This window comes from Gymnodraco acuticeps, unplaced genomic scaffold (assembly GCF_902827175.1).
Source record: "Gymnodraco acuticeps unplaced genomic scaffold, fGymAcu1.1, whole genome shotgun sequence".
Lineage (NCBI taxonomy): Eukaryota > Metazoa > Chordata > Actinopteri > Perciformes > Bathydraconidae > Gymnodraco > Gymnodraco acuticeps.
In genome coordinates this window covers 222,695-342,129 of record NW_022990342.1, presented here as the reverse complement: position 1 = coordinate 342,129, position 119,435 = coordinate 222,695, and the positions used below count along the sequence as shown (strand labels likewise).

Here is a 119,435-nt window from a genome sequence, read left to right as displayed (position 1 = left end):
ACATGCTGATGTAGAAGAGACATGAAGAAGAGGGACACATGTTGATGTAGAAGAGACATGAAGAAGAGGGGACACATGTTGATGTAGAAGAGACCTGAAGAAGAGGGGGACACATGTTGATGTAGAAGAGACATGAGAAGAGGGGACACATGTTGATGTAGAAGAGGACATGAAGAAGAGGGGACACATGTTGATGTAGAAGAGACATGAAGAAGAGGGGACACATGCTGATGTAGAAGAGACATGAAGAAGAGGGGACACATGTTGATGTAGAAGAGACATGAAGAAGAGGGACACATGTTGATGTAGAAGAGACATGAAGAAAAGGGGACACATGTTGATGTAGAAGAGACATGAAGAAGAGGGGACACATGTTGATGTAGAAGAGACATGAAGAAGAGGGACACATGTTGATGTAGAAGAGACATGAAGAAGAGGGACACATGCTGATGTAGAAGAGACATGAAGAAGAGGGGACACATGTTGATGTAGAAGAGACATGAAGAAGAGGGGACACATGTTGATGTAGAAGAGACATGAAGAAGAGGGGACACATGTTGATGTAGAAGAGACATGAAGAAGAGGGGACACATGTTGATGTAGAAGAGACATGAAGAAGAGGGGACACATGTTGATGTAGAAGAGACATGAAGAAGAGGGAGACATGTTGATGTAGAAGAGAGACATGAAGAAGAGGGGACACATGTTGATGTAGAAGAGACATGAAGAAGAGGGGACACATGTTGATGTAGAAGAGACATGAAGAAGAGGGGACACATGTTGATGTAAGAAGAGACATGAAGAAGAGGGGACACTGTTGATGTGAAGAGACATGAAGAAGAGGGGACACTGTTGATGTAGAAGAGACATGAAGAAGAGGGGACACATGTTGATGTAGAAGAGACTGAAGAAGAGGGGACACATGTTGATGTAGAAGAGACATGAAGAAGAGGGGACACATGTTGATGTAGAAGAGAACATGAAGAAGAGTGGACCACATGTGATGTAGAAGAGAATGAAGAAAGAAGGGACACATGTTGATGTAGAAGAGACATGAAGAAGAGGGGACACATGTTGCATGTAGAAGAGACATGAAGAAGAGGGGACACATGCTGATGTAGAAGAGACATGAAGAAGAGGGGACACATGTTGATGTAGAAGAGACATGAAGAAGAGGGGACACATGTTGATGTAGAAGCGACATGAAGAAGATGCATGTAAGTCAATGTAATGTCCCCTGAAGTGATGTATACATGGTGTGTGTGTGGGTGTGTGTGTGTGTGTGTGGTAGTGTGTGTGTGTGTGTTGTGTGTGTGGTGTGTGTGTGTGTGTGTGTGTGTGTGTGTGTGTGTGTGTGTGTGTGTGTGTGTGTGTGTGTGTGTGTGTGTGTGTGTGTGTGTGTGTGTGTGTGTGTGTGTTGGTGCGTCCAGCTGAGATACAGATATGGGACTGTTGTGAATTAAACACTGAGGGGAAGTGGGGTCAGTGTGTTTTGGAGGAAGTTAAAGAGCACACAGCTGTCAGATGAATCCTGCAAGGCACTTCCATTTTTCCGTAGCAGATGTTGCTTTTAATCTTAAATGTAAGAGATTAAACTGTATAACTTGGCGTCTAAATTATACAATTTACCAGAAGAAGTGTCTTACTTACCGAAGCAAAATGAATATGATAGGATAGAAGAAGAAATTAACAGAGAATTAAGAAATGAGATAAGAAAAGCTAAAATAGCTTATAAGGTGGAACTCAAATACAGCAGTGGAGATCTTCGGGAAGCCTGGAGGGGAATCAAATCAATGTCCTCCATCTCCCACGGTAACAACAATGACAGGGGTAGGAATACCATTAACATTGAGGGAACAAATGAGGCAGACCTCCCCAATGCTTTTATCATTTTTTATTCTCGGTTCGAGAAAAATGATTTCTCCATAAACACCTCAGAGTCTCTCTCACCTATCTCAGACATAGTCATTGAACCGGATGATGTTAGGAATCTCTTAAAACGAGTCAATATTAGGAAGGCCCCAGGTCCTGACCAAATCTGTGGGCGTACACTCCAGTATTGTGCCAGCGACCTCTGTGGTGTTTTCCAGCATATCTTCCAATTGTCACTTGAGAATAGCCAAATTCCTGATATGTGGAAATCCTCACCTGTAATTCCCATCCCTTAGAAGCCTCATCCTAAACGACTTCAGACCGGTGGCTTTAACGTCATTGGTAATGAAAAGTGTTAAAGGCTTTGTCATGTCAGTAGGAGGTGAACTTGATCCACTCCAATGTGCGTATCAGGCAGGGAGAGGCGGAGAGGAGACAAAGCTTCTTATACTGCACACCCTCCACAAACACCTTGAAAAGCCACAAGCCCATGTCAGGCTTTTGTTGCTGACTTTTCTTCAGCATTTAACACAATGCAGCCGCATCTCCTGGTGGAGAGCCTATTATGTCATTTTAAACTGCCCGATCAACTTGTTTTATGGATTTTAAACGTTCTAACTAATAGAGAGCAGAAGGTGTCTGTCAATGGACGCCTCTCTGACTCTGTCATCACTTCCACGGGCTCGCCTCAAGGATGCGTTCTTTCGCCCCTGCTTTTTATAATGTACACTGATAAATGCAGGAGCATGCAAGACAACAGCTACCTGGTTAAATTCTCTGATGATCCCGCCCTCTTGTCCCTCCTTAGCGGCTCAGAATCAGGCGTGTGCTCTTGCCGATTTTATTTCCTGGTGTGATGACAGTTTTCTGGATTTAAATGTCTCCAAAACCCAGGAATTGATCATTGATTTTAGACGTCACAAGGATGTTCCTAAGGAGTGCATCATACACAATGACAAGGTAGAAATTGTCACATCATACAAATACTCGGGCACTATTTTCGATGACCACCTCAAATTTGATGTGAATACTGAGTGTATTTTGAAGCGGGGTCAACAGAGAATGCACCTTCTTCGCAAACTGAACTCTTTCTCTGTCAGGCCTTTCATTCTTTGTCGTTTTTACCAAGCATTCATTGAGAGCCTTATTTGTTTTTCTTTGATCTGCCGGTTCCATAGCCTTACACTGAAAGACAGGAACAGCCTGAACAGCATTGTTAAAACCTGCTCCAAGATCATCGGCGTGAAACAGAGAGACTCTGTAACCAACAGATTCTGCGGAAAGCCGAGAGCATTCTGAACTCTGCAGGTCGTGTACTTTCACATGAATTTCATCTGTTGCCATCAGGGCGAAGATATGTTCTGCCTGATCAAAGGACTAATCGCTTTTCTAAATCATTCATCCCTTCTGCACTCAAACTTTTAAATTCTTGAAAAGGCTTTTAACTTCATTATTTATTTATTTATTTATTATTGTGATCCTTTGAACTATTTATAGTGTAAATTGGAATTATTACTTGCCAACCTTGAGACCTCAGAAATCGGAAGCATTTCCAAAACCACCGCGGGGGGTGGGGGGGTGCTAGTGGATCGCCGAAGCTGTATTAGATTAACATAAACATGCGTATTGTAGTTGTAAGTGCACTGCCTTGCGGCCTGTAGCACCAGCATGTGCTGGACCTGTATTTTACAGGAAAGGAGTGAGCAGAGGGTCGAGTTGTCGATTCTTGTTCTGTTTCTGTGACTATCTCCTCACCCTCTCAGACTTTCAGTTGCGCGCCTACCTAAAGAGACGCTACCATGGAAACCAAACAAGTGTGTAGCTGTATTAAAGTCCGAGTGGAAACAGTCGTGAGTAAATCTGATTTTGTCAGAAATCGGGAGAAATATGACCCGGGAGGAAACCGGGAGAGGGCAGTGAAATCGGGAGGGTTGGCAATCTGTTGTGTTTTCTTCTTGTATGTTCCTGCATGACATGAGCTGCTGCTCATAACCAATTGCCCCTTGCGGGATTAATAAAGTTGTTGATTGATTGATAGATTACTTTCTTTAGAGGAACATTACATTTTATGCTATTTATTTAAAATGTCCTTATTTAGGATCATGCTTTATTTGTATCAGTTTCAAGTCGAGCTGTGCAAAATTAAGGTTTATTTGATATAGCTCTCGTGTTATTTCAAGTGTTATTCCTTTTAAAACGTGTTTGTTTTATCAAAACTAAACTCCATTTTTTAAATCGGGCTATTTTACGACCTTTTGAAATAGAGAATTGAGATTCCTGTACAAACAAAAGCAGTGTTTGGCAAAAATGAGCATGTGTGGGAATAAAACTGCCCCGTTGAACCACAACTGTCACGATCTGTCTGTGTTGTTGTTTTGTCTTTTTTCTATCTTTGGGTTTCCTGTTTTATTTTTGTAAATGTTCACCCCCCGTTTCCCTGCCTGTTGCTTTCTGTCTGTTTTCCCTCCTGATTACCCGATTGTGTTCACCTGGTGCCTCTGTGTTTACTCCTACCTCCTCACCTGTCTCGTGTTTGTTTGATTAGTCCTGGGTGTATTTAAGTTCTGGTTTTTCCGTCTGTCTTTGTCGGTTCGTCTTGGGTTTTGAGTAATTCTGCGGTGAGTGTTCTGTTCTGTGTCTAGATACTGTAGCCTTGAAATAAAGGAATTCTTTTTGTCACTTAAGTCTGCATTTGGGTCCTGTTTCCCACACAAACCGTGACACAACACCCCATAAAAGCAGAAGAAATGTACAAATATTGACATAGAGGATGCGTGACCTGCGGATCATTTGGGAATCTTTTGAAGCGTTGTGTCAAATGTTTGCAGAAATGACAAACAGCCATCCCTACCATCTCTATTTTCATACAAAGTACATACTATATTACATCTGTCAAATACAAGCTTGTCACACGAGGCCACTTCTGTGTCTCTACTGCATGTGTTGCATCTAAACTAAGTCTAAGATATTGAAGTGACTGTTGTTTTGTATATATTGATTGTTGTGTTGTTATCTTAACGTGTGTAAATGTGTATGTTGATTGTGTATAGAGGATATACATTTTTGTATTTTGTATTCGGGATTGTTGGAAACGTTATTTCGATCTCTCTGTCTGTACAAACACACAGGAGAAAACAAATTGACATTCAAGTTGACTTTGACTAAATCCACGTGGTACAAGAGATGGAAACATTAATATGTGTCGTCCGGATTAGAGAATTGACCAGAAGTTGTCACAGTCTCGGCGGTGTGTGGCACAGTTGGATAGTGCGTTGGTGTTCGGATCAGGGGAGCACAGGTTCAAACCCCACTGCAGTCAGCATGTCGTTGTGTCCCTGAGACTCTTCACCCCAAATTGCTCCTGTGGGGATTGTCCACAGTATTGAGTGTGTCAGACGCTTTGGATAAAAGCGTCTAACTCAAGGCCCGGGGGCCACATCCGGCCCGCGACTTCATTTTCTGTGGCCCCACAACAGCTCTGAAAGAATGTTTATTATACGCAGGGGTGCACATAACTTTTTTGCCCTGGTTCTCAAAGGAGCACCTGGAGATGTTGCTTGGTGCTCATCCTTAAAATGAAATAAACCGTAAACTTTTGAGGGGGTCTTGACTTTATTTGCCAGACACACGGCACTACACACACATGCAGAGGTGAACACAGAACACACATGCAGAGGTGAACACAGAACACACATGCAGAGGTGAACACAAGACAACATTAGCACGACCAGTAATCATACAAGCTGTCATCACTACCCTCCTGACTGTTCTCCTCACTGTCTTCCTCTCTGTCAGACATGGTAGCTGATGATGTAGGCCTACTTCTTTCTCTCTGGTTGAGTCTGTGATTAGATGCTTGCATCCACAAGTCAACAGCTGGTTTTGGGTCGAAAGTCTCTGTTGTCATCTTAGAAAAGTGGATGTAATCAAATAAGTATGTGAACATAACCAATAGCCTACCATAGCCAAAAACAATTTAATGTATCTTATTTTATTTATGTTGTTCATTCATATCTTATTTTACCTTAACATTTATTTATTTATGCATTTTTTTTATCTCCAGTTTTAAAGGATATTTTTGGTTACTGTCCTATAGTATACATTGGAATGATTTCAAACCTGTTTATCCCAATAATTATAAATGAGTGCCTTGGAAATATGTGTTTACATAGATTGTGACCAAACCGTTTGAACTTAGACTAAAGTGAACTATCTAAACACTCAAGAGTCCTTTACCTCACTGAGCTGTAGTTATCAGTCTCTCAGTCTGGCTGGAGAGGACTCTCTCTCCACATTATTGTAGAAACATCTTCTTCTTCCGTTAGAGCAGCTAGCACCAGATGCTAATAACAACAGCGCCGGAACCGGTGCACCCTCCCTCTCTCCCACGCTCACTCGCATTTTGGCTGTGAGCTGCGGGCGCCAGATAAGCCAACATCCCCCATTTTCGTCACTTACAGCGCCCATCGTACAGGGCAAATGAAACGTGTAACCGGGGTGAAAAGGATGTTACATTTACTTAATTGTGAATATTGTTACATCAAGGCTGAAAATTAGGATGAGCCCCAACGGTCAAAAATGTTTTTTTCCCTCCCAGAGCTGCCAGCGCAGCGCCTCCCCAGATCTGGCGCCCTAGGCGAACATCTATTACGCCAGAGCTACGGGCCGACCCTGAGTTCATATCATAGGTTCATATGCAACTCGCAAATATATTTCTCTCTCTCTTCTCTTTTCTCTCTTCTCTCTCCTCTCTTTTCTCTTCTCCCTTCTCTCTCTCCCTCTCTCAATGTTGGTACGCAAATGCCCTTTTTTCAAATGACACGGTGCTCTTTTTTTGGCGGAGGTGCGCATGCGCACCAGTTATGTGCAGCCCTGATTATACGGTTACATGGTGATTTACAGAAGCACGTTGCCCATAAATTACATGTCCCACAATGCATCTCAAATTTCACTTTTTTTCTCCAAAATTTCACTTTTTGGGATTTTTTTTCTTCAGAATTTGGCTTTTCTTTTAAAATCATTTTGTGACATTCTCACTGAAGAGACTTGCAATTATTTGCCCTAGACTTCTGCTTTCAGACGTAGTTAATTATGAAGTTATTCCCCTATCAGATAATAATCCAATGCAGAGGCAATAATGTAATATAATGCACTTTTTTATATATATTAAATATTTATATATGTATATTTATATAGTCTTAAAGTTACAGCCAGCCCTTTGAGTGCAACCATAATGCTGATGTGGCCCGTGATGAAATTGAGTTGAGACCCCTGGGCTGCACGTTTACACAACACTGTGGTCACACTCTTATCAAACAAGACGAAACTTGTGCAGAAAGAGACGAGGTGTGCATGTTCCTGCAAAATGTGAACTGGAGCCATTTCTGGAGAACTTCTCAGTGGAAAAGGTGTGTGCTTTTGTTTCGTTGCTGCTGGTTTAAACATGAGTTATGATGATGAAACGGTGTGTTGTGGGACCATGGAACGTCTTGAAAGAGTCCATGCAGGCCTACATGCATTTTCAGGAGATTACCCCAAAATGTAGGTTAATTATTAAATTATTGTTATTCTTTCTTACATTTCTTATCTTATTGCTGTCATGAGGAAGTTTTAATTGTACTGTGAACTTGAATATGAGCAATGAAGAATATTAAGGAGGCAAAACAGCTTTCTATTTACAGATTTATTGTTGCTATATTAATATTAAGTAAAAGGAAATAAGTACCACATCATTTGCGATGTGACAAACCACAACATGGCAAAGCTGGGAGTTTCATTTCTCTACATTTGAAAAGAAAGTGAAGGATTTCTGGACGGTTTAACGGACTGTATTATTTAGTTAAAATAATCTACTTGGGTCCATTGACAGACATTCATTTAGTTAAACCAGCCTATTTAAACGTTTTAATGAAAAGTTTATAAGGAATTGTAACTAGGATATCCAAGACGTTTCCAAACCATGTCCGGGAAAGCATCACATCCCAGTCTAATGTTTATCCTGTATGTTCACCTCATGTTGATTATAATGAAACTAAAAGAAAGACAACAGTCATAAAAAAGTATTATTTATTCATCGTCTCACTCATTTGAAATACCCAGACTTTGTACCTTCTGATGATAAAGTGCCTTTTAAAAGAAATTGGAAATGTGGCCATGTAATAAATCAGTCTGAATTGTTAATGATCTGGACTCGAGAGTATTACAGTATTTAGTTATTGATTTAACCACTTCTGCAGGAACAGGAAGACGTAGTCGCGGGCCAGAGCCAGCTGGGGGAGATCCTCGCTGCGCGCCGGGTACATGTTGGCACAGTGGGCTGTTCCTGGATCAGAGGAACAACGTTAGTATGAAGGAATGGCAGCGATTGAACAGTAACACTGAGATTGTCTGGGATACGAGATCAATTATGCACCCAATAAAGTTTCAATCGAACACGTGAGGCATTGTTCTGCTCTGTTAAAACTGTTGCTTGGCTGCTGTCGTGCGAAACAATCACAGAGAAACTGAGTTTAGTCGATTTCGACCTGGAAACATCTCCAAGGTTTAAAGCTCCTTTTATGGTCTAATCACAAATGTCTACAGATTTCCCCCTGTCAAATAATCAAGTGTATTAATTGTGTACACAATGAATACATTGCTAAACAGCTACATTGCTGACTCTCTAATAAACTACACACCCGCCAGAACACTGCGATCATCAGATGCAGGTCTATTAGAGGTCACCAGAAAGAGTCATAAGAAGATCGGTGATGCAGCCTTTGTAAACTACGCCCCAAAACTGTGGAACACGTTACCCAACAATATTAGGGAAGCCAATACATTAGGCATTTTTAAAAGGCAGCTCTCTTTACCAAAGCATTTTACTGATTTTACACTATTATACTGCACTATTCTCTGTGATTGACATTGCACTATTTCTCTATGTTTTATTCCCCATGTTTTTATTTTTAATTATTTTATGCGTTGCTGCTTGTTTTACACTGATTTTACATCTTATTTTGTACTGATGTAAAGCACTTTGAACTGCAATCCCCTGTATGAAAGGTGCTATACAAATAAAGTTATTATTACACATTTTAATGGACACTTTCGGTTAGTCAGCATTTCTAGATTTTCCCAAAATTCCCACGGTTCATAGCTTTTCAGACGTTGAAGCAGCAACAAATAACTTTCCCCCCCCCGTACCTTTGAAAGAATAATTAATGTTGAAGCCACTGTTCCACCTTTTTAATCAAACTTAGTTTAGATGTTATTTAGATGTCTAGAGCCACCTGGATCAACAGATCATCAAATACTTGCTAATAGCTTGATAGCAAAGATGTCACCGTTGTAAAATTACTTTTTTTTATTAGACTGTCATTATTATAATCATTTTAAAGGGCCAGTATGCAGTATTTATAATGATCAATTAGGAATAAAATAAAAATATATTCACAATTAGGTTTTCATTAGCGTATAATCAAATTAAACTAATAAACAGTGTTCTTCGTTCCCTTAATGAGAAGTTTTTATTCAAATGTTGGCTTTTTAGACGGCCTTTCATGTTGTCATCTTACCTGAAGGTCACTACAAAATATTTTAAAACTGCGGTCACACCAGTGTTAGAAATTAAAATCAATGTTTTGATAGCATAATGTACCTTAAACATACCGTCAGTTTAAATGCTATTTTATTCTGGAAAAAACCGGAAGTTCTCAATACCAAGCTTTTATTCTGAAAATCCTTCATGACGACATCCGTGACTACCGTCCATTAGTATCATTAAAGTGGATATTAACGCCGTTAACATGTATTACATATAAAGTTATGAAAGAGATAAGGAGGAGAAAAGGCATGTGGAAGTAAGCAATGAATGTAAAATGTCGAAATCCTCCGTTTAACGCAATATCGGACACAGAAGATTAGGAGCAAACAGCCAGCAAGCGGGAAGGACGAAGGCTTGTGGGCTCTCTTCTCTACGTCCGCCACTGCGAGAGGAAGCTGCAGCCTTTCTCTCCTCACTGAACAATATTCTGCTTGTGCCCCGCGCCTTTTTTAAATTAAAGTACCATTTGAACCCTCTCAGAGACTCCATTTAGTCTCCTTTTAAAGCTTCTCTCCTGGACGCGAGAATAACGAACACAACATAACACCAGCCACCACCCTCCTAAAGTATTAGGTAGGATGGCTTTTGTCCTTTTTAAATCCCATTGCTAGATAACATATACACTTGTTTTTCGAGCTGTAACGTCACAGTGCTTTTTACTTCACTTCCCTTCAAGTGTTTTATGCCCCGGCCACACGAGGACGAAAACGGTCGTTTGCGTTACTGTTTAGTGTCATATAGACCGTTAGGCCACACGAGGACGACCGAATACGGCACTAAACGACTGCGTAAACGATAACGGGTCCCAAGGTGGATAGAACGGCATACGCAACGCTCTGGGGGGTCAAACGGCTCCGTGTGTACGATCATTTTCTGATAATGATGAGGCAATAGCCCCGCCTCTCCCCACCTCTGCTGCTCACCCCCACGTCAAAGTAAACTGCACACTGAATTCAGATTATTTATCTTTCTCTCGATATGGACCTAAACGCTGAGTGAAGTCTAATCTGACAGGACGGAGACACGCAGCTCTGCTTCACCTGCAGCTCCTCCCGCTGTGATGCGGCGGTGAACGGAGTAAAACACACATTTCAAGTCAGATCATCACCCTTAGCTATTTTAATTACCTCTCAAACTACCTAAACTAGTTATAAATATGTTTATTTTTACTGTTGGCCGGGTCACTTATTACTGGATCAGCTGCTGCATGAAACAGACACTGGCGCGCTGTCCGAAGAGAGGGAGGAAGAAAGAGAGGCTCCGTGTATTTTATTATTATAATATATAGATTCGTTATTCATTTGTTTTAAAGCTCAATAAATAACAAAGAAGACCTTTGACCGGCACTTTTATAATTTTGTCGGAAGATTTAAACTTTAATACACGTTGACTGGCGAAAAACTCTGCCCGGTTCCCTCGGCCCCCACCGCGGAGAATAAACAGAAGGGCAACCATGACAACCATGCTTCTTCGCTGCTTTTGAGGAGGAAGTACAGGCTCCTGCCAACACATCCTCACTCCCAGGTCGGCCTATGTTGACGTTATGTCAAGTCCCCTGTCGGCTTTTTCCAACGCAAGGGGGGGGCCTTAGCGTCCATTTTCAACGCAAGGGGGGGGCCCTTAGCGTCCATTTTCAGCTTTCCGGGATGTCCATATGCTTCTATGGACGCTCATGGAAGCACGGCATTCGTTTGTGTCGGCTGCCCTTAAAAGGCAATGTGAGCGTCCATTCTCATTGGATAACGGAGAATTGTACACCCGGAAGTAAGTATTCCCCTTACTGTCGATTGATTTTACAGTGATATCTGCACTACTCATCGACTAAAAAACACCAGATTATCCTTGTTAATTACACAACATTGATTGGTTTAAATTGTGTGCAATGCTTTTGTATTTTTCCCCTTCGATTCGGAGAAACAAATGTTTTTTCGGAGTAAAGGATAGCAGAAGACACTACACTACCCAGAATCCCCAGCTATCGTTTGGACTACACCATGTGCTCTGTTTGACAAACCCCGTGATAGTCCTCAAGCTCTGTGATTGGAGAGTGTGCTCCGAGGGTTACGCCGAGCCTCGAACAGCACTTGAAATGGGATGGAATCACGGCAGACTGTCCAAAACTGGATTTGAACGGGTCCACCGCGTCCCCCCCCCCTCCCCCACCCTGTCCCCAGAACTACAAATGTACTATTCTGTTTCGCAACATGTTCTGTATCTATGGCACGTCTCTACTGGGAGTTGTAGTTTTAAAAGACGTTTTCGTATTTCCCATAATAAGAAGTTGCCAGTATTAAACTGTGTACATCCCTGGAGGTTTAGGGGATAGGAAACACTCACATTTAAAACATACAATTAATAAATGGGTGAAAATTGCTTGTGCCCATAATGGGCAGCATTAATATATATATATACACACATGCCAGCTAAGGTCAGAAGAGCTTTATTTAACAGCTGGTCTTATGTTTGTGACCCCTGTTGTTAATTGATAACATTACATTACATTAATTGATAAGCCTGAAACATGCACTTGTTAAGGTTCAGAGGCACATTTAGCAAATATGGCAGTAGCCATCGATCAGCTTAAGATAAGATATACTTTATTGATCTCAAGTTGGAACATTTGCGTTACATCAGCATGTGTAACAGTTAAATATGCAGTGGTGTTTATTTGTGAATCATTTAGTATAATCACACAAATTCTGTGTTTTATATTCAACAATTCTGTGTTCTTTATTTATTGATTGTTCAATACCTGACAAGGCCGGAGATGAAATATCTACATACATCTTATAAGAGTATAATACATTATGTATAATATCAGTTAAAATAAGTGCTTCAACATAGTTAACATTGCTGGAGGTATGCACAAATATTGATAGATGTCTTGTAATGCACTATTGAGGAACCTGCGACCCAAGTTTTTCATTCAATGCATAACTACACCATAGTTGTGTAGGCCTATATGATATGTCAATAAACCTTAGAAAATCTTGAAATCTTGAAAGGGATGTGCAAAATAGTCATTATATACAGTCTTTAATTAACTATTAGTAGAGAATAACGAGTAATTAATATACTTTATAGGGATCCTATTAATATCTAATGAATAAAAATAATGAAATTCAATAACATGCTTTAACCACTAGGTGTCCCTTTATATCAGCTGTGCACCTTTATGGTGTAAATACAGCCTATCTACCAATTGGATCAAATATAAAAGTCAGCCGAATTAGTGTTGATACTGCAAGGAGACGTATTGTGTGAAAAGAAATGTAAGATGTTGTTTAATGGCTGATATATTTATGATCCACGTCACGTTTTCAGTTCCTCATGTTTGTCTAGAAGTCTTCTCATCAGGGCTCTATAAATACAGAACTACGGCAGATATGTAATATTTAATGCAGCCGAACCGTGTATTACAATGCCGGTATGTGATGACTTTCAAAGAGAAAAGCAAGCACACTCGGAATAAAGTATTATTGTATTTTTTTTTTAAATGTTTTCGGTCTGTTTCCGTTATTTGTTAATGACGATGTGCTGTGAGATGTGAGACTGGAATTGCACAGGGGAAAATAACGTAGGCTATCTTAGATGCGGATTTTGTTAAACTAATATGTTTGCGCTGTGGACCAACACTATACATTGACGGGGAAGGGGGGTAGCAATAAAGATAACACCATTAAACAGTTACACAAACATAACAGAAATAATATCGATAGCAGCGTCCCTAGCAACCACCTTGGTAACAATGAAAACGTTATGGACGCAATTTCCTGAAGTAATCTTCGTAATAACTAGCAAACTAAAGATCATGTACATCCACTGCACACATAATCTGAAATAACAACTCATATTTCTCGCATCAAATGACATCAAAACGCATTTTAATGGCCAAACTAACTTTAAAATAGGCATTTTCCATCTGAGAATAAAACGAAGTTCGGCCATGTTTTTTTTTTTCTTCAGGGAGAAATTTGAAGATCACGTGACGTCAAACAGAGCACATGGTGTAGTCCAAACGATAGCTGGGGATTCTGGGTAGTGTAGTGTCTTCTGCCATCCTTTACTCCGAAAAACATATTTGTTTCTCCGAATCGAAGGGGAAAAATACAAAAGCATTGCACACAATTTAAACCAATCAATGTTGTGTAATTAACAAGGATAATCTGGTGTTTTTTAGTCGATGAGTAGTGCAGATATCACTGTAAAATCAATCGACAGTAAGAGGAATACTTACTTCCGGGTGTACAATTCTCCGTTATCCAATGAGAATGGACGCTCACATTGCCTTTAAGGGCAGCCGACACAAACGAATGCCGTGCTTCCATGAGCGTCCATAGAAGCATATGGACATCCCGGAAAGCTGAAAATGGACGCTAAGGGCCCCCCCCCCTTGCGTTGAAAATGGACGCTAAGGCCCCCCCCCTTGCGTTGAAAAAAGCCGACAGGGGACTTGACATAACGTCAACATAGGCCGACCTGGGAGTGAGGATGTGTTGCTCCTGCATATGTACTGCAGCTTCTCCAGTGGTTGGAGCTAAACGGAGCTGTCTCGTGTGGACAGACACTATCCGGATGACTATTGCGTGTAGACGGAAGCTTTTTTGCGATTGCGTTTGCGTTAATCAGGGCCCTGACCAATTTGCCGCCCTAGGCAAGATTTAGGTGTGCCCATAGTTTATGGGCGCTGTACGCGTAGTTATGTTAGTATAAGATAATAGATGTACTTTGTTGATCCAAAATCGGGAAATTGTGTATTATGAAAAAAAAAAAAAAAATTATTTTTAATTTCTAACTTATTTTTTTTTCTTTTTTTCCGGCGCCCCCTATGGGTTGATGCGCCCTTAGCATTCGCCTATACTGCCTATGCCGAGGGCCGGCCCTGGCGTTAATCCTATGCGTTTAGCCGTTTTCGTCCTCGTGTGCATTATTCACCTTTGATGAACACAGCGGGCAGGTCGGGGCTGATGTCCTGCGTGACCCCCAGGGCGTGCCAGGGGTCGATGGATCCGTTGGGAAGAACGATTCTGGAGGAGCGGATGTTGTAGCTTCCGTAATATTCGTTGGTCTCAGCCACGGCCTCCGCTAGCTGATCAGCACTGACGTTAAAGAAGTCTGCACACTGCTGCACGTGGTACCTGCACCAGAAAACACACAGCTTATCTTGGAGGTTATGTCAATTCAAAATAACACCCCAAGTGGAAATGAGACCTGTTTAGTAAAATGATAACACCACATTTTGTTGATTAGAGATGTGTTCAGAATAAATGTGATATTAAAGCGACAATACTTTCTCCTCTGTTAGTGGAATTAATCATTTTCAAGACATTATGCTTTGTATTCATGTGTCCAAATCAAAACAGTTCATTGGAGGTATATACAACCAGGAAAATGGACAATGATTATTTCGTTTGGTTTGGCTTGGTCGACATCAACTTATATAACTCGAACACGTGAGGCATTATTCTGCTCTGTTAAAACGGTTGCTTGGCTTGTGTCGTTTTTAAGGCACCTTTTATGGTCCAAACACAACTGTCGACAGATTTCCCCCCTGTCAATGAATCAAGTTCCCACGGTTCATCGCTTTGTGACGAAGCAGCAACAAATAACTTTTCCTGGAAGAATGAATGTTGATGCCACTGTTCCTTCAGAGCTAACATCAGCACTGACGTTAAAGAGGCACCAGAACACACGGCAACAATGGGAACATTGGGAGGAAAATGGACAATGCATAATGTTTGGCTTGGCATAGTGGTCATCCCTTCACGATACACATATCAACATATTAAATCAACAATAATGTCATTTCTTTCAGATTGCGACAGACTATAGCAAACTATTAGCGATGAAGAAGCGAAAGCCTTAGAGCAGGGGTGTCAAACTCAAGGCCCGGGGGCCACATCCAGCCCGTGACTTCATTTTCTGTGGCCCCACAACAGCTCTGAAAGAATGTTTATTATGCGGTTACATGCCGATTTACAGAAGCACGTTGCCCATAGACTACATGTCCCACAATGCATCTCAAATTTGACTTTTTTCTCAGAATTATTATTTTTTTCTTCAAAATATGCCTTTTATCTTAGAAGTTGCATTTTTCTCAGAATTTGACTTTTTTTTCAAAATGTTACTTTTTTTACCAACATTTTACTTTTTTCTCTCAAATCTCACTTTTTTTTTGTGACTTTTTATTCAGAATTTGGCTTTTCTTTTTAAATCATTTTGTGACATTCTCACTGAAGAGACTTGCAATTATTTGCCCTAGACTTCTGCTTTCAGACGTAGTTAATTATGAAGTTATTACCCTATCCGATAATAATCCAATGCAGAGGCAATATTGTAATATGCTCTTAACATCCCGATAGCATTGAATATATTAAAATAATACATGAATAAAATATATTAAAATACATTATTTTATATATATTAAATATTTATATATGTATTTTTTTTATATAGTCTTAAAGTTACAACCGGCCCTTTGAGTGCAACCATAATGCTAATGTGACCCGTGATGAAATTGAGTTTGACCCCCCTGCCTTAGAGGATAACCTCAACACTTGTTTACATTATTTCATAATTATTTTTGCTCAATTATCAATAAATAGACACCGAAAACTAAATAAATAAAAAATACCTTATATATTATCTTTAAAAAAATCTCATTAAAAGGTAGGGTAGGTAATTTATTTCAGAAACACTTGTTATATTCCATGGAATGCTCTTAACATCCCGATAGCAATGAATATATTAAATGCTTTGACAATAAATACACACAAAAATTTCATCTGTGGAAGCCGTGGCGCTGTAAAAAGCACGACCAATCATCTGAGCCGGCCGGCTAAAGTAACTGGATGGCCTACCTGCCTGTCAGCCTTCCATCTGGGCACAAACTTATCTCGTGCCCTCATTGGTCATGTGCGCGTTCGTGTGTGTTGGAGGAGGGGCTCTGTGAGGAAGTCTGAAGGAAGGGGCAGATTGTATTCTAGCTTACTCGAGCTGGTTTCTCCATTCTTACCTACCCTACCTTTAAGTGAGATAATTTGAATAAGATAAACTAAATAACATATATGTATATTATATATTTCCAAAAAGTCCCAAAGATGTTTTTATATATACAAAAGTGTGTCATTTATTACATTAACATTATTTATTTTACATCTGACGTTTTCATATTAGTTATTTAAAGATGTAACTCTCTTTTTTAAAACAGATTAAGTGTATTAGACGTTTTCATTTCCTTCTCTTTGCTGTGGTAATAATGGTCCAGGGGAGCAGGTGCCGGGGAGAAAAGATTTATTAAGACTTAATTATTCAGAGAAAATGTTTGATGTACTCACTTCAGAGGGAAGCCGCTGAAAGGTTGGTCCGGTGAATCGGTGCTCTGGTAAAATCCAAATTCAGTGCAAGTCTGGTAGACCCACTGTCTCCCTGACGACACACACACAATTAATTTGGGAGTTACATTTGAAGAAGCCGCTAAAAAGAGATAGTAGAGAAATAGAGAAGAACTCATTTCTATATTCACAAACATATCTTATGAATATGTTTGTTGTATACCAATACAATCAGCTTCCTCCTTAACCATTGAGTCATGTTTGCAATAAATAAGGGTATTTATTTGTTCCCACAATTCAAATGAAGTCCATTTTAGTTAATGGCATCAAAAGGCGTCACCAACACAGTGCAGGTATTTCTACTATGAGTTTCAAATTGATTTTTTTTCATACTGAAGTCTTTACTCTCAGCCCCAATTAGCAGGAAGAGGGGAGAGTGAAACTGAAACCCGGAGGAGGAGGAGGAGGAGGAGGAGGAGGAGGAGGAGGAGGAGGAGGAGGAGGAGGAGGAGGAGGAGGAGGAGGAGGAGGAGGAGGAGGAGGAGGAGGAGGAGGAGGAGGAGGAGGAGGAGGAGGAGGAGGAGGTGGTGGTTTATGTGGACACATCCCAGTGGCTTTTTAAGAGACCACTTCCTGTTCCAGTGATCCCAATCCACATGAAACTGGAACCACATCCCGGGCGGATGGGGGGGGAATATATAGAAACCCATTTCAGGTTAAACATGTTAAGGCGTTACTCGATGCTGAGCGGCCGACGCCGTGTTAAATCAATGAAAGACCTGATTTCCCCCCCAAATCTTCCAAAGCAGCATTACTGGTATTACAGAAAACAACATCTAAGATTCAGACGCTGAACTCGTGCATTATCATCCGCAAAGAAATACTTTATTTGTTCATTTTAATATACTTTTAATTTGAGTCTAAAACCCATAAAAATCTTCATTTCTTCTTTTGATATTCTTCCTCAAATTTAAGATGTATGTTTCTTTGTGTTGGACAAACAATCCGAGGACTAAGAAAATATGTTATAATCCACAAAAGTGCTCTTAGTTATTTGTTAATACATTTGAATTAAATAATAATAATTATAGTAATAAATATTGTAATATAACAGCTTTTATTTATTTTGTCCATTTATTGTATTTTCTCTTTTTCTGACTTGTGGACTGTTGTCTAGTTCTTTTATTTATTTTTGTAACTGTATATATTTTTGTGTATGTTTAACAAAACAACAAAAATAAAAGATAAAAGTTCTACAATACAATTTGTAGTCTTCCCTAAAAAAGAAAGCAAAAAAGGTTAAAAGAAAAGAAAATGTATTTACATATGACTTCCCTGTATGAGACCGAATCTGTGTCATAAGAACACAACAAACCCAAAAATAAAAAGGGACTAGAAACAGCCGAGTGTTTAGAACAGAAGGCACTAAAATAACCATGTTTACCCAAAAAATACACACACACACACACACACACACCTCCTCCTGCGGCCGGCCCCTCCCATGACGCATTAGTCATCTCCTTCAGGTAGGAGTTGAAGCTGACGTCCAGACATTTAACGGAGAAAGCTTCCATCATGAAGCGAGCCACGGCGGCATAACGTTGGTACGGATCCCCGAGCGTGGAGTCAGACATCGCCTCACACAGAACCTTGATGGTGATGTTGGTGCCCGTCACTCCCTGAAAATACACAGAGAAGAAGAAGGATGAAGCCAATTGATCCACGTTTTCATTCAATTTACACACGGCATCACGTCTGTCCGTCCTGGGAGAGGGATCCCTCCTCTGTTGCTCTCCCTGAGGTTTCTCCCATGTTCCCTTTAAACTGTGGGTTTTCTCCGGAAGTTGTTCCTTGTACGATGTGAGGGTCTAAGGACAGAGGGTCTAAGGACAGAGGGTCTAAGGACAGAGGGTGTCGTATTGTCATACTGATATTCTGTACACACTGTGAAGTCCACTGAGACAAATGTAACATTTGCGATATTGGGCTATATAAATAAACATTGATTGATTGATGATTTGAAAATATTATATTTACATACATTAACTTGCAAGGCATTAACCATGAAGTAATGAGAAGGCCAACATGTCACTCAAAGAGACACACAATTACTCCAAATAGACCAAAACAACTACTAAATTACACAAAACAGACTTCACAAAATGAATGAAGGCTAGGCCATGACATTTAATTGTAGTGTGGGATTTCTTTACAGTGGTTATAGTTGGATTCGTCTCCTGAAATAAAGAGACACTTCTTGAATTTAAGGATTGGTGCACGGAAAACATGACACAAAAAGACATGTAACCTACAAGCATAGGGGGGAGAAGTTATTTTAGTAGTGCCAGAGGGGGGAGAAGTACTCAGATCTTATGCTTCAGTAAAAGCAAATGATGATATTTCACATAATTAATCCAAATCTGTAAAGTAACTAAAATACATGTAGTGGAGTAAAAGTACACAATTTAAACTGAATATATGTAAGTTGTGGATTAATCAAGACATTTAAGGGACTCCACCTTGAGCTTTGGGACACACTGAACACTAAAACTATTTGATGAATTTAGGTAAATATCCACAGATGAATCCACATTCTGTATCTGCAGCCCTACTTCCATCCCTGCATCCTCTGGGTAAAAAGAGGAACTGTTAGCACTTGTTCTTCAAGCTGCAGCGTTACATAACATCCTTCCGTATTTTTATAAAAGCCCCCCATTGATAACCTCTCGCCTGTGCAGCCGCGGCCTCTTCTGATAGAGTTACACCTCCTAACTCTTACCCAGATTCCTGAGCGGTGCCTAAAACCTGCTAGTTCCCTCTGAACTCGGCTCTTTGTGTTTGAGAGGCAGCTGCCAGGAGTAAAAACTACTTCAATTGTACTGGACTGGTGTCATTATACAAAAAACAAAAAGGCCACTAATTACTATTTTCCTGCTGAATACAAAGTCATTCAGACTAGCTGCACCTTCACCAGCTTTGAGAACACTTTCATGATCAATCATTATAAAACATATCATATATATTATTCTGAAATGGACCAATCTGCACAACGACTACTTTTACTGTCGCTACTTTCACTATATTTTGATGAGAATACTTTTCTACTTTCACTTGAGGAACATTTTGAATGCAGGACTTTTACTGTAACACAGTATTCCTACACTCTGGTACTTCTACTTTTACTCAAGTACAAGATCTGAGTACTTCTACTTTTATTCAAGTACAAGACCGGAGTACTTCTACTTTTACTCAAGTACAAGACCGGAGTACTTCTACTTTTACTCAAGTACAAGATCCGAGTACTTCTACTTTCACTTAAGTACAAGATCTGAGTACTTCTACTCTTACTCAAGATCACGATCCGAGTACTTTTACTTTTACTCAAGTACAAGATCTGAGTACTTCTACTTTTACTCAAGCACAAGATCTGAGTACTTCTACTTGTACTGAAGCACCAGATCTGAGTACTTCTACTTTTACTCAAGTACCAGATCTGAGTACTTCTACTTTCACTGAAGCACCAGATGTGAGTACTTCTACTTTCACTGAAGCACCAGATGTGAGTACTTCTACTTTCACTGAAGCACCAGATGTGAGCGGTGCCTGGAACCTGCTCGTTCCTCTGAACTCGCTCTTTGTGTTCGAGAGGCAGCTGCCGGGAGCGTTTGTCCGCCGGCGCTGCTCCTCTCGGCTCTTTTATAAGCGTCTCTTTAGCTCCGGGCGACAGGAAACCAGAGAGACCACAGAGGCTTTTGTTACTTTTTCACATCGGCTTATTGGTAACCGGACTCACGTCTCCTCGGGCTCCAGAGGGACGGAGAGGAACACAAGGGAGAGAGAGGGGGGGGGGGGGGGGGGGGGGGGGGGGGAGTGGTCAAAAAGAGACCAAATGGAGGAAAAATAAATACAGTAAAAAGATAATAAAAAAATCATTGTGTGTGTGGCTGTCTGTGTCTGTGTGTGTGTGTGTGTGGTGTGTGTGTGTGTGTGTGTGTGTGTGTGTGTATGTGTATGTATGTATGTGTGTGTCTCTCTATCTGTGTGTGTCTGAGTTTGTGTGTCTGTGTGTGTGTGTGTGTGTGTGTGTGTGTGTGTGTGTGTGTGTGTGTCTGTGTGTGTGTGTGTGTGTGTCTGTGTGTGTGTGCATGTGTATGTATGTGTGTGTCTCTCTATCTGTGTGTGTCTGAGTTTGTGTGTCTGTCTGTGTGTGTGTGTGTGTGTGTGTGTGTCTGAGTTTGTGTGTCTGTCTGTGTGTGTGTGTGTCTGTATGTCTGTGTGTGTGTATGTGTGTGTGTGTGTGTGTGTGTGTATGTGTGTATGTGTGTGTGACATCTCAACACACTCTCAAAGGGACTCCACTAGCTCTGGAGGAGGGCAGGGCGATTCATTTCATTTAATTGAAGTGGGAATTGTCACAGTCTGCGAGATTAAAGGTTGCTTTTGTTGATTAAAGGAAATTCAGCTCAGAAAGAACCAAAACTAGAGTACGTTGTTATGCAGAATAGTGGAGTAAAATGCAGTGATGTAATTTATCAATGGATTAAAATAAGTCATCCAATCATGGGTTCATTAATGCAGCAGGAAAAGGTGAAGCCTACTTGAATGACTCTTAAACTGCCAGGTGTCTTAATCCATAATAATGTGTTATATAAAGAATCCATTTTAAGCACCTGCAAAGTAAAAACTACTTAGACATTGTACTTAAACACAGTGCATGTATAAGACCGGTGTCATTCTTGAAAAACCTAACAGGCTGCCACTAATGATTATTTCCCTCCTCAAGTAGTCTGCAGGTTGTTCTTGGGCAAATTGTCTCTAAAATGTCGTAAAATAGTGAAAAAAGTCAATCCCACAATTGCAAAATCCACATAATGTCTCCCAAGTCTTGTTCTGTCCGTGTAAACGCCAAATGGTATTTACTTTAATATGGTATTAAACAGTAAAGCTCAACATCTTCATATTTGAGAGGCTGAAAAAAGCATTTTCTCACATTTTGACTTTAAAAAACAACTTACTGAAATAATTGACTGTTTTTCTCGTCTTTATAGTTGCAACTTCACTAAAAGTCGAATTGTCCATCCTTCCCACTTTGCATTGTTGTCTAATTCACCTTGAGTAGTCACCTGTAATGCATGAAGGTGTGAAAAAGGGTCTCCTCACCCCATATAAAGATAAAATAAGACCCTCAGCATCTCCAGCCCCTCACTGCCAAACAATGCGTTTATTATGTCTCACTTCACTGATCCACCCTCCTTCACCTCATAGCTGCCTTCCTCTCAACCGAGACCAAACTGTAGGTCGACCGCTGACCCACTAAAGGCTCCTCACACACTGTTCAATGAGCATTTATCACGTTTTATTACATGGCTTAGTTGAATACGCGATTCTGATTGGTCAATTCAGAACATGTGACACGTTGTTAATCCAGACAGACCGCTGTCAAGGACTTATTGACCGTTGTTAAGGACGCTCACATCTGCACAAAGAAGTCTAGTCGATTGAACTGTATACAGTTTGGCTGAAAAGCAAACTGCATGAGTTTGCTTTTCAAACTGGGACAAGAAAGCAGCGGAGAAGTAACGGGGCAGAAACCCTCCTTTTTACGCAGCGGTCCAGACATAGACATCAAACGGCAAAATATATTCAGTGTGCAGTTACTTTGGCATCAGGGCAGGGATATCTAGATACTTCCCAAGGGTTGACATCATGAACTGAGCTACTTTTAAAGCAAGCAGCGATGTTTTCAAATCTGTAATCAAAAAGCTCCTCAAAAACGCTATCGAAGCAGTTCCTACCGTTGCTACGTTAGTTCAAACGGTAACAACGGACTATTTTTCTTAGCGGATGCATATCATTTAAAATAAATAATAGCCTACAATTTTTTTAATCAATAAAAACATTTTATAAATCTATGAAAGCATTTCAATTCATATTGGGAGTCATATCGTTACTTTGTTGAGAATGTGGCCGTGTAATAAGCGGGATAATGTGCAGCGACTTGGTCATTATGGGGAAAATAACACCCAGGCTGATCAGGAGTCCGACGCGAAGCGGAGGGATCTTGATCAGGCTGCCATAAGGACCGCCTCGCTGCACATTATCGCTTACATATCTAATGTCATGTTTTTATTACTGATGTATGTCCTCCCTATGGGTGTGTAGTAAAATAAAGCTTCAATTATTGCCTATAAAAACAACATTAAATAATCAGTTGCATTCATTTCTTATGGCTCTATCTGCAGCTTTTCCAGAGTCATTTCTTATGAGTACATTTTCCCACAGGCCAACAACAGCTTCAACAAAACTATTCCCCTCAAAGAGAAAACCAAACATGCCCTGTTGTCCTGAGAGAAAAAGTGCAGAAGGAAACATCCATTAAACTCAGTGTGCTGCTCTGTGATGCTAGCTCAGATACTTGGCATCTCATCTTGGGTGCAAGGTCATCAATGTTTGGGGTCAGGCTCTGAGCTGAGGAGACCCTCAGGATGGAGTGAAGGTGTGCGTGCAATATACCGGCGGGCCAGATCTAATAGTCATTACAAATTATCCTGCGGGCCGAAATTAAATCCACCACGGGCCTGATTTGGCCCCCGGGCCTTGAGTTTGACACATGTGCTCTAGCAGAACTTTAGATACATTTTATGTGCAGCGTGTTTTCGGCTATCCTGAATGAATGAATTATAATTACAAGGTAGCACTGGGGTTAGCTGGTAACTTAGCATTAGCTTTGCTGGCTTCGCTCCTCCAACTATTGGTTAACTTAGGCTCTAAAAAAACAAGATGGTGAAACGCCCACTTCTTTTATACAGTCTTAGATATTGGTTAATCAGAAAGTTTCTGCTTCTTGAATCCATGTTTTGCGATGCTTTACTGATGTTTGGCAAGCATTTACTCTCACCTCAAACCCCCGGTTATCTTCATTGTACTGGACCACATCCATGAAGTTTCCAGCCAGCGTTTCCAGGAAGTAGGCCGAGTCCATCTCTGTCTGGATCTGCAGCTTTGAACATAAGCTGAAGAGAGAGAGAAGAGGGAGTCAAACAAGGTCAGGGAAGAGACTAAACATCAGCATGTAAGCCTTGTCATTGTGAACATGCTGCTGTTAGCATGTAGCTGTGCCTAAGTACAGTCTAACAGAGCCGTTAAAGGGGACATATTCTGCTCATTTTCAGGTTCATATTCACATCTTCATGCTTTAATGTTCAAAAAGCTCTTTATTTATCTCATACTGCCTGTGCTGCAGCACCTCTTTCTACCTTCTGGAGAGAACACGGGGATGTTAGCCTTTGTTGAACATTTACATGCACAAAAACCTATATAACACGTAAAAGAGTAAATATCACCATACGGTGCATTTGAGACTTCCCCATTTCCAAAAAAGAAATCTGAGATTTTCCATTGAACTTCATATTCATTGTATCAAATATACGTTTTAGAAATGGATGTTCGTCAAGCTCCCACACTTTTTATAAATGAACTGCAAGTACATCCAAACAGCTACATGTATCCCCCCTGTCATGGACACAATTCAAAGAGTAAATACATTGTAATTACATAGTGATTATAAAATGTACATTTTCAGAAAGCTATAGTCCCTTTTTCAACAATATATTTCAGTTAGAGGTAGGGTACACTGTAAAAAAAAAAAGTTTTTTCACAGAAATGTACTGTATTATTTTACAGACCTTTCTTGTTTTTCTATATTACGTGTAAATACCATAAAAATACAGTAAATTACTTTTATTTAAAATAAATAAAGGTTTTATTCTGTAAATTGGTTTGATTAGAAATTATCGTTTTTTTACAGGATAATTCCATTGTTTAATTGTCTTGAATGTTAAATTACATTGAATTCTATGTAAAAACACATAAAATACACATAATTTTACTGCATGTAAAATGAAGGCAACTTTCTTTCTTTTTTTGCAGTAAAACCTTAAATTTAATGTAACAAAATGTAAAAAAAAAAAAAAAAACTATTCTGTACTGTTGTAGAATACAAATAAATCTTATTATAAAACATCTCTAAAATGTTAAATAAATGTATACATCTTCACAAAAAATGTAATATATTGCAGAAATACCCAAAAATGATTTTGTGTAAATAAAGTAGTTTTCATAGTATACTAAAATAGTTAACTGTAAAAAAAAAAGTGTCAAATAAAAAAAACGTAAAATGTATGTAAAAAGCTACGGCGCTTAAAATGGAATCCAGCCATACAACGGCAGACAAGACAAGCAGGATTGGAATGAGTCCACAACACTCCTGATTGGTTGATATAAACGTCATCGAAAAAACCTGCCAATGAGCACTGTCCGCGCCTTTCAATCCAATTTGAAACTTCCACGTCAGTTTGAGCGGCTCTCCTGCGGAGCTATAGAGCTGTCTGTATGTCTGCTCACGAGTTTATGGACTAATATCGGGATAGTTTTACATCTACACGTTAAATATGAGCATCGGGACGTCCACAGAGAACAGAAGACTTGAGATCTGGTGAGTCCTGCAACTGTAATGGAGTTAAACATACTTAGATAATCCTTAGTTTGTGAATGTTTAATTGTGTATTTAAGGTTACGTTTCTTCTTCTAGTTCAGTGAGTTTTGAGTGATGAGACATATATTTTAAGGGAATCTGTGGAATCTCAGCTTTCATATGATACGTTTGTGCAGATAGCATGAAGTAAAAAAGATCGCTTTTGCCAGTTATGTGCTAAAGTAGCGTTAGCTGTTAGACTTGTGTTTCGTTTAGTTAAAAATGGTTAATATCGTCAGTTAGCTGAGTTTCTTCCCGTTAAGTGGGTAAGCATCATTAATAGGTTGTTAGTACATTTTAAGAAGTCCTGAGATGCTGTTTCTTGCAAGATGTCCCACCGGCGGGACAATCGGGCTATACAGGTTAACAAGGTGGCTGCTAACGTTAGCTTACAGCTTATTGCAGTGCTGCCGCCATCCTCTCGTCTCCAACGCGGGACGATTACACATAAACGTGCAGCAGGGTGTCACAGTGTTGTCGCCAATCTTATTGTAAAGTTTCACAGCTTTTTTACTGCGGAATCCAGTTTGTTAATGTTCAGTAGCCAACAGCTATCATAGCATAAACTGCTAACCACTAACGTTTGGCTAACTTGCTAGTTAGCTCTGCTCTATATATTACAAGCTAACATGACTAGCTAATGTCACATTGTGTGAACTAAAATAGTTGTTGTATTACTACATCATACATGCTTGGTCCAAATCTCTGCTAAAATTATTATTTTTAACAAAATTATCATTAAAGTATCTTTATTTTTTTGCATTTGTATCACACTTGGCATAAACTATTTTAGTTAATCAATTAGAACTGGAGAATTAAAATAATGATTTGTGGTAATCAAAAACAATGTATTTAAAGAAACACTAGGAATAACATAGGAAATAATACGGATAATGTTGTACCCATGTTGTGCCTTAGAAGTGTAGTGATACAAACATGATTTTTATTTAAAAAAGTAAGAAAGTTCAAATGAAAATTAGAATTGGTGTTGATCAAAAACAGGTTAATTGAGGAGGTAATTTATTGCAAAGATATTTACAATTTAAACTAATTTGGGTCACTTTTGATGCATGTTGGTTGTATGTTGTGTAACAAAGGGTTACCATGACAGCTAGACGTACTAAATCCTGCACACTGCTCCTTCAAATGGACAATGTGATGAATGAACATATGTCGCCATTTTGTAAATCTTGTTATTTTCAGTTGAGAATGTTTCAAAGTAATCTTAAAAAAAAATTCTACTTACTTTTTGTTTCTACTGTTTATAAGTATGATGTTTAAATATGAAATACTGTATTCATTAGTTGTTCTATAATTCTACAAATATTTGTATATATATCAGTTTTCAGAGTAATTGTTTCCTACAGAACATTTTGTGATGTCATTTTGTTGAACCTGTTTGATTGGAAAATGTTAGAAAAAAGCTGTAAAATAACAGTATTCTAGCTGTAGAACTTTAGGTTCTGTATTTATGTTGGTGTAAGATCATACAAATCTAATAAAAAAAACAGTTTTTCTCATCAGAACTTTATTTAAGGTATTTGAATGTAACATTTTAAGACAATGGATTTTGAAAAGAGAGGAAAGTGTTTTCCTGTAAAATCTTTAAGGACAATTCCTGTATATTAATTGCTTTTGCACTTTATTTCAGTTTTTTTACTTTAATGTTATGGTTTTTGTTTGGCAGCCTGCTGCTCCCAGTCATTTGACCGTTTTTTTACGGGTTTTTTGCCCGTAGAAGTTTTAGTGCTGTACTTTTATTGAAGGTTATTGACTGTAAAAAGAGCAGATACACCTGTAAAATAACAGTGTTTCACTGCTGAACTTTAAGTTCTGTCACTTTATTGAAGGTGTTTGACCGTAATAATTTAGGATAAAACTGTAAAATAACAGTTTTTACATGCTTAACTCTAAATTATGTCCGTAATAAACAAGGGAAGATACCTGTAAAATAACAGTGTTTCTCTGTAAAGGAAATTCATTATATTTACTGTGAATTTACGGTTTTCTCATTATTGAAATTGTGGTATTTCACTGTAATTTGGTAAGTTTTTGGAAGCACCAGCTGCCAGATTTTTACCGTTTTTTTACAGTTTTTTTTTTTTTTTTACAGTGTAGGTAAGTTTGAGAAACCGGCTCGAGATACACTTGTTGTTATATTCCATGGAATGCTCTTAACATCCCGATACCAATGAATATCTGAAGTGCTTTGACAATAAATACATAAATAAATATCATCAGTGGAAGCCGTGGCGCTGTAAAAAGCTCGACCAATCATCTGAGCCGGCCCGGCTAAAGTAACTGGATGGCCTACCTGCCTGTCAGCCTTCCATCTGGGCACAAACTTATCTCGTGCCCTCATTGGTCATGTGCGCGTTTGTGTGTGTTGGAGGAGGGGCTCTGTAAGGAAGTGGCAGGTTTTCTCCGGTCGTGTATTTTCAAATTCTAGCGCACTCGAGCCGGTTTCTCCAAAATTACATACCCCACCTTTAATGGAAAAAGTATTTGGATAATAATGAAATTAGAGCAAACTATTTGTACCATGTCCACCCTGTCATGGAAGGCTTGCTGACAGGGTGGACATGGTAGTACCCACATTTCAAGAGACTTATCATTGTGTGTAAATGTTTGGCCATTTATAATGAGACCTCAGTTTCATTATTCTGCTACATGTTCATGATAACTGAGTGATTCTGATGGGGACACCAAAGTTACTTTATAGTGATATTGACTCAAAACCCAAAAGCATAAAAGGGCCTCTTCATCATGGCTCTAGACGTAATCTTTTTTCCCACAAAAAGTCCAACGTGTACTGACTAGCGTCATCACTCAAACCCACAGTAATGAAGTGAAGTGTCATAGTGGAAATGAACTGTTTGTTGTACTTTCCAATAGTGCAAGAGTGTAAGAATGTAGACAAATACGTACTTGTGTGTGTCGAAAAAGACGGAAAATTACAGCTTCCTTGACTTTCTGCGTGACCTTTGCTCCTGTACTTAGTTTGGACAACATGCTGACGACATGATGGTTTTAGAAATGAGTGTAATTCCTACATGATGAAATTCTGTCGCAAACATTGCATCCTCTGAGTCACTGTGGTTTGGGAACTAGTCTCTAAAAACAACCTTTCTGACCTTTGTGTCTGCAAGGAAGCTAAATAAAAGACGTCCAATGTGGTCGGTGCAGAGTCAGAGTGACAGTATTAGCTCTGTGAGACGAACCGCAGCCATTTAAACCTCTGTATTCATCTATTGACTGACCTCACAGTCCCTATAATAACCCAGAACGGGCAAATGTGAAAAACATCACAGACAGACATAATGACTGCAGACGTAGCACCGGCCTGCTGAGAATAACGTCATTCCTTAAAACTAAAAACCAGGGAAGAAAATCCTGTAAAATGTAACAAAAAAAATACCCAATAAAATGTGGCAAACCAGGAGAAACTAAGCCATGCACACTATTTGTATTTTATCCTCATTAGTGGCCTTTGAAATGACATTTTAACCATGTGTTACTTAAGCTATCAATTGAAAAACTTGATTATGAATAAAACATGTAGTTTGGTTTATAGGTTTGACATTAGGCGCTTTCACACCAGAGTACTTTTACCCGTACTTTTCCCGTTTAGTTCCGATAGTGCCTGGGATGTTGCGTTCACACCAAAAAGAGAACTTTTACCCCCATTTAGTGCCTGCTAGAGAGGTGGGACTATCCTGAGGAGGAAAAAGTTCCCATTTCTGATTGGCTGGCTGTGAAGCCGCCATTGTATTTGCTGGCATTAGCATTATTAGCATTAGCCCAGCGCACCAACGGAGAGAGACTAACTTACAACACAAAATAAACATGGGAGCGGTGGAGATGAGGAGGTGTCGGCGTTCTGGCGATTTACTCCGAAGGCTTCAGTAGAAGCTGCTAGGAGTCCCAGCAGCTTCTACTGAAGCCAGTCCCCAACTCCGGGGACTTCCGTCCGGGGACTCCGGGTGGCAGTATACGCCGTGAAGTGGTTTGCGGCCTGCCAGTAAACCCAGAGCAGAAGAAGAAGAAGTGACGTCAGCGGCTTCATTTACGTAATATTCCCTTAGGGAACTTATTCCGGTGTGAACGCAATCGGTTCTTAGTTCCATGGGGGAACTAAGTGCTGGGAAGTGCTGCAAAGTACTTGGTGTGAAAGCGGCTATTTACAACTAATGTTTTGATCTAATATAAACATATGTAAACAAACTGGACCCTATACTTAGGGCGACTGTGGCTGCGAGGGAGTGCGGTCGTCTTTCAACCAGAAGGTTGTGGGTTCGATCCCAGCCCATGCAGTCAACATGTCGATGTATCCTTGGGCAAGATACTTAACCCTGAGTTTCTCCCGATGGCCAACGGTGTGTGAATGTGTATGCATGTTAGTTCCTAGAGTAACATTCACTGCTCTGTATGAATGGGTGTGAATGGGTGAACGACATGTAGTATGTAAAGCGCTTTGAGGGGTCTTGAAGACTGGATAAAGCGCTATATAAGTACAGTCCATTTACCATACTTATGGTAGGCCTGCAACTACAGGTCCATTTCAATATAAATCAATTGATTAATACGTTGCTTTGTTATTATTCTTGCAATTTTTGGGTGAGTGGGTGCATGGATAGAGATAGATAGATAGATAGATTGATAGATAGATAAAAGCTTAGGAAAAATATCCCTAAACCCTTGAATCATCAAAGCTTTTGATCTGCTCCAACTTAGCTTTTTCCCTAAATGACAGGATAATGAAATATGTGTTTTCGAGACACTTTACTTGAAGTCTTTGGTGATGTTATCGTAGGTCTTGGGGTCCTTCAGGAGCTTCACAAGGGTGTTCGAAGCCTCTTCCACAATTTTGGGGCAATCTGCGTTCTCCGAGGCCAGCGAACGCCTCACAACCTCCAAGTACTCTGTGAAATTAAAACATGCAGACAGAGGGAGGGAGGACACTTAGACCTGGGCGGCTATAAAAAGCCACAATAATACACAACAACCCGGTTAAACACACAGGGCTATTCTGAGGCGCTGGAAAGCACCAATTCATCTTCAAAAGAACACGCTGGATCCCAGATTTTGTAAAGTGCCGGAGAAAGGGTTTATTTTAAAAGGTTGCAAGTTAATTTCACAGTTTATGAAACTCTGGAGACTGAACATCTCTAAACCTGCGATCATTTCCACTTTTTTACCGATTTATCCTTTTCTTTCTTTCTTTTTATCTCCTTACAAAGTGCAGAGTTCCTATTTTGTTGTTCATGTATGACCTAAGAATAAGTGGACGATTAAAACAAAGAAAAAAAACACATAATTTTTTGTATATTTTGTCCGAATGTAGTTTCCTAAAGAAATTGTCAATTTGATTTCACATATGTATTTATAACAGCAGCATGTAAAACAAAGTATTGCACATAATTACACATACAAAAAGAGTAGTAAATAGACAATTATACAATATAAACATCTCAAATAGCAGATAAAACATAACTAAAAGAGTAAAAGACTGAAGATAAAAATATGTGAACTATCGGACTAATAAAACACTATTTTAAAAAGGGATAAATTACAGCTACACAATATAAAAGTGGGACATCATTAACACTTAGTGTTCAAGAATGGCATATTTAATACAAAATTAATTTAAAATGTACAGTGAGAAGTTTTAAAGGTCACCGACAGTATCATCCTATTTTTAGGCAATAGCACAGGTCTCAGATATATACAAATAAAAAAACATGTCTATGAAGTGTTTTGCTCAAAATACCAAACAGATCCCCCATTCTAGCCACGCCTCAAAAAGTGCTGATTCTGGGTATAAACAGGTCTCTCTTGAGAATGAGACCATGGGTGTTTCTCAATGTCGAGGACGCTTGCTTGGTAGCACATGTCTTCCGAGTGTCTTCGCGATTTCCGCCAAAGATTTGGAAATTGGTCCGTGCGCAAAGCATTGTGGGGATTTTAAGACCGCGGCGTCTACACATGTGCGGCCTCGAAATGTCCCGCTACGAAGTACGCCGGCCTCGGTAGAATTCCAAGTATGCTGGACATTGGAACAGTCCTTCGGCGGCACTCAATGATGTAGTATGCTTGAAATAGTGGCTCTGGAGCATCCTTCCTCGACATTGAGAAACACCCCCTGGGTCTCAATGAGATGCTCACCTGTATAAATAAAGGCTAAAAATAAATATTTTTAAACTGAAAGAAATACAAATAAGAGGGGGCGGAGCTTATGCCGGCTCATGCGGGACCTGGCGGAAACTGTCTAAAATGCTGCGGTGATGAAACGCAAGGATTATTACATCAAGGATTCTCTCTGAAACAGTATGGAGCTCAAAGGCTTTCTCTCTTGCCGGTTATACCACAGGGTGAGTTCCTTTTTACTTCCTGCTTCTTCACACACATGCTCTCCAGTACAGGTTAGCTCTGAGTGTTAGCGATGCTAATGTAAACACCGACCATATTACGTCCAAAACAGTCGGGCATTGTTTCTGATAGCAACGTTTCTGATTGGGCCGTGGGTCCACATTTCAGATATTACGTCATATCGGACGCAAATCTGGATCAGCTCCGTTGTTCCCCGTTTTTAGAGATTTGGGTACGGAGGAAAAGAGAGAGGGTTTTATTTCCTGACGCTGCGTGAGTTTCCTGACACACCGGGGACACATGTTTATGTATACAAGACATCAACAAGTGCATTTTGCATGATAGGTCCCCTTTAAATCCACTTATTGCCAAAAGACAATAAAGTCTTTAAATCTTTTTAACCTGGAGAGAAAGAGAGACTCCACATTACAGAATATTGGAATATTTCCACTCGTTTGCACTGTTTTATTCCACTTGTCTTACTGCTTTCTTTCTTTGTTGTGTCCTTACAGAGTGCACATTAAATATATTGTACTTTTTACATTTATTAGGACCTCTCAACAAGTGGACAATTAAAAAATCACAATATTAGGGGTATATTTCGTCATATTTAGTATCATAAACACTTTGTTAATCTCACATATATACATATATACATTAGTTCTGTACACAGTATTTATTCTACTGTACAATACTAAATATACCTCTCTTATTCTTGCATCCTACTTGCACCAATATGTCTTTATTAAAATATTGTAAGTCTTTTCTCATTGTTGGAGGAGACTGGGACTTTAGATATTCACTGCCAAGACAATCAGGCCTTTCAATCTTTCCATCTTTTCAACCCGGAGAGAAAGCCAAACTCTTCCTGGTGATGACGCCGACTGACTGCAGTGCTGCTTTTGGGAAATAACAACTCTGTTTGTGTGTAGATATTATCTTAGAGTCAAAGAGAGTGTGTGTGTGTGTGTGTGTGTGTGTGTGTGTGTGTGTGTGTGTGTGTGTTCACATCAGCAGGAGTGTTTGTGCACACCACAGGTGATTAGAGGGCTTGTACTTTTCCTGTGTGTGTGTGTGTGTGTGTGTGTATGTGTGTGTGTGTTGTATATATATATATAAGTGTGTGTCTTCCTACCTGGGAAGTTGACAGTAGCATGAACCGGAGCGCTGGTGGCCACAGAGCCATGGATCAGGTGAGGGTACTTCAGTCTGCTCCAGGCAGCCAGGGATCCGGGGTACGAGCCTCCGAACGCAACCCAATTCCTGTCGCCGAGCCCTCGAGTCTCCGCCGTGACGGACAGGAAGTGAGCGAGGTCGGCGAGCGCCTGACGACTGCTGAGGAAACGCAGGTTCCCCGTACTCAGATCGCTGCGTGGAGACAAGAGGGGGAAAGTTAAATACAAAGGAAGTTAAGTTCAAGATTCAAGGCTTTTATTGTTATTTGTACATAGCTACTCCATAGGCTCCTCCTGCAACAGTGCAACACAATAAAATATATAAAGTACTGCAAGTAAATACAAATAAAATAGAACAGAAATAGTGCAAGAAGAGTCAATATACAAGTAATTGGAATATGATATATTAGATACGTAATTTGGAAATTGCAGACAGATGAATGTTATGGATGTTCTTTCAAAAGGCCTTATGGCCTGAGGGATGAAACTGACCCAGAGTCTGCTGGTTTTAGACCTGAAACTGCGGCAGTGAGCATCTGCTGTATGATCCTCTCACCTCATTATTGACTCATAATGGGAATTTTTGGGGGGATTTCCGCCCATAAAATACTACCTGGTCTTTTAGATCATTCTATTTTAAGGGCAGAACTTTCTTTTTGGATGCAGCGCTGCCACCTGGTGTTAAAACAACTGCACTGGGATCAGCTGCTACGTTATGAGTCCAAACTAAACATGGATAAGCAAGGTTTAGTTTGCATGATTCCAGAAGACCACTATACATTTGATTGACACCCAATACCTTATGGAAGTGATCCATTATGTTCTAGTATACTGGTATACAGGCACACGTATTATTTGTCTGGCTCTAACATAGAACAACTTTAACCCGACATAAAAACAATTGGAGACGGAAACAGGATGGTTAAGAGCAGGACTTTCTTTTTAGATGCAGCACTGCCCTCTGGTGTTAAAACAGCTGACCTGGGATCAGCTGCTAACACATGAAGCTGTTTGCACAATAGTTTATTGACCTTTTGCTCATCAGGATTATGGAGTCAGAGTTCCTGAAAGTTGAACACGTGTCGAAGGTGATGTAAGTAAAATACGGGTTACCTCCTTTCTGTTAAAGAATTGATTTTGGATCGACTGCTGCCGGTTAACAAAGCACTGCATTTGTTTGATTTCGGATCTTCTGCCGCATTACGAGTCCAAACTGAACATGGATAAGCAAGGTTTAGTCTGTAAGATTCTTTTATCTGAAACAAACTCCGTGAAAATCGTTCTAATGCAACGCTCACACATCTTTTAGAAATGTGTTGCATGCCAAAACAAATCAAAGAAGAAGTCAAACCTCCAGAAAATGAACCTAACAAAGATATTTTGTAGAATATGATTTGTAGGGCATCTCTGCGGTCACAGAAATGTTGAATTCAGGATGTGATTTTGACAAATATCTTGCATTAAACAAATATTTGGATTACAATATGATAAATTGTGCTGAATTAAAACAAAGTCACAAAGTGTATCAGCGAGCAGAAAAACCTCATTTGGGCTGTAAACAAATCTGCATCAACATACAAGAACATTTACCAAACAAACATGTTTTCCTGATTTGTAGGGCATCTGCGGTCACACACATATTGACTTCAGGATGTGATTTTGAGACATAGCTTGCCTTCAACAAATATGGATCTTAGAAGATGTTTGAACAGCAAACTCCCTTGAAATGTTTAAGTAAATACAAAATATTTTTAATAGAGTGTCCTAAAACCAGGAAGTGAGTCAGCATTTCTCCACTTCCTGTTCCCTTGTCTCAGAGCCAATGGGATCTCTCCATAGGGTTTAGGAAAGTAGCTGAACTAAGGTCTGTGGTTGAGACACATTGAAGAGACGGATCACGTTTTGTTCTAGGACATTAAATCCATCAGCAGTGACCCCACTGGTGATTTCTGAAGAGTTTACGTGTCTGAGAAACGATGGTTGTTACCAAGTGGCTGAATAGGACTACAGAAGTCGTGGAGGACGTTGTACGTCATTACGCCGAACACGTAAACACTCCTCTAAGTTAGTTTCTGTTCTGCTTGAAAGCAAGTCCCTGCCTCCTGCAAAGTGTTCAAACAAACGCTTCAACTTGTTCCATTTAGAATCTGTGTGTTTGAATATGGATCTGAAGTCGGCGTGACGTTGAAGTCGTGCTGCTGGACTCGTGCTGCTGGACTCGCTGTAGTTCCTTTATAGCATAACGTTAGCATTTAGCTTCAAGTAGGGAAGACATGTGGAGATTATCCGGCTGAACAAAAGGTGCATTTATCAGCTTCGCTTTCCACAGACTTTATTTCCAGCTACTTTCCTAAATCCTATGGAGAAATCCTCTCTGTCGAGGAACCGGCAGCTTACTTCCGGGTAAACACTCCACTCTATTTGGGTTAACTTTAAATTCTCACTTCATTGTCCATGTTTTTCTCTGTTTTGCTTTTATTTTACTTTCTTTTTTAAAATTGTTATTTATTTAATTCAAGGGAATTTCATTAGGATAACTGTTGATGTTTTATCTTGTTCTGTATTGATTGTAATATTGTTGTTGTGTTTTCTGTAAAGCACTTTGGGCTGCTTTGTGCAAGAAAGGTGCTATAAAAATAAAGTGTATTATTATTAGGATATCAATTTAGATACATTTGTAATATATATATATTTTTTGTAATGTGTGTGTGAGTGTGCGAGTGTGCGCATGTGTGTGTGTGTGTGTGTGTGTGTCTGTGTCTTTCTCTCTCTCCCTCTGACTCCCCAGGTGCAGCCTTTCCCCAGGTGCAGCCTCTCCCCAGGTGCAGCCTCTCCCCAGGTGCAGCCTCTCCCCAGGTGCAGCCTCTCCCCAGGTGCAGCCTCTCCCCCAGGTGCAGCCTTCCCCCAGGTGCAGCCTTTCCCCAGGTGCAGCCTCTCCCCAGGTGCAGCCTCTCCCCAGGTGCAGCCTCTCCCCAGGTGCAGCCTCCCCCCAGGTGCAGCCTCTCCCCAGGTGCAGCCTCTCCCCCAGGTGCAGCCTCTCCCCAGGTGCAGCCTCTCCCCAGGTGCAGCCTTTCCCCCAGGTGCAGCCTCTCCCCAGGTGCAGCCTCTCCCCCAGGTGCAGCCTCTCCCCCAGGTGCAGCCTCTCCCCCAGGTGCTCCTAATTCCCAATCAGGGCCTCCATATAGGACCGGAGGAAGACTGCAGTGATTCCCCCATTGTCCTCCTCTGGCTGCATGCGCACAACCTGTGTTCTGTAGCTCAATACGAGATGTGCTCCTGGATATGGGACACTAGTTTAATGTGCAAGTGAGCAGCCCGTGTTCTTCTTTTGACTATTAAAAGGCCTGTTCGTGACTCCAGGGGACGGTTTCCTCTCTTTTTTCTCCTGCCTGATCAACGTTGTGTTTTGTTACTTCCCTTGGTACCCCTAGATTTAGAGGGAACGTAACTGTGTGTGTGTGTGTGTGTGTGAGTGAGTGAGTGAGTGAGTGAGTGATACAACAATGAGCTCAAAGGTACCTGGTGGGACGGCTCTTCCCATAGAAGCGATGCTCCAGCATGAAGCACAGCGCTCCCAGTTTCTCTGCGTATTTCAGCCAGGTGCCGTTCTGCATCCAGGCCGCGTTCGCAGGACCCTCGCCCCCGATCATCAGGAACACCGGACCCTCGGGCTTGGAGAACGCTTCGTTTACAAAGAACCTCTGAGGGGGGAAATCAGAATACCTTTATTCGTCCCACAGAGGGGACATTTACATTTGTTACAGCAGACAGGAGCCAAAGACAGCTTAATGTTAGCTAAGAAGCATGCATAGCAACATATTAAAGATTACAAAAACAGCCTAAACAAAATACACATTGATGGTCAGGTTTGCAACAGTTTGTCTGCTGTCTTTATTACGTGACAGATGGACATGTATGGAAGCCCATTTAGGCCACAGAAAAGAAACACAAAGATCCTGTAAGTGATAATAACAAGATAATAACTGATAATAATGAGATAGTAAGGGTAATGTTGTGAATCGAGTGGCCTGTGTTCGTCGTCCATAACATACGCCTGCCCATACCATAACCCCACCACCACCATGGGCCACTCAATTCACAACATTACCCTAACCCTAACCCTCACACCAGATACTGACTGGTTTTCGGACCCCCCCAATAAAGGAAAACTGCACGTTTCAGAGTGGCCTTTTATTGTGGCCAGCCTAAGGCACACCTGTGCAATAACCATGCTGTCTAATCAGCATCTTGATATGCCACACCTGTGAGGTGGGATGGATTATCTCGGCAAAGGAGAAGTGCTCACTATCACAGATTTTTTTCAGATTTGTGAACAATATTTGAGAGAAATGGTTATTTTATGAAAAAAGAAAATGTTTTAGATCTTTGAGTTCATCTCATGAAAAATGCGAGCAAAAACAAAAGTGTTGCATTTATATTTTTGTTCAGTGTAGATATATATAGCCTGCTGCAACAGCATGATGCACTTCCTGAAACTCAGTTATACGTTTCAGTTTTGCAAGATTTACAGTGGCCTCCGCTATGAAAACGCTATGGGGTCTTCACTGCAAAACCAGTTGAATCGACATGTATTTAACCCTTTTTTAGGACTTACTTGCTTCCACTGCCTGCTGTCAGCTCCATTGAAGTGATCCAGTTTCTGGGTGAACCACAGCTCCTCACACACACCCCCCGTGGTGCATTCAGGGTTCTTATTATACATCCATGATTCAGGGTCCTGGCCTTCACTGAACTTCCTGAAGCCCTTAACCCTTGCCTCTGCAAACACACACAGAGACAATAACAAAAATACAGTAACGCTGGAGAGGAGAGACTCACTCCTCTGAACAGCCATGTTGATACAAACAGAGAAGCAGGCAGGAGGCATGTGATTCACTTCCATGTGGTCATGTGATCTGCTGATGCGTTCAATGACTCGTTAAAAACATGGGAGAAATAACTTCTTCAGGATTGCGAAATAGACATGCCAAAGTTTTTCCCCCAAGATGTGTGATATATCAAACTTTTTTATTTAAATACTTCAAATTGAACGCGAATTTTTTTTAAATGTTAAATTGCAATTGTGTTGTAAAATATGGCTAAAAACCTGGATGTTTTTTCTTCTCCAGTGAAGTAAAGTTATTTTATTTAAATAAATAAGTTACTCATAGGAGTGCTTTAATTAACAATAGATTTGTAAAATAATAAGGAATGGGACAGAATGTAAAGAGGTATACACAAAAGCAGAGAGAGGTGAATAAAACACGTGGAAATGTAAAGAGATGTAAATAAAAGAATAAATATGTAATAAAAAAACAAAAGATACTTCGGTTCGATTGTCTTTCTTTCTTAAACCAGTAGAGAACAGAGAAGACAAAACAGAAAAAGTGACTGCAATATTGTTTTTATTTGTATTGTATTACATTATACTAAATGGAATACTCTGTTTCAGTAAAAGTCCTGCATTCAAAATGTTCCTCAAGTGAAAGTAGAAAAGTATTCTCATCAAAATATAGTGAAAGTAGCGACAGTAAAAGTAGTAGTACTCAGACCTTGTTCTTGAGTAAAAGTAGAAGTACTCAGACCTTGTTCTTGAGTAAAAGTAGAAGTACTCAGACCTTGTTCTTGAGTAAAAGTGGAAGTACTCAGATCTTGTACTTGAGTAAAAGTAGAAGTACTCAGATCTTGTACTTGAGTAAAAGTAGAAGTACTCAGATCTTGTTCTTGAGTAAAAGTGGAAGTACTCAGATCTTGTACTTGAGTAAAAGTAGAAGTACTCATATCTGGTACTTGAGTAAAAGTAGAAGTACTCAGATCTTGTACTTGAGTAAAAGTAGAAGTACTCAGATCTTGTTCTTGAGTAAAAGTAGAAGTACTCAGATCTTGTTCTTGAGTAAAAGTAGAAGTACTCAGATCTTGTACTTGAGTAACAGTAGAAGTACTCAGATCTTGTTCTTGAGTAAAAGTAGAAGTACTCAGATCTTGTACTTGAGTAAAGTAGAAGTACTCAGATCTTGTTCTTGAGTAAAAGTAGAAGTACTCAGATCTTGTTCTTGAGTAAAAGTAGAAGTACTCAGATCTTGTTCTTGAGTAAAAGTAGAAGTACTCAGATCTTGTACTTGAGTAACAGTAGAAGTACCAGAGTGTAGGAATACTCTGTTACAGTAAAAGTCCTGCATTCAAAATGTTCCTCAAGTGAAAGTAGAAAAGTATTCTCATCAAAATATAGTGAAAGTAGCGACAGTAAAAGTAGTCGTTGTGCAGATTGGTCCATTTCAGAATAATATATATGATATGTTTTATAATGATTGATCATGAAAGTGTTCTCAAAGCTGGTGAAGGTGCAGCTAGTTTGAAGTACTTTGTATACTGCAGGGTAGCTGGTGGATTTACTCCAGGTGGAACTAAAGTCTGATTAACACTTGATTATATTTCACATCATTCATCCACATCTGTAGAGTAACTAAAGGTATTAAATACATGTAGTGGAGTGAAAGTACACCATGTACCTCTGAACTGTAGTGGAGTAGAAGTACACAGTAGCATAACATGGAAATACAAAGTAAAGTACAAGTACCTCAAAATAGTAGCCTACTTAAGTACCGAACTTCAATCAAAGTCAACTTTATTATCAATATCTCTGATTGTGTTACAAACAGGGAGACCACAATTCAGTTTCCCACTGTCCCAAAGATTACAAATATACAAAAAATAGTGGGGCACACAAGTATTTAGTCAGCCACCAATTGTGCAAGTTCTCCCACTTAAAAATATGAGAGAGGCCTGTAATTTTCATCCTAGGTACACCTCAACTATGAGAGACAAAATGAGAAAAAAAGAAATCCAGAAAATCACATTGTCTGATTTTTAAAGAATTTATTTGCAAATTATGGTGGAAAATAAGTATTTGGTCAATAACAAAAGTTCATCTCAATACTTTGTTATATACACTTTGTTGGCAATGACAGAGGTCAAACGTTTTCTGTAAGTCTTCACAAGGTTTTCACACACTGATGCTGGTATTTTGGCCCATTCCTCCATGCAGATCTCCTCTAGAGCAGTGATGTGTTGGGGCTGTCGCTGGGCAACACAGACTTTCAACTCCCTCCAAAGATTTTCTATGGGGTTGAGATTTGGAGACTGGCTAGGCCACTCCAGGACCTTGAAATGCTTCTTACGAAGCCACTCCTTCGTTGCCCGGGCGGTGTGTTTGGGATCATTGTCATGCTGAGAGACCCAGCCACGTTTCATCTTCAATGCCCTTGCTGATGGAAGGAGGTTGTCACTCAAAATCTCACGATACATGGCCCCATTCATTCTTTCCTTTACACGGATCAGTCGTCCTGGTCCCTTTGCAGAAACACAGCCCCAAAGCATGATGTGTCCACCCCCATGTTTCACAGTAGGTGTTCTTTGGATGCAACTCAGCATTCTTTCTCCTCCAAACACGTCTAGTTGAGTTTTTACCAAAAAGTTCTATTTTGGTTTCATCTGACCATATGACATTCTCCCAATCCTCTTCTGGATCATCTAAATGCTCTCTAGCAAACTTCAGACGGGCCTGGACATGTACTGGCTTAAGCAGGGGGACACGTCTGGCACTGCAGGATTTGAGTCCCTGGCGGCGTAGTGTGTTACTGATGGTAGCCTTTGTTACTTTGGTCCCAGCTCTCTGCAGGTCATTGACAGGTCCCCCCATGTGGTTCTGGGATCTTTGCTCACCGTTCTTGTGATCATTTTGACCCCACGGGGTGAGATCTTGCGTGGAGCCCCAGATCGAGGGAGATTATCAGTGGTCTTGTATGTCTTCCATTTTCTAATAATTGCTCCCACAGTTGATTTCTTCACACCAAGCTGCTTACCTATTGCAGATTCAGTCTTCCCAGCCTGGTGCAGGTCTACAATTTTGTTTCTGGTGTCCTTTGACAGCTCTTTGGTCTTGGCCATAGTGGAGTTTGGAGTGTGACTGTTTGAGGTTGTGGACAGGTGTCTTTTATACTGATAACGAGTTCAAACAGGTGCCATTAATACAGTTAACAAGTGCAGGACAGAGGAGGCTCTTAAAGAAGAAGTTACAGGTCTGTGAGAGCCAGAAATCTTGTTTGTTTGTAGGTGACCAAATACTTATTTTACCGAGGAATTTACCAATTAATTCATTAAAAATCCTACAATGTGATTTCCTGGATTCTTTCCCCCCATTCTGTCTCTCATCGTTGAAGTGTACCTAGGATGAAAATTACAGGCCTCTCATATTTTTAAGTGGGAGAACTTGCACAAAATACTTTTTTGCCCCACTGTACAAACAATAGACAAAATAAAGATAGAAAGATCTTAAAAAGACACATAAATAAATATATAAAAATAGCAGTCAGGTAGATTGATAGGTACAAACAGATGACAATTAATGAATATGACAACGTTACAAATATATAAAAGTGGTGTAATCACTAGCAGCAAGTGGAAAGACAAAAAGTGTCTGATGCTGGATGTGTGTGTGTGTGTGTGTGTGTGTGTGTGTGTGGTGTGTGTGTGTGTGTGTGTGTGTGTGGTGTGTGTGTGTGTGTGTGTGTGTGTGTGTGTGTGTGTGTGTGGGTGTTGTGCTGGTTGAAGCGTGTTCACATCTGCACACCAAAGTGTGCTGGATTGCCCCCTCTGATAGATAGATATATAGATGGATAGATAGATAGATAGATAGATATATAGATGGATAGATAGATGGATAGATAGATAGATAGATAGATAGATAGATAGATAGATAGATAGATAGATAGATATATATATATATATATAGATGGATAGATAGATGGATAGATAGATACATTTATTGATCACAATTTGGGAAATGTTTGCGTTGCAGCAGCATAAAAAACAAGGCAATGTACAAAAGAGAAATTAAGACACTAGAAATAAAACAGTTACACCCACTGCTCCTCTTCCTCTTCCTCCTCCGCTAAAATTCTGAGCACCTGAACCGGGTGTGTCCAAACAAGGTTTTACATAGATTTGTTTAGCCATCCTAGTTCCTTATCAGACACAGCCAGCAGTTTTTACTTCCCTCACTTTGTGCTCTGTCAGTGATCGATCGATCTATCTATCCATCTTTCTATCTCCATTTGAGACTGAGATATTTTTCCTGTCGACCTTGGGCGCCTGCTGGTTTCTCCATCCTCTCCTTCATCCCTAAAGGTTTGTCTGCTTTTTATATACAGTATCTGTGCTCATTACCAGCTGGGTTTTGAAATGTAACTTCATTACAAACTGTTCCTGTTTGTTGCATTTGGGTTCAAACTCCTCGTACGTGTGAACCCACCTGGCTATAAACCCGTCTCTGATTCTGAAACACTGCCAGTTAGTACTGAACTGCTGTGATGTGAGTTTGAGTGCCGCATTGTTCGAGTTATAGTACTTTATATATGAACAGTTTCTTCCCACTTTAACAATACTGAACTTACTTTTATTTTTATTGTATTATTCTCAGTATTTTGTCATACTGTACGTAGTTTTTGGGTATATCTATATTTCATGTAAATCATTTTCAATATCTTAATGTTAAAATAATTTTCTTTTATGAACGTTACTTACGCACGTTACTTACGCACGACACGTCACTTACGCACGACACTTACGCACGACACTTACGCACGACACGTTACTTACGCACGTCCCTCCCGCCTGCCTTATATTTTTACACCAAACTTGAGCTTCCTTTTCATTCGAGTGCTTCATCATACCGGAGCTTCCAATGACCATGTTCGGAAAAAAAGATTTGTTCGTAATCTTCATCCTTCTTTTTGCATCGCCTGTGAGAGGTCAGTGTAATATTAGGAAAATATGAAGCGATAATAAGAGTTAAGTTTGTAGCCACGTAGCGTTGCTCCTCGCTAAACTGGGTGTCTTTCTCGCTCTGTTACTACAAATTCATTTTTCCTTATTTAATTCATTTGAATGTCACAGAAATTCTTTATAGCATATAATATACAGGTAAACATACTGTACAAAGCCGGTAGACTAGCCTCTGCTGGGTAGTTGTAGTCAAATATATATCTAACCCGCGTGGAAACCCTTCTTCTTTTTTCCACGAGGCATTGGTTTAGCTAATGCTAAAGAGCTGATGGGCTATTGTGCCAGTGATCCATCGGTATCCAGAGGTGTAAAGTAACTAAGTACATTCACTCAAGTACAATTGTGAGATACGTGTGCTTTACTTGAGAATTACAATTATTTGCAACTTTGTACTTCTTTTATTTAATACCTTTAGTTACTTTATCAGACACAGCCAGCAGTTTTTACTTTCCTCACTTTGTGCTCTGTCAGTGATTGATCGATCCATCTATCTATCTGCCTTTGAGACTTTGAGATGTTTCTCAAAGTCTAAATAAGGTCTGCTGGTAGTGCCCAAGACCAGGCTCAAAACCCGAGGGCACCGAGCCTTCGCAGCAGCTAGCCCTAGGCTCTGGAACACTCTGCCCCTCCACGTGAGGTCGGCCCAGACCCTGGGGGTTTTTAAATCTACTCTTAAAACACACTTCTTCTCCCTGGCCTTCTAGTCAGAGAACCCTAACGACTCCTGACTTTTCCATGTTTTTTTTTTATATATCTGTCTTTTATTGTGATTGTAGTAATGTTAGTAATGTGTTTTTATGTGATTGTAGTATTTATTACATGTACAGCACTTTGGCCTGACCAAAAAAATCGCTTTTAAATGTGCTTTATAAATAAACTTTGATTTGATTTGATAATACTTTTCTACTTTTACTTGAACATTTTGAATGCAGGACTTTTACTGTAACAGACTATTACTACACTCTGGTACTTCTACTTTTACTCAAGTACAAGATCTGAGTACTTCTACTGTTACTCAAGTACAAGATCTGAGTACTTCTACTGTTACTCAAGTACAATATCTGAGTACTTCTACTGTTACTCAAGTACAATATCTGAGTACTTCTACTGTTACTCAAGTACAATATCTGAGTACTTCTACTTTTACTCAAGATCTGAGTACTTCTTCCACCTCTGTATACTGTGTGAGAATGCACTGCTGACTTTTTCCTTTCTGTTTTTCTCCTGACACAGAGGTGAACGAAAAGCCTGGAGAAGATGTCCCTCTTCACTGCAAGAGTCCCATAGATGCTGGTCTGGGGAACTACGTTGCCTTAGTCTGCAGAGATGACAGGCTGATTGGAGCCGTCCCATTCCATGGTCCTGTGGAGCTGAAAGTTGACAACACAGGAAACTACACGTGTCTGGTTCGGACCATCTCTGGAGGTGAGTTTGTGTTTTTCCTGAAGATTTCCACCATTGGCATATTGTAAAGATGTTGTTGATGACATCCTCTGGGATCGGTAGATAATGTCTGACATGAGTCTAGAGAGGAAAACAGATTATGTTCTTCATCGCCTTCATGATCAGGTTGTTTTCCAACATTTTCCAGTCATTTTTTCACTATTTACCTTTTTATTTTCAGGTTCTGAGAATAAACCCAAGGCTGGAAACCTGAAGAACGGACCCACCAACGATGGGAACTGATGGGGTTGGGAGTTGGTTGGCACTTATTTGAATGTATGCAACACAACACCAATTAAAATTCCACTTATGTGTTAAGCCTGGAAATAAACCTGTGTCTGCTTCTGATTCTTCTGATTCTGAATTAAAATAGTGTAACAAAATAATGAAATATATATTATATAATAGTGCAAGTAAGTTGCAGGAATAAAAAGAAATACACAGAAATGAAACAAGATAAAACAGGAGGTAAATATACACTTTACAGTAGAATAAATACTGTATGCTGTAATAATATTTAAATATGTGGAATAAAAACAGATGTACACTTTGCTAAAAGCTGACATTGTGTTGAGGACCGCTGCATAGCCCAGATGCAGGGGTTGTTGTGAATGCAAAAACATACTTGTCTCTTCAGGTAAACCCCTCTCTCTCACATACCAAATACATCAGAATCAGAAAGCCTTTATTCGTCACACAGCGGGGAAACGTACAGGGTCCGAGCAGCAAGGTGCCGATAAAAGGCAAAAGGAACAAGAATAGACTTGCATTTTAAATAAAAAAGAACCTTTGTTTATTCAGTGTTCGCTGGTTTGTGTTTTTTAATAGACACCAACAGTTATACCCCCTATACAGAATACAGGTAGCAGGGAGCAGTTAAGGTATAAAGGCTTTCTTTTTTTATAGCATGTGCTTAATTTTTGTGAAAATTCTTTAAGTAACGTTTAATTTTGTTATTTATGTTTTATGGCAAGACAGATTTTTTTTAAATATACAGCGCAGAATATGTTCTACAAGGATGGGGAATCAAACACACGCCTCACAGTGATCTACATATGGACTGCCTGCTTTAACCACTGAGCTACAGCAGCTAATGCAGGTGGATTGATTTGAAGCGACTGAATCATCTTTTTCCCATGCCTACTTCTAAACTAAAGAGTAAAATATTAAAGGATGTGTCCTGGCTCCTCAGTTACGACTCTATTTTAAGTATTTTAATTTAAAGGTTCACCTTGATACTCTTTAACAAAATGTACCTTCCAATACATGTACATTTTTTCTGTACTTCACTTAAAGTACTAATACTGCAGTTTGCATAGAATTTGTTGTTGCATGCAGACAATTACAACTTTACACCTCAAACTTTGACCATTTGCTCTTCTGTGGTGCAAAGGATTGTGGGTCAGAAGTAAAAATACTATCACTTTTTTTAATATATTATCAAAGTAAATGTGCAGATTTCAATGCAATATTTTTATTGGAAACAATTATAGAAAAAAGTCTTTGCAAGATATACTTCATTTCAGTAACACAGAATTATTTGGTTATCTAAAACAAACAATCTTTTGAAACCAATGTAATGAGTTGTTATAGTATATAGTATAATGTGTAGTTATAGAACCCCATAGGACCTAGGACATGTGGAGTTGTGTTCATTTTAAACAAAGTGTTTTACCTGGCCCTCTGTCAAAGACTCCAGGATGAAAGTGCAGATGCAGTTCAGGCGGAAAACCACCAGGTGGAAGACCAGCCTGAACACAAGCTGGAGGGAAGGGGAAGTCATGGGTTTCCACTATTGTTATTTATTTAACAATAATATGCAGTCACAAATGATTTAAAATGATTACAATGAATACATTGTAAAGCAAAATCAATGATGAATATCTAAAAGGTATAAATGCAAAAAACAGGACTTTTATTTCAAAGTTGTCCTCACTTAAACATGTCATACAATATATTATTGGTGTGATTTTAAGTCATCATAGATAGTTTGAAAAATCACAAACATCAGCATTCTATGCAAAGAAATGTTAAAAATGTATAAATGATGCAGCAAAAAAAAGCTGAACTCAACCAACAATACTCAAGTCTGAAAATATAGGCAACTAAGAATGAATAGCTAACAAGTTATAATACAAACTGCCTAAAGGAAACTCTTTAGTCACTGCAGTACTTCTACTTTTACTCAAGTACAAGATCTGAGTACTTCTACTTTTACTCAAGTACAAGATCTGAGTACTTCTCCTTTAACTCAAGTACAAGATCTGAGTACTTCTACTTTTACTCAAGTACAAGATCTGAGTACTTCTACTTTTACTCAAGTACAAGGTCTGAGTACTTCTACTTTTACTCAAGTATAAGATCTGAATACTTCTACTTTTACTCAAGTATAAGATCTGAGTACTTCTACTTTTACTCAAGTACAAGATCTGAGTACTTCTCCTTTTACTCAAGTACAAGATCCGAGTACTTCTACTTTTACTCAAGTACAAGATCTGAGTACTTCTCCTTTAACTCAAGTACAAGATCTGAGTACTTCTACTTTTACTCAAGTACAAGATCTGAGTACTTCTACTTTTACTCAAGTACAAGGTCTGAGTACTTCTACTTTTACTCAAGTATAAGATCTGAGTACTTCTACTTTTACTCAAGTATAAGATCTGAGTACTTCTACTTTTACTCAAGTACAAGATCTGAGTACTTCTCCTTTTACTCAAGTACAAGATCCGAGTACTTCTACTTTTACTCAAGTACAAGATCTGAGTACTTCTCCCACCTCTGGTCTAATGCAAAATAGCTAATGCTTACTTTTAGTATTGAACTTCTTAACTCTCCTCCAACAGTGCAACATCTACTTAACATAAAAAGAAAAAGGTCATAAAATCATGCATTTGTTTACGTTCCCTATGTTTGGAGGGAGGGAGCTGTTGATTAAACAGCAGGGGGGGGGGGGGGGGGGGGGGGGTTCAAACCAGAGCAACAATTGAGAGTCTGTATTGGTCAATTTTACAAATGTTCCATCATCAATCCACGTTTTTTTGTTTGTCAGTTCAACGCAGTTTGTCTGTCTTCATCCTTTAAAGGTAAATCATATTCATGCTGGTGATGGCATGTCAACCTCTCTTCCTAACAATCATTCAGTTTGTTAACTTTTGACTTCTTGGAAACCAGCTAGAAGAGCATATAGTCAACACGTTAGCCAACAAACGGTGTCCTCGTATTCACAAATTCATTGTTTCATGCTGCATGTGGACCCTCTCAGACATGGCGATCGAACACTTAGAGTCACAAAGGAATGGAAAGTATGATTTGGCCTTAATGTGCACAGTGAAGTATAGAGTGGTTATTAAATATTAAACCACAAAGGTTGCTGTTTCCAGGAAATACACATTTAAAATGTAAAAGGGTTATCAAATTCTATACTGGGAACATAGCGCCTCTTGTGATGGACTATTTTATCTTTCTCCATTTTACTTTGCATCTCCTCCAGTTTCTTGACCTTCTCCGTGTCTCGCTTCTCATTCATCTTCTTAATCAGGAAGTCCAGGTGCACCTGAGTGGACATCGAATGCACCTGCAGGGCGGTCTTATCCAGTTTGACCACATGTCCGAAAGACTCTTCCAGCCACTGATCTTTTTCCTCCTGAAGGTCTTCTATGTTCTCCTGAAGAGTTTCCAAGAGGCTCGTTTTCTTCTCACTTTCTTTTTTACCCTTTTCATACATGTTTTTCATCTCTTGTATGGTCGTCTTAACTTTCCGTGTCTTGCTCACATATTTCCAGGGTGTTTTCTGATGAGTTGGATCGCTGCACTCAGCCTCACATTCAGTGCATTGCTTTTCTTTCACATGTTTGGATACGTGACACTTCCCAGTACACACGGTGCAGTAGAGCTCCTTCTTATGGCCTGGTACTTTACACTTTATGTTGCATTCAGTGCATTTGTTTTGCAGGACCTCGCAGTGTTTTGGATACCAGGCCAGTGTGCATGGATGGTGACAGTTTTCCTTACAGACTTCACAGCAGATAGCTCCTCCATAGTTTAACCCCAACGCCCACCATCGTTTCTCACTGATCGCTACTTTACATTTGAAGACCTCATCAAACTCTACCTCAAAGTCCTTGTTATCTGTCATGTCTTGTTCTTGTATCTTCAGGGCTTCATGAGTCTGTTGGATCACTCTCTGTTTCTTCTCAATAAACTCAATCCTCTCTTGCAGGTTGTGGATACAGGCTTTCAGTCTGATCCGTGCATTCAGCACTTCCACTGTCGTTGTCAGGTCCTGAGGTTTGGTGCTTTCCAGAAAATCTGCGAATTGACTCATCTGCTCCTTTGTTGAGTCCCAAGCATACTTCAGAGCAGGTTCATTTTTCTTATTTTTCTCTGTTTTCTGGGCGTTATTAAATAGGAAATGAACAGGCTGATTATCCTTGTCTTTTGCACACATGATATGCGCATCTTTCAGGGCGTCTAGAACATTATCAGGGTTGAAGAACTGTGAGTTTGTGATGAGGGCTACAATGTTTCTCTCTATGTCTTTCCCAAACAGAGAAACAACTGAATCAAAGACGTACTTCAGGTGGTCACTCAGTCGACAGTCTGTTGCTTTCACCACCAGACATACTGCATCGATCTCGTGAACTCCGTCCCTTGAGCGGAACAAGTCCAAAAGTTTTTCGCTGACGCGGACATCTTGTTCAGTTCCTTCCGTATGTCCAAATCCAGGCGTATCAATGATGGTCAGAGAGAAGGGCAGAGATGTATCTTCCAGACCAAAGACCTCGTACACCGTCACGTCTGAAGTCTGACTTTCTGACTGACTTTTCTTCTCGTCCTGTACGATCTGATACCAGACATCTTGTTCGAACTCCACTCCCATGGCGTAGTTGATCAGAAAATTGATCAGAGTGGATTTTCCTGAGCCTGTCTCGCCCACAAGCAAGATGGTTTTGTTTCTCCTTGTTGGATCTTTCTCACCAAGAGTCAGTTTTCTTATTATGCCAATTTGCCCAGGTTTTGTTATCAGTTGGTAGACAGAGGGAGGTCCTGATTGGATCTGAACGGTCTTGTAGTTGATGTTGTCATATTTGGATGAGGTGTTCCTACGTACAAAAGTAAAGACATTAGCTCAAAAGCTACTGAATGGTATTAACTTAATATCAACTCAGAGTGAAGCAGTTTAGTGTGTGTGTGTATACCTAAATCCACCAACAATCCTTCAATATGATTAATTTCTGGGGTAACACTTTATATTGAGGTACACACATTCACCATCAACTAGTTCTTAATTAACATGCATATTAACAGTATATTGACTCTTTATTAGTCATCATAAAAAACGTATTAATGCCGTATTCTACATGACCATATTCTACAAGTAATAAGCCATTAGTTGAGAGTTTTTCCTCAATAACCCTCTAATTAGTGCTTATTTATTGCAAGTAAGGAAGTTGTTGTACATGAGTTTTGCTGAGGGGGCTGCAGCACCCCCATCTGCGAGGCTCCACTAGCACTCGCACCAGCACCCCCAAACACGGCACACCTACAGTGTAAGCACTCCACAGATTTGCCGCTGCGAGGCTCCACTAGCAACCCCCCCAGCGCGTCACAGTTTTGTCGCTGAGAAAGTGTGTGTGTGTGAGGAGCTCCAAGGATTGGTCCATTTGGACCAATGGGTCCATTTGGGTATGGTCACGTCACTGTACCCAGGAAGAAAAAGAGAAATCTCCAACGAGGCGTTCTGGGGCAGCATAGACAGGTATTTTCTGTGTTACGGCCAGAGTAATAATATTACTTTTTTCGGTAACGAGTAGTGTAACGCGTTACTTTTATAATTGAGTAATTACACTACAGTTACTAACATTGCCCCGGCACGCGTTACTTCGTTACTTTTATAAAATAATCACACTCACTGACAGACAAGAGGGGTTTCCGCCGCAGGTTTATATCGGTTTATATACATGTAGGCCTATGTAATCTGCGCAACTTGCGAGACCACATCTCCACGTGCAGTGCTGCATAAACATGGCTGAGTCTTCTCATCTGTAAACTCCCTTAACGGGGCCGCTCGCTCTCTTTTCTTGATTGCCCTCTCACGGGTGAACAGTTCAATGTCCCGCTTCATTGTAGGAATTCTGCCATGTCTCTACCACTTTAGTTTGACCATCTCTGTTACTAAGTTATGGAATACTAAATAAATAAGTAATTAGATACCTTACCGTTACTGCGCTCATAAAGAATGATAAGAATAATGCGTCTTGAACTGGTTTAATTCATTAGTGTCTTGACGTTTCACAGACTGTTAGCTTGTTGTGTGGCTGGTAGCCTATTTTAGAGCATAAAGAAAGACTTGTGTTATGTCTTCCTTAATGCAATAGTAATTGGGGGGCAAGTGGAGTCTCGCAGAGGCAAAACTGTGGCTCGCTTACACTGTAGGTGCGCCGCAGTCTGCGTGATCTGCCTGTAGGGAGGGGCGGGCCGGCCCTGCGAGTAAAGTAACGAGTAAAGTAACGAGTTACTTTATGTAGAGAGTAACGAAGTAGTGTAATATATTACTTTTTTAAAAAGTAATATGTAATATGTAATATATTACTTTTTTTTAGTAACGACCCCATCTCTGGTTACGACCCCACACTACAGCTTCGACAGCTTCAAAAACGGTTTCCAACGCGTCTGCCCACTCACTTTGAATGGGGTGACGTCACTTTTCGCCGAACTGCATTGTGGGAAGCAGAGCCAGGCCAATCAAATCATATGCCAGTACAAGCTCTAGCCAATCAAACCGCTGCTTGTGTGTCAGGGGCGGGAGATTCATGTGATTGGTTGTTGGTCGAGCTTCCCACACGCCCAGCTCCAAGCTTTTTTTGAAGCTGTAGTGTGGACAGGGCCGTTAAGAGTTTTACTTGCAGCAGGTCTCCCTTGAAAGAGAGATCAATGATCTCAATGGGATTCACCTGGTTAAATAAAGGTTTGAAATGAAATGAAATGAAACAGGGTGTACTTTGAGGGTTTGTGACTCTGCAGACCGTTTACATGCATAAAAACCTTCATAACACACAAGGGGACGGGTAATAACCGGAAAAGCATGACATGGGACCTTTAACAAATATGATCTGTTCTTATGTAACAAGACATGAAACTATAAGTGTTAATTGTGTCTAAATAACTCAAAATGAGGTATTTATATCTTAGAATATATTTTGGGGTATTGAGAGTTCAGCTACCAATAGCAAGGTGATATTGACCTGTATGTTTCATATTTGCACATTTATATTTTTGTCAAATGTGTACTGAAAGTTAGACAGGAAACCGGGTACAGGAAGTAGGAGAAAGTGAACTGAATAGCATGGCAGTAGACATCCATGAGTAGCCTACACTGCTACTAATTTTCCCTATTCAACCTGAAGAGTAAAAGGGTCAAGTCCGTCAGAAAGCAATGACTGTAAGTGTAAACGTAAGCCTTACACTGTAAGGATTAGTAACATGTATTGTGTTTATGTGATGACATTTGGAGATGTTTAAACACAATGAGAAAATGCGTTAGCATGCACGCTAGCGTTAGCATACACAGTAGCGTTAGCATACATTCTAGCGTTAGCCATACTACATTACATTACACGTCACTTGTTAGACGCTTTTATCCAAAGCGACTCACATACTCAATACTGTGGGCAATCCCCACAGGAGCACTTTGGGGTGAAGTGTCTCAGGGACACAACGACATGCTGACTGCAGTGGGGTTTGAACCTGCAACGGGTGCTACGTCCCGCAGAGGGAACTCAGCGGGGGGCACAACATTAAACACACTCTCGTCTCTCTGAGGCGGCACCTGCTGTGAGGATGATGAGTGTGGTGGTTCCGACGGCGGCGACTCTGTTCTTGCTCTTTAAAAAAAACCTGAACAACGATTGTTGTGACATCGTTAGTGAGTGCGGTATATTTCTTGTGTCTGTCCTCCTTTGTCTGCGCGCAGCCGCGAGACGGTCTACGATGTGTTTGCTCCCGCGCTTCGACTATGAGTTCGGCCTGATTACGTTAATTAATGTTGCTTTTAATTTTATTATTTTTTGAAAGGGAAACACATGTTTGCTCTTATTTTATTGTTAATTTTGATCAAAAATGTTGGAAACTATATTTTCGCCCAGTCATTTTTGATCAATGAATGGGTGGGCCCAGGCCATGGATGTATAATAAGAACTGGATACAGCGTGGGAGGCGGGGCCTCATTCATTCCTATGAGAGTTGCTCATTAGAGCATGATGATAAAATGGCCCAACTTTTGAGAGAGCGAAACGTCACAGATTACCGGCATGCCTGAGAAGTACCCGTATGTGCACTCATAGAGCATGCGCAACTTTAACCAAAATGCTCGTTCACATCAAGCACGTCAATTTGCGTACACGTAACAGCACCGTGCGTTCATGACAGCATGGTAATGATTTGTTATTATGATGGATTTGATATTAACAGGCGGCAGCTAGCGGCTAGCTATTAATTATGCTAATGTAACATCAATCGTTATGTGCTTATATTACGCTGTAACAAGATCTAGTGATATCCAAGTAACAGAGCTTCATTTAGCATGAAATAATTATTGCACTGTATATATATATATATATATATATATACACAGTGCAATACGAAGCTACAGGGACGTTAATAACGTCGGTAATATTAACTTTATTTAATACAACATTTACGGTACAAGATTTAATCATACTGCCCATGTAGTATAATAATGAATTACAGCAAACATGTGCAATATATCCATTATTACAGCTCCGTGGGATGGCAGTAAGACGATATGGGTCCGTTCTTATTATGCATCCATGGGTAAAGATAAACGCAACTCACATTGGTTTCTCAAACAGCATCTCTGTAAACTACGTGTATTCACTGAATTTCACTCTCTGCCTTTAACGGCTCGTTGTAGCTCCAATAGCTCCAGCCCCCACCCTCCCTGTGAGCACAGTGTGCTCTGATTGGTCTGGACCATGCTGAACACGTAACATGAACGTGCCGGGCGGCGCGGTCCTGTGGGTTAGATGCGCGTTCATAATGCAGAGGGAAATAACTCTCAGAATAACGTTATTAGCTAATTTTTACAACTTGAGGAACGAATGTTTTTAATAAGGGCTATACAAGTGTTCATACTGGGTAGTTTATTTAGTTTAAAAAAAATTATCCAACGATTTACACACCACTCTTTTCCCATAAGTCAATGGGAAAAAGTGTTTCCGGGCCTGGCAACCAAACGGAAGTGTAGTACCGCCGTTTGGCCACCACGAATATTTTCATCTGAGTCCGGCACACTTCCTGGGGGCTTGGCCCAGGCCCAGTAGACCCACCCATAACGCCACGGCTGCGTTTACATAAGGATGTGACCAGCATTTTAGCCAGGAGCGCTGTGGCTGCTGGCCACGCGCGCTGTGAGGGGCGGGGCTGACACACAGCCAGGTCAGGACACTCCGTGTGCACGTGCAGCAGCCAAATTAATAATATAGCGACAAGCGGGAGACAACGTGTGACTTACTCGCGGGGAATTTAAAGTGAAATGGAATTGGTTACAAAACCTAACTGCACATCTCAATTCTCCGGTGTGGCAGTATTTTGGATTTAAGCCAAATCAACGAGGCGAACCTACAGACTTGAATGAGCCGGGCGGTGTGTCGCATTTGTTTAAAAAAGGTAGCGACAAAAGCAGGCAATAGAGAACCGCAGTGACGCATCCTAAAACCCGGAAGTAAAGTCCTTCCGGTTCCTTCGTCAAAAAGCAATGCAATTTCTCCATAGGATTTAGGAAAATAGCTGGAAATAAGGTCTGTGGTTGACACACATTTAAGAGACGGATCACGTTTTGTTCAGCCGGATAATCTCCACATGTCTACCCTACTTTTATCATTTTCGAATTATAAATCTAATCGCAAGAAGCAAAATGCTAACGTTATGCTATAAAGGAGCTACAGCAGGGTCGCTGCTTCAACGTCACGCCAACTTCAGATCCATATTCAAACTACAGATTCTAAATGGTACGAGTTGAAGCTTTTGTTTGAACAGTTTGCAGGAGGCAGGGACTTGCTTTCAAGCAGAACAGAAACTAACTTAGAGGAGTGTTCACGTGTTCGGCGTAATGACGTGCAACGTCCACGACAACTTCTGTAATCCTATTCAGCCACTTGGTAACAACCATCGTTTTTCAGACACGTAAACTCTTCAGAAATCACCAGCGGGGTCACTGCTGATGGATTTAATGTCGTAGAACAAAACGTGATCCGTCTCTTCAATGTGTCTCAAACACAGACCTTATTTCCAGATATTTTCCAAAACCCTATGGAGAAATTGCATTGCTTTTTGTCGAAGGAACCGGCAGTGGTAAAAATGCTAACTTACTTCCGGGTTTTAGGATGCGTCACTGTGGTTCTCTATGCCAGTGGTTCCCAAACTTTTTGTGCCCAAGGCACACCAAAGGACAAGTAAAAATCTCAAGGCACACCTATTGTGCAAAATAGCCCTTATAACACGTGTTATCACTCATATCATGTCAAATATCTGTAAATGTGCATAATTATTTACTAATGCAAAATAAAATGTGACAGACAACTATATTACTCATGAAATATTTATTAACGAAATATTTCAGAAATTAATTTGAAACTTTATCAAATTAGGCTTCATCAAAGCAGCAACACACTCATTTAAACCAGACAGGTCACAACATAAAAAATGAGGCAAAGGAAACTCAGCAGAAATTCAGCACAGAGAACTGTCAATGCAAGGAAGCTGTTACGGTGAGCAGGAATCAGGACCCAAATGCAGAACTAACGAAAATAACTCCTTTATTTCAAGGCTACTGGTATACAAAAAAACAGAGACAGAACGGAACACTCACCGATGAACTGGTCATTTACACAAGACAACCCGACAAAGAGAGACAGAAAACCCAGAACTTAAATACACCCAGGACTAATCACATAAACACGAGACAGGTGAGGAGGGAGGAGAAAACACAGAGATACCAGGTGAACACAATCGGGTAATCGGGGAGGGAAACAGACAGAAAGCAAAGAGGCAGGAAACGGGGGTGAACACTTTACAAAATAAAACAGGAAACCCAAAGACAGAAAAAGACAAGAAAAAACACCAACACAGACAGATCCTAACAGTACCCCCCCCCTCAAGGGACGGATCCCAGACGTCCCAAAACAAAAAAAGTCCAAAACCCCAAGCAGGGTGGGTGGAGGGGGTCCGGAGGAGGGACGCATCACTAAGCCACCAGGGTGGGTGGAGGGGGTCAGGAGGACGGGACTGAACTGACCGCCCAGGGGCAGGGCAGAGGACCAGGAAGGGGTCTCGGGCGGACGGCCCGGGGGCAAGGCAGAGTCCAAAAAGGGGAATTCGGGCGGACGGCCCGGGGGCAAGGCAGAGGACCAGGAAGGGGTCTCGGGCGGATGGCCCGGGGGCAAGGCAGAGTCCAAAAAGGGGGACTCGGGCGGACGGCCCGGGGGTAAGACAGAGTCCAAGGTGAGGACCATGGAGGGGCGAAGGCAGCAGCAGGAAGAGTCAGGGGGCCGGGCCCGAGGGCGAAGGCAACGGCAGGAAGAGTCAGTGGACCGGGCCCGAGGGCGAGGACCGCGACTCTCAGGGGACCGGGCTCGAGGGCGAAGACCGTGGCTCTCAGGAGGCCGGGCAGAACCCGGTGTCGGCCGGACAGGAACCGGCGCTGGTGGGACAGGCCTCGGCAGGATCCCCCACGGAAGAGGACCAGGAGTTGGCAGGACCCCCGGCAGGAGGGCAGTCGGCGGGACCCCCAACGGGACAGGACACAGGATTGGCAGGACCCCCGGCAGGAGCGCAGTCGGCGGGACCTCCAACGGGACAGGACATAGGGTTGGCAGAACCCCCGGCAGGAGGGCAGTCGGCGGGACCCCCAACGGGACAGGACATGAGGTTGGCAGGACCCCCGGCAGAAGAGCAGACTGCGGGACCTCCAACGGCACAGGACATGGGGTTGGCAGGACCCCCGGCAGAAGAATAGTCGGCGGGACCCCCAACGGGACAGGACATATGGTTGGCAGGACCCCCGGCAGAAGAGCAGTCTGCGGGACCTCCAATGGGACAAGGCATGGAGTTGGCAGGACCCCCGGCAGAAGAGCAGTCTGCGGGACCTCCAACGAGACAGGACAAAGGGTTGGCAGGACCCCCGGCAGGAGAGTAGACGGCGGGACCTCCAACGGGACAGGACAAAGGGTTGGCAGGACCCCCGACAGAAGAGTAGTCGGCGAGGCCTCCAACGGCACAGGACAAAGGGTTCGCAGGACCCCCGGCAGGAGAGTAGTCGGCGGGGCCTCCAACGGGACAGGACAAAGGGTTGGCAGGACCCCCGGCAGGAGAGTAGTCGGCGGGACCTCCAATGGGACAGTACATGGATTGGTAGGACCCCCGGCAGAGGAGTAGTTGACGGGGCCTCCAACGGGACAGTACTTGGAGTTGGCAGGACCCCCAGCGGAACCTCCAACGGACCAGGACATTGGGTCGGGACTTGAGACGTGACTCAAGGGGGAACTCGAGAGGGGAACCAAGGGGGAACTCGAGAGGGGACTCGAGAGGAGACTCGAGAGGCGAACTAGAGAGGGGACTCCTGAGGGGACCAGAGGAGGAACCAGAGGAGGAACCTCGAGAGGGGACTTGAGAGGGGAACTAGAGAGGGGACTCGAGGAGGGACTAGTGGAGGGACTAAAGGAGAGACTAGAGGAGAGACTAGAGGAGGGAACTCGAGAGGGAACTGGAGAGGGGACTCGAGAGGGAACTGGAGATGGGACTAGAGAAGTGACCTGAGGAGGGACTAGGGAAAGGACTAGAGAAGGGAACTCGAGAGGGGACTCGAGAGGGGAACTAGAGAGGGGACCCGAGGAGGGACTAGAGGAGGGACTAAAGAGGGGACTGGAGATGGGACAAGAGATGGGACTAGAGATGGGATTAGAGATGAGACAAGGGAATTGACTAGAGGAGGGACTTGAGATTGAACTCGAGAGGTGACTTGAGAGTGGACTCGATAGGGAACTCGAGAGGTGACTCGAGAGGTGACTCGAGAGGTGACTCGAGAGGGAACTCGAGAGGGGACTCGAGAGGTGACTCGAGAGGGAACTCGAGAGGGGACTCGAGAGGTGACTCGAGAGGGAACTCGATAGGTGACTCGAGAGGTGACTTGAGATGGGACTCGAGAGGAAACTTGAGAGTTGACTGGAGAGGTGACTTGAGAGGAATCTCGAGAGGGAACTCGAGAGGAGACTCGAGAGGTGACTTGAGAGGTAACTCGAGCGGGGACTCGAGAGATGACTTGAGAGGGAACTCGAGAGGAGACTTGAGAGGGAACTCGAGAAGTAGCTTGAGAGGCAACTCGAGAGGGAACTGGAGAGGAGACTTGAGAGGGGACTTGAAAAGGAATTTGAGAGGGAAGTCGAGAGGGGACTTGAGAGGGGACTTGAGAAGGGTCTTGAGAAGGAACTTGTGTCGGTCGGTACGCCGACAGGACACGGGGAGCTGGCGTCGGCTGGAGAGCCAGCAGGAGACGAGGTGCTGGAGTCGGCCGGTACGCCGACAAGACTCGGGGAGCTGGCGTCGGCTGGGGAGCCAGCAGGAGACGAGGTGCTGGAGTCGGCCGGTACGCCGACAGGCCTCGGGGAGCTGGCGTTGGCCGGTACGCCAACAGGCCTCGGGGAGCTGGCGTTGGCCGGTACGCCAGTCCTGGAGCCGAAACTGGAGTCGGGACCATGGCTACTGGGGCCGGTACTGAAGCCAGAATCATGGCTGTAAGGTCCGGTTCAGGAGCCGGAAACATGGCTGTAAGGTCCGGTTCTGGAGCCGGAAACATGGCTGTAAGGTCCGGTTCAGGAGCCGGAAACATGGCTGTAAGGTCCGGTTCTGGAGCCGGAAACATGGCTGTAAGGTCCGGTTCTGGAGCCGGAAACATGACTGTAAGGTCCGGTTCTGGAGCCGGAATTGTGGCTGCTCCGGCTGCTAGCCTGGCCTTGCGACGACTCCTCTTAGCAGCCGCCTGAATACTCCGTGGACCTCCATAAGCCAGACGAGTTCCGGAATACAACTCCTGGACAGGAGCAGGGACTGGAGCAGAAGCACGGGTTGAGTGTAGGCGGAACCCACCAAGGCGTATGGTGCCAGGTTGGGAATTGGGAGCCAGGGAGCTAGCATGCCTGGGGCTAGCAGGCCGGGAATCACACACCGGGAGGATCTTTGAAATCCAGCCAGGTAAGAATTTCACCAAACCTGGTTTCTCTCTAGCCATCTGGCGCGCCTCTGATAACACCGCCTCTCGCTGCTGAACTCCGGGTGCTCTCTTCCATCGATCCGAGCAGTTAGCCAGAAAAAAGGAAAAATTCAATAATTCCAGCTCGAACGGATCTGCTGGGCCCATATTTATGGTCGGGTTGTAATGTTACGGTGAGCAGGAATCAGGACCCAAATGCAGAACTATAATAAATAACTCCTTTATTTCAAGGCTACTGGTATACAAAAAAACAGAGACAGAACGGAACACTCACCGATGAACTGGTCATTTACACAAGACAACCCGACAAAGAGAGACAGAAAACCCAGAACTTAAATACACCCAGGACTAATCACATAAACACGAGACAGGTGAGGAGGGAGGAGAAAACACAGAGATACCAGGTGAACACAATCGGGTAATCGGGGAGGGAAACAGACAGAAAGCAAAGAGGCAGGAAACGGGGGTGAACACTTTACAAAATAAAACAGGAAACCCAAAGATAGAAAAAGACAAGAAAAAACACCAACACAGACAGATCCTAACAGAAGCTGCATTGTCCATGGTCCTGAACTACACATTATAAATGTAACATTTCAGCAATCAGCATTGAAACTTGTGCTATTGTAAATATTTTTGCCGACTTACAAATTAGTGAGATACATGTGCCTGTCGGGGCGCGCAGAATTTTGTAATCCTTGGTGGCACTGAGGAGAGGGCCACTCGCAAGTCCTGTTCAACAGAGAGCCGTGACCTCCTGTTGTTCTTCATGTAAATCAGAATAGAGAACGCCAACTCCAGAGATGGGGTCGTTACTAAAATGTTTTAATATATTACATATTATTTTTAAAAAAAAGTAATATATTACACTACTTCGTTACTATCTACATAAAGTAACTCGTTACTTTACTCGTTACTTTACTCGCCGAGCATGTACGAACTGCGCATGCGTGAGTGGCAATAACTTTCCTTACCAGCAGGCGGTGGTAGTGTGTATTTGTCATTCAAAACAGGCAACAACCGGAAGACAGAGAAGAAGATATACGTGATATAAACAAACAACAAATAGCGTGTGCGGTAGCTTCACCTTAGCATGTGTTCTTTGCAGGTGCTTGTTGAGGTTTGACCACGTGGTGTTTCCAGCAGTGGATAACAGCTTCTGGCCTGGACACAGTTTGCACCTCACCGTCACATTCCTGTCTATTCTTCGGACGAACTCATAATAATGGGCATACCTCCACCCCTCGAGAGTTATCGCTGACTCAGCCATGTTTATGCAGCACTGCACGTGGAGATGTGGACGCACAAGTTGCGCAGATTACGTACATATAAACCTACAAAGTACTGATATAGTAAATTAAAAATTAAATAATTATTTTTGTGTAGTTGTAGGCTATATTGCAATAATAACGTATGGTTGTCACAAAATCGTCGCGGCACACTGTTTGGGAACCACTGCTCTATACCACGCATTTTAAACTACACCTAAAACACAACCACCCCATTCTGTTTTCCCAGCAGGTAGCGAACACGGCAGCTGGAGATGGAGAGCCCCCACCTTCCCGACAGTTTGCAATCAAAGATGCATTTGCCCGACAATGCAAACATGTTGGTGTTCCTTGCTCGAAAACTTTGAAAAACAGATTTGGATATGGCCTGAGGCATCTGGGTCTTTGACAGTGGACTATACACTTGACTGTTGTTTTAAGGAGGTTTTTTTTGCTTGTGAGACAATGTATGCTCATATTTATTTATATATTTATAATATATATATATAGATAGATAGAGAGAGAGAGCTCTGTTTTCCAGCCTGAGTCTATTTAATTAATTGTTTTGGTTGCGTGTGATTTAATTAATTTATTATAATTTAATTAATTTGTTTTATTTATTATATATCATTTATATATTTTAACATTATTTCACATTTCATTTGCCATGTTGAATGTCCAATAAAAAGTTATGTTTGAAAGGATGTACTTGAATTATTATTATATATTATCATTATGTCAGTGGTCTAAAATGGCCTTACAACAGTGCCGGCAATATTAACGTTTATCGCAATAATTTCCAGGAAGATTTATCGTCCAACAAAATGAATTATCGTAACAGGCCTAGGGGTAGGTAATTTTGGAGAGATCAGCTCGAGTGCGCTAGAATTTGAAAATACAACAGCCGGAAAAAATCTGCCACTTCCTTCAGACTTCCGTACAGAGCCCCTCCTCCAACACACACAAACGCACACATGACCAATGAGGGCACGAGATAAGTTTGTGCACAGATGGAAGGCTGACAGGCAGGTAGGCCATCCAGTTACTTTAGCCGGGCCGGCTCAGATGATTGGTCGTGCTTTTTACAGCGCCACGGCTTCCACAGATGAAGTTTTTTTATGTATTTTTTGTCAAAGCATTTAATATATTCATTGCTATCGGGATGTTAAGAGTATTCCATGGAATATAACAAAACGTGTATCTCGAGCTGGTTTCTCAAACTTACCTACCCCACCTTTAACACTGAGACAGTACACCCAGCGCCATATAGAGAGATTATATGGCTCTGAGTACACATATTTCAACGTGAGCCTACTTTGTTCATGTGCTGTTGAGGTTAATTTCAGTAGTTGTATGCTATAATGTATTTACAAAGTGTGAAGAGGAGGCAACTTTAGAATAGGGAACCTGTTCAGGTCAATTAGAGTCAAACTACTAGCTTATTGGTTATGAACAAGACTTCACTTTAGAATAGGGAACATGTTCTTAGATAGAAATACCTAATTTTGAGTTATTTAGTCACCTTTAACACTTATAGTTGCATGTCATGTTACATACGAATATATCATATTTGTTAAGTGTTATTATGGGAGAATTGCTATTCTTATGGTACTACTGCCTTATTAGGCCCATATTGAGCAGAGCATATTAAGACCAAAACTAATGTACAACAACTTCCTTACTTGTAATAAATCAGCACTAATTAGAGGGTTATTGAGGAAACACTCTCAACTAATGGCTTATTACTTGTAGAATATGGTCATGTAGAATAAGGCATTAATAAGTGTTTTATAATGACTAATAAAGAGTCAATATACTGTTAATATGCATGTTAGTTAACAACTAGTTGATGGCTAATTTGTGTACCTTAATATAAAGTGTTACCATAATCTATTACCGACATGCAGCACCTCCTAGACTTTCACTCATGTATAGACCACTCCCTTACCCAGGATAACAAAACCCCTCCCTTCATGCCTGTAACTTCCTTCTTTCAGAACAAAGAAACTAAATGAGAGTTTGAACATGGACTTTCACTCCCAGAATTAATATCATGCACGCAATGTAGTTCAAAAGTAAAAATTCTGCTTTGTATTTGTCCTGCTAGATTCCTTTTGATTGTCCGTCTATGTTTCTTGTAGTTATTTAATTGCTCTTTTTACTGCACTGTGTACAGTTTTATTATTATGCTTCTATGTTTATTGTATATCTGTAACCCTGGCAAAACTATTTCCTTTGTGATAAATAAAGTCCTATCTTTTCTTATCTTATGTTGTGAGGAAAAATGTCTACTGTAGACGCATTATAAGTAGTGCAGTGTATAAGTAAGTGATAAAGTAAAATTGCTCCTTTATACAAATATTATAAGATCTGTATTTTAATAATGTGTTTTGTTTTAGATAAAATCATCCATCATCACCATCCTGACTGCAACAAAGGGTATATTGATTCAGAGTTTCACTTTGCACATAAGGTAAGGTGGTGAGGCAGCATTTCATTGTTGTTTGAGGAACGTTAGTATTACTCACATTGCCATGGTGACTGGTTGCAGGAGCTTTAGAAAGCAGGTTTTTCTGGATGGAAGAAAAATAATATATATTTCAACGGCAAACCAGAGAGACTGTTTACACAATAATGTAAATCCAACTATGCGGGACAGGGGGGCTGGCCAAACACATCAGGGAAATCTGGGCCAGCCACACTAAAAGGGCCAGATAGTAACTAGTGTGAGGAAAACTTCTGTCTTTCAATGTTGAGTAACAATGAAGGAGACTGGATCGTCGTTGGCCAAAGCACTGAGAGTTTATTTTAAGTACAAACAAACAAACAAACGGCCGGAGAGCCCGTATAGTTCCACCCTGTTGGGACGAAACCAAGCCAGCTCTGTCACAAAGAAGCAACACCCTGCAAGATACATAGAAAGGGAGGGACTTTACAAAAGCGCGGGCTTTTCCTTAATGCATGCCAGATGTCAGAGACAAAGGACTGTTGTATGGAAGCAAACAAGAGACAGAAGTATTTGAATTTTATCAGACACCGAATTTATAGCATTGAAAATAATTACTTTGAAAATCATGTATCTGAATTTGTTTTGCTCCGAATTTACCTATGTGAAATAACAATGTAAAAATTCAAGTTAAAAAAATTCGAATGTTCAAATTCAGATCCCAAAAATTCAAGTGAAAAAAATTCTACGTCAAATATTTCGGTGTTTAAAATTCGATGTAAAAAAATTTGGTGTATACAATTCTACGTCAAAAATTGCGATGCAACATCATCCGGGCTACTCAGACAGGATAAGCAATCGAGTCCGAATGCAATCACTTCTGGCCTATCAGAGCCAAGCGGCAAACCCCGGGACAGTGCGGTGAAGCCCAATGCTGCAAACTGTATGCGATGGATGCAGATGGGAGCAATTCCCGTAGACCCTTTGTTAAAATGTCCAACTTAACATCAGAAAATGAACATGTTTCTAGCCTGGATCCACAAAAACATATTCTGTATATAGTTAGATTCCCCCTTCATGACAACGGGACTGCTGCTCCTAGCTCCTCTCTGCTAGCTCCGTTAGCTCCATTGGCTCCGTGATGCTACAGCGGCTCAGCTCATGAGGAGAACACTACTTGAACTCGGCCGTGTTTGTTGTGTTGGCTCCTGGTGGACTATTCGTCCTGCAAATATAGGATTTATCTGCGGTTGAAACAGACCGTCCATGAATGCAGTTTCTTCGGTAAGTCAACCCTGCGTACTTTATGTTATGTTACTGGTGTTTTTATTAAGCTAACGTTAATGAATGTTTAGAGTTGGGTTAGCATTTGAGCAATCGTAGCTCCATCTGTGCTAACAATGCTATGCGTAGCATCCAAGAGTGTAAAACATTAAGTGGGATGCTACTGTATACCAAAAGGCTTCTGTGCGAGGTTGCTAAAATAAGGTCATCCTTGTACGTTGGATAGCTAGTTTGCTAGTTAGGTTACTGTATGCATTGTTAAGGTTCATTTAAATTCGCTATGCTCTACTATAGCATAAAATAGACTAGCTAACGTCAACGTATTGTTGAAGAGAGTTAGTGTATATTAAATCAACCTCACAATGAAATGTGTGTATCTTTAAAATATGAACGTCACATTTCAAGATAATAACGCTCCCTTAGATATTGTAATATGGTTTGTTGAACTGGAGTTATTTATTGCAGCTAACCGCCTATCCGACGAACGACCCAAACATTGTTGTTTTTAATATTATTACCAATGCCTCTTTTAATTGTATTATCATCACACTTGAGAAACAGCCTTATCGTGGCTGTACAACGGAACATGTAACTTAATTCCTGCATTTAAGGATGATGAATAGCGTAGTCAATGCTTTAGTGACAAGGAAATTATGTTTAAATAGGGATCCTAATTATACTAGCATACTTTTACTAAAGTAACATTAACATGTTCAAATGCAGGGCTTTTGTAAGAGAGTATTTCGTATAGTGTAGCATGGTCTACTTTACTTATCTAACCGAAGTGATCGTTACGTTACTTTGCAAACCGTCAAACTGTCTGAGTAGCCCGGATGATGCTGCATCGCAATTTTGGACATCGAATTTTATACACCGAATTTTTTGACGTCGAATTCTTTTCACTTGAATTTTTGGGATCTGAATTTGAAAATTCGAATTTTTTTAACTTGAATTTTTAAATTGTTATTTCACTTAGGTAAATTCGGAGCAAAAACATTCAGATACATGCTTTTCAAAGTAATTATTTTCAATGCTATAAATTCGGTGTCAAATAAAATTCAAATACTTCTGTCTCTTGTTTGCTTCCATATTTTTGTCTCGTAAAAGCATAGACGAGAAGAAATACCCTCCCCCACAGGAAGGCAGGGGAGGCCTCCCCCACAGGAAGGCAGGGGAGGCCTCCCCCACAGGAAGGAGGGGGAGGCCTCTCCGAGCTACTTCAAGGAAATAACTTCTATCATAAAAGTTAAAGACAACAGAGATTGGATTAAAATATTCTATGACAACTAGTATATTTACTGGGATATATATATAAGTACAGTATGTGGCACAGTGTTGCACTACAACATTGGTACAACAGGTAATGGGTGCAAAAAGAATAAGCAGCCAGTAGTAGAATTTTAACATATCAACAGTGATGTTACAGATTAAATGACCTTGAAATTTGAAAGCAGGAAGTGATCTTTATTGTTTTATTGTATAAGTGGTTGTATTTCTTGAATTACTTAGAATTGCGAGGAAACAAATCTGACTTTTTTCACACAAATGTAGCTCTTGAAAGTCCAAATCTCAGATTTCAAGATATTAAAACAGAACATTAGACAGACCATAAAACCCCCCAGTAAGTGCACAGTCAAAGAAACAGGTTGTTATACGTTATTATTACAAGATAGCTGCCAGTTTTTGGAACGGTTTTCTGAGTTTTAAAAAAAAAATCTGAGTTCTAAATCAAATCACTATTTCTCAGGATTCTGCCTAAAGTGTTCTTACCTGTTTGCTTGTTTTCTGAAGACGAGGAGGCGGAAGGAGAAACTGTTTTAAATACCAGACAGGGGGAGGGGGCAGGATGATCTATGGTCACGTGATTTCACAGAAACAGTCTCAGATACAAACAGATGAGTGATTAAAGCTGATAAAACATTGTGTTGAGGACCGCTGCATAGCCCAGATGCTGGGGTTGTTGTGAATGCAAAAACATACTTGTCTCTTCAGGTAAACCCCTCTCTCACATACCAAATACATCAGAATCAGAAAGCCTTTATTCGTCACACAGCGGGGAAACGTACAGGGTCCGAGCAGCAAGGTGCCGATAAAAGGCAAAAGGAACAAGAATAGACTTGCATTTTAAATACAAAATAACCTTTGTTTATTCAGTGTTCGCTGGTTTGTGTTTTTTAATAGACACCAACAGTTATACCCCCTATACAGAATACAGGTAGCAGGGAGCAGTTAAGGTATAAAGGCTTTCTTTTTTTTAGCATGTGCTTAATTTTTGTGAAAATTCTTTAAGTAACGTTTAATTTTGTTATTTATGTTTTATGGCAAGACAGATTTTTTTTTAAATATACAGCCCATAATATGTTCTACAAGGATGGGGAATCAAACACACGCCTCACAGTGATCTACATATGGACTGCCTGCTTTAACCACTGAGCTACAGCAGCTAATGCAGGTGGATTGATTTGAAGCGACTGAATCATCTTTTTCCCATGCCTACTTCTAAACTAAAGAGTAAAATATTAAAGGATGTGTCCTGGCTCCTCAGTTACGACTCTATTTTAAGTATTTTAATTTAAATGTTCACCTTGATACTCTTTAACAAATTGTACCTTCCATTACATGTAAATGTTTTCTGTACTTCACTTAAAGTACTAATACTGCAGTTTACGTAGCATTTGTTGTTGCATGCAGACAATTACAACTTTACACCTCAAACTTTGATCATTTGCTCTTCCCCTATATCTGTGGTGCAAAGGATTGTGGGTCAGAACCAATGTAATGATGGTGTGTGAGTTATTATAGTTGTTAGAGAATATTTCTTCTCTCTTCCTAAGTGTCAAATAATAATTCTTCCTTACTCCTAAGATATTTAACATTTACTGTGTGTTTACATTTACGATCAGCCCTGCTCCTTATCTCCCGTAAGGAATGTGTTGATGCAGTCGTATGTCGATACTAGGTTTTACAGCTTGACCTACAGGGCATAGGGAGGGTTAACGACTATGAGAATGCTGGCTTCTCAACACCACTGACAAGTGATTGAGTATTTCTAGTTGGGGGATAATCTCCTCTAGCTCCACAGATGTTTACGCCTCCCCCAATATGCTGATTAACTCTCTGTAAACTAGTTAAAAGGTCTATCGAGAGATAGGCTGATCAGAATTGACATGGCAACCCACCCATGCAGTCAGAACCTTTTGCTGCTGTGACTTGTGATATGAATTCTCCGGCCGTTGACTTGTAATAAACTACTAGTGTTTGACATCAAAGCTCCAACTCTCCTCGTGTCTCTCTGAGTCCTGACTCTCCATTGCTGCAGAAGTTTCCCTTACAATAGTATATAGTATAATGTGTAGTTATAGCACCCCATAGGACCTAGAACACGTGGAGTTGTGTTCATTTTAAACAAAGGAAGTGTTTTACCTGTGCAGATGCAGTACAGGCGGAAAACCACCAGGTGGCAGACCAGCCTGAACACAAGCTGGAGGGAAGGGGAAGTCATGGGTATCCACTAGGGGTGTAACGGTACACGTACCCGTACCGAAATTATTCGGTACGGGCCCTTCGGTTCGGTACAGGTGTGTACCGAAGTGTACCGAACGAATATAACGTTAAACGTAAAAAATTGAGAACGTGAACAACTTTTTGGAAGTAATCTCAGGTGCTGCGTCGCAGCATTCAGAGTAATTTGGTCACATTGGGTTCAACGCGTCATAGAGCGAGCAAGTCATTTCATTGGATGAGAGGCATACTATGAGAGCTGGTCAGAGGGATGCGTTCAAATGTAGTCAGTAATTTGAGGAACTGTCGAAAATTAATGGCGAACGCAGATAAAGTTGAGCTCGAAAATCCTCCAGCATCATTGAAGTCTCCGGTTTGGGAACATTTTGGTTTCGCAGTTACGTACAAGGATGAAGGACAAAGACAGGTGGACCGAACCAAAGCTGTTTGTCGGCATTGTTCAACTAAAATTGGTTACGCGGCTGGCAATACATCAAACTTGCACACTCTTGAAAAGGCATCACCCGAACGTGAATATCACCGGTACCAAAAGAAAAAAGACTGAAGTGCAAATCCAACTCCCGCTAGCATTTAAGCCTCCACCACTCGCAAAAAGATCAGACCGAGCCAAAGCTATTACAAACGCCAAATATCCTTATGTTGCCATGTTAGCAAAGCGCTACCTGGCTGTATCTGCTACCTCTGTCCCTAGCGAGAGGGTGTTCTCCACAGCAGGAGACATTGTTAGTGCCAGCAGATCTGCCCTTTCGGCAACCAATGTGGACAAGTTAATTTTTCTTTAAAAAAACATGAAAATACAATGACAAGCAAGTCCTAATGTCAAACTGGCTGCTTAGGTGCTAGTTCAGTACAGTTCAAATACAGATTATTTCAGTTCATAGAAATGCTGCACCTTAATGTTTATTTTATTATATTTTGTATTTATTTGAGTGAATATTCACAGTTTAATAATAATTAAAAACCCAAAACTAATAGTTTATGTTTTGTGAGTACTAGTACAGTAAAGTTCAAATACAGATTATTTCAGTTCATCGAAATGCTGCACCTTAATGTTTATTTTATTATATTTTGTATTTATTTGAGTGAATACATTATTCACAGTTTAATAATAATAAAAAAAATATATATATATATGTTTTGTTCTGTGAAAAAAAATTCTGCTGTACCGAAAACGTACCGAACCGAACCGTGACCAAAAAACCGAGGTACGTACCGAACCGAAATGTTTGTGAACCGTTACACCCCTAGTATCCACCATTGTTATTTATTTAAAAATAAGGTAACACTTTATATAAAGGTACACAAATTAACCATCCACTAGTTTGAGCAGTATATTGGCTCTTTATTAGTCATTATAAAACACATATTAATGCCTTATTCTACATGACCATGCTCCTCCATAGTTGAACCCCAACGCCCACCATCGTTTCTCACTGATCACTTCTTTACATTTGAAGACCTCATCAAGCTCTACTTCAAAGTCCTTGTTATCTGTCATGTCTTGTTCGTGTTTCTTCAGGGCTTCCTGAGTCTGTTGGATCACTCCCTGTTTCTTCTCAATAAACTCAATCCTCTCTTGCAGGTTGTGGATACAGGCTGTCAGTCCGATGCGTGCATTCAGCACTTCCACTGTCGTTGTCAGGTCCTGAGGTTTGGTGCTTTCCAGAAAATCCGCAAATTGACTGATCTGCTCCTCTGTTGAGTCCCAAGCATACTTCAGAGCAAGCTCGTTTTTCTCTGTTTTCTAGGCGTTATTAAAAAGGAAATGAAAAGGCTGATCATCCTTGTCTTTTGTGTATGATATCTTTCAGAGCGTCTAGAACAGGGGTTTTCAAAGTGTGGGAAGGTGAGCCTCCCCTCAGAGGACATAAGAACAGCCATGCCCCCCCTCCCAAGTAGTATTGCTATTATTGTTATTGTTGTTGTTGTTATTGCTATAATGCAGGGGCATTCAATTGCATTTCAAAGAGGTCCAGTAAGAGAAAATGTCCTTAAATGCTCTGTTTTCGCTGTCTACCTTCCGCCATTTGAAATGACTCAGACTGTTTCTCTCCTCTTGTCTCGTCTCTGTGTGTGTTTGAATCTATCGTGCTCACGGACTGCACCGATTTGATTGGCTGAGTAGCGTCACCCCCTTAAAACAACTCAGATCATCCTCTGGCTGCAGCCTTTGTAAGGTTTCAGTGTTAGAATCCTTCTAGTTTATTGTTTTGTGTTTATATCTTGTGACCTTTCATTTTATTTTGGTAAATGACTCTACCCTCTCGTTTCAGGTGTCTACACTTCCTGTCCTTTTGTGTCACCTGTCAGCCTGATTGTTGTTTCCTGCTCCTGATTGTTTCCACCTGTGCCCCATTACCTAATGTGCAGGGCCGTCCCTCCCTACAGGGGGCCTCGGTTTATGAGCTTGGCTTGTGCGCAGTTCTCCGCGCACCCCCCCGCTGACACGCGAGAGTGAGAGGGGACAAGGGGATGAATTAATTCATCGACATCTGACCAATCACGGCTTTGATACGGCCACTAGTGCAGGTGAAGAGATGTCGGCAAAATGACAGTTTCAGTCCGAGAAGCAGTTATTTCCAGCATTCTTTATTTACCATTCATTCACGTAGGATATGTTATGCCTTGTATCTGCTAATGTACAGGAGGGAGGGTGATAAACTGTCTGTCTAGTTGGCTTACATAACAGTTCAAGTTTACAGCCTAAAAAACATGGAGCATTTTTTCCCCTTTTATTCATTTTTATGTCAATTTGCACATTTCATGGTGACGCTCAGCCTCTCCCCTTAACTCCTAACAGTCATCATCATGGTGACGCTCAGCCTCTCCCCTTAACTCCTAACAGTCATCATCATGGTGATGCTCAGCCTCTCCCCTTAACTCCTAACAGTCATCATCATGGTGATGCTCAGCCTCTCCCCTTAACTCCTAACAGTCATCATCATGTCAACCACAACACAGAGACATACTGATAGAAATGTGTGTGTGGTTGTTGATACATTGCTGATGTAACCCACTCAAATAATGCAGTGAGTTTTTCATCTTGTAATAAACAGCAGCTCCCACCTGGGGCAGTGCTGGGGCAGCAGAGTCTGCATATGAGGGAGGAGAGGAAGAGTAGGCCAGGTGTGGTTCTTAATGAGGCTCAATGAGTGGCAGCTGGGTGTGGGCCCTGTGTGTGTAAGAGTGTGTTCAAATTGTTTGATGATGTGTGTTTTTTGATGCTGCGGGGAACCAGGGACTAGCAGAACCGACGAAAGTTTTTGGAGCTTTTCCTCACCAGAGAAAGGATTATAAAGGATTCCACTCACCAGAAGGAGGACTGATAGTCATTTGATTGCTAGAGGGAAGCTGCAGACTACCCGGGTTCGATTATTGTTGTTTTGTCCATGATAGCAGATTGGGTTTCACTGGGGTGGATGAGGGGTTTGTGAAAGTGTTGTATGAATGATTAATAAAATGCCGGCTATATTAATTTGATATTGTTCTTTCTATTTAAATCATCTTCTACTCCTCATTGAAAGTAACCTGTTACATAGAAGTGTTACACTGACAGAGGGAACTACATTTGAATACAGATTTAAGAAATATCAGTTTTTGAACATGTAATAAGCAGACGTATTCACCTGTAAACATTTACCATTTACCTCACTGTATAAAAAAGTAACTGTGTTGATAATAATAATAAACAGGAATTATATTTGCAAAATACTTTAGCCGCGTTCACACCGCAGTACTTTTCCCACTTTAGTTCCGATATAGTTCCGAAATGTCGCGTTCACACCAAAAAGAGCCAAAATGAACTAAAATTAGTTCATGAGAACCTTTTTACCCCCTTTTCCGTCCCTGCTAGAGAGCAGGGACTTTCGTGGGAGAAAAAGGTTCCTATGTCTGATTGGCTGGGCGGATTGCAAACCACGCCCCGTAAAACTCCCAAAAAGTTTTGTGGAGCTGCCATTTTATTATCCTTGCATTAGCATTATTAGCATTAGCCCAGCGCAGAAACGCAGAAACTAACTTATGGCATCACAAAATAAAACATGGGAGCGGTGGAGATGAGGAGGTGTCGGCGTTCTGGCGATTTACTCGGAAGGCTTCAGTAGAAGCTGCTGGGACTCCCAGCAGCTTCTACTTAAGCCTTCCCCAACTCCGGGGACTTCCGGCCGGGGACTTCGGGTGGCAGTATACGCCGTGAAGCTGTTTCCGGCCTGCCAGTAAACCCAAAGCAGAAGAAGAAGTGACGTCAGCGGCTTTATTTGCCTAATCCACCCCAGGGACTTATTCCGGTGTGATCTGTACTTAGTTCATAAGAACTAAAGAGTTCTCATGAACCTTTGTGGGAAAAGTACTATGGTGTGAATGCGCCTTTTGTTTTAAAAAAAAGGTTTTCACTCCTGTCGGTTGGGGGGGGGGGCTTCATGTCACAATGTCGCTTGGGGCCCCAAGTTGGACAGGGACGGCTCTGCTAATGTGTGTGTGTATGTATAGCCCTTCTCTCCTTTTGTCTTGTGTCAGTTTGTCTTGTCTCCACGTCGAGTCCATGTCTGTATACTCTAGTGAACTGTTGAGCAACCTAGTTGAACCTAGAGATCTTGTGAGAATCCTAGTAGAACCTAGTGATCTTTTGTTTTGAAAAGTATTTTATAAATAAAAGATATTTTTGAAGTCAACCGAATCGTGCATCTGAGTTCCTGTGAGTCATTCGTGTCAGCCTTGACCGGCACTTGCTTTTGATCAAAGTCAATGCGAAAAACCCGCACTCACACAGGTAGGTGGAGGTGAAGGGAATGAGCACTTTTACAGCCTTTTTGGCGAGGTAGGGGAACTCGGTCTACAGACAGCCAAAAGTTTGCAAGTGACACTTTACTCATCTTTTTCTCGTTATTTTTTTTGTACGCTGCGCCTCCCCTGAAGCTCTCTGGCGCCCCACCAGGGAGGCGCCTCATACTTTGAAAACCGCTGGTCGAGAACAGTGCTTCTCAAAGTGTGGTCCGTGAGCGCCCCCTAGTGATCCGTGAGTATATTGGTAACATTTCACATTTGAAATAAATAAATGCATTTAAGTTTTCTGCACTCTCGCGGGAATATCTCCGCAATGGAGATATTCCCAGCGCAACACCTTCATCACACATGTTGCCACTTGTTTGTATTTGCAGGCGATTTGTAATCTGTTCTAGAAAAACGATGTGATTTTGGATATTTGTGGAGTTAGGTGGTCCGCGAGTGTTTTTTTATTGGTTAAGTGGTCCTTGGTACGAAAAAGTTTGAGAAACACTGGTCTAGAACATCATCAGAGCTGAAGAAGTGTGAGTTTGTGATGAGGGCTACGATGTTTCTCTCGATGTCTTTCCCAAACAGAGAAACAACTGAATCAAAGACGTACATCAGGCGGTCACTCAGTCGACAGTCTGTTGCTTTCACCACCAGACAAACTGCATCGATCTCGTGAACTCCGTCCCTGGAGCGGAACAAGTCCAAAAGTCTTTCGCTGACGAGGACATCTTGTTCAGTTCCTTCGGTATGTCCAAATCCAGGCGTATCAATGATGGTCAGAGAGAAGGGCAGAGTTTTATCTTCCAATCCAAAGACCTCGTACACCGTCACGTCTGAAATCTGACTTTCCGACTGACTTTTCTTCTCGTCCTGTACGATCTGATACCAGACATCTTGTTCGAACTCCACTCCCATGGCATAGCTGATCAGAGAATTCATCAGAGTGCAGAGTACATACTTTCCACCACTGTATTTATGTATAACTTTTAGAATAGAGTCCAACTTTCACAATCTTTCTTTGGGGTGTTCAACTACAGCATCTGACTCACGTGGGAATAAAGTAGCATCATAAAAACATTTCGATAAATGAGAAATAAACTCACCGCTCGGCTGCAGCACCACCGGCTCTGAGCTGCTCTCCGGGGATTGTCTTCATTTGTGCTGAGCTGAGGCCCGGGCCCAGCTGGAAGGAGGCTGACTGTACGGCGGGTTACTATGGGTTACTGTCACAAAGAGCTGATGGGTATGCGCACGGCACTTACACATACAACCACATGAACGCGTACGCAGTCATGAAAACACCTCTTCAGAATCAGGGAAATGTAAAGATGAGAAATGAAGACGAAGACATTTGTTTATCTATTTTTTTACTTGATACAAATAATTATAGACCAATCTCTATAATCTGTTCTATTTCCAAAGTTTTGGAGAAAATAATTTATAATCAACTGTCTAATTATCTCAATACTTATAATATTTTATCTCCGGTTCAATCTGGTTTCAGGCCTAATCACTCCACAACAACTGCCCTACTTAAATTGACAAATGACTTGTACTCTGCTGCAGATGATGGTGAACTCACAGGTGCCATTTTTATTGACTTGACAAAAGCCTTTGATTTCGTTGATCGATATCTGCTCTTGGATAAACTTCACGGCATTGGCCTTTCTAATAATACAGTGTTATGGTTTAACTCGTACCTTCACAGTAGAAAGCAATGTGTGGTTGTTAATGGAAAACAGTCTGACCTGTTGATCCAACAAAAGGGTGTACCCCAAGGATCAACTCTGGGCCCACTTCTGTTCTCTATTCACATAAATGATTTATCTTAACAAAACAAAATCTTATACCATGGTCTTTGGTACCAGGCAGAAGTTCAAATCCAAACCTAATGTAGTAATAACATGTAAGGATGGCCCTTCTCTGCATAAAGTTGATGGCTTTAAATATCTTGGTGTATGGCTAGACTCTGAACTTTCATTTAAACTACATATAAAGCATGTAATACAAAAAGTCAATTACGGAATCAGTGTTTTACACCGCTCTCGCAATTGTTTTACGCTCAGTGTCCGAAAGAGAATTGCTTCTCAACTTATTCTTCCGATTATGGACTATTGTGATGTTGTCTACCAAAATGCACATAAATCAGATCTTGCTCCACTCAACATAGCCTACAACAGACTATGCAGATTTGTTCTTGGTTGTCCTTTTCGTACACATCACTGCACAATGTATAATCAACTTAAATGGCCTTCTTTAAATGTAAGAAGACACACGCATTGGCTTCAGCTGATATTTAAATGCATTTATCTTAACTATCCCCCTTATTTAAAGCAGTATTTCGTACCCTACTCACCAAATCATCAAGTTAGACATTCTGTTCAGATTTATTTCTCTGTCCCCTCTGCAAAAAAATCTATTGGCAGAAGAGCGTTCATTTTCAAAGCCCCAACTGACTGGAATACTTGACCTGCTGCTATTAGATCTCTGTCATCATTGGGTTTATTTAAACATGCATTGTTATCTCACTTTCAACTGGTCTGTACTTGTTCTAACTGATATTGATGAAACTGATTTGCTCGACTGTCTCAAATTGTAATGATTGTGTGCATTGCTTGAATTTCACTTAACAGACTGTATGTGGTTTGTCTTGTGTGTCATGTTTTACATTTTGTCTTTTTGTTTATGTATGTCTGTAAGTTGTTGCTATTGTCGGGACCCCCTTGAAAACGAGATGGTGCACCTCAAGGGGTTTATCCCAATGAATAAAATGTCTATATATATATTTAATTAGCTTATTTATTTATTATGAGGAGCAATGCAAAATATGTAATTTGTATAATACACACTTCATGTAAATAATGTCCTGCTTTATATTGTGTTAATTGGAAATGGGCCCTTCAATAGTGTTTTATTTGTCAGATATTTTATATATGTTTTATCTTCACGATCAAATTTTATATTTTCTACTTTTTAATGCTGTTTTATTTCTATGTTGAGACGTTTACATTTTAGAATTGTTATTTCTACTTCTGTGCAATGCCTTGTTTTTTATGCTGCTGCAACGCAAACAATTCCTAATCTGGGATCAATAAAGTAGCTCTTATCTTATCTTATATTGTCTAAATCTTAACGACAATGCTGCACTTTGAGCAAACCATAAGCGATGATGAACTTCCCTAAATGTGGATCATATACAAGATTATTATAGAAATGTGTGGCTTCGTGCAGCTGCGTAAACACATGCGTCCATTCAAAACAGATCAGCTGTGAACTAGGTGTCTGAGGCTACGCCATTATTCATCGAGCAGCTTCATTTTACAACCAGTCTATGTGGTGGTTCTGCCTCATTTCACTTCAACAGTGTGTGAGCTGCAGAATACATGTAAGCATTGAGCAGGTCGACACTACCATCTGGTGGTTGGAAAATACCTTTTTACGATAGAAACATCTACAAGAACAATACAACTTGGCTTTCAGATAGTTCATGATTTACCCTTAGGAGCAGGTGCATACAAAACACAACATAAACTAATCAAAAAGAGACAATAACATTTAAACATGAAATAAACAAAAATAAAATACATTGAAAAGGGCCACGGCTTTTTATGTCAATCATATTCCTCTATTACGCTCAACAATCAACGAAACTCAGGATTCAATTTATTAAAATGTATTCATAAAGTGTACAAAAAAGATTTTAAAAAACAATGTCCCTTTGAGACCAGTTGCTTCCATAATAGTGCCGATCTGCTCTGCTTCTGCTCAAACTGCTTGCACTCAGATAGGAGCGATACAGAGGGCTTCATGAAATAGGAGCCAGAAGATGGAGTACCAAACACTGACTCCAGGTATCATCTGAGTAGGCCTACCTCACTGAGAAAGTTATGTGCACCCCTGTTTATGAGAATCCTTTAAATGACGGCAGCATGTGTGACCTGAGGGACAGAAAACACTGGACTGCGCCCGTGGTTCGATCCCGCGAGGAGACAGAGAACAGGAAGAATTCTGGAGTAGAATTGTCGTTCGAAGTAACCACTGAGCTAAGCCAGCGCAGATGTTCAGGCAGGTGGGTGGCTTTATAAAAATGACAAGAATGACATGGTGCTTGAGACAAATGGAATAAAAGGAAATGAATCTTTCTTCCAGTCAATAACTGAAATCGTGGATAAAGAACATTGAGAACAAAAAGTGACAAATGCTTGGATAAAATAGATATAAAACCAAATAAACACATGACTATCGAGAAATAAATAAATAAACAAAACATGTAAGACTTTTCTTTGCCAACATGTTTTGCCCGTGGGAAATGTATTTACTGTAAAATGACATGGCACGTTATGGAATTAATTAGTTTAATACAATGTCATTTACTGGAACAAAATCAACATCAACATTAGATATTCTTTCAGAGCAACTTTGCTTCTCTGATTCAAGTCTTTACTATTTTAATGACCAAACTGAGATCGTTTTTGAAAGTAGGCTAAAATGTGGGAATCGATGAGAATCCTTTACATGACGACAGCTTTAGACCAGGAAGACAGAAAACACTGGACAGCGCCCGTGGTTCGATCCCGCGAGGAGACAGAGAACAGTCAGCGTTTGAAGTAACCACTGAGCTAAACCAGCGCAGTTCTTCACTCTGTCGGTGGCTTTATAAACACGATAAGAATGACGCGTTGCTTGTGACATCCATATAAGGAAGAAGAAGAAGAAGAAGAAGAAGAAGAAGAAGAAGAAGAAGAAGAAGAAGAAGAAGAAGAAGAAGAAGAAGAAGAAGAAGAATAACCTTTATTAATTAATGAGGGAAATTAATAGTTTTTCCTGTCCAGAAACGCATCGTGGATAAAAATATGAGGACTACAAAAAATTACAATTGCATGTAGCCTAGAATTAATGCAGAACCAAATAAACATGTGACTATAAAGAAAGGAAATATTAAATAAAACATGTAAGTCTTTTCTTTCCAAACATTTATGTTTTTATGTTTGGTCGTGGGAAAGTATATTTACCTTAAAATGACATGGCACGGTATGGAATTATTTAGTTTAATACAATTTAATTTATTGAAACAAAATCAACATCTAGGCTACATTAGATATTCTTTCAAAGCAACTTTGCTTCACTGATTCAAGTCTTTACTATTTTAATGTCCAAATTGAGGCATATTTTGAAAGTAAAATGTTGAGATGAGAATCCTTTACATGACGACAGCATGTCAGACCAGGAAGACAGAAAACTGGACTGCGCCCGTGGTTCGATCCCGCGAGGAGACAGAGAACAGGAAGAATTTTGGAGTAGAATTGTCGTTCGAAGTAACCACTGAGCTAAGCCAGCGCAGATGTTCAGGCAGGTGGGTGGCTTTATAAACATGACAAGAATGACATGTTGCTTGAGACATAAGGAATAAAAGGAAATGAATCTTTCTTCCAGTCAATAACTGAAATCGTGGATAAAGAACATTGAGAACAAAAAGTGACAAATGCTTGGATAAAATAGATATAAAACCAAATAAACACATGACTATCGAGAAATAAATAAATAAACAAAACATGTAAGACTTTTCTTTGCCAACATGTTTGCCCGTGGGAAATGTATTTACTGTAAAATGACATGGCACGTTATGGAATTAATTAGTTTAATACAATGTCATTTACTGAAACAAAATCAACATCAACATTAGATATTCTTTCAGAGCAACTTTGCTTCTCTGATTCAAGTCTTTACTATTTTAATGACCAAACTGAGACCGTTTTTGAAAGTAGGCTAAAATGTGGGAATCGATAAGAATCCTTTACATGACGACAGCTTTAGACCAGGAAGACAGAAAACACTGGACAGCGCCCGTGGTTCGATCCCGCGTGGAGACAGAGAACATGTGAGCGTTCGAAGTAACCACTGAGCTAAACCAGCGCAGCTCTCCGCTCTGTCGGTGGCTTTATAAACACGATAAGAATGACGCGTTGCTTGTGACATCCATATAAGGAAGAAGAAGAAGATGAACCTTTATTAATGAATGAGGGAAATTAATAGTTTTTCCTTTCCAGAAACGCATTGTGGATAAAAATATGGAGGACTACAAATTACAATTGCATGTAGCCTAGAATTAATGCAAAACCAAACAAACATGTGACTATAAAGAAAGGAAATATTAAACAAAACATATAAGACTTTTCTTTCCAAACATTTATGTTTTTACGTTTGGTCGTGGGAAAGTATATTTACCTTAAAATGACATGGCACGGTATGGAATTATTTAGTTTAATACAATTTAATTTACTGAAACAAAATCAACATCTGATATTCTTTCAGAGCAACTTTGCTTCTCTGATTCAAGTCTTTACTATTTTAATGACCAAACTGAGATCGTTTTTGAAAGTAGGCTAAAATGTGGGAATCGATTAGAATCCTTTACATGACGACAGCTTTAGAAGAAGAAAAGAAAACACTGGACAGCGCCCGTGGTTCGATCCCGCGAGGAGACAGAGAACAGTCAGCGTTCGAAGTAACCACTGAGCTAAACCAGCGCAGCTCTCCTCTCTGTCGGTGGCTTTATAAACACGATAAGAATGACGCGTTGCTTGTGACATCCATATAAGGAAGAAGAAGAAGATGAACCTTTATTAATGAATGAGGGAAATTAATAGTTTTTCCTGTCCAGAAACGCATCGTGGATAAAAAATATGGAGGACTACAAATTACAATTGCATGTAGCCTAGAATTAATGCAAAACCAAACAAACATGTGACTATAAAGAAAGGAAATATTAAACAAAACATCTAAGACTTTTCTTTCCAAACATTTATGTTTTTATGTTTGGTCGTGGGAAATATATTTACATTAAAATGACATGGCACGGTATGGAATTATTTAGTTTAATACAATTTAATGTAGGTGAAATGTCCAAATTGAGATCGTTTTTGAAAGTAGGCTAAAATGTGGGAATCGATAAGAATCCTTTACATGACGACAGCTTTAGACCAGGAAGACAGAAAACACTGGACAGCGCCCGTGGTTCGATCCCGCGTGGAGACAGAGAACAGTCAGCGTTCGAAGTAACCACTGAGCTAAACCAGCGCAGCTCTCTACTCTGTCGGTGGTTTTATAAACACGATAAGAATGACGCGTTGCTTGTGACATCCATATAAGGAAGAAGAAGAAGATGAACCTTTATTAATGAATGAGGGAAATTAATAGTTTTTCCTTTCCAGAAACGCATCGTGGATAAAAAATATGGAGGACTACAAATTACAATTGCATGTAGCCTAGAATTAATGCAAAACCAAACAAACATGTGACTATAAAGAAAGGAAATATTAAACAAAACATCTAAGACTTTTCTTTCCAAACATTTATGTTTTTATGTTTGGTCGTGGGAAAGTATATTTACATTAAAATGACATGGCACGGTATGGAATTATTTAGTTTAATACAATTTAATGTAGGTGAAATGTCCAAATTGAGATCGTTTTTGAAAGTAGGCTAAAATGTGGGAATCGATAAGAATCCTTTGCATGACGACAGCTTTAGACCAGGAAGACAGAAAACACTGGACAGCGCCCGTGGTTCGATCCCGCGAGGAGACAGAGAACAGGAAGAATTCGAGATTGCTTGTTGTTCGAAGTAACCACTGAGCTAAGCCAGCGCGGATCTAGCGGCAGGTGGGTGGCTTCATAAACATGACAAGAATGACGTTTTCCTTGTGACATCCTTATAAGGAATAAAAGGAAGTCTATCGTTCTTCCGATCCATAACGGCATCGTGGATATAGAACATTGAGAACAAAAAGTGACAAATGCTTGGATAAAATACAAAACCAAATAAACACATGACTATCAAGAAAGAAAGAAACAAACAAAACATGTAAGACTTTTAATCCGTGTATCTACCGTCCATTTGTTTTTCTTTATTAAACAAGTAAACGGAAGAGCGTCTGAGAGGCCTTTTTGCTTTGAGTTGTTTACCTTACTAAATGGTGTAATGGTCATTGGAGCGAGGTGTGGGTTGAAACTCACGGAAGTGATTTCAAAACAAAAAGCACTCGTTTGCTTGGAGCGGTGATAATATTATAAACAAGGGGAGACAAGGGGAATTATCGATCACAACGAAAACGGCCAAGACACACATTGAGCTCAGAAAAAGAATGTTATTGAGGGCTTAAATATAATAAGCCTGTGTCTAAAATGGACAACATTGTTAGGAGATTTAAACTATACAGCGATTCTGCACTGCCGTCACTCAGCCGTCTCTCCACTTTGTTTTTTCAAATCAGCTGGTCTTCATTATTCCTGCTATATTTGACGAGTGATACAAATATTTTTTACCACAAGTTCTTGTTGGACTCGGTTCTAGTTTGACTTCTACCAGAAATAAAATGAGGTAGGCCTACTTTGTGTACTTTGTGAGTAATCCTCGGTCAAAGTGCCCTCCTTAGTAGGCTACATAATGCATGTTTTTCTGCTATCTTTGATGACTGATAAAAATATAATTTTACCATTCTTAATGAAATTGATACTGTTGGACTCGGTACTAGTTTGACTGCTATCAGAAATAAAATGAAGTACTTTTACTGTGTACTTTTTGAGTAATCCTCTGTCAGAATCCCCTCCATACATAATGCAATACATTACGATAGTTGTTGACAATATGGGCGGTACGGTGTATACTTCTGGTTTTACAATAACCAACATTAATATTACTCACTGTAATTTGAGATCCCATATAACGGGGGCGTTGTATACGTTTGGGGAGGCTGTGGCGCAGTGGACTCGTGCGTTAGTGTTTGGATCAGGGGAGCACAGGTTCAAACCCCACTGCTCTGTCGTTGTGTCCCAGAGACTCTTCACCCCAAAGTGCTCCTGTGTATTGAGTATGTAAGTCGCTTTGGATAAAAGCGTCTGACAAGTGACATGTAATGTTTATGCATTGCATGGTTTCAGTGTATTGTTTTAATTTAGACACCTAAATGATATCATAATTTGCTTTAGCTCATATGATAATATAAATATATGTATATAAGTGTGTGTGTATGTGATGCAGGAGGGATGTTGTTTGCTTTGCACTGTTTACTCTAACACTTAGATGAGCACTAAACCCAAAAGCCATGGAGATGCCGAATGGCTGGCCCGGCTGAAGGCCTTTGCTAACTCTGGAGTTTGGCCTAGTCGAACAAAAACATCCAGAATAAATTATTCATATAATCATTAATCAGCGGTCTGTACTACTGGATTAACAACGTGTCACATGTTGTTAATTGACCAATCAAAATCGAGTATTCAACTAAACTGTGTAATAAATTAGGGATAATGTGCAGCGAGGCGGTCATCATGGGGTCATTATCTTGATCATCCTGAAGGGTGTTCTTTTCCCCATATGACCAACCCATAACGTTTGAGAGGCTTTTTACTGACGTGTAGAGGCAGCTTTTAATGGGCTTCTGCTTGGTGTAAAAGAGGACGTGAAATAATGTTTGCTTGCTGTGATGTTATTGTGTTTTTTTCTCCTATATGAGGATGTTTATCCTGCGTTTACTTTTTTCCAAATCACACTAATCATATGTATACAAAAGATATGCAGACAGCTTTCTCCTGCAAAGACAAAAACATTAAAGCGACTAAAGAGTTTCCTTTAGGCAGTTTGCATTTATAACTTCATGCCTATATTTTGAGACTTGAGAATTGTCGGGTAAGGTCAGCTTTTTTTAACTCTCTATGATGACTTCAAATCACACCAATAATATATTGTATGAACTGTTTAAGTGAGGACAATGTTGAGGTTTAGGATGGCAGCTTCTTCTTACGCTGCACTCGGAGAGAAATATTGTAGACGGAGACGATGAACTGTTTAGCCCTTGAGCATGAGTTATTCCTCTGCTTCACAGGTGATTCCTTCGCTCAGCCGAGCTAACTTAGAAGAGAACAAACATAGACAGTGTACACCTGCATCAGGTGAACACACCCTCATTTATATGACGCAAGACTGGTCATTACGTAGCACGTAATACTACAGTGCCTCACAGTGGTACAATAATAGTATTACATCCCTATAGTACAGAATAGACACAATCTCTTTATCCATACAATAACTGAGGACATTATGTAAACATTTCCCTTAACAGACAACTTTGAAATAAAAGTCCTGTTTTTTGCATTTATACCTTTTTAGATTGATTGATTGATTTTGCTTTACAATTTATTCATTGTAATAATTTTAAATCATTTGTAACTGAATATTATTTGTAATAAATAACCCGTGGATACCCATGACTTCCCCTTCCCTCCAGCTTGTGTTCAGGCTGGTCTGCCACCTGGTGGTTTTTCGCCTGAACTGCATCTGCACTTTCATCCTGGAGTCTTTGACAGAGGGCCAGGTAAAACACTTTGTTTAAAATGAACACAACTCCACATGTCCTAGGTTCTATGGGGTTCTATAACTACACATTATACTATATACTATAACAAATCATTACATTGGTTTCAAAAGATTGTTTGTTTTAGATAACCAAATAATTCTGTGTTACTGAAATGAAGTATATCTTTATAAAAAGACTTTTTTCTATAATTGTTTCCAATAAAAAAGGCATTTGTTCCCTCTGTACATTTACTTTAATAAAATGTTTAAAAAAAAATGATAGTACTTTTACTTCTGACCCACAATCCTTTGCACAACAGATATAGGGGAAGAGCAAATGGTCACAGTTTGAGGTGTAAAGTTGTAATTGTCTGCATACAGCATGCAACAACAAATACTACGTAAACTGCAGTATTACATTACATTACATTACATTGCATTTAGCTGGCGCTTTTATCCAAAGCGACTTACAATAAGTACATTCGACCAGGAAGACACAACCTTGAAGAAAACAGAATCATATAAGTATATCAGGTTTCATAGAGCCAAACATTTCAAGTGCTACTCAACTGGCTTTAGATAAGACAGCCCTTTATTAGTATAAAAGTGCTTTGTTAATAATTCTATCGCTCGAAGTGGAGTCGAATGAGATGAGTTTTCAGTTTGCGCCGGAAGATGTGCAAGCTATCTGCTGTCCTGATGTCAATGGGGAGCTCATTCCACCATCTTGGAGCCAGGACAGCAAACCCACGTGTTTTCGCCGATGGGCACTTGGGTCCCCCTCGCAGCGAGGGTGCAGCGAGTCGTTTGGCTGATGCAGAGCGTAGTGCACGCGCTGGGGTGTACGGTTTAACCATGTCCTGGATGTACGAAGGGCCAGATCCATTCGCAGCATGGTAAGCAAGTACCAGTGTCTTGAAGTGGATTCTAGCAGTTACCGGAAGCCAGTGAAGGGAGCGGAGGAGCGGAGTGGTGTGGGAAAATTTAGGAAGGTTGAAGACCAGGCGAGCCGCTGCATTCTGGATGAGCTGCAGAGGTCGGATGGCACATGCAGGTAGACCAGCCAGGAGGGAGTTGCAGTAGTCTAGGCGTGAGATGACGAGAGCCTGGACCAGAACCTGCGTCGCTTTCTGGGTCAGCTGGGGACGTATCTTCCTGATGTTGTAAAGCGTGTATCTGCAGCAACGGGTTGTTGCAGCGATGTTTGCAGTGAAGGACAGGTTGTTATCTAGGGTCACACCCAGATTCCTTGCAGTCTGAGTCGGGGAAACAACTGAGGTGCCGATGTTGATTGTCAGGTCAAGAGTGGGACAATCTTTTCCCGGAAGGAAGAGCAGCTCAGTCTTGTCAAGGTTGAGCTTGAGGTGATGAGCAGACATCCACTGAGAGATGTCAGCTAGACAAGCAGAGATGCGTGCGACGACCTGGGTCTCTGAGCGAGGAAAGGACAGAATTAATTGGGTGTCGTCAGCGTAGCAGTGGTATGAAAAACCATGCGGGCTAATGACTGATCCGAGCGAGTTTGTGTACAGGGAGAAGAGGAGGGGACCAAGAACAGAGCCCTGAGGGACCCCTGTAGTTAATTGACAAGGGTCGGACTCCGACCCTCTCCAAGTTACCCTGTAGGTGCGGTCTTTGAGGTATGAGGTGAGGAGGGAAAGTGCAGAGCCTGAAACTCCAAGTTTTTGGAGAGTGCGAAGGAGGATCTGATGATTCACCGTGTCGAATGCAGCAGACAGGTCCAACAGGATGATGACAGAGGAGAGGGATGCAGTTTTTGGCAGTGTGCAGTTCCTCAGTGACAGCAATGAGAGCAGTTTCTGTGGAGTGACCTGCCTTGAAACCAGACTGGTGCGGATCCAGAAGGTTGTTCTGATTGAGATAACAGGAGAGTTGTTTAAAGACAGCGCGTTCAAGTGATTTAGACAGGAACGGGAGCAGAGAGACAGGCCTGTAGTTTATAACATCAGACGGGTTGAGAGTGGGTTTCTTTAGGAGAGGGTTTACTCTTGCCTCCTTGAGACTGTTTGGAAAGTGACCAGAAGTTAGAGAAGTGTTGATGAAATGGGAGAGAAACGGTAGAATATCAGGAGCGATAGTCTGAAGGAGGTTTGAAGGGATGGGGTCCAGAGGACAGGTGGTAGGGCGGGCAGAGGTAATGAGGGTAAGAACCTCACTTGGAGAGAGAGGGGAAAAGGAGGTCAGTGTGTGGGTGGAAGGAGGGTCTGGTGACCCAGCGGTGAGTAAAGGTGAGTCAGAAAAAGAAGAGCGAATATCATCAACCTTTTTTTCAAAGTGGGTAACAAAGTCGCTTGACAGAAGTGAGGAGGGGGGAGGGGCTTTTGGAGGGGTCCAAGAGGGTGGAGAAGATGGAAAATAGTTTTTTGGGATTGGAATAGGAAGATTGGATCTTATCTTGAAAGAAAGTGCTTTTTGCCTGAGAGATCGAAGCAGAGAAAGAGGAGAGGAGAGCTTGATAGGTTAGGAGGTCGTCACAGTTTTTGGATTTCCACCGTTTCCGCTCTGCTGCCCGAAGGACAGTTCTATTAGCACGCAGTGCGTCATTTAGCCAGGGAGCAGGAGGGGACTGACGAGCCTGCCGAGATGTGAGAGGACAGAGAGAGTCCAGAGTGGATGAGAGAGTAGAGAGGAGAGTTTCTGCAGCAGAGTTTGGAGGTAGTAGTTGGAACGAGTCCGAGGAAGGGAGGGCTGAGAGCACCGATGAGGCAAAGGTAGAGGGGGAGAGGGAACGAAGGTTACGGCGGACAGGTGTAGGATGAGAAGAGATTAGTTTGTTATGTTTGGAAAGGGGTAGAGAGAATGAAATGAAGAAGTGATCGGATGTGTGGAGCGGGTTTACAGAGAGGTTAGAAGTAGCGCAGTTCCTTGAGAATATGAGATCAAGGACATTGCCAGCTTTATGAGTTGGTGGGGACGGAGACAGTGAGAAAGCAAAGGCGGTTAACAGAGATGTTAGTTCGTCTATCTTCCCTGTCTGGAGGTTGAAGTCTCCGAGAAGTACAGCGGGAGGGCCAGTTTCATGGATGTGTGAGAGGAGATTATCTAATTCCTCCAAGAAGTCCCCCAAGGCGCCTGGTGGACAGTAGAGAACAACAATGGTTAACTGTATAGGATGGGTTACTGTGACGGCATGGAACTCAAAGGTGGAAGGAGTGAAATTAGGTAGCTTGAAGAGGGAAAAGCTCCATTTGGGAGAGAGCAGGAGACCAGTGCCACCTCCTCTGCCAGTGGGTCTGGGTGTATGGGAGAAGGAATATGCAGTGGAGAGAGCTGCTGGGGTGGATGTGTTGAATGGAGTAATCCAGGTCTCAGTGAGAGCAAGGAAATCCAGAGACTGCAGGGAGGCGTAGCCAGAGATTAAGTCAGCCTTAGGAACAGCTGACTGGCAATTCCACAGGCCGCCTGAAACTAGATGTTGGATCTCAGTGGAGCATGTGGGATAGATGAGAGCAGGCCGGTTATAGCGATTAGGAGATACACAGGGCCAGTGATAATTACGAGAAGACACATGAACAGGAATGGAGAAAATACACATGATTGAAATGAAATAAGACACCAGCGGTAATTAGCTCAATCAGAGTAGGATTTGCCTCCTCTTTGACTCCCTCGTGACTCCCGCAGGACTCCAATGTATATTGTAATGCAGGCTTGAGTGCCCCTACTGAGACCTGTGTAACAGGTTTCGCTTGAGCAGATCTGAGATTTAAAATCACTCAAAAGCGCCGTTTTAGCTACAATAACTACAGAACAATTATACAGAGTAGAATAAATGAAACAGAGAAGTCTAATTAAACAAGAATATAACTTACAGTGGTTGCTGCGTCAATAGGTATTGTCCTCACCCGGTCGAGATGCACACTGAGTTCATCAGATTTTAAATGCGGTATTTAAATGCTTTTTTAGCTGATAGATGACTGAGTCACGCTGTTGTACTTCACGCAATCAGCAGACTATTAGTACTTAAAGTGAAGTATGGAAGAAATGTACATGTACACTGTAAGCCCCAATAAGTAAACTTAACTCAAAAAAATTAGGGCAACTGATTGCTTCAAGTATTTTAAGTTAATCAACTCAAAACAGCTTATTAAGTCAACTCAAATATATTCAGGTACTTTGACTTAAACATTTGAATTCACCTTAATGGAATGGAAGGTACAATTAGTTAAAGAGTTTCAATGTGAACGCTTTGTCACGATGGGGTAAGGAAGGCAGTTAGGACCCAAGAGCAGCACAAGGTACTTTGCAGAAAATGCTTTATTGTCAGGAAAGCCAAAAAACCAACATCAAAACCAAAAAAACTCAACTTGGCATACATCAAGGATCTGAGAACAGCTACAAAACAAGCAGAAGTTAAATACCAGCAAGGCTAATCACAAAGTTCACAAAGGATTTTTTTTTACACTTATTAAACCCACCCCTTCTCCCAAAAACAAAATTATTAAAAACGTTTTTTCTTTTTCTTTTAACAAAATGTATCATAACACGGGGGGCGAACACTTTCCAAAATAAAACCGGGAAAACAAAGAGAGATCTTGAGAGGACAAAATAAAACAGATCATGACACATTTAAATCAAAATGGAGTCGTAACTGAGCAGCCATTACACATCCTTTAATATTTTTGAATGAGGAAACATATTCCACATTCAAAATTCCTTGTTGTGTACGAGTTCTGCTGAAAATAAAACGTTAGTTATCTAAAGCTGTCTGTTAGCATTAGCAACTAGCCTAATGATGAGATATATAAGACATGTTGTTCATTTTTACTTATTGTGTTTTTATTATCTGTTGAACGATTAAGGGTTCCTTCAATTCTTCTTTATTATTCACAACGTCATTTATTTTTATATAATAGGTTAATCTGCTCTTTTTACTTAATCTGCACTGAACTTCTGCCGTGTTGAATACATTTCCCTGGTGCGGGACGATAAAGGGATTCATGTTCTGTATGTCCTTGTTGTTATTAGTGGAATGCTGATTACAGCGTTCCACTATAGTTCTTCAAATCTTTAATCATTTTCTTCTTCTTATTTCAACCAATATTTTGCCGTCCAATAACTTCAGCATACTTTCAGCTACAGAAACCATTCAAATATCAAAATATTCAGCCTTTTCAGCACATGATGAATATGTTATACCTTTTGAAATATTCAGCTTTTTAAACTCTTTTTTTAACATGGAAGTCAATGGGAGATGCCTTCAACCTACACCTTGCGCCAAATGCTTCTCCTTCCACATACTTTCAGCTAGAGACTTCATTCCAACTTTAAAATGATCACAATACCTTCAGCTATTCAAATGTTATTCACATTGTTCATATCTTTTACACTTTTTGAGATATTTAACTTAGTTTGGAGCTTGGTAGAGGCCTTCTTCAGATTTTAACATTAGTGTGTATTGCGCCGCTCGTTAAGGCTTAGAGTGCTTTGATCTCAAAACAGAGTAGAGGACAGCTTGAAATTCGCCCACATTTTTTTTGTAAACCTGCCATAACTCCCAAACCCTACACTCCTTGGACATAATTTTTCATGAAAAACATAGGAAAACCTCTCCTACGTTGAAACATAACAAACAATTGAAACATCTACAAGTACAATACAACTTGGCTTTCAGATATTTCACAATCTACCCTTTGGAACAGGTGCATACAAAACCCAAAATAAACTAATCAAAAAGAGACAATAACATTTAAACACAAAATAAACAAAAATACATTGAAAAGGGCCAAGGCTTTTTATGTAAATCATATTCCTCTATTACGCTCAACAATCAACAAAACTCCTGTATCGGAAACTGGAACCTGGGCCCCGATGCCAGAAAGTATGCACAATTAGTATTCTACCAAAAGAAAGGAACAATCATTAAGACTGTTACCTTTCGGGATTTTATTTTGGGTTAGGGTTTATACATACATTTTCTGATCCTTTTATAAAGTTTTTATATTTCTGACTGCCCATGAAGGCTGTGTGTTCGTTGTGTGTGTAGTTCACTGTGTGAATCTGTCCTGTATGTCGACGTATTAAAATATTTGTTGTAGTCCACTGGTCTGTTATGCTTTCAGGTTCCGTCTGTTCAGTGTGTACATCTAAGCTGTCAGTCACCACATGGAAATGTTTAGGCTAAATAATTATTATGTTTTTTTAAATCCTCGGGGGTTCTGCTGCAGAGTTTATGAGGGTCTGTCTCTGCGCAGTTTCAGTGGTGTACTGTCACTTTAAATCCTATAATGAATAAAACACAGAGCCGTCCTGAAGATGAAGATGAAGACGAAGAGGAGTTCTCCATATGAATATATTTGGTGTTTTATGAGCTGCCGTTGGCTCAGTGATCTGATATCACACACACTTCATTCTTCTCTATCTCTGACTCATTTCCATACTCTGAGCAGGACACATTGCTCTAAATGTTCGAAACACCTTACCGTTTGGGATACCAATGTTTTACACACATTTATCCTCAACATACAGCAAGAAGGAATCCTTCTTCAGGTTTGATTCACAAACACAGCACAGTCTGATACAACTGTTTCAGTACAATCTTATAATGCATTTGTACTTTGAGTATGGGTAATTATTAATGCTCATTTCAGTGAAGTTGAACAATATAATGCAGACGACCAAAAACACCACGGCCCTGGTAGACCCCACACACACATAACAACGATTATAACACTCCTGTTGTGCAATACAACTTATGTTAAATATATATAAATATATACACTGGAAGAAATGCTGCTCAAAATCAAGTAAAACAATCAATACAAAAAAGGTGTTTTCGCTTGTTATGAGTTCTGCCAATAAAACAAGTAAAAGTTAGCTTGATGAGATTTAATTGAATAATATGGGATATTTAGATAATTGAGATCTTGTAATTAGTTGGGGAACTTATTGTGAACTATTTCACCAGGATCACGAATGGAAATAAGACAGAAATGCTCAACATTTTTCTCGTAAATGTCCCCTCTGGGAGATGAATACAGGAAGTGTCAGAGCCGTCCTGAAGATGAAGACGAAGAGGAGTCCTCCATATGAATATATTTGGTGTTTTATGAGCTGCCGTTGGCTCAGTGATTTGATATCACACACACTTCATTCTCCTCTATCTCTGACTCATTTCCATACTCTGAGCAGGACACATCGCTCTAAATGTTCTGTTAGGAACTAAACACATTACCGTTTGGGATACCAAAGTTTTACACATTATTTATCACCAAAATACAACAAGAAGAAATCCTCCAGATCACTTCTGGTTTTATTCACACACAGATTCACTTCCAAACTAATAACAGGAACAGGTAGCACCTATAAAGGTTTGTTGTTGTCCTTCCTTCCACGGTCAGACTTTACAGCCACCACGGCCCCTGGTAGACCCCCCCACACACATATAACATCAACGACTACATCCCTGTTGTGCAACACTATGTCCAATACTGTGTGCACAATTATTAGGCAAGTGAGTATTTTGACCATATCATCATGTTCATGCATATTTTCCAACTCCAAGCTGTGTACACTTGAATGCGTATTGGATTTAAGGTGATGCATTTGTGTAATGAGGGAGGGTATAGCCTAAGGCAGGGGTATCAAACTCAAGGCCCGGGGGCCAAATCCGGCCTGCAACTTCATTTCATGTGGCCCGCAAGAGCTTGCAAATAATATAATATGTTTATTATATTCGGTTACATGCTACTTTACAGAAGCAGGTTGCCCATACACAACATGTCCCACAATGCATCTCGTTTTGTGACATGGCGCTGAAGAGACTTGCAATTATTTGCCCTGGACTTCTGCTTTCAGACGTAGTTAATTACTAAGTTATATTATCCTGTCCGATAATAATCCAATTCAGCGGCAATAATGTAATACAATACATTATATATATTATATATTTATGTATGTATATTTATGTAGTTACAACTCGCCCTTTGAGTGCAACCATAATGTTAATGTGGCCCACGATGAAATTGAGTTTGACACCCCTGGCCTAAGGAGATCGACACCCTGTATAATGTGTGCATAATTATTAGGCAGCTTTGTTTCCTCAGGCAAAATGGGCCAAAAAAGAGATTTAACTGACTGTCAAAAATGGTAAAATGTCTTTCAGAGGGATGCAGCACTCTTGCTAAGATATTGGGTCGTGATTGCAAAACCATCAAACGTTTTTGTTCAAAGATCTGAGAGGAATCAAACAGGAAGCTAGGAACCCATTGTTCTGCAGTGCTGTCATATTCCAAAACTGCAACCTACCTGGAGGGGCAATGCTCCATCACTTGCTTCAAAGTACTCCTCTGCTTGGCTAGCTAATAAGGGCCTGAAAGATGAAAGAATAATGACATGGTCCCCTTCCTCACCTGACCTACACCCTAGAGAACACCCTTCTTTAGCGGGAGACTTACGGTGAAGGAAGACATTACCCGTCTCTGAACAGAGTCTGGGAGGTTGATCGTCCACAGATCCAGAAAGTGACAGACTCCATGATCTCCGTGGGACGAATAAAGGTTTTCTGAATATGATTGTTCTTCTTCTGTTCTCTTAATATGTTATTGCACTCATAGTGAGTGGCTTTGGATAAAAGGCTGAACATTGTCATTTAATCAATGTTTTTGTGATGTTAAATAAAGTTTTAAATAAAGCCCAGGTGCTTTATTAAAGCAGCATGGTCATCCCTGCACCCTCAATAAAGTTTTGTCGGTTTGAACAGATGAATTAATAAAGTTTTAAACTGTTAATATGTAACTACGAAGAGATTATCATCATCACCATATTATAATACAGGTGAGGGTCACACACATACACACACATGCGCGCACACATACACACACGCACACACCACACACACACACACACACACACACAACACACCACACACACACACACACACACACACACACACACACACACACACACACACACCACACACACACACACACACACACACACACACACACACACACACACCACACACACACACACACACTCTCTCTCAGAGTATAAGTAGTACTGCTTGAACTGTTACTCTGAGCAGATCTTTTGCAGACACTCAGGTATGGCTTGAATATTGTATTATATTATTATATTTATATAACTCATTTAAATATTGTCTTAGTTTCAATGTTAGCTTTCATCATGAATTCTAATAATTTAATTCAGGAGTTGACATGTTTTTGTGGTGTCCTATAAAAAACGAAGGGTTTGAATGATTTCTGTGTGTTATAACTTCAGTGTCTGTAATGTGAATGCTTTGATGCAGTGTCAGAAAAGTGTGAGCATATGTGAATTCATTTTATTATCATTGCTTTTTTCTGCATTTGTCCTCGAGAAAAGGAAAATTCCCAAAACGAAAAAAGTCTCTAAAATACTATTAATCATATATGTTTAAAGGTGGGTAATTTACTTCAGAAACACTTTTAAACTAACGTCACCGCGGTGCACTCGAGCTGGTTTCTCCATTCGTACCTATCTCACCTTTAACTGTCATTTTGTTCACACGATGCCACTATTGTTTTTATCAAACAACAATCTAACTATTTTCTGTAGAAAATGTTTTTAATGTTTTCACAATGTGAGATTTGGTTCTTAGCATCATTTAGGCTAATTCACTATTATAGTGCCTGATTTAATTTGAGTTGCTTTATTATATGTTATATCTATTTAAGATAGTGACGTGTCATCATTATGTGTATATCCACTTTATATAACATATTAATGTTGCATTTAATTTCTTATGTATTTCTTCAGATAGCTCTAAATGGGCACTCTCACACTGTGTTTATTACAAATCTTCCATCAAGTATTTTCCACATACATGAGCATTATAGACATATTCTATAGATTATGACTTAACACATACATAATAATAATAGCTTGGATTTATATAGCGCCTTTCAAGGTCGCTTTACAAACAAAAACAGGAGTAAAAACAAACAAAACAAAAAAACAAAAGGCAGTCAGACAGACAGTCAGACAGACAAAGCAACAAATAGATTAGGGTCTGAAGGCCTTGGCAGACAGATGGGTCTTGAGGGCCCTTTGAAGGCGTCAAGTGTGGGGATGTTGCGGATCTCCGCAGGGAGAGCGTTCCAGAGGATGGGGGCTGCCACACTGAAGGAAATACCATGTTTCCACACCACTGTATAATGTGCTGGAACTTCCTGTCCCTGCGGTCCTGCCTGACTCTCACCAAACTACTTCCCTGATGGCTCCCACAGGATTGTAGCTGACATCCTCGTGGATTCATCTTCTTATTACAGACACATGCATTTCCAAACATTTGGTCTACCTATGTTATAAATGTATTATCTCTTCGATTTACACACGGCATCTATTGCACGTCTGTCCGTCCTGGGAGAGGGATCCCTCCTCTGTTGCTCTCCCTGAGGTTTCTCCCATGTTCCCTTTAAACTGTGGGTTTTCTCTGGAAGTTTTTCCTTGTATGATGTGAGGGTCTAAGGATAGAGGGTCTAAGGATAGAGGGTCTAAGGACAGAGGGTGTCGTATTGTCATACTGATATTCTGTACAAACTGTGAAGTCCACTGAGACAAATGTAACATTGATATTGGGCTATATAAATAAACATTGATTGATTGATTGATTCCTGTTAAAACGTAACTGCTAATACTTAGCATATCGTAGCTTTATCAACCTTTACTAAAGAAACCGTTTTTAAGCTTTTAAATGAACTGTTATAAAGTTATGACAGTTTTTCAGGAGAGAACTAACTATTTAGATGACCAAATTGTGATTACTTTACCCAAAAAACGAATATCAGAGGCATTACAGCGATGAGGGGCTGCCGCTGTGTGAGAGCAGCGGCTCAACAATGTTTTTATAATCACACTCCCTTCCTGAACGTAGAGACCGAAGTACATATATAATATTCTTCTTCCTGTGTTGCAGGCTTTGCATCACGATGACTTCCTGTCTGTTGCCCCTCTTCTTCCTGTTCTCACTGTGTGCCTCCATTCCCCCCGAACCCCCCGGACTTAAAGTGAGGGTCACCGAGAGAGGCCTGGACGTGGGTCAGTATGCATACAAATATTGCATACATACTGTGAGAAATATTATATAAATACTGTGTAAATACTTTGTTTTCAGTGAAGTACCAGCAATATTTCTAAAGTGTTTTTGTTTTTTTTGCAGTAAAAGATTTTGTTATAGCGATTTTCAAGGCCTTGGAGAATCGACCTTTTCCACCAATACCAATCAACTTGCCTGTGTTCAAAACCACGATTAATAAGTGAGATGTTATTATTATTTTAATTATTACCATTATTATTTGTATCATGATCATTATTTGTATAATCTTTATAATTGTTCTCATTATTATTGTTATTATTATTTTGATCATTATAATTATTAATTTTATTATAACAATAATCAATATCAACATCTTATTATGATTATTTCCATTATTATCACTATCATTATTAGGGTCTGAGACCAGAGGTCGGCGAAGACCCTATTGAAATCAGCGCAGCGACCGATAAACCTGCGAAAAACACCCAAAAACAGGGAAAACGACCGGCAAAAGCACAGAAAAGGTTCGGAAATCATGACGGCTGATAGGCCGCGCGAGCCCAGTCACGTGACTGCAACTCGCATTATTGATATCGTTACGATCAATTTAGTCGCTCGCAAGGCGAGCGATAACCATGCAAAACCCACTAAAAACAGGGAAAACGAGGGGCAAAAGCCCATTAAAAGTGGCCTAAATCATGGCAGTAGGTAGCCCATGCGACTACAGTGAGGTGGGCGTAGGTGGGGGAGGTAGGGACTTTATCCGTACGGCTCGAAATTCGTCGGGTAGCTTCTCGAGACATGGGCAATTTAAAGTTATCACGGAAGTTTTTTTCTTTCGCACGGCGTAGCCGTGATTTGAAGCCAAAGTTCGCGTTCGCTCGATGCTAGGCGGTCCCTCGCCATGGAACACGATGATGCCATAACTCAAACTGACACGCTCAGAACGCCACCAAACTTCACATGATGGTTAACACTGCGGCCCTGAACAGCTCGAGGTCAAATCTGATGTTACTTAATTTGGCGTTGCCATGGCGACAGCTCCCTCGCCCAAAAACCTGGTGTTGTCGTAATTCAATGGAAAATCGTCCAAACGGCCCCAGACTTCAGCTAATGGCTAATGGTCCGGCCCTGAACAGCTCTATGTCAATTAGGGGATGTCATCATATGCCGTTGCCATGGCAATAGATCGCTCGCCATGAAACATGGTGTTGTCTTAATTCAATGGAAACACTTCCAAACGGCACCAGATTTCAGATGATGGCTAATGGTCCGGCCCTCAACAGCTCTACGCAAATTATGGAATGTCATCATATGCCGTTTCCATGGCAACGCCCTCGCCAGCAAACCAAATGTTGTCGTAACTCAATGGAAAATCGTCCAAACGGCACCAGATTTCAGATGATCTAAGCATATTATGGGGTGTCATCAAATGCCGTTGCCATGGCGACAGATCACTCGCCATCAAACACAATGTTTGTGTTACTGCTGTAACTCAAAATCATTGTCCGATCGGCCTGAAACTTCCCACGTTTGCCAACGGCCGAGTCCTCGAGACACCTAGACACACACGTCGACGTGCGGACAACAGCCTGCGGAGCGTCGAAGACCCACTCAACGCTGCTTGCAGCTTTAATTATTGTTATTATTATTATTATTATCATCTCACTCCTAGACTTCTGCAACTCCCTCCTGGCTGGTCTACCTGCATGTGCCATCCGACCTCTGCAGCTCATCCAGAATGCAGCGGCTCGCCTGGTCTTCAACCTTCCTAAATTCTCCTACACCACTCCGCTCCTCCGCTCCCTTCACTGGCTTCCGGTAACTGCTAGAATCCACTTCAAGACACTGGTACTTGCGTACCATGCTGCGAATGGATCTGGCCCTTCCTACATCCAGGACATGGTTAAACCGTACACCCCAGCACATGCACTCTGCTCTGCATCAACCAAACGGCTCGCTGCACCCTCGCTGCGAACGGGACCCAAGTTCCCATCAGCAAAAACACGTGGGTTTGCTATCCTGGCTCCAAAATGGTGGAATGAGCTCCCCATTTACATCAGGACAGCAGAAAGCTTACACACCTTCCGGGGCAAACTGAAAACTCATCTCTTTCGACTCCACTTCGAGCGATAGAACTATTAACAAAGCACTTATATACTAATAAAGGCTGGCTTATCTAAAGCCAGTTGAGTAGCACTTGAAATGTTTAGCTCTATGAAACCTGATGTACTTATATGATTCTGTTTTCTTCAAGTTTGTATTTTGTTGGTCGAACGCACTTATTGTAAGTCGCTTTGGATAAAAGCGTCAGCTAAATGCAATGTAATGTAATGTAATGTAATTATTACCATTATCGTTATTATTGTTATTATTATTTTATCATTATTACTTAATATTATTAATTAAAGGTATTTCCCCCCCTCAGATTGATGTTCACCCGTCTGCATGTAGACAAAGAGAAATTGGTTCTGACGTTGGAAAAGGGAAGTCTGCTCATTGACATCAAAGGTCTTTCCTTCCATGTACGTCTTCAACGAGAAATCAATGCGGATTTGTATCTCTTCAAGTCTCAGTACGTATAAAGTTCCTGTTAAACATGTCTCTGCTTCCTGTTAAACATGTCTCTGCTTCCTGTTAAACATGTCTCTGCTTCCTGTAAAACATGTCTCTGCTTCCTGTTAAACATGTCTCTGCTTCCTGTTAAACATGTCTCTGCTTCCTGTTAAACATGTCTCTACTTCTTGTTAAATATGTCTCTAATTCCTGTTAACATGTCTCAGGGTCCACTCCGCAGAGACGGACCTGACCGGAGACGGAGCGGATGGGGGGCTGGACCTCAAGATGAAGCTGCAGCTGAAACGCACTAAGGGGGGGCGGCTGGAGGTCGCAATGCTGGAGTGTAAGGCGGGGAAGCCAACCATGAAGACAAACAGCAGACTAGGGTAATGAGAGAGAGAGAGAGAGAGAGAGAGAGAGAGACAGACAGACAGACAGACAGACAGACAGACAGACAGACAGACAGACAGACAGACAGACAGACAGACAGACAGACAGACAGACAGACAGACAGACAGACTCACTAACAAGATGTCTCTGTGTTGCAGGTGGGTTATTGACAGCGCTCTGATTGCCACGGGGTATGTTGACGTGAGTCCTACTAACTGTACTAACATAAGTATTTATCTGAAGGACTACACGTCCGGCAGACGTATGGTGGCCCACTGCAGAATCCCCCCTGACACAAACACATGGGGGCATGACGCAGTCGAACCATCCGCTAACAGCTACCTGTTACTAAGAGGCTAAGAGGCCACGCCCCTAAAGGATGCATCACTTTGAGCTTCTGTTACTAGCTGCATCCCAAGTCTCTAATTGGTCATTTCCTTGCTCCTCGCTCAAATTGGAAGTTCCCGCGCTCTCTCACTGTGTATCAGTCACCGATTTGACGCTGCCTGCAGACACGCCCTCTTACTGTTTATCAGTCACTGATTGGACGCTGCCTGCAGACACGCCCTCTTACTGTTTATCAGTCACTGATTGGACGCTGCAACGCATCACTGATAGACTGAAGACGCATAACAGGGAGGCGTGTGGCGTAGTGGGTTAGTGCCGTGGTGTTCGGATCAGTGGGTCACAGGTTCAAACTCCTCTGCAGTCAGTATGTCGTTGTGTCCATGAGACACTTCACCCCAAAGTGCTCCTGTGGGGATTGCCCACAGTATTGAATATGTAAGTCGCTTTGGATAAAAGCGTCTAACATGTAATGTAATGTAATAACACATTCAATTCAAGGGAATCACTCCTCAGTTTTATACTGTATTTTTCTTTGAAATGATTTATCAGTTAAAAATAAGTGATAATACATCTGAACAACCAAACAGAAAGATATATATTTATTTTTAACCATTTTCATTCAGGTGGGATATTTTTGAGTGTCGGGTTTAACAGTCTATTGTATAAAGGTGTTAGTTACCACATTTTTCCTAAAACAATGAAGCCTGGTCAGTGCTTAAAACAGCATCATTATTATCAAATTATGAATGTGGGAGGCTGTGGCTCAGGGAATTAGTGCGCTGATCTTCGAATCAAGGGGTCACAGGTTCAAACCCCACTGCAGTCAGCATGTCGTTGTGTCCCTGAGACACTTCCCCCAAATTGCTCCTGTGGGGATTGCCCACAGTATTGAGTATGGAAGTCACTTTGGATAAAAGCGTCTCACAAGTGACATGTAATGAATGTAAGTTCACGCAGCTTAACGTGACACTCCGGAGGAAAGGACGTCCCATTGCTCTTAAAACACAATTCCTTGTTTCCTCTCTCTCCGCGTGGTCTCTGTGGACTAAGAGGCAAGGAAAAGATGTGAGTGAGGGAAGCATGGATGCAAATTAAGCAACATGGGATGTATCTTGTGTCTGTCTGTCTGTCTGTCTGCAGGTCTGCATTTCTCTGAAGGACATGGCCCTCCCGAAGGTGAACTCTATGCTGGAGGAACTCCCGATGAAGCGGCCGATGGTGGTACTGGGCCTGGATCTCACTATGGATTACTCTGTGACCCAAGACATCACAGTGCAGTCCAATGGCTTGAACCTGCCTTTAAGAGTGAGGAACACCCCCATACCCAACACCCATACCCCCCCAGAGCTGTAACACCTCTTTCCCAACAAAACGGTTCCAGGGCCAGTTCGGAGCTAGTGCCGGATTAAGAACCAGTTCTTCCTGTTTCGACTGAAAACCGGTTCTTATCTGGTAACAAAAAACTGCTTTTCAAGAACCAAGAACGGAATACGTAAGAGGGTTAAGTCGGAACGATAACACACAACTATAAAAAACACACATATATAAAGTCAGGCGTGTTTGTTTTTACTTTTAATGACCATCATTTTTCACATATATGACCATAAATAAAAATATGCCGGTAAAATGTACTTGTAGAAAACAGCTGATGCCACAATTGGATAGCAACAAGTAGTCGGGATAGTCAGATTAGCTTTGGTTGCTATGCTAAAATCACCCATCTAATACCAGAGAAACATTAGTAACAGCGTTGTGATAACAAACAGCGTCAATTCATTCCCGAAACACATTCACCTATGGGGACGGGGGATATGCATCAGCTGCTTGTGTGACATTGAATTACTGCTTTCCAGCGGCCGCTGCTGTGAGTCAACAGCTTAATGCCGGTGGAAGAGCAGAATTTCAGTGGAAAGGGGCTTATCCCCCCCCCCCCCTCACTAACCCTGCTCTGTGTTCAGGGCCTGGTTTACTTGGAGGGACAAGAAAACGTTGCTGCGAACAACAAAGGTGCAGATCTAGATTTGGGAACAGATAGCGATAAGATGCTTTATCTGGGCATCTCTGACTTCTTTCTGAACAGCTTAGCCGCCTCTCTCTACAACGGCGGAGCTATGACGAGAACTTGGGAAAAGGTGAGAAATGGCCGCCTCCAGGCTTTTATTTTGAAAAAGCCACATCAGTAGGGTTTGTATTAAGTGTTATTTCAGTGAAATAAAGTGGTTGTTTTGTTGACTTTCTCTCCTTTGCTCACCAGATGGACAATGGGCCTCTGAAATTCTTTCGGACTATAAAAGTAAGTGTAACGGCAAAACTCTTAATGAGCTATGCCGCTGAGAGGCTAAACTTTGCTCATCGCTGTGACACGCTCCATAGAAGAGTCCGTACTGTAGTCAGAGTTCAATGGTGTTTAATAATTAACCAAACAACAATAACCAATCCGGACCACACGGTCAACTGAAAATGTTGGAGCAATTTATCCTCTTGGTCATCCACAAAGCCAGCATCCAACAGGTGACCAATTAATACCAATTAACCACACCCCTGTGACCATTTCCGGAAGTGATAACCAAATACAATTAAATGTGGTGTAAAAAAAGAAGATATAAATAATAAGCAATGGCAAAATAAGCATTTTGGCTCCTACAGTAAAAAACTGCTCAATTGGATAATACAGTTTGTACTCAGATAGGTGATAAGATGTAAGGGTGTAATGTCCCTCACATTTATTACAGCCCGCCTGTCCCTGAACCCGGAGAAGAGTTCAGGTTTCTTTGACCGCTGAAGTTCTCCCTACATCAGAGTGGGAACACGAATGTAATGAACACAACTGGGAAAACCAAAGAGATGTATTCTGAAAGTAGTTCCTCCTCTAGGTTTCTATATTTCTGTTGCTGTTAGATTTCCTCCTCAAATTATATTTTCTTACACTTTGTCCATAGAATCAAGGTATAATGCGGTCGAATGAAGATATAACTGTAGAAATCAGGATCACAGAGCTGCCGATCATCCACATCAAACGAGAGGGCATCAATGTTAAACCCAAGTTCACAATCCGGGGGATCTCAGGGAAAGAGACGCCTGTGAATTTCCTAGAACTTTCTGTGGTAAACATCAACAACTTGAACAACACAAGCAGACCAACAGCAGCCGATCCCTGAGGCCAGACTGGGGGCTGCACACAACTCCTTTCATTCTTCTGCTACTAAATAATCTGTCTGTCTTTCAGGAGTGTGACATTGCTGTTAAGGTCGAAGTCGAGGGAGAAAACCTGTTTTTCCCTTTGCAAGAAATCAAGTAAAACACACACACACACAAACACATTCTCACACACACTGAAAATATCCTATTGTTAATCTTAACTTGTTTTCTTTTTTTAGATGTACATTTCTGAAGGGTCCTACCAAAGTAAGAGCCTGCCTGCCTGGAGGGCATGACAACATCTTTAGAAATACATTGATAAAATATGTATGGTGTTAATTTCACAACACTGACAGAATCCAGTGGTTCACTTAAAACATGATTTTTTACGATATTAACTTCAAGTAATCAAGGATTGTATCTACAGACTTTCTTGATATATTTGTATTTACTTGAATAAGCTCCATATGTTCGACATTCTTCGACAAAACAAGAGAGTAAGTATTTATTTTAATAAGGACCAATTTAAGTCTTATATTTGATAACTAATCAAACCAAAGATAACGTAATTTTATTTAAATCCCAGAAAACTGACATAAATTGCTTCGATATTCTTCATGGGAAGTAGCGGCGTATTTGCACATGGGGAAAACCGAGCGTGTTTCTACGGATCGGGTAATGACCGCCGTCTGCCTGTCTTTCTGTCATAACAAGATGTGTGTTTGTTTGTAGGGTCGAAACCCTAACCCGACAGGAACAATCAAGGCCCAGCTGGAGGGTGAGAACAAACACACAAAGACAAACTTGTATTCATTAGTTTGTACCTCTCAGGAATAACGTGTGTTGTGTGTGTGTGTGTGTGTGTGTGTGTGTGTGTGTGTGTGTGTGTGTGTGTGTGTGTATGTGTGTGTGTATGTGTTTGTGTATGTGTGCGTGTGTGTGTATGTGTGTGTATGTGTGCGTGTGTGTGCGTGTGTGTGTGTGTGTGTGTATGTGTGTGTATGTGTGTGTGTGTGTGTGTGTGTGTGTGTGTGTGTGTGTGTGTGTGTGTATGTGCGTGTATTGTGTGCGTGTGTGTGTATGTGTCTGTGTGTGTCTGTGTGTGTGTGTGCGTGTGTGTGTGTGTTTGTGTGTGGATGTGTGCGTGTGTGTGTGCGTGTGTGTGTCTGTGTGTGTGTATGTGTGTGTGTGCGTGTTTGCAGGAGTCCTTAAAGATGGAGTAAAGATTCCTCTGCCTCCAAACATCATTTTTGTCCAAGGACTGGTCAACTACCATGAAGTGAGTGTGAAATAAAATAAATGTTAAATACATTACTACCTATTACTTCCTGTTTCATCACCATTACCAAACCTGTAACTTCCTGTGCTTCAGGGCTTCATGGTGCTGGCAGGAAGTCTGAACTTGACTGAAGACGCCATGAAGACGCTGGCGGAGAAAACTTGTGAATATTTATTCCACAAGTTGGAGAAACAGAGGCCACATTAGCAGAAGTGAAATGTAATAAATCCCATTACAGAAAGTAAAATAAAGTATGAATACTGTTCATGTCCTTGTGTTGTTATTCTAAATGTGTCTGCAATACACTGCTGCTCTCATGTTTCACCTGAAGCTAACAGCCAATCAACACACAGGTTCACCTCAACAGTCTGAGAACAAGCTGTACACAGTGATACATTATATACTTGTAAAGAATAAAACATCAACATGAAGGTGTCACAATGATGATTCCCATGATGCATCACTCAGAAAGTGGGCATTTCCTTCTTTCATAACATTTATCATTCCAGAAAAACATTCAGTACGTCAAAGTCAGTTTATACAAATCTATTTAGATATAATAATTATCTGCAAACTGCAGTACAGCGTGTACTCAAAGGTTAATACTAAATGTCTGCAAACTGCAGTACAAGCCCTCCAGCTTCACACCAGCACGTTCATCTCCGGGCTCATCCTTAAATGCAAACCCACCACCTGTCAGTTGGATCCCCTCCAGACTGTCCTGGTCAAAGCACGGCTTCCCTCTGCCTCACCCATGATCGCAAGAATCATCAATTCCTCCCTCTCCACATGAACTGTAACATCCTACCTGAAAATGGCTGCAACCACACCAACCATCAAAAAGCCTGGTGCTTACTGATCTGATCTGAACAGGCCCATCTCCGACCTCTCCTTCATTTCCAACACTCTTCAAAGAGTGGTTGCCAGTCAACTTCCGTCCCACCTCGACACAAACATCCTCCGTGAACCATTGCAAACCGGTTTCCTCACAAAACAAAGTACTGAAACAGCCCTGGTCAAAATCTTCCTTTTGACATCTTCCTTTGACTACGTCTCCTACCCCCCTGCTCATCAAATGTCCGGCTGACATTGGGATCACTGGTGCTGCAATCCTTCATCAAGTATGGAGTGTCTTCATATCCCTCGCCATAAAACACGATGTCGCTGTAACACCAATGGACACGGTCCGATCGTCCCCCAAACTTCGCTTGTATATCACCGGTCCATGCCTCAACAGCTTTACGCCAAATCTGAGAGCTCACCATAGGCTGTTGCCATGGAAACGCATCCCTCGCCATAAAACACGATGTCGCTGTAGCTCCAATGGACACGGTCCGGTCGTCCCACAATCTTCACCTGTATATCACCTCTCCATGCCTCAACAGCTCTACGTCAAATCTGACATCTCACCATATGCTGTTTCCATGGAAACGCATCGCTCACCATAAAACACGATGTTGTCATAACACCTATGCAAAAGGGTCAAAACAGCCCCAGACTTCAGATAATGGTTAACGGTCCAGCCCTCAACAGCTCTACGTCAATTATGGGGTGTTATCATATGCCGTTTCCATGGAAACGCATCCCTTGCCATAAAAGACGATGTCGCTATAACTCCTATGAAAATGTTCAAAAAGTGCTCAAACTTCACATGTGTGCCAACAGTCCAGCCGTGAAGACATCTACGGGACAGTTTTGAGATTTCTTCAATTGCCGTTGCCATGGCAACACAATGCTCACCATGAAACACGGTTTTCTCATAATTTCAGTTAAATGCTCCAAACGGCCCAAAACTTCACAGGTTTGGTAACGATGCAGCCATCAACACATCTAAGCGTATTATGGGATGTCATCAAATGCCGTTGGCATAGCAACAGATCATTCACCATCAAGTTAGTTCAAAAGTTTGCAGTTCAAATATTCTGCTGCTTTTCCAAGCCTTCTTACTTTCCTTTCTTCTCTCATCACACATTAAAGCCCCCAGTGTTCATGTATCATTTCAATCTGAATTCTTCACTTTCTTCTTACACATTATATTTCAGCATAGCAGTTTAGCGTCAGCTTTTCAGCATAAAGCATTCCCACTAGCAATTTCTTCAGGAATTGCATTCTCTAGTTTATTAATGATGCTGTTGCCCTCAATTGGGATAGATTTCAACTAATACCTTTTGTACAAGATGCATGGGATTTTTATGCATAAAGAGTTCACTGATGTCATGAACAAACATGCACCTGTGAGAACGGTTAAGGTCAAAGGTCAACATCTCCCTTGGATCAATTCTGAACTCATCAGTCTCTTTAGGGAAAAGGGATAAAGCATGGTCGATATATCGTCGTTCAAGAAATAAAGCCGATTGGGAAGTATACAGGCATCTTCGAAATCTGAGTAAAACCAAAATGCTAAATGTTCCTATCCCAATAAATCTCTCACCTCTGACTTTAAGAACCCCAAGCAATTCTGGACTCAAATTAAATCAATTTTAAATACATCAGGTAAACATTCTATTAATAAAATAACAGCTGCTGATACAATAATTCATGACCAATTATCCATTGCCCAAATATTTAATCAGCATTTTGCTAATGTATGTTCCACACTTCTACCCGACTCCTATTTGTCGACTGGTGTTTCTAATAGTAACTCATACTGCAACAGTTATTTTTCCTTTAAGAACATTTGACTACATGAAGTTAATAACGCTATCACAGAATTAAAAGTGGATGGCAGTGCAGGACTCGAGGGAATAGAAAACAGGTTCATAAAATGAACGTCTCATGTTCTCATGTACCCACTTCCTGATTTGTTCAACCTGTCTTTGTCCACCTGTGAGTTGCCGACTATTGGGAAATGTGCACGCATCACTCCACTGCATAAAGGTGGTGATTTACTTGATACAAATAATTACAGACCTATCTCTATAATTTGTTCTATTTCCAAAGTTTTTGAAAAAATAATTTATAATCAACTGTAACATTATCTTAATACTTATAATATTGTATCTCCGGTTCAATCTGGCTTCAGGCTTTATCACTCCACAACAACTGCACTACTAAATGTTCTAATGACTTGTACTCTGCTGCAGATGATGGGGAACTCACAGGAGCAATTTTTATTGACTTGACAAAGCCTTTGATTTTGTTGATCATATCTGCTCTCGGATAAACGTCACGGTATTGCCCTTTCTAATAATACAGTGTTATCGTTCAACTCTTACTTTCACAATAGAAAGCAATGTGTGGTTGTTAATGCTTTAGCTTAAGCTCAAATATAAACCTAATGTTGTAATAACATGTAAGGATGGCACTTCTCTGCACAAAGTTGATAGCTTTAAATATCTTGGTGTATGGCTAGACTCTGAACTTTCATTTAAATTACATATAAATCATGTATTACAAAAAGTCAATTACGGAATCGGTGTCCTACACCGCTCTCGCAATTATTTTCCGCTCAGTGTCCGAAAGAGAATTGCTTCTCAATTTATACTTCAGATTATGGACTATTGTGATGTTGCAAAATGCACATAAATCAGATCTTGCTCCACTCAACATAGCCTACAATAGACTATGCAGATTTGTTCTTGGTTGTCCTTTTCGTACACATCACTGCACAATGTATAACCAACTTAAATGGCCTTCATTAAATGTAAGAAGACACACGCATTGGCTTCAGCTGATATTTAAATGCATTTATCTTAACTATCTCCCTTATTTAAAGCAGTATTTTGTACCTTACTCGTCAAATTATCAAGTCAGACATTCTGTTCAGATTTATTTCTCTGTTCCCTCTGCCAAAAAATGTATTGGCAGAAGAGCGTTCATGTTTAAATCCCCAGCAGACTTGACCTGCTGCTGTTAGACCATCATATGTTTCAGCATCATCATCTCACTCTCAGCTGCTCTGCTCTTGTTATTGATGAAACTGATCTATTAATTAGACACTACTGTCTATCTCACTGTAATGATTGTATGTATTACGTCATGAATTTTACTTAACAGACTGTACAGGTTTCTCCTTGTTTGTCATGCTTTGCTTTCTGTTATTTTGTTCATGTCTGTAAGCCGTTGCTTTTGTCGGGACCCCCTTGAAAACGAGACGGTTTCAAGAGGTTAATCCTAATAAATACATTTCTATATAATCCAGCACTGAAGTCCTGGTTCACGCGTTAGTCAAATCCTGTATTGACTATGCAACGCTGTCCTCTCTGGCCTCCCCATCAAACTCCTCAAGAAACTCCAAATCATTCAGATTTCTGCCGGATAAACACCCGCACCAAATCCTCTGACCACATCACCCCCATCCTCATCCAACTCCACTCCATATTTGCCTCTGCCATGGGGCCAAAATTAAATGAAATAAAATAAACAATATATAGGGGTTGTTTCTTCTCTGAACTTCTTTATATATAAACTTCTATAATATATAATTTACCATATATAATAATAATAATAAATAATATATAATAATAATAATATAATATAATAATAAATAATATAAACTTCTATATATATAAATCCCTCCATATCAAATAAACCATAAACAAATACATAAAGTGTTCACTGCAGCGATATATTTCACACACAGAACTATATGAAAACTCGGCGGCGTTTTCGACCCAGGAGTTCAAAACTTTTAATCTCAATCGGATCCGATCAGATTTTGAAATCCCATGTTTTGTGATCCAGGATCAGACAAATCGGCCAGATTTTCTCCCTGTAGTTCAAAGCAATTCAGGATAGGATCACCCTGATCCAGATTACGACTTTACAAAATGACTAGATCCTGAATATCAGTGCTTTAATCCTACCGAGCGCCATCTAGTGGATATGAAAAATAACACAAGGAAGACAAGACATTGCAGAGACATCTATAATCAGGGCTGCACATAACTGGTGCGCAGGTGCGCATGCGCACCTCCGCCAAAAAAAGAGCACCGGGTCATTTGAAACAAAGCGCATTTGCGTACCAACATTGAGAGAGGGAGAGAGAGAAGGGAGAGAGAGAAAGATATTTGCGAGTTGCATACATTTATGAACCATGATATGAACTCAGGGTCGGCCCGTAGCTCTGGCTAGATGTTCGCCTAGGGCGCCAGATCTGGGGAGGCGCTGCGCTGGCAGTTCTGGGAGGGAAAAAAAACATTTTGACCGTTGGGGCTCATCCTAATTTTCGGCCTTGATGTAACAATATTCATAATTAAGTAAATGTAACACCCTTTTCACCCCGGTTACACGTTTCATTTGCCCTGTACGATGGGCGCTGTAAGTGATGAAAATGGGGGATGTTGGCTTATCTGGCGCCCGCAGCTCACAGCCAAAGCGAGGGAGAGAGAGAGGGTGCACCGGTACCAGCGCTGTTGTTATTAGAATCTGGTGCCGTGCTAGCTGCTCTAACGGATATAAGAAGAAGATGTTTCTACAATAAGGTGGAGGGAGAGTCCTCTCCAGTCAGACTGATAACTACAGCTCAGTGAGGTAAAGTCTAAGTTCAAACGGTTTGGTCGCAATTTATGTAAACACATATTTCCAAGGCACTCCTTTATAATTATTGGGATAAACAGGTTTTAAATCATTCCAATGTATACTATAGGACAGTAACCAAAAATATCCTTTAAAACTGGAGAGATAAAAAAAAAAGCATAAATAAATGTTAAGGTAAAATAAGATATGAATGAACAACAAAAATAAAATAAGTTACATTCATTTGTTATTGGCTATGGTAGGTTATTGGTTATGTCCACATACTTATTTGATTACATTCACTTGTCTAAGATGACAACAGAGACTTTCGACCCAAACCCAGCTGTTGACTTGTGGATGCAAGCAGCTAATCACAGACTCAACCAGAGAGAAAGAAGTAGGCCTACATCATCAGCTACCATGTCTGACAGAGAGGAAGACAGTGAGGAGAACAGTCAGGAGGGAGTGATGACAGCTTGTATGATTACTGGTCGTGCTAATGTTGTCTTGTGTTCACCTCTGCATGTGTGTTCTGTGTTCACCTCTGCATGTGTGTTCAGTGCCGTGTGTCTGGCAAATAAAGTCAAGACCCCTCAAAAGTTACAGTTTATTTCATTTTAAGGATGAGCACCAAGCAACATCTCCAGGTGCTCCTTTGAGAACCAGGGCAAAAAAGTTATGTGCACCCCTGTCTATAATGTCTAATTATATGTTTCAATTTGAAAGGTGATGACAGATGATGGACTTTTTATTTGTTGAAGATATTTTTTCTTTAATCTAAATTGCATTTGTGATTGACAATCTTTGTTGTGATACTTTTATGAGCATAAAAATGTATGTCATCAATATTTGGTTGAAAACAAAAAAGGCCACCACAAACGTGACCAAAAATGGAAAAACAAAATGTATTTGCCATGAAGGCTAACAATTGTGTATTATTTCAGTTAACAAACTTTGCCATTTTATTTAAATTGGAACATATTTTAAAATAAATTGTCCAGTACGTTTTTCTCTGGTAATCCACCCCTCTGGTGGGATCAGGATAATCCAGTTTTTTGGGATCAAACTGATCCCAATCCTGTGTTGTCGGTTTGAACTACCCGTTTTGAAGATTTGATCCACATTAAAGTTTGGATTTGATTTCCTGATCTGATCGGATATCAAAGTGATCCTAATCCTGTTTTTGAACTACCAAAAATACAAATCTGATTTGATCAGATAGGGATTAAAAGTTTTGAACTCCTGGGCCCTGAAGACCAAAGGAAGACAGGCTTCTCCTGTTTTTTCAGCCTTTGTTATCATTTTGATAATTACAAATATATATTCTTGTCCGTGGTTGTTTTGGCGTTCAGGGCATACGAGAGGTGTAACATTATTTTAATACCAAAACTATATTGAAATAGAGTCTAGCTTGAAATACTGACTAACATTACTGGGTTATTTGGTGATAACAACCAAAGTAAAGTAACTTCAGACGCAGACGTCACGTAGCTTCTCAGGCGAGAGGGGTGGCGACGAGAGTGTCACGTTACTTCTCTCGCGGCATAGTTCACGGCATGGTAGGCGACGATTGACACGATTGATTATCAAGTCATTGAGGTGATTGATTATATACTGCTGGGTAGCTTATGAAATTCACCATGGGATCAATACAGTTGTTATCTTAACCTATAATAATACATGACAAAATATTTCTTGATTATATTTTGTATTGTTCTGAATCTTCAAAGTTACTAAAGTTATCAAATAAATGTAGCGCAGTATAAAGTACACTATTTGCCTGAATGGGAGTGGAGCAGTACAGCACTTAAGTAAATGTACTTTGTTACTGTCTACCGCTGTTCATTGTTCAAGATTGAAATGTCAATGTGCAAGACGGTTTCTGCCCCTCTGTTCACATGTAGCCTTTCATACGTGACGGTTTCTGCCCCTCTGTTCACATGTAGCCTTTCATACATGACGGTTTCTGCCCCTCTGTTCACATGTAGCCTTTCATACGTGACGGTTTCTGCCCCTCTGTTCACATGTAGCCTTTCATACGTGACGGTTTCTGCCCCTCTGTTCACATGTAGCCTTTCATACATGACGGTTTCTGCCCCTCTGTTCACATGTAGCCTTTCATACATGACGGTTTTCTGCCCCTCTGTTCACATGTAGCCTTTCATACGTGACGGTTTCTGCCCCTCTGTTCACATGTAGCCTTTCATACGTGATGGTTTCTGCCCCTCTGTTCACATGTAGCCTTTCATACGTGACGGTTTCTGCCCCTCTGTTCACATGTAGCCTTTCATACGTGACGGTTTCTGCCCCTCTGTTCACATGTAGCCTTTCATACGTGATGGTTTCTGCCCCTCTGTTCACATGTAGCCTTTCATACATGATGGTTTCTGCCCCTCTGTTCACATGTAGCCTTTCATACGTGACGGTTTCTGCCCCTCTGTTCACATGTAGCCTTTCATACGTGACGGTTTCTGCCCCTCTGTTCACATGTAGCCTTTCATACGTGACGGTTTCTGCCCCTGTTCACATGTAGCCTTTCATACGTGATGGTTTCTTCATTCTCCCATTATCTTCCACAATCTGTGTAGAAGTATGTCTTTAGCATCTGAATAGAGCCATCACAGTTTGTCTACAATGTGCCTCTCACACTTGACCACACCCCGAACAAATGGCACACACATTTCAGGGTATTGTTTTGTTATGAATGCTACGTAAATAGTTTTAAGAATCCATGGTATTAAATCAAACTAATTGTGAATTTATTTAAAAGGTGGCTGCAGAACCACCTGATGGCACCAGCAGTGAAACCTGGACCAGCAGCCCTGAGGAGCCCTTCCTCTTCGATGCTGAGTCAAGGCCCTGCACTCCCCTGGCAGAATCCACCATCTGTGGAACAGAGTCCACACCGGCACCGCTCGGAGAGGGGCCAAGCACACTCAGTCACTTAAGCACTCCAAGGCCTCGAGTGAAGCGCAGCAGGAAGATGCTGGATGAGTCCGCCAGTGAGGCATCAGAAACGTTGATGCACACGATTGACAGGACCCTGGAACATTTAACTTCGAAGGTTGAACATAATGACGACATCGCGGCCTACTCAAAAACCTTTGAACACAGACTGCGGGAGTTGCCACATAATTTGCTGCCACACTTCCTGCATGAGGTGGACAATAGCTTCTTCAAGTATCCTCCACAACCTGCCTAGAAGTATTTTAATGTTGTAGCTGTTCAAGATGGTCATTTTAAAATGTTTTAGTAGTTAAACCAATAATAATGCTAGGACTGCAACTGACGGATACGTAGGCACATTTTTATTTTTTCTTAACGCTGTGTGATTAAAAGAATAAACACAAATAGCAGGATAGGCACACATATTTGCTATATCTTATCCCACTGAAAAGGCACTGCACCGATACTGTTACAATATTGGCATAGTTCATCCCTGTGCTGCTTGGCTCGAGCTGTAGCATTGGTGGTGGGTGGCAGGGTGGCTTGCTGTAGGTCAGGGTCTTGTCTCCATCTTCCTGGGACAGTGCCATGATCGGGTCCTTCCTGGTCAAAAATTCCCGCCATGTATACGCTACAGTTCTCTGTGAGCAGGAAGTTGTGCAGAGCACAGCAAGCCAAAACAATGCCCTCCACTTTGGCAGTGTCTTGAATGTTTATGGAAGTTAGAAAGACCCGAAAACGGTTGGCCAGGATGCCAAAGGCATTTTCTACCACCCTCCGAGCCCGCGACAGCCTGTAATTAAAGATGCGTTGCTCTACAGCTAGCCTCTGGTTCGGATAGGGCGTCATGAGGTACTCCTTCAGGGGAAATGCTTCATCTGCCACAATGGAGTAACAAACCGCCTGGTCAGAAGCAGGAGGGGGTGCAGGTGCAGGGATGTTGGATGTCCTATTCTCCAGGGCATCCTGCAGTGAGCATCCACCAAACACACCACCATCAGAAATCCTCCCGTTGCAACCTACATCTACATTCAAGAACTTGTAGTTGCTGTCGACCAGTGCCATTAGCACCATGGAAAATGGGGGGCGGGTGTTGATGTGTTTCCCATCCAGGGCACCTAGGCAGTTTGGGAAGTCCCACTGAGCCTGGAATCCATCAGCTACTTGCTGCCACTCTTCCACTGTGTCTGGGCACTGAAAAACAAAACATGTATTTTTTTAAGACCCATGTTTCGTATGGCAGAGCAAACATTTGCTGTTCAAATGCCTACAGACCTCACTGTATTACATAGGGATTGGACAGTAAAACCAGTCAGTATCCACACATACCTTCAGGTATTTCTCTTTTAAAACCTCGTAGATGGCTGTACAGGTCTCAGGAACGAACTGCCGTATCGTTGACACCCCACTCGGAATTGGTCGGAAAGGCTCCTGAAGCTTTCCCCTGCAAATATTAACAAAGAGTTTATACACAGAGTTATCTACACAAGCAGCTGAACAAAACACTCATTAGCTACACAACTACAAGTTATAGTTTACAAGATAGTTAGATTACTTTAGTTACTATGAAGATTTAGATTCATGATACAAAATATAATAATAAAATATTTTATTACAGGTTAAGATACAACTTTATTGATCCCTTGGTAAATTCTCAAGCTACCAAGCAGCACTTTTGGTACTTTAAGTACATTTGGTTTTGTACTTACACTAGTAAATCTTTTAATGCATGACTTTGACTTCTAACAGAGTATTTCTACACTGCGGTATTACCAGTTTTACTGAAGTAAAATGTATAAGTACTTCGTATACCACTGCTAAAGCATAATATACAATAATATACAAAGTGCTGCCATTTTAAATATAGCTTTAGCTTGCATACCTGTTGCCAAAAATCGCAGCGTAACCATCAGACGTTCCCCCACGGAGATACAGTCCCGGTAGTTGGTGTTTTCCCTCTGGATGAGTGGAGTGATGAGTTCCTTCAACATGTGGAACTGAACAGGAAAAAGCCGAGCAAAATCTTTGAAATCTGGGATTTCATTTAACTCCAGCTCTCCACACAGGTTCGGGAAAGCCCCGTGAGCTTCTCGCTGTCGTATCCATGATCTCACCCATTTAGTGCGGTTTCTCCTAATTGTTCGCTTCCGCCTCTTGCTATCTGCTTCCACAAGCAACAGGCCCAGGGCTGATACCGCCAGTGCCACACTGCACATGTTTTCGATTAAAAGGCGTTGTGTGAAGCAGTCTGAGATGGAAGAGAGTGAAAGTTGAACGCACAGACTATTTGTTGTTTGTATATATCACGCAGTCTGTCTTCCGGTTACCTCTTTTGAATGACGAATACACACTACCGCCGCCTGCTGGTAAGGAGAGTTATTGCCACTCACGCATACGCAGTGCCAGAGCCGTGCGTACGTGCTACTTGGCCGTCGGCTGAAGTCTTTGCAGTGTGTTCCAGTCATGGTTCCAGTGCGACTGTTGGCCAAGACGCAGGAGACGCAGGAGACCTGAGGCGACACACAACAGTCGGGTCCGTCGCGACGTGTTCTTTGGTGTCAGCTTGGTGTGTCGGTGTGTCCACACCATAGACTGTATAAATGGACGTAGTGTCCGTGACGTCACCCATAGGATTCTGCAGAGTTGCCGTGAAGCCCTTAGTAGGCGGAGTCGGCCACTAACGGTTCGACTGTGACGTCAGAGTCTAATCCCGCCTGCTCCCAATAAGGGCAAAGAGGCGGAGCCTAGGCGGGACCTGCTGCCTCCGAACTGGAAGTAAACAGAGCTAGCTCAGGCTAAGAACGAAGCTAAGCTAACATGAAATACATGCATACCAAGTTACTGCTAACAGTGTAGTTCCCCTATATAAATGTTACATTCATAATCAAATGAGACAATCTGCAAGAGAATTAGCTATATTTTGTTATTCTTAATGCTTGTCATTCACACGTTGAGAAAAGACGGACTCCACCGCCCGGAGCTAACGGAGCCGCAGTGGGCTAGCTCCGGGACGCCGGCTGGAGCTAGCCCCCTGCGGCTCCGTTAGCTCCGGCGGCCACCACTGGGATAATTGGGTCCCCTATTAACATTTGCTCCCGTTTAGCATTATGGGCGTCATAGCCATAGGCTATAAAAGTCTTACCCAAGGCTGAATCATAAACTAAAATGTATATGTATGTATAAAGGGTTACGTCCTTAGCTGGCTAATAAGTAGCAAGCTAAGCTACCAAGCACCTGCGAACGGGGTTAACATGTATAATATGATAATTTTAGACTTCTTGGAAGTTCTGTTAGTACATTCAAGCGCACAGCACAACATTTTAATTGTCTGGTATTTGTAACAATATTCCCTAAAAGGCACAATCACCACGAACACGGCTAAAGGGTCAAGTACAGTAACTACAACTAACTAACGTTGTAGCCTCTATGGTTGTAGCCTAGCCGACAAGTTGCTGTTAGCTGACAGTACATGTCCATCAAAGTGACCACGCCCTAATTTATGCAAAAGCTTTAAGGCTTAATATTAATTAAACAGATGAGTTGAGAAAAAATTCACCCCCCACACAGTAGTCATGAAGGGGGAATCTAACTATACAGAGAATATGGTTTTTTGAACCACGATGTAAACATGTTTATTTCTGCTGTAAAGTTGGGTATTTTAACATGGGGGTTTATGGAAATTGCTCCCTTCTGCAGCCTGCTCCTACTGGCCACTAGATGAACTGCAGTGTGTGGCACTTCCGTATTGGCGTCCCGGCTCTTCCCCAGAGTTTGCCGCTTGGTCCGGACCTTAAAATGAAGGTTTGAGGAAGTTTTTCTGGAAATCCCCAAGAGGTCCAGCACTGTGTGTGACGTTTATAAGACGAACTTAGCTCAGAATACAAAACAATGTGTTCAGGTCTCATCTTGTAAGAGTTGTTTGGGTTAGGCCTATATAATGAATAATGCATGTTTCCATTAGGTTAAATCCCAGTGGATTAAGGTATACCCCGGAAATTGCCCTGATCAAAACCCTTTTAGATTGTTTTTACACCTTTTTAACAAAATCAAAACTCTCTTCATCTGTATTTAAAGGTCCCATGTCATGCTTTTCTGGTTATCACCCGTCCCCTTGTGAAGGTTGTTCTGCATGTAAACGGTCTGCAGTCACAAACCCTCAAAGTACACCCTGTAGCGAGTAAAACTCTAACACAGAAAAGACCTGTCTATGCTGCCCCAGAACGCCTCGTTGGAGATTTCTCTTTTTCAATGTTTTTCTTCCTGGTCGCAGTGGCGGTTCTAGACCAATTTGAGTGGGGGGGGGCCAGGCTGGGGCCAGTTATTTTCTGAGGGGGGCACAATAAATGCAGGACGAAAAAGACAAAGACAGTATGAAGTAATTGCACATAAGAAAACAATGCAATACATGTATTGGTATTTGTTTCAGTACACATATGTATTTCAGATACTTATAGTTAGTTTGTACGCTCTAATGCAGGGGTCTCCAACCTTTTTTAGGATGAGAGCTACTTTCAGAATATAAAACAAGTCGTGAGCTACTTTTACTCCTCTTTTATTTATTTTTTTGCAGTGTATATATTTAGCACATTTTAACATTATACTTTGTGTGCTGTTTGGGTCTGTGGGACCCGTTTTCAGTTTTTACTAAAAGAAAATGTATGCAATTTAATTATTTTAACCTGCTTTATTTGGGGGTGGACCTCACATCCTCAAGGGGGGGTCCGGGGCATGCTTCCCGGGACGATATTTTCTTAAATGTTGAAGTGAAATGCATCAATCTGGTGCACTTTGAGAGCAACATGAATGTATGGAGGATACAGCTCTCAACACTCAGATGAAAGGGAGCTGTATACTTTTCAATAATCCAAACATTTTTAGAATATGATCACAACCAATAACAAATCATTTAAACTTGTTTATTCTTATCTTATGTTACCTAGTTAGCATTATTTCTTTCTATTTATGCAATTTTACTAATCACTCCCCTTTTAAACTGTTGCAAGAACGTGATTGGTCGATATTCATTGTGGGGGGAGGAGGGGTGTTAGATATAGAGTTGTAGTAAGTAGATAGAGTTCGCTATGATTGAGGTTTCGTTTATGCATAGGGTAGATTATTTTAATTACATTTCCTTTTTTTTGTGTGTATTTTTTACATTTGCTTGGCGAGCTACTTATTGAGGGCTTGCGATCGACGTGTTGGAGACCCCTGCTCTAATGGTTCCGACTAGAATGACAAATAGCGTTAGTTACACCTATTCCGTCAGCCAATAAATGGTTTAATCATAAACCTTTTATTTTTATTTTTTTTCAGGGGCGGCCACAGGGGGGTCCAAAGTCAGTGCCCCCCCCTGGTCGTAGTGACGTAAAGGTCACAGTGACGTAACGGCTCCACGGATTGGTCCATACACTCACTCAGCCTTATCTTTTCTCAGCCGAAAGTAGAAATGGCCAGGACATGGGACCTTTAATGTTTTACAAGTGTTGTTTTTATGAATTTTTACTTTGTGAAGTGTCTTTGAGTTTCAAGAAAAGCGCTCAATAAATAAAATGCATTAATATTATCAGATGTTCTGCTGGGTTGTTTAAGTTGTTTTGCATTTTAGTAAACACATTTGAAAAAAAGCTAAGCAACTATATTCCCTTGACTTTAGACTACATGTTATCAATTTCTCTTAAATCATAGGGATGAGAACACTCCTCAGATTCAGAAAATGCACCAACTGATTTTTTTTGAGATTTTGAAAAAGTGATAATTTTGTGATTTTGAGAAAAGGTGATAATTTTCAGATTTTCAGAAAAAAACCGACATTTTGAGAAAAAGTGAGAAAGTGAGAATTTTGAGGAAAAAAGCCCACATTATGAGATAAAAACGTACACAAAACAAGTGATAATATATAATATACAACAGAAGTGATCGTAGTGTTTAGGATTCAAGAGTCTTAATAAAAAGCAAAGGAAGACATTTTTTTTTCTTTTATTGGCAACAATCTTTATTATCTCTTCCAGTTTTTGGATGTGAAAAGAGGAAATCATTTTACTTTAATTAAATATCTTTTTAATAAAGTAAAGCAAAAAAGTATTTACAAATGTTCAATTAAATTGTAATCAATGACTTGGGGTTGGATAATTATACAAGCACCTTCTGCCGGGCCGAGGAGAGAAAAATATAAATACAGGAGATAAAGACTTGTTTCGGGGGAATCACATGGCGATACATTAGCATTTTTTCTTTGAAAAAACAGAAGCCATTTATATATTTACAGAACTCTCCTGAAATGCGTTTCCACTGGAGGAAGCAGAAAGGCTTTAGGATCCGAACTGTTGAGCTTTTTTTTTTGTGTTTTATTCAAGTGGATTTTTTGTCCGTGTACTTTTTATCTCATATTTTAAAGATCCGACGACAGGCTTTGCAGGAGCGTGTTTTCTTTCTCTCAGTCCACAGTTTGTGTTTTGAAGCGCAGGAGTATAACAGACACATGGTTTTGGGGTTTTTTGGGCGTCAGGGAAGCATCGTCGCCCCCCAGCAGCAAAAAATGGTCAAAGTTCATCGCCTCCCACTCGTAAAGTCTGCGTGAAATCTGTCGTCACGTCCACAAACCGTCCGTCTGAAACGTCCCTTCGACAGCGCTCGCCACTCTTCTTTGTAGTTTTTTAATTTTATTACAAAACACTCACTCCAACCATCCAACACAAGATGAAAGGGAAAGTTAACCGTCTACACTAGCGCTTGGTCGTGTAGATCCAACACCGATCGATGTGATGCTGCCGCTCACACGATGAAGTCATCAAAAATATAAATGTGAACAGCCTTTTAAAGTTTTTTTTTATTTTATTTTTTTATATATCTGTCATTAAGCAAAGTGTCTTGAATAGTGTTTGACCGTGGCGAGGAAAAAAAAGACGTTTGAAAAAAACAGGTTAACTTCAAAGAAATACTGAAGGAAACGGCTCTTCTCTCGCGGCTCTTATCTCGCTCTTCTACTCGCTCTATTTTATTCTGTATTTATTTCCAAAAAAGACATTCAGTTGCGCAAAAAAGGGAACAAAAAAAATAAAGGAAACAAAAAAAAATAACTGATCGAGTGTTCGATCCGTAATACAATCTCTCCCAGTTGAAGAATTTTTTTTTTTTTCTTGCTTTTTTTTGTGTTTCTGTTTATGCAGAAGGATTTTGCCGATTCAGGGTTTTTCTTCTGAATCCTCCGAGCGTCTTCCTCCTCTAGCTGTTGTCGGACTCGTCTTCATCCTCGGCCTCTCGGAGCCACGTGAAGAAGGCGGTGACGGACTTTAGAGCCACGCCTTTCCCCTGCTGCTCCGCCGGGTCTTTGCTCGACTCCCACTTGTAGAAAGCTTCTTCTTTGATCACGTCCTCGTCGTAAAGGCTGTCGAAGAACATCCGCAGCAGGTCTGAAGGAGAGGGGAAACACGAGAGACGTTAATACATTACTATAATAATAACAATAATACATGGGACTTTTATAGCGCTTTTCATGAAACTCAAAGACGCTTTGACAGAGAATTAAGAGGACCAAAAAAAAACAGAACATAAAATAGGGGGGGAGGGGGGTGGTCAGTGGTTGAATGCAGTGTTGAACAGGTGGGTTTTGAGTGATGTTTTGAATGCTGTGAGGGAGGAAGAATCTCTGATGGATTGGGGTAGTGAGTTCCAGAGGGTGGGTGCAGCAACAGAGAAGGCTCTGTCGCCCCAGGACTTGAGGTTGGTCCGGGTGGGGAGGGACAGGAGGTTGGCAGTAGCAGAGCGGAGGGAGCGAGTGGGAGTGTGTCTGTGGAGGAGGTCAGTCAGGTAGGATGGGGCCAGGTTATGGAGGGCATTGTATGTCATCAGGAGGATCTTGTACTGAATTCTCTGGGGGATGGGGAGCCAGTGGAGCTTGATGAGGATGGGTGTAATGTGTTCACGGATTCGGGTGTGGGTGAGTAGACGGGCGGCGGAGTTCTGGATATTTTGAAGTTTTTTGAGGATTTTTGCAGGTGAACCGTAGAGGAGGCTGTTGCAATAGTCCAGACGGGAGGTGATGAAGGCGTGGATGAGGGTTTCGGCAGCAGTGGGAGAGAGGGATGGACGTAGACAGGGCGATGTTTTTGAGGTGGAAGAAGGCTGTCTTTGTGATCCGTTTGATGTATTTGTTGTAGGAGAGGGTTTGGTCAAATATGATGCCTAGGTTCCGGATGTGAGGGGAACTGGGAAGCCGTCTATGTTGAGGGTGAAGTTATGGATAGGTGTGGTGAGCTTGTTTTGTCCAATAATTATTATTTCAGATTTATTGCAGTTGAGTTTCAGTAAGTTAAGTTGGAGCCAGGATTTTATTTCAGTGATGCAGTTTGTCAGAATGGAGTGGGTAGCAGTGGAAATGGACTTGGTGGAGATGAGAAGCTGGATGTCGTCGGCAAAGCAGTGGAATTGAAGTCCATGACGGCGGATTATGTGACCAAGGGGAAGCAGGTAAAGGATGAATAGGAGGGGGCCGAGAACTGAACCTTGAGGGACACCTTGGGGGAGAGGAGTGGTGGGGGATTTGCAGTTATTGATGTAGATTAACTGGTTTCTGTCCGAGAGGTATGAAGTGAACCAAGAGAGGGCAGTGCCGGAGATGTTGAAGGTGGTTTCAAGACGGGTGAGGAGGATGGAGTGATTGATGTCAATCCTCATTGACCATTTAAACTATATTACATTACATTACATGTTAGACGCTTTTATCCAAAGCGACTTATGGCGCATTTCCACTGCAACGGGGTAGCCCCGTTTAAGCGTCCCTAAGCGTCCTCGCTCAGGCCGTGGCGCATTTCCATTACAGTTTAGGACCTGGGGTAGCAACGCAGTGTAGGCGGGGCGATCGGCTTTGTTTTTGTTCACATTTCTTGTTTGATCATCCCCAATGAGATGTAGGAACGTCGTCACCCCCTCGGTCGACCACGGTGTGCTTTTCTTATTAGACGTAGCCATTTTTGTAGCTCATCCGTTTACAAAATGCTGTTTATAAAAATGCTGCAAGCTTGCTTCTAAATATATATGCGACGCTAGGGATGAACTCGCGCGCGATCTTGTGACGATTCTCTCTGGCCAATCAGCAGTCGAGAGTGTTGACGTCACTAGTTCAGCCCTGGCCCTGGTCTGAGGGAACCACGATTTTATGGGGCCGGAAAAAGAGGGAAAAAGTACCCGCTGGCCGGTACTAGGCTATATGGAAACGCCACCAAAAACTGGCCTGGCCGCTTGAGGACGGTTAAGGACGCTTAAACGGGGCTACCCGCTGCAGTGGAAATGCGCCATAACATACTCAATACTGTGGACAATCCCCACAGGAGCACTTTGGGGTGAAGTGTCTCAGGGACACAACGACATGCTGACTGCAGTGGGGTTTGAACCTGATCACAACACCAACGCACTATTCCACTGCGCCACAGCCTCCCATATTAAACCAATTATAAAGCCTAACACATACTACAACACTCAGAACAAAAAATGGAGAAGCAGCGTTCAGTTATTATGCTCCAAATATCTGGAACAAACTCCCTGCAGGTCTGCTGTAACTTTTAAAAGGAATAATTTACCTACATTTGATTGATTTCTCAAACTTATGACTGAACTTATGAGGCCATATATAGCGGCCCAGCCCTTCGAATATTTTCTGTACGTGGCCCTCGGTGAAAAAAGTTTGGACACCGCTGCTCTAAATGATGTTAAGAAGTCACTCACTGGCCGGCTGCTCCAGCTCCACCATCAGCGCCTGCAGAGCGTAGAGAGCCTGCAGCTCCTTCTTGTCGTCACTCAGGTATTTCTGCAGGACCTTCGCTCTCTTCTTGATCTTAGCGGCGTCCACCTTGTTCGGGTTCTCATCTGCAGGAAACAAAACGCCATTAACGGGACGGGCATGGAGCAGTTTATGAGGTAATTCTGACTTGATTGAATGCGTAATATCTACAGGGAACATGCGGATAACTCACAGATGATGGCTGACTGACAGATGCATGTCATCAGAGCTCTGACCAGCATGTTGGAGGACATCTGCTGCTCATCCAGGTTAGCCTGCACACAGAGACACATTCATTTACACGCATGCAGAGAACCAAGAGCCCTACAACTGGGTTAGGGATTGAAAAGCATTGAGGATTCAAACTGGATTGTTTTGAGATTTGGAGAAAAAGTGAGCATTTTGTAAAGTGAGAATTTTTTTGAAA

General features: G+C 41.1%; 3 protein-coding genes and 2 long non-coding RNA genes across 5 annotated transcripts in view; 1 reads left to right on the top strand and 4 right to left on the bottom strand.

Moving 5' to 3' along the window:
* Window positions 1-7,921: 7,921 nt before the first annotated feature.
* On the bottom strand, window positions 7,922-37,786 carry prss16 (serine protease 16). Its single transcript, XM_034223654.1, has 9 exons — window positions 37,484-37,786; window positions 36,388-36,569; window positions 32,829-33,061; window positions 30,111-30,246; window positions 23,690-23,804; window positions 18,269-18,470; window positions 16,795-16,885; window positions 14,393-14,595; window positions 7,922-8,194 (listed from the first exon to the last, which is right to left on the bottom strand). The coding sequence occupies exons 1-9, from the start codon at window positions 37,769-37,771 to the stop codon at window positions 8,085-8,087; spliced, it is 1,560 nt and encodes a 519-aa protein (XP_034079545.1). The 5' UTR covers window positions 37,772-37,786; the 3' UTR covers window positions 7,922-8,084.
* A 4,116-nt stretch (window positions 37,787-41,902) lies between these two features.
* LOC117551000 lies at window positions 41,903-44,485 on the top strand. The gene is made up of 3 exons (XR_004569732.1): window positions 41,903-42,054; window positions 43,945-44,136; window positions 44,336-44,485. It is a non-coding gene; the product is annotated as an uncharacterized LOC117551000 (long non-coding RNA).
* A 2,634-nt stretch (window positions 44,486-47,119) lies between these two features.
* On the bottom strand, window positions 47,120-65,253 carry LOC117550999. Its single transcript, XM_034223651.1, has 3 exons — window positions 65,207-65,253; window positions 62,235-62,279; window positions 47,120-49,256 (listed from the first exon to the last, which is right to left on the bottom strand). The coding sequence occupies exons 2-3, from the start codon at window positions 62,240-62,242 to the stop codon at window positions 47,546-47,548; spliced, it is 1,719 nt and encodes a 572-aa protein (XP_034079542.1). The 5' UTR covers window positions 62,243-62,279; window positions 65,207-65,253; the 3' UTR covers window positions 47,120-47,545.
* Window positions 65,254-109,573: 44,320 nt separating this feature from the next.
* LOC117551003 lies at window positions 109,574-111,647 on the bottom strand. The gene is made up of 3 exons (XR_004569733.1): window positions 111,116-111,647; window positions 110,563-110,677; window positions 109,574-110,427 (listed from the first exon to the last, which is right to left on the bottom strand). It is a non-coding gene; the product is annotated as an uncharacterized LOC117551003 (long non-coding RNA).
* A 3,546-nt stretch (window positions 111,648-115,193) lies between these two features.
* The window catches only part of LOC117551002 (eukaryotic translation initiation factor 4 gamma 1-like), a 91,369-nt gene continuing 87,127 nt past the window's right edge, over window positions 115,194-119,435 (bottom strand). The window contains 3 exon segments of the mRNA XM_034223653.1: window positions 115,194-116,642; window positions 118,954-119,094; window positions 119,202-119,283. Coding sequence (XP_034079544.1) covers window positions 116,455-116,642; window positions 118,954-119,094; window positions 119,202-119,283 — 411 coding nt within the window. The 3' untranslated portion in view covers window positions 115,194-116,454.

Excerpts from the sequence above, each read along its gene's own strand:
- prss16 (XM_034223654.1), bottom strand. The coding sequence starts at position 37,771 with ATGGAAGTGAATCACATGCCTCCTGCCTGCTTCTCTGTTTGTATCAAC. Across the intron at positions 16,886-18,268 it reads GGGGCCGGCCGCAGGAGGAG|GGAGACAGTGGGTCTACCAG; the intron begins GTGTGTGTGTGT and ends GTGTGTCGTCAG. Across the intron at positions 14,596-16,794 it reads TTCAGCGGCTTCCCTCTGAA|GTACCACGTGCAGCAGTGTG; the intron begins GTGAGTACATCA and ends TTTCTGGTGCAG.